This window comes from Chamaea fasciata, unplaced genomic scaffold (genome assembly GCF_029207755.1).
Source record: "Chamaea fasciata isolate MVZ Bird 193981 ecotype frontalis unplaced genomic scaffold, bChaFas1.0.hap1 SCAF_27, whole genome shotgun sequence".
Taxonomy (NCBI): Eukaryota; Metazoa; Chordata; class Aves; order Passeriformes; family Sylviidae; genus Chamaea; species Chamaea fasciata.
Genome location: NW_027094112.1, coordinates 2,002,208 through 2,140,468, shown reverse-complemented (window position 1 = coordinate 2,140,468; position 138,261 = coordinate 2,002,208). Strand labels below are relative to the sequence as shown.

Genomic DNA, 138,261 nt, shown 5'->3' with positions numbered 1-138,261 from the left:
TCGGGCTCTCGCCGAGTCCTGGCAGGGCACGGAGGGGAAGGCGAGCGCGATGAGAGTGGTGGTGAGGCGGTCTGGTCTCTGCACGTTGGAGGCGGCGGGGCCGGGGTGGGTGGCGGGGAACTCAAGGCTGACACGCCGTCTGCTCCCATCATCTGTTCCCTCACATCCCCCTCTTTGATGTCATGTGACGATTCTTGCATTTTCCTTCTGGGCACGGCTTTGTAAGTATGGACAAGGGGCACGAGAGGCAGAGCGCCCCGCTGGGCTCAGCACTTCCTCTGGGGCACAGCTCGGTTGGGCGTTTGCCAAGGACTCTGGCACCACACCTCCCGTGAGGCACTGCATGGCAGAAGCACCTTCCCCAGAGGAAGCACGGACCTGGTACGGCATCTCCCACCTGCTCGGGACTCAAGGAGATGCCGTCTGCATTCATGGTGAGCAGGGGTGACACAGGTGGAACATGTGCCATGACAAGGCAGTGAGGTCACTTGGAACAGGACAGAAATGGATTTAGAAATATCTGTGCCTCCATGGAAAGGATAAAGATGTAGGTAGGCCAGGACTAGAAGGATTTCTACTCTCCAAGATGAGCAGCTCAATTTGCTCCATCTGCCCTGGCACGTCTAGTGTGACAGTGCCCAAATACACTTGGTGGCCTTTTCCCCCACATTTCTGTTTGTTTCTCTTTTTGGACTGGAGAGCTCCAGTGTGGATGAAATACTCCCGATGTGGGATCAAATGGGCCAGAGGGGCAGGGCCACCTCCCTGCACCTCTTCACATCACCTTGACTAGCACAGCTAAGGATGCAGTTGACCTTCCTTGCTGCAAGGCTGCTGCCGTCTCATGTTCTGCTGTGCTGCTCCTAAAACACCAGATCCTGTTCTGTGGATCTGCTTCCAGGACAGACAGCTCCCAGCCTGAGGGGCCTGTGTGGGAAAAGAGGCTCAAGGGGTCTCATGAAGCTCTAGGTGCATACCTTGCCTGTCCTCCCATCTCTCCTGAGCCGTGATCTGAGGACAAATGAATGGGGTTTGCCCTCAGTTCCACTCGGGCCTCAATCCAAATGCGGCTCCATGAAGGAGAATGTGGGCTCGCTGATCCCTCCCAGCAGAGCTTCCTGGCAATCACCTCCCTAAGGTCAGTCCAGGGAAGAGTGAAAATCCTCAATAGCTCTGTCTTAAAGCTCAACATGAGCCCAGTCTGACAGGGAGGCAGCCAGGCAGGGAGATGGGCTCAGGATCTTTGCATGCTCTGCACAGCCCTTGACAGAAGAGCGTCTGCTGTGGGACACAAGGATGTGCTCTGAAATCCAGACGGCTCCTGGGCTCTCAGGCTGAGATTCCAAGGTGGGAGTTAAAGGACCTTGTGGGTTGAAGTCCAAAATAGTCACCATGATTCTGGTTTTCCCTGTGCAAGTCTGTCATTCTATTGGTGATTGATGGAGAGATGGGAAGACCGATTTGGTGATCAGAATTCGAGTTTACTCAGGTTTTCTGAGAACTTCTATATCATTTCAGTAAGGTTAATAATTTCTACTACAAAAGTTAGGTTAAAAGATCATACAAACAACTATGCATTTTACAACATCTTTATCGTAGGGAGTTGATTGAATCTCTTCCCTTAAGCAGGTTTAATGCCATCTTCTTATAAGCTCAAAGTTCTGTTTGTCCTTGCCATGGCATCCTAGACATCAGACTAGCTATGCTAATTAAGTCTGTCTTACTCTCTGTCTTGTGTATTCCCACATCTTTCCTCTCACAGCACAGAGACAAGAGGGTTAGTGATCCTTTCCTTCAGTTCCTGTTTGGAACAAAACCTCAGCCTCTGCTTCACTCAGTACCTGGTCACTGGGCTGCACAGATACATGTGGCATGAGGTTAGACAAGAGAGGGGCTGTGTCCCAACCCTAATGCCACCAACAGTGCATTGAAAAGAAGTCTACTCACATGGATACTGGAGGTGGGCATAAAGTCTCAGTTTTTCTCCCTGTCCATGAAACTAACCTGATGCAGCCCAGGGGAGAGCAGCTGTGCGCTGGCCTGGAGAGACTTGTCCATGTGTGTGCGTGTGTGTGAGCTCTCCCAGCCATGCTGAGACACTCCCAACATTTCAAATGGAATTTAGCTAAAAATCCAAACTTGGGTGAGACCATCTATATTGGGGCCCAGCAACTGACAGTAGCAGAGCATGATGTTTAGAGCAGATGGAAAAGGAGGGCTCAGGAAGCAGGACTGCATTTCAGTACCTTTTTCTCGGGTTTGGTTCTTCACCCAAGATTTAGGTGGTTTAGAGTGTTTTGCCTTCTGAAAGCCCTGAGCCAGACATGAGTATGAAACAGAGTCCTCAAAGTTTTGTTTTTCACAGTTTCTCACACTGTTTATTATTTTGTTATCTTACAATGTTCTCTGTGCCCAGCTGAGTTCTTTTCTGCTGCTTGGACACAGGACGACTCGCCCCACGGTGGGAGGTCGCTACCTTCTTATACAGACAATTACATATTTCTTATTTACAGTTATGTGCCAATACCTATCACCTATACTAAAGGGTATCGTCTCTACTCTGACCCAATCTCCTTAAACTACTTCGTGCCATCGTTACATCAGAAGATGGAGGCCAATGGAGAAGAAGGAAGAACTCGGGGCACCACCCTAAATCCTCCATCTTGTCACCATGCACCAACATTCTAAAACCTCTACACAATTTTCCACCCTGGTGATAAACTACACTACTGTCTGTCACACCTTTGTGACTTGTAATTCTTCTCTCAGTGTTGGAAGCCATTCCCGTGGGCTGAAGTCAAAGGCAGAGTCCTCCTGGGCTCTGTGCCAGGGTCTACTACAACCCCCCTGTAGAGATTCCAAACTCCCCTGAAGAGATCTCAAATACTCTTGTTTGGGTCCCAGACCTCCCTGCCGAGGTCTGTGGCATTCCAGGACACCCAAAGGAATGCCCTGGACTCCAACACCTTTTCCCTGGACAAATTTCCTGCAGGCTGCTACATTATTGTTCAACTGCACTTGGGCTCCTTCGGAGTCTGGGAACCAGGTGAGGCTTCAGTCCCTTCCCTTTCTCTTCCAAAATGATCCACCTGACAAATGTCTCAGTGGAGGTCGTTTTATTCTGTGCTCAGTCCGCTGTCATGGCAAAGATATCAGGGGGACATTGTGACATTGTGTTTTAGAGAAAAGTTGAAATGTGGCTGCAGGGCCTCTTGTTCAAGAAATTAGGAGTGATACTCCATGGGCCAGGCTGCTTATTTGCAGGGCAAAGGGAGAAAGTGGTTCCTTGCCAAGGCTCCAGTTCCCAATGCAGGAGTGGCCTTGGCTGCTCTCCTTCACCCTTGTGGTCAATTTCTTGTCTGCTCCCTCTCCAAGGTGCACTTCTGACTTTGATACATGTCCTGCTACACCCCGTGCTGGCCTTGCCAGCCCTTGTGGCCCCACCCCACTGGCCAACAGCAGCAATGAGCCCTGTGTCAGGCAGTGCCAGGACTCCACTGTGGCCATCCAGCCCTCACCCGTGGTGGTGACCCTGCCTGGCCCCATCCTCAGCTCCTTCCCACAGAACACTGCCGTGGGATCCTCCACCTCTGCTGCTGTTGACAGCATCCTCAGCTCTCAGAGAGTTCCCATCAACTCTGGGGGCTGTGACCTGTCTGGCATTTCTGGGTGTTACTATGGCAGAAGGTCCCTCCCCTGAAGAAGATGCTGGGAAAGCCCCATGGAGACAGCTCAGGGAACTCAGAACATGGTGCTGGGCGAAGGATGGACATTTTTTCAATGTTGATACCAGGACAGCTGGAAGGCTTTGCCTTTCTCTTCTCTTTGGTTGCTTTGTCTCCCCTGGGCAGCAAGCTGCCACCAAAGGCAGTGTGGTGGGGACCATCTGTCTGGTCTCCCTGTCTGGGGCAGGGAGGCAGGCACCATGCAGGAACTTCTCTACCACCAAGGAGGACAGACACTCAGATGCCTCCAGGCTGTCAGCACTGCTGTTGTCCTCTTGCAGTGAGTTACTTTCTGCCTTTGTGACTCTCTAAATCTCTCTGCGGCATCCAGGCCTGGTCTCTCTGCAATCATTCCCTCCCTGCAGACACTCTAAGCTGGGGAAGTAAAAGGGAGCCTACCAAGGGCGGGGCCCAGAAGACCTGCTGAATACAAACAGATGAGTGCTGGTGGGAGATGTGGCGGTTGAAGGCCATCTTGGGCACAGCAACCATGAAATGAGAGTTTTCAATATTACATAAAGAAAGGGAAATTGACAAAACCTCAACTCTGGACTTCCAGAGGGTGGATTTTGGCCTGTTCAGGACACTGTTTTGGAAAGTCCCTTGAGAAGCAGCCCTTTAAAAGAAAGAGGCCCTGGAAAACTGGATATACTTTAAGAAAGAAATCTTGAAGGCACAGGAGCAGCCTGGCCCTCTGTGCTGAAAGATGAGGAGGTGGAGAAGAAGACCTGCCTGGCTGAGAAGGGAGCGTTCCCAGGAATGCAGTAAATATAAAGAGGGTGTATCACCTTTGGAAAAAGGGCAGGCAGGTCAGGAAGAGTTGGAGGATGTAATTAGGTCATACAGAAAGAAAGGCAGAGAGGAGAAAGCTCAGTTCAAACTTAATCTGGCCAATTGTGTAATGGGTAATAAAGAGTGTTTGTACAAATACATTAACGAGGGCCGAGGAAAATCACCATCCTTCATTGGACACCATGGGCAATATATTCACCAAAGACAAGGAAAGGGCTGACGTGCTTAACACCTTCCTTGCCTCAGTCTTCAAGAGCAGGATTGATTATAATCAGGACAACTCGCCTCCTGACTTCAGAGACAGGGAAGGCGAGCAGAATGGAACCCCTGTAATGCAGAAGGAAGAGGTTAAAGATTTGCTAACACAGTTGACTGCTCACAAGTCTTTGGGATTGGATGAGATTTGTGATAGGGAGATGAGGCAGCTGGGGAAAGAGCTCATCGAGTCAGTGCTGAGAAGAGGGGCTAAGCGCAGTCGGCAACTCCAAGTTAGAGCAGCCGTTGTCAGCGCCGTTACCGATGTCAGTACCGGTGTCAGTGCCATTGTCGGTATCGCTGCTGGGGCTGGTTCAGATGTCAGTGTCGGTATTAGTGTTGTGCCGGTGTTTGCCATCGGTGTTGGTGTCGCTGTCAGTGCCACTGTAGATGCTGGTTCCGAGGTCGGTTCCGGTGTCGGTTCTCGCGTCAGTGTCGGTTCCGATGTCGGAGTTGGTGTCAGTTCTGCTGTCGGTTCCGGTGTCGGTTCAACTGTCGGTTCCAGTGTCGGTGCCGGTTCCGGTTCCGGTGTCGGCGTCGGAGGCGCCCCCCCAGCCCGGGACGAGCGGGGCTCGGCGGCCCCGGCGGGCGGAGCGGCGGCGCCCCCTGCTGGCCGCGGCCGGCGCTGTGCCCCCGGCCCCGCCCGGCCCCGCCCGCGGCGGTTCGTGCCCGGCCGCAGCCCCGGCTCCTCTGCCCGTGGGCCCAGCGCGCAGTAATACACGGCCGCGTCCCCGCGCCCCGGCCGCCGGAGCCACAGCGCGCTGCTGCGCCGATCTGCCGACACCAACACATGTCCTGCAATGGCCGGCACATCCTTGAATCCTTTGTGAGCGCTCACGAGGAATTCGGGTCCTCGGCCCGGGAGCTGACGGTACCAGTGGATGTAATCGTTGGTCTGGATTTTGGGATGTGAGCAGCTGATGTTGATGCCGCTGCCCTCGGTGGTCTCCAGTGACGGCTCCTGCTGTACCTGGGCTCTGGCCACAGCCACTGCCACGGAGAAAAGAACAATCACTTTTCATTAACAGAAAATGCCATGCACGGAGAGATGGGAGAGGAAGAGAGGTCAGAGCAAACTTGGACATGTTTTGAGAATAGAGTATGGAGAGATTATTCCTGAAAGAGTTTTTGATTGAGGAGAAGAACCAATGAGGGATGTTTTGAAGGCAAATAAATAGGAAATTACAAAAGCAGACATGCTGAGATGCGTGGATGCATGGATGAATGGATGGATGGATAAAGAAGTGGTGTAGAAGGGCAAATTGGGAAGCCGTGACTTCACTGAAGGAAGAAAGTATGACGATAGAAGAAAGGGATGAGGTTAAATAGGAGAATAGGAATAGGAGGGTAAGAGATAAATCTTGGACGAGGGCAGGTCTCACATAGCCCGCTGACCCGTTCGCCCCGCCGCCGGCAGCGCAACGCACCGAGCAGCACCGCAGCCAGCGCCGCCGGCCCCGCGCCCCGACCCCGCCGCATCCCGCCGCTCCGCCGGACGAGCATCGCTGTCCCCTCAGCCCCGGCTCTCCGCTGCGGCCGGGCCGCCTCCTCTCCGCCGCCACCAGCTCCGCCCCGGCCGGCCTCAGACCCCGCCTCTCACAGCACTAGCACAACGAGCGACACAGGAATTTTGGCATCGCCAGGGACAAGAGACAGCCGTGTCCCATCCCACACACCAGCGAAACCGCATTGAAAACAGACCCACCCTGCACATATCTGTAGTGAGCTGCTACCGTCCCCACTCAGCTGCACTCCAGCTATGTCTGAGCCTGGGAAGCTGCTGCTCTGCGCTGCTCAGGGCCAGAGCAGTGCTCAGTGTCCCTGGCATAGTCAGGAAATTCCCTCCCGATGAGGGACACACACGGACAGACACAGGCTGGTGCACATCAGTGCCAAGCACAAATCTGTGCTTCACTTGTGTCCGTGCAAACGGGGCTGCTCCAAGAGCTCCCAAGGCAGGAACACAGAAGCAGCCCTGGGCTCTGTTGAGGACGTGTGGGGCCAAAAGCAGCCATGCTGGAGTGTGGAAGGACACGGTCCCAGGGAAGCACAGAGAAATTTTTCTTTCCTTAGAGACTGCACAATGCAGAAATGAGTCAAAGTAATCCAGAATATTTTCCCAAGGGAAGTGTCAGGATGGATGTAGTCAAAACCATCAGACCATTGTACACATATGCGACACAGCTTCTGTTGAGCACTGAACTGAGCCCAGCGTCCCTTCCCCAACCTCAGCGTGGCACAGACACATCCCCTCCCTCCCCTGGGTTGTTGCACAACCCAGGAAGCTCCCTGCACCAGGGTGTCTTGCACAGCACAGAGGTACAAGGCACTGTCAGAGACCTCCACTGCCTGCACCTTCAGGACACTGGATTTCCCCGTGGTGTTCAGGTGTGTGGTGATACGGCCGCTGTGCTTGGTGCCAGTCCCTGCTTGATAGGAGAGCAGCTGTGGGGCTTGACCTTTCCTCAGCTGGTACCAGAGCAAGGCAGTCGAATAAGTGGTCTGATATTTGCAGGTGGTGTGGAAGGTGTTTCCTTGCTTCACGGTGACTGGTCCATCTTCCTGGATGACTGTGATCTGCCCCGTGGTGCCTGGAAGAAAGTGAAGGTGAGCAGCTCCATGTGGAAAGACTACAGGAAGAAACAGTGAAGGAGGTCTAAAACCCTGGTGGAAAAATCTCTCTGCCCTGCAAGGGAGTTCTTAGCATTGCAGATGGAAAAGCAACAGATTTTGCACAGGATTTCAGAGCTCTGTTTGTCAGCAGGGTCCTGCGAAGAGGCAGGGTGTATCCCTACTTTTACTTGTGCTGATCTGAAAAGCTGGAAAAATGAATTTTGTGTGCTCAAGCAGCCTGAGGAGCCCATCGAGGTACAGCAGAATGGTTCATCCTGATTCCCCATCCCTGTCACCTCTGAGGGCTCCTCCATCCCTGAGTACACACAATGCTGAGCTTGGAAAGAGGGAGCCCTGGTTGTGTTGCCAGCCCAGAAGAGACTGGAAGCTGTGGCAGAGCTGTGTCAGCCTGGAGGCAGAATGGGACACCCTGTTAATATAATGAAATTAAAAACAGTGGGGAATCTGGTATTGGTTTGACAGGATCTGGAAATTTTCATAAAAGTAGGAAGAATGTGGGACTGTAGAGACAGCTGAGATCCTCCTGAGGTGACAACAGGAGGATGAGAAGAGAGAGGCAAATGGAGATGGACTGAAAGTGGTAGAAAAGACCGAGAAGGTCTCTGAGATTTCTCTTCTCTCTCTTCCCTTTTCCTTTACAAAACGAAGAGCTTCTTGAGCAAACACTTGAAAAACCACACAGAGAAGCAGATTTTTCTCAGGCTTTTTCTAATATACACAGATGTTTCCTCACATGGTCCTGATAAGGCTGTTGAGGATTTCCTGTGGGGAAGAAATAGAGGGTTGCCTTGGGGAAGAGCCAGGACTTACCCAGGAGCTGGCCCAGGAAGACGGCGAGGATGAGATGGGTGAGGTGCATGCCGAGACCGAGCTGCGTGTTTGCTGAGTGAGGCAGAGTCAGCAACCACGGCCCAGCGCCGAGAGAACAGAGCTGCCGGAAACGACTGTCGGGGGGCAGCAAAGAGAGCAGCAGCGGGAGCAGGCAGAGAAATGACCTGTCCTTGCAGTGCCTGAAATGCTCCTTGTGGCTTTCTGCCTCCTCCAGCAGCAGCCCCCGTGGCTCCCTCAGCCGTGGGCATTGTGAGCATTCCGTGCCTCTGGGCCTCAGCCATGGCCAGGGGCTGTTCCCACTCAGCTCGCAGTGGAGTCCTCACCTCCCCAGCTGCAATGGCCAGCTCTGCTGCACACCCAGGGCTGGGCATCGGGGAGCTCAGGGGCCTCTTCTCTGCTGAGGTTTCTCAGCTCTGTGGCGTCATTGCAATTTCTTCTGGGAACAGGAGACTACTCTGTCTCTGTCGCTTCTCCCCGGCCCTTCATCTCTCTGGGTTTGTTGAGGGTTGGGTTTGTTCCTTCTTTCTCTTGGGAATTTTTTCCCCACGGGTTGCCAAGGGGACCGGGTGTTAGATACTTGAGAGTGCTTGGCTGAAACAAAGAGATAGACAAAAGGTAGAAGGAGGAGATAACGCAGGTAAAAGACACAGCTTGAGGCAGCTGCGGGCTTTTCTGCTTCCGGCGTTCGGGAGACGTGTGTCGGCCGCTCCTCGAGGATCTCAGCCGCCGCAAAGCCCGCCGAGCAGAAGCTGGGCCGCCGCTATTCTGCCTCGCCTTCGAACTTCTTCGGCGCTGCTCCTCTTGCTGCAGCGTGACCCAGCACTCCCTGCGCTGCCGAGACATCCTGCCCCTGCCTGCCGGGACACCCTGCCATCCCAGCTACCAGCCCGGAACTTTTCCACTGTTCCAGCTTGGTGCTCTGAGAATCCTGCAGGGACACCAAAACCAAACTGCCCTGGGTTTTGTGAAACAAAGCCCTCAAAGTTCTTGGTGCTGTTGTCGTTTGTCATTAATGCTGTAGTTGTTTAGTGGGGGGGGGAGTTTTTTTTTGTGTTTGTTTGCTTTGTATTACATACTAGTAAAGAACTGCTATTCCTATTTCCCAAATCTTTGCCAAAGAGCCTCTGATTGTAATTTTACCTAGCAGATACCTGTCTTCCTAAACCAAAACAGATTTTGGCGCCCAACGTGGGGCTTGAAGGCACTGAGAAAAGAAAAGAGAAGAGAAATAGCAGTTCTTAACTAACCTAGTACTTTCTTTTGTGTGCGTTGGATATAAAAACCTCATTAGGCTGCATCATGTGGTCTAACTTAGCCTGGTTTGGGTGGCATGTGGTTGTGGCTGTATTCCTTCCATTTGCAGGCCCTTATCTAAACATGGGCCCTATAACTAAGACTACTGTAACTGTCATCCAGTTTATTTTATGGCTTAATAAGGTAAAGAACTCATAGATTTTTAATTTCCTCTGGAAAGCAGGCACATAGATTCAGAGCTATCGTACACTAACTGTGTATTTTTAGAGTTACTTTAACAATGGTACCTACTGTGAAGAAATGACACCGGGGGAAGTTTCTTTTTCCCAACCCTTTACCCATCTCTTTGGGTCTGCCCCACCAGTTTTTGAAGAGTTTAAATCCTCTCTGAATGCTAATGATATCATACAATGGCTGGTGCTGCTAATATGCGTATTCTGTTTAGCATTCAGAGATAAGGGAAGATTGACCTGGATAACCACCCTGATACCTACCCCACAGAATAGGGATGATACCCCAAAGCCTAACTCTGCCCCACAACCTGCCTCAGAAAGGACCCACCCGGATTGGGTTGAGGCTCTGGTAAAAGAGATACATGAGATGGGCCAAATGCTGAGAGAGTACATTTCCCCAGCTCATGAAAAACCCTCCCCCTGCCCCGAGAAGGCAGAGACTGATAGTGCAGCAGTGGAACCCACAGATGTTACAACTGTCCAAGTTCCAGCTGAACCACAAGAGCAGCCACAGCCAGCAGCAGTCGCCCCTGTGAAAACAAGGAAGTGTAAAGTGAAATCGTCAAATCCTAATATTAAGGGTAAGAAAAGAGAGTCCTCACAGCCCACAGAAGAGCCACAGGTTGAAATCATCACTGAGTCCCTGACATATGAAAGTCTACGTAATCTGCAAAAAAATATTGCACGACGAGGACGTGAGGCTTATACAGCCTAGCTACTTCGAGTCTGGGACCTTATGAGTACAAGTGTGCAACTAGATAGTACTGAAGCAAAGAATTTGAGACCCTTAACCCAAGACTCAGGTATAAATCAAGTATTTGTAAGAGAGCAAAAGCCCCTTTCCCTTTGAGAACGACTTCTAATGAGTGTGAGAGAAAGATTTGTCCACAGAGACAAAATGCAAGAGCACAACAATAGAATGCGATGGAAGACCCTTGAAGAAAGAATCCAACAGTTGAGAGAAGTGGCAGTATTGGAAGTACTTTTTGAGAAGACCGGACAGCATAATAATGACCCCGACAAAGTTAAATGCACAAGGCACATGTTGTAGAATCTAGCAACTCATAGACCATCCCAATACGCCACATTCATTGCAACAATTAATGCCGAGGATAACCGAGAGACAGTAGGTTCTATTGCCAACAAGCTCAGAAATTATGAAAGTATGATCAGTGGCCCAATGCAAACTCATGTCTCTGCGGTAGTGAAGGAACTCAAAGAGGAGATAAAAGAGGTAAAAAAGGAAATGAGAAAGAACAGTTCCCATGTAGCACCAGTGCAAGTCACAGGCCCCAAAATCAGAGCCCAACATCCCCCAGCAAGAGAGAGAGGGTACACCCCTCGAGCTGACCTGTAGTTTTATCTGCGAGACCATGAGGAAAACATGGGAGCGTGGCATGAAAAACCTACTTCTGTCCTGGCAGCACGGGTACGTGAGCTCAAGGAGAGAAACGCTAACAGAAAGAGTTCCACTAGAATGAAGGTAGCCTCAGCCTCCCATGAGCAAGCTGCCAGGTATTACGGAAGTGGGAATGCTGTGTCAGATTCCCTCGAAAAAACCTCTACCATGTATGTCCAAGAAGAGAATAATAACCAGTGCTAGAGGGGCCCTGCCTCTAGCCAAAAAAAAGCACGGGAAAATCGAGTTTTTTAGACTGTGTAGATTCGATAGCCTGGCACATCAGAGCCACAAAAATATGAAGCTTTAGTAGATACTAAGTCGCAGTGTACTCTAATGCCATCAAAACATGTGAGAGCAAAACCGATTTCCATTGCCGGGGTGACGGGGGGATCACAAGAACTGACTCTGGTTGAAGCCGAAGTGAGCCTGACCGGGAAGGAGTGGCAAAAACTTCCGATTGTGACCGGCCCAGAAGCTCCATGTATTCTGAACATAGACTTCCTCAAGAATAGATATTATAAAGACCCTAAAAAACTCAGATGAGCTTTTAGAATAGCTGCTGTAGAGACAGAGAACATTAAGCAGTTGAACACCTTGCCGAAACTATCAAAGAACCCATCTGCAGTGAGACTCCTGAAGGTAGAAGAACAACAAGTACCTGTTGCCACCTCAACAGTACACCGTCGGCAGTATCGGACAAATCAGGACGCCGTGATCCCCATCCACAAAATGATCCGTGAGCTAAAGAGCCAAGGGGTGGTCAGCAAAACCCACTCACCCTTCAACAGCCCCATCTGGCCTGTGCGCAAGTCTGATAGAAAATAGAGACTAACTGTGGACTATCGTGCATTGAATGAAGTGACTCCACCGCTGAGCGCTGCTGTGCCAGACATGCTAGAACTTCAGTACGAGCTGGAGTCCAAGGCAGCGAGGTAGTATGCCACTATTAACATTGCCAATGCATTTTTCTCCATTCCTCTGGCTGCAGAATGCAGGCCTCAGTTTGCTTTCACCTGGAGGGGCGTGCAGTACACCTAGAACCGGCTGCCCCAGGGGTGGAAACACAGCCCCACCATCTGCCATGAGCTGATCCAGGCTGCACTGGAGAAAAGCGAAGCTCCGAAACATCTACAGTACATTGATGACATCATTGTGTGAAGAAAGACTGCAGCTGAAGTGTTCGAGAAAGAAGAGAAGATCATCCAAATTTTGCTGAAAACCGAGTTTGCCATCAAGAAGAGCAAAGTCAAAAAACCTGCCAGAAAGATCCAGTTCCTAGGAGTAAAGTAGCAAGATAGACAGCGGCAGATCCCCACTGAAATCATTGATAAAATCACAGCAATGTCTCCACCGACCAGCAAAAAGGAAACACAAGCTTTCCTAAGAGCCATAAGTTTTTGGAGGATGCACATTCCTGAGTACAGTCAGATCGTGAGCCCTCTCTACCTAGTTACCCGCAAAAAAACCAATTTCCACTAAAGCCCTGAACAGCAACAAGCCTTTGCCCAGATCAAGCAAGAGATTGCTCATGCAGTAGCCCTTGGCCCAGTCAGGACGGGACCAAATGTGAAGAATGTGCTTTATTCTGCAGCCAGGAACAACGGTTTGTCCTAAAGCCTTTGGCAGAAGGTGACAGGGGAGACCCGAGGCCGACCACTGAGATTCTAAAGTCAAAGTTACAGAAAATCTAAAGCCAACTACACTCCCACAGAGAAGGAGATCTTAGCCGCCTATGAAAGAGTTCAAGCCGCCTCAGAAGTGATTGGCACAGAAGCACAACTCCTCTTGGCACCCCGACTACCAGTGCTGGGGTGGATGTTTAAAAGAAAAGCTCCCTCCACGCACCATGCCACCGATGCCACATGGAGCAAATGAACTGCCCTCATCACACAGCGTGCCCGTATTAGAAACCCAAATCGCCCTGGAATTTTAAAGATAATTACAAACTGGCCAGAAAAAAAAAACTTCGGTTTCACAGACGAAGAGAAGCAAGTACAAGTAACACGAGTTGAAGAAGCTCCTCCATACAACCAACTGCCAGCAGAAAAAACACACTACGCTCTCTTCACTGACAGTTCCTGTCGCATCGTGAAAATGAACCGTAAGTAAAAAGCAGCTGTATAGAGCCCCACACGACAAGTTGCAGAAGCCACTGAAAGAGAAGAGAGATCAAGTCAGCTTGCTGAACTCAAAACTGTTCAATTAGCCCTTGACATTGCTGAAAAAGAGAAGTAGCCAAAGCTCTACCTCTACACTGATTCGTAGATAGTAGCCAATGCTCTGTAGAGCTGGCTAGAAAAGTAGAAAAAGGCCAACTGGCAGCGTAAAAAAAAACCAATCTGAGCTGCTAATGAATGAAAAGACGTTGCCACTCGTGTAAAGAAGCTGCCTGTGAAAGTCCGCCATGTAAATGCCCATGTTCCCAAGAGTCGGGCTAATGAAGAACACCAAAACAACAAGCAAGTAGATCAGGCTGCCAAGATAGAAGTGTCAAAGATAAATTTAGATTGGCAACACAAAAGAGAGTTGTTCCTAGCCCGATAGGCCCATGATGCCTCGGGTCATCAAGGCAGAAATGCCACCTATAAGTGAGCCCGAGACCGAAAAGTAGATTTAACCATAGACAGTATTTCTCAAGTTATCCATGACTGTGAAACATGTGCTGCAATCAAGCAAGCCAAGCGAATAAAGCCCTTATAGTATGGTGAGCAGTAGTCCAAATATAAATATGAGGAAGCCTGGCAGATTAACTACATCACCCTTCCCCAAACCCGCCAGAGCAAGCGTTATGTGCTAACCATAGTAGAAGCCACCACTGGATAGTTAAAGACCTACCCTGTGCCTCATGCTACTGCCCGGAACACCATCCTGGGCCTGAAAAAACAAGTCCTGTGGAGACATGGCACCCCTGAGAAAATCGAGTCAAACAATAAGACTCATTTCAAGAATAGTCTTATAAGCACCTGAGCTAGAAAACATGACATTGAGTAAGTGTACCATATTCCTTATCATGCACCAGCGGCCGAAAAAGTTGAACGGTGCAATGACCTGCTTAAAACTACCTTGAAAGCACTGGGTGGGGGAACCTTTAAGAATTGAGATACTAATTTAGCAAAGGCCACCTGGTTGGTGAACACTCGAGGTTCCACCAACCGGGCAAGTCCTGCCCAATCTGAGCCCTTGCAAAAGACAGACGGAGATAAAGTTCCAGTAGTACACATGAGAGGTATGCTAGAAAAAACTGTTTGGATTAATCCTGCCTCCAGCAAAGACAATCCCATCCGTGGGGTTGTCTTCGCTCAGGGACCAGGTTGCACCTGGTGAATGATGCAAAAAGATAAAGAAACCCGATGCATACCTCAAAAAAACCTTGTTTTAGGGTGAACTATCCATAACAATGTGGCTGCATCCATATTTGCATATATATATATGTATTTTTAATAGTTAAAACTCAATGTAATATGTTTGTATGGGAAAAAAATTCAGAGTGGATAATGTTGAGAGTTGAGTTTGTTCCTTCTTTCTCTTGGGAATTTTTTCCCCACGAGTTGCCAAGGGGACCGGGTGTTAGATACTTAAAAGTGCTTGGCTGAAACAAAGAGATAGACAAAAGGTAGAAAGAAAAGATAACGCAAGTAAAAGACACAGCTTGAGGCAGCTGCGAGCTTTTCTGCTTCCGGCGTTCGGGAGACGTGTGTCGGCCGCTCCTCGAGGATCTCAGCCGCCGCAAAGCCCGCCAAGCAGAAGCTAGGCCGCCGCTATTCTGCCTCGCCTTCGAACTTCTTCGGCGCTGCTCCTCTTGCTGCAGCGTGACCCAGCACTCCCTGCGCTGCCGAAACATCCTGCCCCTGCCTGCCGGGACACCCTGCCATCCCAGCTACCAGCCCGGAACTTTTCCACTGTTCCAGCTTGGTGCTCTGAGAATCCTGCAGAGACACCAAAACCAAACTGCCCTGGGTTTTGTGAAACAAAGCCCTCAAAGTTCTTGGTGCTGTTGTCGTTTGTCATTAATGCTGTAGTTGTTTAGTGGGGGGGGGAGTTTTTTTTTGTGTTTGTTTGCTTTGTATTACATACTAGTAAAAAACTGCTATTCCTATTTCCCAAATCTTTGCCAAAGAGCCTCTAATTGTAATTTTACCTAGCAGATACCTGTCTTCCTAAACCAAAACAGGGTTGAACGCCTCTCTCCCAGGTCCCTCACTCCTACCCCGTTCTCCAAGTCAACTTCAGAGTGGTCCCATCCTGGCCATTTTGGTTTTATCTAAAACGAGTTTGTCACAAAAACGCTCTAGAATTATGTGAACAATGATGCAAGTAATGATAATGGTAATAATAGGAACATTCTCATGCACGTGCTGCAACTTCCCATGGGTCTGAAGGAGGCTTCTAGAGAAGTGGAGGGTCCTATAGGGCTGTCACATCTGTTCCAGGTGAAAGCTTACCCTCCTGCGGGCTCCTTCAACAATTTTTCCTACTTTGGCTTCAGAGCAGAGAATAGACCGTAAGACATGTACAGGGAGATGAGGATTCTTCCCAGCATTTGTGCTGGGACAGAAACCTGCAACCGTCTTTGCTGATTCCAGAGACACATTACTGGCAGTCTCTCCTTTCCAGGGGCTTTCATCTCCTCTCTCATCATCTCTTTACGCTTTGTCACTGACACAGCTCAACCTGAGCCAATTCACAGCCACAGCTGCTGTTTCCTAATGGCCCATCAATTAGAGGTTGGTGAGCTCTGAGCTCCCTCCTTCTCTCCCTTTTCCCCTGCTGTCACACTGGTGTCATGATGTGCTTTGTTCATCACTTTTCCATTTTCTGTTTCTTCCCTTAGGGAAAATAATGTACCTGATGTGAGTCTTAGAGGATCACACACTCTCGAGTTTCACATGCCCTGACTGTGGCCACTGCTCCACTTGTTAAGGCCAAGGAAGTCCTGAAGATGCTGAAAGGCTTCTGTGCCTCAAAGGAAATGGGGTCTCTAGAGCAGGTCTCTGAAAGGAAACCTCATGTGGGGCCCAGTCTTTCAAGTGTCTCTCTCCATCACTTGCATCATTGCTAAATCCTGGCATCTGCTTTTTACGGTGCCTGAGAGGTTCCCAAGGGGAAGAGAAAGGGACCTATCAGTTTCAGATGGAAGGCAAGTGAGACAGAGCCCTCTGATGATTCGAAATGCTCCTCTACTCTGCAAAATTTATTGTTTTCCCTCCAGGATGTTCTACTGTTTTAGGAAGATACTGAATGCACATCCATGGCTGTTTGTGGACACACAATCCACCTGTTTGTGGATTGTGGGCCTGATCTTTCTGCCTTTGAGAGATATTAGCCTGCTGGCAGCTGCTAACTTTTTCCCAAGGAAAAATTTCTCAAGAAAGCTTCTTCTTAAAACAAACGGGGCAATTGAGCTCCTTCTTAAAACAATCTTTCTGCAGGTGGAGTTTTGCAGTTTCTCTAGTTTAACCAATGGGATTAGAGACGTGTCAATCCTATTCACCAATCACGTTAAGTCTGCATGGGAAGACCTTATAAAAGGTAGCAAGAATTAGACAATAAAGCCTCTTTTGTATGCTCTTTGCCTTCTGAAATATTTAGAGTCCTTCTTCTTTCTTTCATGTCCTACAATGACAGTGGATAAGAAAATGTAGAGAAGTGAATTCCAACCTTAGATGTGGTTCAAAGTACACGTGCCGTACCCATGCCTGTCAGAATTTTGCTTCTTTGGCACATTGCAGTATGGAACAGATATTTCTGCAGGGCCAGAAATGGAGATTCCTTTGCCAACTCAGAATGTCTCACTGCAAATCCCTCTCATGCCATGACCTACTGAGGTGACAGCGCTCCATAAATTACCCCTGTGTGCCTGTCACTGCAGCTGCTTTGTCAGCTCCCACCGCGGGTGCTACCAAGGACCAGCTCTTTGCTTTGCACAGCCGGCTGACAGCAGCAGCAGCCGTGGCCGGAGGGGGGAAGGCGCTGGCAGAGGCGCAGGCCGCAGCAGTTGGGTGTCCGGCAGAGGCGGGCGAGGGAGCGAGGCGGTGGCGGGCGGTGCGTGGCGAGTGTGTAAGCGCAGGAGGCGGGCTGTCAGGCGTGTGTGCGGGGCCGTGCGGGGCTGTGCGGTGTCGGTGCGGGCGGGCTCGGGGCAGAGGAAGGAGCTGCGGAGCCGCGCGGGGCCCGGCGGGCGGAGCGGCGGCGCCCCCTGCTGGCCGCGGCCGGCGCTGTGCCCCCGGCCCCGCCCGGCCCCGCCCGCGGCGGTTCGTGCCCGGCCGCAGCCCCGGCTCCTCTGCCCGTGGGCCCAGCGCGCAGTAATACACGGCCGCGTCCCCGCGCCCCGGCCGCCCCAGCAACAGCCAGCTCCAACGCCCGTCCTCCGATACCGACAGCTGTCCTGCAATGGCCGGCACCTTTTTGGAGCTTCTAGCAGTGAGTGCGAGGAATTCGGGTTCTCGGCCCGGAAGCTGACGGTAGAAGTGGATGTAATCTCCGAGCTGTTTTTTGGGGTGTGAGCAGTTGATGCTGATGGCGGTGCCCTCGGTGGTCTCCAGAAATGGCTCCTGCTGTACCTGGGCTCTGCCTGAAGCCACTGTCGGGGACAGAAAAAGGAAAAAAATGAAATCCTTCATTGCCCTACGGCACAGTACAAAGCCCGCAGAAACCATCAGGAACATACAGAGATGGTGAGGATAACAGTTCCCAGAGGATTTCTAGGTGCGCAGGAACTGAAGTGTCCATTAATCGTTAGTGCAGAGCTGAGTGTGAGTGTGTATGACAGGGTGATTAGGAGAGTCATTGGAGAACGGGAGGATGTAGGAGAAAGCAAAGAAAGAAAAGTTAGAAATGGGAAGGACTGACTTCGTAAATTAAAGAAATATTTTCGCATGATGGGGCAAAGAATAGAACCCGGAGATTTCTGAAGGACTGTAGAATGCAGAAGAGGGAGGGATGAACGGGAGAACAGTTCACGGGAAAAGGTCTGAGAAGAAACCAGGCAGGACCGCAGCCTCCAGGGACGTGCGGGATCAGCCCAGTCCCAGCCGCGGCCCCTTGGCCGCCACACCCGCGCACCGAGCAGCACCGCGGCCAGCGCCGCCAGCCCCGCGCCCCGACCCCGCCGCATCCCGCCGCTCCGCCGGACGAGCATCGCTGTCCCCTCAGCCCCGGCTCTCCGCTGCGGCCGGGCCGCCTCCTCTCCGCCGCCGCCAGCTCCGCCCCGGCCGGCCTCAGACCCCGCCTCTCACAGCGCCAGCACAATGAGCGGCGACACAAGAATTTTGGCATCGCCAGGGACAAGAGACAGCCGTGTCCCATCCCACACACCAGCGAAACCGCATTGAAAACAGACCCACCCTGCACATATCTGTAGTGAGCTGCTACCGTCCCCACTCAGCTGCACTCCAGCTATGTCTGAGCCTGGGAAGCTGCTGCTGTGTGCTGCTCAGGGCCAGAGCAGTGCTCAGTGTCCCTGGCATAGTCAGGAAATTCCCTCCCGATGAGGGACACACACGGACAGACACAGGTTGGTGCACAGCAGTGTGGAGCCATGCACAAATCTGTGCTTCACTTGTGTCCGTGCAAACGGCGCTGCTCCAAGAGCTCCCCAGGCAGGAACACAGAAGCAGCCCTGGGCTCTGCTGAGGACACGTGGGGCCAAAAGCAGCAGAGCTGGAGTGTGGAAGGACAAGGTCCCACAGAAGCACAGAGCAATTTTTCTTTCCTTAGAGACTGCATAATGCAGAAATGAGTCAAAGTAATCCAGAATATTTTCCCAAGGGAAGTGGCAGGATGGATGTAGTCAAAACCATCCGACCATTGTATACACATGTGACACAACTTCTGTTGAGCACTGAACTGAGCCCAGCGTCCCTTCCCCAACCTCAGCGTGGCACAGACACATCCCCTCCCTCCCCTGGGTTGTTGCACAGCCCAGGAAGCTCCCTGCACCAGGGTGTCTTGCACAGCACAGAGGTACAAGGCACTGTCAGAGACCTCCACTGCCTGCACCTTCAGGACACTGGATTTCCCCGTGGTGTTCAGGTGTGTGGTGATACGGCCGCTGTGCTTGGTTCCAGTCCCTGCTTGATAGGAGAGCAGCTGTGGGGCTTGGCCTTTCCTCAGCTGGTACCAGAGCAAGCCATTAAAATAAGTGGTCTGGTATTTGCAGGTGGTGTGGAAGGTTTCTCCCTGCTTCACGGTGACTGGTCCATCTTCCTGGATGACTGTGATCTGCCCCGTGGTGCCTGGAAGAAAGTGAAGGTGAGCAGCTTCACAGGGAACCGGTACGGGAAGGAAAATTAAGTGCATGGATGATCGCGGTGGAGAAAGCTCCCTTCCCTGTAGGAGAGTCCTGAGAATTTTTTGGCATGAGTTCGGAGCTCTTTGCTTTTTATCACCCAAAAGAGAGCAGGGCTGTGTCTCTGATCCTGCTCCTAATGCTTAAAGGACGAGAGTACAGCCTGTCATTCCTGAATTTTTGTGCAGGGACCAGCAATCCTCCAAAAGCCTTTCGAGGAACAGCAGAAAGGTTAATTCTGCTTCCCAATCCCTGTCACCTCTGTGGACTCTCCCATCCCTGAATACACACAATGCTGAGCTTGGAAAGAGGGAGCCCTGGTTGTGTGCCAACCCGGAGAACACTGGAAGCCGTGGCAGAGCTGTGTGAGCCTGGAGGCAGAATGGGACACCCTGTCAATGTCAGCGAAATGGGAATTGAAAAGTGCCTGGGGCAGATTTGATGTAATCTGGGAATTTAAATTAGAAAGGGAAGAATGTGGGATGGCAGAAACAGCTGAGATGTCCTGAGGTGACAGCACTAGGATGGAAACAGAAAGGCAGAGGGAAATGGATTGAAGGTGAGAGAAAAGACAGAGAAAGGCTCTGAGGTTTCTCTTCTCTTCCTTCCCTTTTCCTTTACAAATTGAAGAGCTCCTTCAACAAATACTTGCAAAACCATTCGGAGAAGCAGATTTTAATCAGCCTCTTCCCTCTATTCACTGATATATCTCAACATGATCCTGATAAGATGGTTGATTGTTTCCTGGTGGGAAGAAAGGAGAAAGAGAAGAAAAAATGTCTTGGGGAAGAGCCAGGACTTACCCAGGAGCTGGCCCAGGAAGACGGCGAGGATGAGATGCGCGAGGTGCATGCCGAGACCGAGCTGCGTGTTTGCTGAGTGAGGCAGAGTCAGCAACCACGGCCCAGCACCGAGAGAACAGAGCTGCCGGAAACGACTGTCGGGGGCAGCAAAGAGAGCAGCAGCGGGAGCAGGCAGAGAAATGACCTGTCCTTGCAGTGCCTGAAATGCTCCTTGTGGCTTTCTGCCTCCTCCAGCAGCAGCCCCCGTGGCTCCCTCAGCCGTGGGCATTGTGAGCATTCCGTGCCTCTGGGCCTCAGCCATGGCCAGGGGCTGTTCCCGCTCAGCTCGCAGTGGAGTCCTCACCTCCCCAGCTGCAATGGCCAGCTCTGCTGCACACCCAGGGCTGGGCATCGGGGAGCTCAGGGGCCTCTTCTCCGCTGAGGTTTCTCATCTTCCCGAGGTGTCCTCTGCTCTGTGGGGTCATTGTAATTTCCTCTGGGAACAGGAGACATCCCTGTCTCTTTTGCTTCTCCCCTGCCCTTCTTCATCTCCCTGGGATGAACGCCTCTCTCGCAGGTCTCTCACTCCCACCTCATTTTCCATATTAACTCCAGACTCGTGCCGTACTCATAATTTTGGTTTTATCCAAAACGGGTTTGTCACAAAAATGCTCTAGAATGACATGAATAATGATGACGGTCCTGACAATTGTAGTAAAAGAAGCATTCTCATGCAGCAGTTGCACCTCACCATGGATTAGAAAGAGGTTTCTCGAGAAGTGGAGGGTCCTAAGCTTCTCACAGATTTTCCAGGTGAAAACGTACCCTCCTGTGGGCTTATTCAACAATTTTTCCTTCTTTGGCTTCAGAGTAAAGACGGTAAGACAGGTACAGGGAGAGGAGGATTCTTTCCAGCATTTGTGCTAGGAGGAGAGAAACCTACAATCATGCTTGCTGATCCCAGAGACGCGTCACTGGCAGTCTCTCCTTTCCTGGGGCTTCCCTCTCCTCTCTCATAATCTCTTTACGCTTTGTCACTGACACAGCTCAGCCTGAGCCAATTCACAACCACAGCCGCTGTTTCCTAATGGCCCATCAATTACAGGTCTTTGAGCTCTGAGCTCCTTCCTTCTCGCACTTATTACCTAGTATCACACTGGTGTCATTGTGTGCTTTGTTCATCACTTTCCCTTTTCCTGTGTCTTCCCTGAAATAAGAAAATGCACCTGATGTGAGTCTTAGAGAACCAGACACTCTCGCCTTTCACATGCCCTTACAGTGGCCTCTGCTCCACTTGTTAAGGCCAAGGAAGTCCTGAAGATGCTGAAAGGCTCCTGTCTCAAAGGAAATGAGGTCTCTAGAGCAAGTGGCTGGAGGGAAACCTCATGTGGAGCTCGGGCTTTCAAGTGTCTCCCTCCACCACCTGCAGCATTGCTAAATCCTGGCATCTGCTTTTCAGGCTGCCTGAGAGGTTGCTAACGTGAAGGGAAAGGGACCAGTCAATTTTAGACGGAGGGCAAATGAAACGGAACCCTCTGATGATTCGAAACGATCCTCTACTCCGAGATATTTATTGTTTTCCCTCCCAGATGTTCTACTCTTTCAAGAAGATGCTGAATGCACATTCATGGGTCTTTGCAGACACCTGAGGATGAGAACAAAAAATGTAGAGAACTAAATTCCAACCTCGGGTGGCATACAGAATACACCTCCAATTACCCATGCCTCTCAGACTTCTGCTTCTGTGCACCTTACAGAATGGAACATTTCTGCAGGGATGGAGATGGAGATTCCTTTGTCACCTCAGAAAGCCTCGCTGCAAATCCTTTTGATGCCACGACCTACTGAGGAGACAGCACTCCATGAATTAGCCCCTGTGTGCCTGTCACTGTAGCTGCTTTGTCAGCTCCCACCGCGGGTGCTCCCAAGGACCAGCTCTTTGCTTTGCACAGCCGGCTGACAGCAGCAGCAGCCGTGGCCGGAGGGGGGAAGGCGCTGGCAGAGGCGCAGGCCGCAGCAGTTGGGTGTCCGGCAGAGGCGGGCGAGGGAGCGAGGCGGTGGCGGGCGGTGCGTGGCGAGTGTGTAAGCGCAGGAGGCGGGCTGTCAGGCGTGTGTGCGGGGCCGTGCGGGGCTGTGCGGTGTCGGTGCGGGCGGGCTCGGGGCAGAGGAAGGAGCTGCGGAGCCGCGCGGGGCCCGGCGGGCGGAGCGGCGGCGCCCCCTGCTGGCCGCGGCCGGCGCTGTGCCCCCGGCCCCGCCCGGCCCCGCCCGCGGCGGTTCGTGCCCGGCCGCAGCCCCGGCTCCTCTGCCCGTGGGCCCAGCGCGCAGTAATACACGGCCGCGTCCCCGCGCCCGGGCCGCCGGAGCCACAGCGCGCTGCTGCGCCGATCTGCCGACACCAACAGATGTCCTGCAATGGCCGGCACATCCTTGAATCCTTTGTGAGCGCTCACGAGGAATTCGGGTCCTTGGCCCAGGAACTGACGGTACCAATAGATAATTTCGGTGGTCTGGATTTTGGGATGTGAGCAGCTGATGTTGATGCCGATTCCCTCGGTGGTCTCCAGTGACGGCTCTTGGTGTACCTGGGCTCTGGCTACAGCAACTGCCATGGAGAAAGGAACAATCACTTTTTTGTAACAGAAAATGCCGTGCAGGGTGAGATAGAAGAAGACAGATCAGAGTGAACTGGGATATGTTTTGAGAATAGAGCATGCAGAGATCATTTCCCTGAGACTGGTTGTCTGGGGACAAGAATCTTTGAGGGGTTTATTGAGGAAAAATCAGAAGGAAATGATGAAAACAGTCTGGATGAGAGGGATGGATGGGTGCATGGATAGATAAAGACGTGCTGTAAAAAGGCAAATTCGGAAGCAGTGTCTTCACTGAGGGCAGAACGCGTGACGAGAGAGGAATGGACAGTGGTTAAATATGAACAGAAAAGGAACAGAAGGGTAAGAGATGAATCTTGGGCTGGAGCAGGTCTAACACAGCCCGCTGACCCGGACACCCCTGCCGCCGGCAGCGCAACGCACCGAGCAGCACCGCGGCCAGCGCCGCCAGCCCCGCGCCCCGACCCCGCCGCATCCCGCCGCTCCGCCGGACGAGCATCGCTGTCCCCTCAGCCCCGGCTCTCCGCTGCGGCCGGGCCGCCTCCTCTCCGCCGCCGCCAGCTCCGCCCCGGCCGGCCTCAGACCCCGCCTCTCACAGCGCCAGCACAACGAGGGACACAGGAATTTTGGCATCGCCAGGGACAAGAGACACCCGTGTCCCATCCCATGCACCACCGACACCGCATCGGAAGCAGATCCACCCTGCACACACCTGTAGCGGGCAGGTGCTGTCAGCACTCAGCTGCACTCAGGCTCCTTCTGAGCCTGGGAAGCTGCTGCTGTGTGCTGCTCAGGGCCAGAGCAGTGCTCAGTGCCCTTGGCTTAGTCAGGGAATTCCCTTCCCATGGGAGACCCTCATGGACAGAGTCAGATTCACAAATGCTTGTGCACGCCAGTGTGGAGTCATACAGAAATTTGTGCTTCTCATGTGTCCCAGCAAACGGGACTACTCCAAGAGCACAAGGCAGGAACACACGAAGGAGCAACATCAGCTGCTGACTTTTCTAAGCACACATGGTGCCACAAGCAGCAGGGCAGGAGCATTGTATGGAAGGACAAGGGCCCAGTCAAGCACAGGGCAATGTTGTTGCTGTGCACAAAGTGCAGATGAGTCAAAATAGACTAGCATCCCTTCCTGAGCGCAATAATAGCACGACAGGCACACCCATGGGGAGACAACCAGAACTGGACATTGGCATGAGCTGGGAGGAGAGGGACAGACAAAGGCAGCGGACATCGTGCAGCACAACACCCTATGAGTGTCCCATTGAGGATGGCTGGAGCTTCTTCCCGAGAGTGATAAAATCAGAGGTGCCCTGGCTGACACATCACTGTCCTGTGGTGGAGCCATCCAGCACTGCAGCTGAGCCTTCTACCTTCACTGTTGCATCCCTGTCCAATATAGCCTGGCACCTTTCATCCCAATATTCAGAGGAAGCCTTCTTTTTGCAATGGGCACTGCCCAAACCTGGAAATGAAAAGGCAGCAGTGCAGGAAATGAAATCACAACCCCCAGCATTAGGTGTGCTGGTTTACACTCAGGTGAGCTTGTGGGGACATTATTCCCTCTACAAAGGGTATGTGGAAATGAAGGGCATGTAAGAAAAGCGCCCAAATCCCTGGGGTCTGACCAAGTTCTCCTGCCTATTTCTATGGCCTACTACATGGTTGAAAATATTTGGAAAAATCAAGATAGAATTAAACAGAACGATTTATAGAGAGACCAAACTTGCCAAAGCATAAGGGAGACATCCAATTTACTCCCAACTTTCAGAGTGGAGCCCCTTGCTTTCTCAACACCTGGTGGAGCTTTGGTGTGGCTCAGTGGAAAATTATACTCAGACTGAGACAACAGTTTATGTCTGAAGGAATTAACTGTACGCATTTCATTACTCTTGATTTGTCATGAGCTCTTGCAATGATCTCTTGCTAAGATTGAATCTCTCCCTACTGGGAAAGGAAAGGGTCTCTCAGTCTCAGGTAAGAAATTTCAAACCTGGAGAGGTGTGTGTGAGTCAGCACAGGCAAACACACAGAACAAGCACCAACCCACAGCTAGAATGAAAAATGTGTTTCCCTTCCCCTCACATACCGTGGGATCCCTGAAGCCACCTCTGGGCAGAATTGCACAAGCAGAGATGCAGGCACAGTGAAACCCGGTACATGCCAAAGGATCACCATTGGCTCGTCTCACCCCTTTATCAAGGGCTCTCTCCAGCTGCAAGGTCACTTGATGAATTACAATCCTCCTCACCACTGCCTCACTTTCAACCTATTCCTCCCAACACCATGGCCACAACACTCAGGGACAGACACAGAGCAGGGAAGGGCTTTGGTGTGGGCGAGTGGGCTCAAGATGGGCACCTGCCACTCTCAGCAAACTCACATCAGTCTTTTCCCAGCCACACTGAAGCCTTGCAAACACCAGTTGCAGCCCTTGACTCTGCCAAGTCCAACACCTGCGTAGTGGCCCTGGACAGTGCAAGCAGCCTCTCTTTGGCTGCCCTGGGGCTTCTCAGTGAACTCGAGAGGACTGCAGGTGTAGATTTGTGGATATCTGTGTATGTGTGCTACCAAAGCCAGCTGTTTCTTTTGTCTCGAGTGTTGTTTCGGATGAAATCCCACTCTTGTTAGAGTAAAACAACAACAGATTTGATTGATGTAAAGTAGTGAGTCAGCCAAGTTCCTAAGACCGTGGTTTACCTGGTTATGAAAGCAAATGACACTGGATTATTTACAGGGTCAGCTAAAGCTGTCAGGGAGACTGCCACTGAGTCAAGAGGTTCGGAAAGGACCCCCTTGCCTTCCAAACTCCTTCTCATATGGGCAGTTTATGTGCAGCTGGACCCAGAGTTTGTCCCAGACTTGGTCAATGCTTTAAGTCTAAACAACTCCACGTGCACCACCCATCCTTTCTATATCTTGGCTAAGATTGCAAATTTTCAGTGCTCTTCTTCCCCATTGACACCCCAAGTATTAGCTGCAATAGAGATTCCTCAGCCTTGCAGAGTGACCTTGAGCGGTGTCCCTGCTAAAGGGAAGCTCCTGGTGTGCAAGGCAGTAGCCTGCAGGAGAGCTGAGTGAGCCGTGATCTGTGCACTTTATCTGGAATAAGATGGTTGAGTGGGAGTTGCAGCCCGGGTGTATTTCAATTGTATTTCAAGTTGGAATCAGCGTCAGCAGGTGAGCAAGATGTGTGGTTCTGAGTTGTGATGTTGTTCTGTGTGTGCCTCGAGGGCAGCTTAAGGCAGATGGAGCCGTCCCATCGCTGGTGGGGATCGCAGGAAGGGAAGTTCAGGGAGGGAAGTTCAGGGAAGTTCAGGGAAGGGAAATTCAGGGAAGAAATGTTCAGGGAAGTTCAGGGAAGGGAAGTTCAGGGTAGTTCGGGGTAGTTCAGGGTAGTTCAGGGTAGTTCAGCGAAGTTCAGAGAAGGGAAGTTCAGGGAAGTGAAGGGGAAGGGAAAGGGAAGTTCAGGGAAAGGGAAGGGAAAGGGAAGGGAAGGAATTAATATATTTTGCTACCTTAATGTCTTCCCTAAATAGTGGAGGCTGGATCTACACTCAAGAAGTTGCCACAGCAACACTGAATCTATCAGGATCAGGTCATTTGTTTCCCCAAGAAATCCTAGTGCTGCAAGCTCAGATGAATGACATTGAGCTGTCAATTTGCCTTCACAAAAGGCAAAAAGAGATCAGCAGCTTTGGGGAGAGAAGGACAAAGGCAAGAGGAGAACCAGCCTGATATGGGCTGGGTGGGAATGTGTGCCCTCACTGATGTATGTTTGAGACAACACTTGCAGGCCTTTGTAGACAGGCCAGAGGATGCCACATTCCCCGGAGCCACAGAGCCCTGCCTGAAAGAGCAAGAGATGGCTTGGGTAAGACCCTGCTGCCGTCCGTTCCTCACACAGACTTTCTGAGTGTGTTCATGTAGCTGTGGCTGGGGGGGGGCGGGGGGGGGGGGGGGGGGCTGTTTGCTGCCCATCAGGATCTCGTCTGCACGCAGCCTGCACTGAGAAGTGGGGCTGAGCACCGTCGGTGGCTCCTAATTGGAGCTGCCAGTGCCGGCTTCAGTTCCCGTATCGAAATTGATGTCAGTGTCGGTGTCAATTCTGGTCTCGGTTCCGGTCTCGGTTCCGGTGCCGGTGTCGGAGGCGCCCCCCCAGCCCGGGACGAGCGGGGCTCGGCGGCCCCGGCGGGCGGAGCGGCGGCGCCCCCTGCTGGCCGCGGCCGGCGCTGTGCCCCCGGCCCCGCCCGGCCCCGCCCGGCCCCGCCCGCGGCGGTTCGTGCCCGGCCGCAGCCCCGGCTCCTCTGCCCGTGGGCCCAGCGCGCAGTAATACACGGCCGCGTCCCCGCGCCCCGGCCGCCGGAGCCACAGCGCGCTGCTGCGCCTATCTGCCGACATCGACAGACGCCCTTCAGGGGCTCGCACGTCCTTGAATCCATTGAGAGCGCTCACGAGGAATTCGGGTCCTCGGCCCGGGAGCTGACGGTACCAGTGTATCCAATCGATTTTCTGGATTTCGGGATGTGAGCAGCTGATGTTGATGCCGCTGCCCTCGGTGGTCTTCAGTGACGGCTCCTGCTGTACCTGGGCTCTGGCCACAGCCACTGCCACGGAGAAAGCAAAAAATCACTTTTCTTTGACAGAATATGCCGTGCAGGGTGAGATGGGCCACGAAGACAAATCAGAGTGAACTGTTTTGAGAATAGAAAGATTATTGGAGTTCTGAGAATGGAGAGAATGGAGAGACTAGCGACATTATTTCTCTAAGAGTATTTGCCTGGGGACAAGAATCTTTGAGGGGTGTTTTGAAGGAAAATCTGAAGGAAATGACAAAAACAGTCTGGATTAGAGGGATGGATGGATTCATGCATCGAAGCGTGGACGGATGCATGGATAGATAAAGACGTGCTGTAAAAAGGTAAATTCGGAAGCAGTGTCTTCACTGAGGGCAGAACGCGTGACGAGAGAGGAATGAACAGTGGTTAAATATGAACAGAAAAGGAACAGAAGGGTAAGAGATGAATCTTGGGCTGGAGCAGGTCTAACACAGCCCGCTGACCCGGACACCCCCGCTGCCGGCAGCGCAACGCACCGAGCAGCACCGCGGCCAGCGCCGCCAGCCCCGCGCCCCGACCCCGCCGCATCCCGCCGCTCCGCCGGACGAGCATCGCTGTCCCCTCAGCCCCGGCTCTCCGCTGCGGCCGGGCCGCCTCCTCTCCGCCGCCGCCAGCTCCGCCCCGGCCGGCCTCAGACCCCGCCTCTCACTGCACCGGCGCCATGCGCGACACAAGAATTTTGGCATTGCCAAAAGGCAGCCGTGTCCCATCCCACAAAACAGCGACAACGCACTGAAAAGAGATCCACCCTGCCCACGCCTGTAGCGGGCAGGTGCTGTCAGCACTCAGCTGCACTCAGGCTCCCTCTGAGCCTGGGAAGCTGCTGCTGTGTGCTGCTCAGGGCCAGAGCAGTGCTCAGTGCCCTTGGCTTAGTCAGGGAATTCCCTTCCCATGGGAGACCCTCATGGACAGAGTCAGATTCACAAATGCTTGTGCACACCAGTGTGGAGTCATACAGAAATTTGTGCTTCTCATGTGTCCCAGCAAACGGGGCTAGTCCAAGAGCACAAGGCAGGAACACACCAAGGAGCAATATCAGATGGTGACACCTGATGGAGCTTTGGTGTGCTTCAGTGGAAACTTAGACTCAGACTAAGACAATCCTTATGTCTGAAGGAATTAATTGCATGAGTTTCATTACACTTGATTCGTCATGAGCTGTTTTAATGATCCTTTGGTAAGAATGAATGTATCCCTACTGGGAAAGGAAAGGGTCTCTCAGTCTCAGGTAAGAAATTTCAAACCTGGAGAGGTGTGTGTGAGTCAGCACAGGCAAACACACAGAACAATCACCAACCCACAGCTAGAATGAAAAATGTGTTTCCCTTCCCTCACATACTGTGGGATCCCTGAAGCCACCTCTGGGCAGAATTGCACAAGCAGAGATGCAGGCACAGTGAAACCCGGTACATGCCAAAGGATCACCATCGGCTCTTCTCACCCCTTTATCAAGGGCTCTCTCCAGCTGCAAGGTCACTTGATGAATTACAGTCCTCCTCACCACTGCCTCACTTTCAACCTATTCCTCCCAACACCATGGCCACAACACTCAGGGACAGACACAGAGCAGGGAAGGGCTTTGGTGTGGACGAGTGGGCTCAAGATGGGCACCTGCCACTCTCAGCAAACTCACATCAGTCTTTTCCCAGCCACACTGAAGCCTTGCAAACACCAGTTGCAGCCCTTGACTCTGCCAAGTCCAACACCTGCGCAGTGGCCCTGGACAGTGCAAGCAGCCTCTCTTTGGCTGCCCTGGGGCTTCTCAGTGAACTCGAGAGGACTGCAGGTGTAGATTTGTGGATGTCTGTGTATGTGTGCTACCAAAGCCAGCTGTTTGTTCTGTCTCGAGTGTTGTTTCGGATGAAATCCCACACTTGTTAGAGAAAAGCAACAGCAGATTTGATTGATGTAAAGTAGTGAGTGTGCAAAGTTCATAAGATGGTGGTTTACCTGGATTTGAGAGGAAATGGCACTGGATTATTTACAGGGTCAGCTAAAGCTGTCAGGGAGACTTCCACTGTCTCAGGCGGTTCGGAAAGGACCCTCTTGCATTCCAAACTCCTTCTCATATGGGCAGTTTATGTGCAGCTGGACCCAGACTTTGTCCCAGACTTGGTCAATGCTTTAAGTCTAAACAAATCTATGTGCACGACCCATCCTTTCTATCACTGTACTAAGATTGCGAAGTGTAGGATCTGATGAAACATCGTCAGGAGAGATCTCTGGAGTCCAGGGCAGCTCTTGGAACATGCGGTTTATTGCACAGGTCGTGGGTGCAAGTGCTCTGCTTATGCTGCTAGCCACAGCTATAAGCATGCCTGAGCGAGAGTGAGAGTGGGAGAGAGAGGGAGAGAGGGAGAGGGGGAGAGGGCAAGCTAAGACCAGGAGAGCAGGAGAAGGAGCTAAGAGGCCAGGAGCAAGAGACCGGGGTAAGAGCTAAGTTCTTGTTACAATACATTGCATCTCTGTCTGAAGTGAATATTCTAATTAACATCAACCAACCAGTACAATTCACAAATCCTATAGAATCTACATACAGCCTATAAGGACTACGATGTTACCATAATGTGCTGCATTTTAAACTCTAAAATCTACTCTTTAGATTATTTTCTTTTGGTGCATTGACCTGTGGATCCCTCAGGTAGCAGAAGAGTATTGTTCAGTCAAAAGGGATTCTCCTTCAGCTGGCTAGACCATTGTTCTTTTGTTATATAGTAACTAATGGCTCGGTATCCTATATCTCTAAGTGAGCTTTCATTTCTACTTCTATTATGGTTTTCATATTTTCAGAATCTTTTGCCAAGCAATCATATTTATAAGGTTTCCCTGTTTCATCTTCCCCAACACAAATTTTCAGTGCTCTTCTTCCCCATTGACACACCAAGTATTAGATGCAATAAAGATTCCTCAGCCTTGCAGACTGACCTTGAGTGGTGTCCCTGTTAAAGGGAAGCTCCTGGTATGCAAGGCAGTAGCCTGCAGGAGAGCTGAGTGAGCTGTGATCTGTGCACTTCATCTGGAATAAGATGGTTGAGTGGGAGTTGGAGCCCGTGTGTATTTCAATTGGCACAGGTTGGAATAGCCGTCAACAGGTGAGCAAGATGTGTGGTTCTGAGTTGTGATGTTGTTCTGTGTGTGCCCCGAGGGCAGCTTAAGACAGATGGAGCCGTCCCATCGCTGGTGGGTATTGTGGGAAGAGAAGTTCAGGGAAGTTCAGGAAAGTTCAGGGAAGAGAAGTGAAGTTCCAGGAACTTTTGGGAAGTTTTGGGAAGGGAAGTTTTGAGAAGGGAAGTTTTGGGAAGGTAAGGGAAAAGGGATAAGGATAGTGATAGGGATAGGGATAGGGATAGGGATAGGGATAGGGATATGGAAAGTGAAGGGAAGGGAAAGGGAAAGAGCATTTTCTAATTGTAACTTTTATTAGAGTCATCTTGCAGAATACTTTTCTGCAACCTGGATCATTACAAAGTCTTCTCTTACTACTCACAGAGCTTTCTTTAGAGCTTTTTGCCCATCTCTGTCCACCTTCTCTGGACATATTTTGCTACCTTTATATCTTCCCTAAATAGTGGGGGCCGGATCTACACTCAAGAGGTAGCCACAGCTACACTGAATATATCAGGATCAGGTCATTTGTTTCCCCAAGAAATGCTTGTGCTTCGTGCTCAGATGAACGACATTGAGCTGTCAATTTGCCTTCACAAAAGGCAAAAAGAGATCAACAGCTTTGGGGAGAGAACAACAAAGGCAAGAGGAGAACCAGCCTGATATGGGCTGGGTGGGAATATGTGCCCTCACTGATGTATGTTTGAGACAACACTTGCCGGCCTTTGTAGACAGGCCAGAGGATGCCACATTCCCCGGAGCCACAGAGCCCTGCCTGAAGGAGCAAGAGATGGCTTGGGAAAGACTCTGCTGCCCTCCGTTCCTCACACAGACCTTCTGAGTGTGTTCATGTAGCTGTGGCTGGGGGGGGGGGCTGTTTGCTGCCCATCAGGATCTCGGCTGCACGCAGCCTGCACTGAGAAGTGGGGCTGAGCACCGTCGGTGGCTCCTAATTGGAGCTGCCGGTGTCGGTGTCATTTCTGGTGTCGGTCGCAGTGTCGGTGCCCATATTGGTACCGGTGTGGGTTGCCGGCGTCAGTTCTGGTGTCGGTGCCGGTATCGGTACCAGTGTCGGTGTCGTTCTCAGTGCCGGTGTCGGAGGCGCCCCCCCAGCCCGGGACGAGCGGGGCTGGGCGGCCCGGCGGGCGGAGCGGCGGCGCCCCCTGCTGGCCGCGGCCGGCGCTGTGCCCCCGGCCCCGCCCGGCCCCGCCCGCGGCGGTTCGTGCCCGGCCGCAGCCCCGGCTCCTCTGCCCGTGGGCCCAGCGCGCAGTAATACACGGCCGCGTCCCCGCGCCCCGGCCGCCTCAGCAACAGCCAGCTCCAACGCCCGTCCTCCGATACCGACAGCTGTCCTGCAATGGCCGGCACATCCTTGGACCCTCTAGTAATGAGTGCGAGGAATTCGGGTCCTCGGCCCGGGAGCTGACGGTAGAAGTGGATGTAATCTCCGAGCTGTTTTTTGGGGTGTGAGCAGTTGATGCTGATGTCGGTGCCCTCGGTGGTCTTCAGAAATGCCTCCTGCTGTACCTGGGCTCTGCCTGAAGCCACTGTCGGGGACAGAAAAAAGAAAAAAATGAAATCCTTCATTGCCCTACGGCACAGTACAAAGCCCGCAGAAACCGTCAGGAACGTACAGAGATGGTGAGGAAAACAGTTCCCAGAGGAATTCAAGGTGCGCAGGAACAGAAGTGTCCATTAATCGTTTGTGCAGAGATGAATGTGAGTGTGAATGAGAGGACGATTGGGAGAGTCACAAGAGAACGGCAGTACGTGGGAGAAAGCAGAAAAAGAAAAGTTAGAAATTGGAAGGACTGGTTTCGTAAGTTATAAAAAAGAAATATTTTTGCATGATGGGGCAAAAAATAGAACCCGGAGATTTCTGAAGGACTGTGGAATGCAGAAGAGGGAGGGATGAACGGGAGAACAGCTGGCGGGAAGAGGTCTGAGAAGAAACCAGGCAGGACCGCAGCCTCCAGGGACGTGCGGGATCAGCCGAGTCCCAGCCGCGGCCCCTTCGCCGCCACACCCGCGTACCGAGCAGCACCGCGGCCAGCGCCGCCAGCCCCGCGCCCCGACCCCGCCGCATCCCGCCGCTCCGCCGGACGAGCATCGCTGTCCCCTCAGCCCCGGCTCTCCGCTGCGGCCGGGCCGCCTCCTCTCCGCCGCCGCCAGCTCCGCCCCGGCCGGCCTCAGACCCCGCCTCTCACAGCACCAGCACCATGAGCGGCGACACAAGAATTTTGGCTTCCCCAGGGACAAGAGACAGCCGTGTCCCATCCCACACGCCAACAACACCGCATCGGAAGCAGATCCACCCTGCACACACCGGTAGTGAGCAGCTGCCGTCCCCACTCAGCTGCACTCAGGCTCCCTCTGAGCCTGGGAAGCTGCTGCTGTGCGCTGCTCAGGGCCAGAGCACTGCTCAGTGTCCCTGGCATAGTCAGGAAATTCCGTCCCGATGAGGAACACACATGAGTAGACACAGGTTGGTGCACAGCAGTCTGGAGCCATGCACAAATCTGTGCTTCACGTGTGTCTGTGCAAACGGGGCTGCTCCAAGAGCTCCCAAGGCAGGAACACAGAATCAGCCCTGGGCTCTGCTGAGGACACGTGGGGCCAAAAACAGCAGTGCTGGAGTGTGGAAGCACAAGGTCCCAGGCAAGCACAGAGAAATTTTTCTTTCCTTAGAGACTGCACAATGCAGAAATGAGTCACAATTTTCCCGACCATTTTCCCAAGGGAAGTGTCAGGATGGACGTAGTCAAAACCATCTGACCATTGTACACACATGTGACACAACTTCTGTTGAGCACTGAACTGAGCCCAGCATCCCTTCCCCAGCCTCAGCGTGGCACTGACACATCCCCTCCCTCCTCTGGGTTGTTGCACAGCCCAGGAAGCTCCCTGCACCAGGGTGTCTTGCACAGCACAGAGGTACAAGGCACTGTCAGAGACCTCCACTGCCTGCACCTTCAGGACACTGGATTTCCCCGTGGTGTTCAGGTGTGTGGTGATACGGCCGCTGTGCTTGGTTCCAGTCCCTGCTTGATAGGAGAGCAGCTGTGGGGCTTGACCTTTCCGCAGCTGGTACCAGAGTAAGCCGTTAATATAAGTGGTCTGGTATTTGCAGGTGGTGTGGAAGGTGTTTCCTTGCTTCACGGTGACTGGTCCATCTTCCTGGATGACCGGGATCTGCCCAGTGGTGCCTGGAAGAAAGTGAAGGTGAGCATCTCCACAGGGAGGGACTATGGAAAGCAAAACGAAGTGCATGGATAACGCTGGTGGAGAAAGTTCCCTGTCTTGCAGAGAAGTCCTGAGATATTTTGGGCATGAATTCGGAGCTCTTTGCTTTTTACCACTCAAAGGAGACCTGGGCTGTGTCTCTGCTCCTGCTCTTAATGCTGAAATGACTAGGGAAGACTGTATCATGCCTGAACTTTGTCTGCTGTAATCAGCATGCCTCCAGCTGCCTGAGGAACCCATCGGGGCACAGCAGAAAGGTTCATCCTGCTTACACATCCCTGTCACCTCTGTGGGCTTCTCCATCCCTGAGTACACACAATTCTGAGCTTGGAAAGAGGGAGCCCTGGTTGTATTGCCAGCCCAGAGGACACTGGAAGCCGTGGCAGAGCTGTGTCAGCCTGGAGGCAGAATGGGACACCCTGTCAATGTCAGTGAAATGAGAGTTAAAAAAGTGCCTGGAGGAGATTTGATATGATCGGCGAATTTACATGAGAAGGGGAAGAATGTCGGACTACAGAGAAAGCTGAGATGTCCTGAGGTGACAGCAGGAGGATGAGAAGAGAGAGGCAGAGGGAGTAGGATTGGAGGGGAGAGAAAAGCCAGAGAAGAGATCTGAAATTTGTGTTCTTTCTCTTCTTCTTTCATTTAAAAATTGAAGAGCTTCTTGAGCACACACTTGCAAAACCAAAAGGAGAAGCAAATTTTTGTCAGCCTCTTCCCCTCAAGTCATTGATATTTCCCCACAAGGTCCTGATAAGGCTGTTGAGGGTTTCCTGGAGTAAGAAAGAAGACGAAGGGTGCCTTGGAGAAAAGCCTGGACTTACCCAGGAGCTGGCCCAGGAAGACGGGGAGGATGAGATGGGTGAGGTGCATGCCGAGACCAAGCTGCGTGTTTTCTGAGTGAGGCAGAGTCAGCAACCACGGCCCAGCACCGAGAGAACAGAGCTGCCGGAAACGACTGTCGGGGGCAGCAGCGGGAGCAGCAGCGGGAGCAGGCAGAGAAATGACCTGTCCTTGCAGTGCCTGAAATGCTCCTTGTGGCTTTCTGCCTCCTCCAGCAGCAGCCCCCGTGGCTCCCTCAGCCGTGGGCATTGTGAGCATTCCGTGCCTCTGGGCCTCAGCCATGGCCAGGGGCTGTTCCTGCTCAGCTCGCAGTGGAGTCCTCACCTCCCCAGCTGCAACGGCCAGCTCTGCTGCACACCCAGGGCTGGGCATCGGGGAGCTCAGGGGCTTCTTTCCCATTGAGGTTTCTCAGCTTTGTGGGGTCATTGCAATGTCCTCTGGGAACGGGAGACATCCCTGTCTCTGTCGCTTCTCCCATGCCTTTGTTCATCCACCTGGGATGAACACCTCTGTCCCAGGTCCCTCACTCCCACTCCCTTTTCGAGTCAACTCCAGAGTCATCACATAATGGTCATTTTGGTTGCCTCTAAAACGTGTTTGTCAGAAAAAAAATCTTTTTAGAATTCGCTAAACACTGATGCAGGTAAAAATAATGGTTGTAACAGGAACACTCTCATGCAAGTGTTGCTCATCCCCATGGATTAGAATGAGGTTTTTCAAGAAGTGGAGGGCCCTGGGCTTGTCACAGATTTTCCAGGTGAAAGACTAGGATCAAGCTTACCCTGCCATGGGCTCCTTCGATTGTTGTGCCTTCTTTGGCTTCAGAGCAGGGATAAGATGAGAAGACATGTGCAGGGAGGTGAGGATTTTGCACTTGCGCTGAGCAGAGAAACCTGCAACCATCCTTGCTGAGCCCAGGGCCACATCACTGCAGTCTCTCCTTTCCTGGGGCTTGTGTGTCCCCTCTCATCATCCCTAACCCTCTGTTTGGCTTGGCTACACCTGGCTCCATCTCCGTGTCTGCCTTCACAGCTTCTTCAGCACATCTGACTCCCTTCTCTCTTCATCCTCCCAGGAACTTCTAGAAGATTCAAATCTCTCACTTTCACTTGTCTTTTGAAGGTTCAATCATTCCTCTCATCCTCTCCTCCTGTCTCAGGTTACGGAATCATAGGATTTGCTTTGCCAGGGACCTCTTCTGGGGTCATATGGCCTACACCCCTGCTCAGAAACCCTCACATAGTGCTGGTTCTCCAGGCTGTGTTGAGATAGACTTTGGACAACTCTAAGGCTGGAGACTCCACAACCACAAAACCATCCCTTGGTGAGTGCTCCTTAATCCCACCAGACCCCTTCAAACTTCCATTATCCTCATGTTCCTCTTGTCACTTGTTGTCACTGACAAAACTCATCCACATTGGTGTCACTGTGTGCTTTGCTGATCACTTTCCCTTTTCTTCATACTTCCCTTGGATAGGAAAATGAACCTGATAAGAGCCTTAGAGAACCAGACACTCTCACCTTTCACATGCCCTGACTGTGGCCTCTGCTGAACTTGCTATGACCAAGGAGTTCCTGAAGATGCTGAAAAGCTCCTGTCCCCGAGGGAAATGGGGTCTCTAGAGCAAGTGTCTGGAGGGAAACCTCATGTGGAGCTCAGTCTTCCAAGTGCCTCCCTCCAGCACTTGCAGCATTGCTAAATCCTGGCATCTGCTTTTCAGGGTGCCTGAGAGGTTCCTAACATGAAGGGAAATGGACCAATCGGTTTCAGGTGGAAGGTGGGTGGGACAGAGCCCTCTGATGATTCGAAATGCTCCTGTACTAAAACAGATTTATTGTTTTCCCTCCCAGATGTTCTACAGATTCAAGAAGATGCTGAATGCACATCCCACGGTATTTGTGGACACCTGTGGATGAGGAGAAAATGTAGAGAAGTGAATTACAGCCTCGGGTGGGATTCAAAGTCCACCTGCCTTACACATCCATCGGAGAATGCTGCTTCTTATGCACCTTCAGGACGTGGCAGAGGCATTTCTGCAGAGACAAAGATGGAGATGCCTTTGTCACCTCAGAAAGCCTCGCTGCAAATCATGCCATGACCTACTGAGGTGACAGCACTCCATGAATTAGCCCCTGTGTGCTTGTCCGTGCAGCTGCTTTGTCAGCTCCCACTGCAGATCCTCTGTTGGGGTAACCGGAGCCGCAGGAGAAGAGCCTCATGCTTTCATGGTCAGCAAATCTCGTTTATTTCAGGTAGCATACACACATTTATATCTTCTATAATCAGCTCATACATATTGCAAAAGTTAAGCTCAGGATTGGTGCTCAGACTAAAAGTCAGCTACGCCTCTTTCTACATTTCTTTGTGGTTACATAGTTTGAGTAAGTTTTAGTTTTACCGTGCTTCTCCCTCATATCTTTCAGCTACAAGGTCTTGTTATCGTATTCCAGCTGTGCTCAAGGACATACGAAGCTTACTGCCTTGCTGGTTTTCATGAGAGTGCCTGTGTGCTCAGCAAAGCTCTCTCATGTCTGCGTGACCTTTTGCAGCTAGCCAGTTATCAATCACACTCTCCACAATCCTCCCAAGGACCAGCTCTTTGCTTTGCACAGCCGGCTGACAGCAGCAGCAGCCGTGGCCGGAGGGGGGAAGGCGCTGGCAGAGGCGCAGGCCGCAGCAGTTGGGTGTCCGGCAGAGGCGGGCGAGGGAGCGAGGCGGTGGCGGGCGGTGCGTGGCGAGTGTGTAAGCGCAGGAGGCGGGCTGTCAGGCGTGTGTGCGGGGCCGTGCGGGGCTGTGCGGTGTCGGTGCGGGCGGGCTCGGGGCAGAGGAAGGAGCTGCGGAGCCGCGCGGGGCCCGGCGGGCGGAGCGGCGGCGCCCCCTGCTGGCCGCGGCCGGCGCTGTGCCCCCGGCCCCGCCCGGCCCCGCCCGCGGCGGTTCGTGCCCGGCCGCAGCCCCGGCTCCTCTGCCCGTGGGCCCAGCGCGCAGTAATACACGGCCGCGTCCCCGCGCCCCGGCCGCCGGAGCCACAGCGCGCTGCTGCGCCGATCTGCCGACACCAACAGATGACCCGACCCGTCCGGCAGCTCCTTGGATCCTCTGAGAGTGCTAACGAAGCGTTCTGGTCCTCGGCCCGGGAGCTGACGGTACCAGTGGATCCAATCGTCGGCCTGGATTTTGGGATGTGAGCAGCTGATGTTGATGCCGATTCCCTCGGTGGTCTCCAGTGACGGTTCCTGTTGTACCTGGGCTCTGGCCACAGCCACTGCCACGGAGAAAAAAAAAGAATGTACAGGGCAAAATTTCGCTTTCCTTTAACAGAAAATGCCATGCAGGGGGGATGGGTGAGGAAGGCAGATCAGAGCGAACTGGGGTATGTTATGAGAATCGAGTATAGAGAGATTATTTCTCTGAGAGTTTTTCGTGGAAGAGAAGAACCAATAAGAGATGTTTTGAAGGCAAATACGTCGGAAATGACAAATTCAGACTAGCTGAGACGGATGAATGGAGGGATGGATGGATGGATGGATGGATGGAAGGATGGATGGATGGATGGATGGATAAAGACGTGGTGTAAAAAGGCAAATTGGGAAGTAGTGATTTCACGAAAGGAAGAATGTGTAACGACAGAAGAAAGGGCAGAGGTTAAATCGGAGCAGAAAGGGAACAGGGGTTTAAGAGCTGAATCTTGGGCTGGGACAGGTCTCACATAGCCCGCTGACCCGGACACCCCAGGCTGCCAACGCAACGCACCGAGCAGCCCCGCAGCCAGCGCCGCCAGCCCCGCGCCCCGACCCCGCCGCATCCCGCCGCTCCGCCGGACGAGCATCGCTGTCCCCTCAGCCCCGGCTCTCTGCTGCGGCCGGGCCGCCTCCTCTCCGCCGCCGCCAGCTCCGCCCCGGGGCTGAGCCCTGCACCGGCGCTGCTCGGGCTCTCGCCGAGTCCTGGCAGGGAACGGAGGGGAGGCAAGCGCGGTTGGGAGCGGGGGGGCGGCGGGGCCTCTGCTCGTCGGAAGCGGCGGGGACGGGGCGGATGACAGGGGATCGGTCTGGTATCATGGTGCTCAAGATTGACAGGCCCTGTATTTCTTTCACTCCTAAAATCTGTTCCCTCACATCCCCCCTTTGCTGTCGGGTGAGGACTCCTGAATTGTCCTGCAGGGCACTGCAAAGAAATCCACTCACACTGGATACAGGAGCTGGGCATTAAGCCTCTGTCTTTGCCTGTGTCCACGAAACCAATCTGATGGAGCACAGGGGAGAGCAACTGTGCACTGGCCTGGAGAGACCTGTCTGCGTGTCTGTGTGTCTGTCTGTGTTTCTGTGTGTCTGTCTGTGTGTCTGTGTGTGAGAGTCCTCCCAGCCGTGCTGAAACACTCTGAACATTTCAAATGGAATTAAACTAAAAGTACAAACTTGGCTGAGACTATCCTTGTTGGGGATGGCAATTGACAGTGGCAGAGTGTGATGTTTAGAGCAGATGGAAAAGGAGGGCTCAGGAAGCAGGGACTGCATTTCTGTGCCTCTTCCCTGGACAAATCTCCTGCAGGTTGCTACGCCATTGTTCAACTGCACCCGGGCTCCTGAGTCTGGGAAAATGCTGCTCGGTGATGCTCAGGGCAGAGCAGTGGAGAGCATCTCTAGCGCCATCAACACATTTCACTTGTTGAGTATCACAGGAGGACACACACACACAGAGGCTCCTGCTCATCAAGGTGGATTCATGCACCAATTTGAGCTCCCACATGGATTCCTGTAGACCTTGCCTGACCACAAGAGCACACAAACCAGGAACACAGGCAAGGACACAATCAGCTGCTAAGGAAACCTGGGAACAACTGCAGCAGGGCTGGAGCCTTGTGGGGAAGGACAAGGAGTCAGGCAAGCCCATGGCACAGTTTGTGTACTCAGAGGCTGAACAGAGGGTCAGATGTCCAGCGTGGCCCAAATACTTTCCTGAGGGCAGTTTTGACAGGGCAGGATCGAAAGCAGCAGCCCAAAGCCAGTATATGGGGAGGCAAAACCTAGTGAGCATCAGGGTGAGCTGAGGAGTGAAGGGAGGGTGTACACGTCAGTGTGTGGGAATAGATACATATTGGGATGTTCTCTATGTGTGCACATCTCTGGACAGGAATGGTCACGTAGATGTGTGTGCAAACACTTGAGTGCAGGAGCAGGAACAGGACTGAGTGTGTGTGTTTACACATCTGGGGGGATGTGGCAGAAGAAGTGTTGGTGCTTGGGTCTGCCTTGGAAATGTGTGTGCACACAGCTCTTCATAAATGCAGAGCTATAAGTTACTCTTTGGGTGCATGCAGGCACCAGAGGGTGTTTGTGGTACAGTGAACTCGAGTCTGTGCAGTAGGAGTTCTGTAATTACTTCTTCTACTCTGGGTGCTGCTTTATTTCCAGAAAGACTTCAGGGAGGCTCAGAGTTGTGATGGAACTGAGAAGCAACACCAGTTAAAATAAGGGCAAATAGGCACTGAGTGTGCCAGCTTCTACCCTGCCATTTGTCAGCAGGCCCCCTTCCTCACCGAGCAATGAGCCAACATCTCCTGAGCCTTCCTTAGGCTGCCGATAGGCTCAAAAATCCCTTCCCTGATTCCCTGACCTCTGCTGAAATGCTCCTCTACAGCAGAATTGTTTTGTACACGTTGCGGGGCAGCGTCCTTATGCTCGGTGGGGTCTCTCGTGGAAGGCCGGGCCATGTGCTGAGCCGTGGTGGCCCCCGACCGGGGTTCTGCGTGTTCCAGGCTGGGCTCGGTCCCTGCCCCGCCCAGCGGCGTCAGCCGGGAGCGGAGCGGCCCCTGCAGACCCCGCCCGGCCCCGCCCGCGGCGGTTCGTGCCCGGCCGCTGCCCCGGCTCCTCTGCCCGTGGGCCCAGCGAGCAGTAATACACGGCCGTGTCCCCGCGCCCCGGTCGCCTCAGCCACAGCGAGCTTGAACGCCGATCTGCCGACATCGACAGATGCCCTTCAGGGGCTTGCACGTCCTTGGACCCTTTAGCAGTGACCGCCACGAGTTCAGGGCTTTGGCCCGGGAGCTGACGGTAGAAATGGATCCAATCGCCGGTCCGGATATTGGGGTGTGAGCACTTGATGGTGATGCTGCTGCCCTCGGTGGTCTCCAGAAATGCCTCCTGCTGTACCTGGGCTCTGACCACGGCCACTATTAGGGAGACAAAAAGAACAAACCTCAAATCCTACTTCCTACCCAGTCCTGCGTGCCAATCCCCAGAATAAAGCTGCAGAAACCATAAGGAACACAGAGAGATGATGAGTAAAACAGTTTCCAGGGGATGTCAAGATGTGCAGGATTGGAAGTGTCCATTAATCGTATGTGGAGAGACGAATGCATGAATGACAGGATGATCGGGGGAGTCACTGGAGAACGGGAGGATGTGGGAGAAAGGACAAAAAGAGAAAAAGAAAATGAGGAAGGGGGCAGGACTGACTGCGTGAGCTATAATGACGCAGTGGTTGTGAAGTGTTAGGCATAAAATCGAATCCGGAGATTTCTGCGGGAGTATGGGGTGGAGAAGAGGGAGGGATGAACGGGAGAACAGCTGGCGGGAAGAGGTCTGAGAAGAAGCCAAGCAGGACCGCAGCCTCCAGGGACGTGCGGGATCAGCCCAATCCCAGCTGCGGCCCCTTCTCCGCAACCCCCGCGCACCGAGCAGCACCGCGGCCAGCGCCGCCAGCCCCGCGCCCCGACCCCGCCGCATCCCGCCGCTCCGCCGGACGAGCATCGCTGTCCCCTCAGCCCCGGCTCTCCGCTGCGGCCGGGCCGCCTCCTCTCCTCTGCGCTCCCCTCTGCTGCCGCCAGCTCCGCCCCGGGGCTGGGCCCTGCGCCGGTGCCGCTCGGGCTTTCGCCGGGTCCTGGCTGGATGCGGGGAAGAGGCGAGAGCGATGGGAGCGGGGCAGCGATGAGAGCTGAGGCCCATGGAGACAGCGGGGCCAGGAGCCGTTTGTCTTTACCCCAGACAAAACTGTGGCCCCTGGGGGGCTGGGGAGCATGTGGTAGAACAAAGAAAAGAGAATTTGGCTGAGCTCCAACAAGCATTTCCAGATTGGTGGAATGGACCTTTGCTGGGTAAGGGCTGACTCTTGCCTGTGGCAACTCATTCCATACCTGGTAACTCCTGTTTGCCTTGTTTTTTAATTGCCCAATTCCCAAATTTACATGCTCAAGGAATTGCATGGAGGGAGAGATGATTTTTTTTTTTTTTTTTGGTAAGAGAGTGGGAATAGTTTAACTCATTAAAATAAAAGAGAGATAACAAAATTCAATGGTAAACGCAGTAAATGCAAGAGTAGTTGAACAGGATTTGCTGGCAAGGTACACTTGTTTATTTCCTGCAGAGATCACAGATAAATTTGTCAGGGAGATCCATCAAGTCCCAAGGATCAGAATGAACAGCCTTGCACTCTGATCACCTTCCCAGTGCCTTCAAAGTTTAGATGTGATTACATTCAGATGTAATCTTAGAATATGTGAATAGTTTATGTTGAAATAGTATTATCTGCATAATGATTCCTACATATGATGTACCCAGAATTTCACTATAGCATGAAGTTGCAGCTCCTCAAATGAACAACATGGAGCAGTCACTTGGCCTTCACAAAAGGCAAAAAGAGCTCAGCAGCTTTGAGAAGGACAGATGCAAGAGGAGAACCAGCATGATATGGGCTGGGTGGGAATATGTGCTCTCACTGATGTGTGAGGCAACACCTACAGGCCTTTGTAGACAGGCCAGAGGATGCCACAATCCCCGGAAGGCACCAAGCCCTTTCTGAAGGAGCAAGAGATGGCTTGGGAAAGACCCTGCTGCCCTCCCTGCCTCCCACAGACCTTGTCAGTCCGCTCATGTAGCTGCGGCCGGGTGGGGCTGTTTGCTGCCGTCAGGATCTCGGCAGCCCGCCCTGAGAAGAGGGGCTGACTGCAGTCGGTGACTCTAAGTTGGAGCTGCCGGTGCCGGTTCTGCTGCCGGTGTCGGTGCCCCTGTCCGTGCCGATGTCGCTGTCGGTGCGGGCGGGCTCGGGGCAGAGGAAGGAGCTGCGGAGCCGCGCGGGGCCCGGCGGGCGGAGCGGCGGCGCCCCCTGCTGGCCGCGGCCGGCGCTGTGCCCCCGGCCCCGCCCGGCCCCGCCCGCGGCGGTTCGTGCCCGGCCGCAGCCCCGGCTCCTCTGCCCGTGGGACCAGCGCGCAGTAATACACGGCCGCGTCCCCGCGCCCCGGCCGCCGGAGCCACAGCGCGCTGCTGCGCCGATCTGCCGACACCAACAGATGACCCGACCCGTCCGGCAGCTCCTTGGATCCTCTGAGAGTGCTAACGAAGCGTTCTGGTCCTCGGCCCGGGAGCTGACGGTACCAGTGGATGTAATCGTTGGTCTGGATTTCGGGATGTGAGCAGCTGATGTTGATGCCGCTGCCCTCGGTGGTCTCCAGTGACGGCTCCTGCTGTACCTGGGCTCTGGCCACAGCCACTGCCACGGAGAAAAGAACAATCACTTTTCATTAACAGAAAATGCCATGCACGGAGAGATGGGAGAGGAAGAGAGGTCAGAGCAAACTCGGACATGTTTTGAGAATAGAGTATGGAGAGATTATTCCTGAAAGAGTTTTTGATTGAGGAGAAGAACCAATGAGGGATGTTTTGAAGGCAAATAAGTAGGAAATTACAAAAGCAGACTTGCTGAGATGCGTGGATGCATGGATGAATGGATGGATGGATAAAGAAGTGGTTTAGAAGGGCAAATTGGGAAGCCGTGACTTCACTGAAGGAAGAAAGTATGACGATAGAAGAAAGGGATGAGGTTAAATAGGAAGAGAATAGGAATAGGAGGGTAAGAGATAAATCTTGGACTAGGGCAGGTCTCACATAGCCCGCTGACCCGGACACCCCTGCCGCGGGCAGCGCAACGCACCGAGCAGCACCGCAGCCAGCGCCGCCAGCCCCGCGCCCCGACCCCGCCGCATCCCGCCGCTCCGCCGGACGAGCATCGCTGTCCCCTCAGCCCCGGCTCTCCGCTGCGGCCGGGCCGCCTCCTCTCCGCCGCCGCCAGCTCCGCCCCGGCCGGCCTCAGACCCCGCCTCCCACAGCACCAGCACAACGAGCGACACAGGAATTTTGGCATCGCCAGGGACAAGAGACACCCGTGTCCCATCCTATGCACCACCGGCACTGCATCGGAAGCAGATCCACCCTGCCCACACCTGTAGCGAGCAGCTGCCGTCCCCACTCAGCTGCACTCAGGCTCCCTCTGAGCCTGGGAAGCTGCTGCTGTGTGCTGTTCAGGACCAGAGCAGTGCTCAGTGTCCCTGGCATAGTTAGGAAATTCCCTCCCGATGAGGAACACACATGAGCAGACACAGGTTGGTGCACAGCAGTGTGGAGCCATGCACAAATCTGTGCTTCACTTGTGTCCGTGCAAACGGGGCTGCTCCAAGAGCTCCCAAGGCAGGAACACAGAATCAGCCCTGGGCTCTGCTGAGGACATGTGGGGCCAAAAGCAGCAGTGCTGGAGTGTGGAAAGACAAGGCCTCAAGCAAGCAAGCATAGCACTATTTTTCTTTCCTTAGAGATGGCACAATATAAAAATGAGTCAAAATTTTCCAGTATATTTTCCCAAGGGAAGTGTCAGGAAGCAGGTAGTCAAAACCATCAGACCATTGTACACACATGGGGATGCAACTTCTGGTGAGCACAGGGCTGAAACCAGTGTCCCTTCCCCAACCTCAGCCTTGCACTGACACATCCCCTCCCTCCCCTGGGTTGTTGCACAGCCCAGGAAGCTCCCTGCACCAGGGTGTCTTGCACAGCACAGAGGTACAAGGCACTGTCAGAGACCTCCACTGCCTGCACCTTCAGGACACTGGATTTCCCCGTGGTGTTCAGGTGTGTGGTGATACGGCCGCTGTGCTTGGTGCCAGTCCCTGCTTGATAGGAGAGCAGCTGTGGGGCTTGGCCTTTCCTCAGCTGGTACCAGGATATTCCCCCAAAATTACTGATCTGGTATTTGCAGGTGGTGTGGAAGGTGTTTCCCTGCTTCACGGTGACTGGTCCATCTTCCTGGGTGACCGGGATCTGCCCAGTGGTGCCTGGAAGAAAGTGAAAGCAGCAGCTCCAAAGGGAAGGACTATGGGAAGCAAAATGAAGTGCATGGAAATCTCCGATTGAGAAAGTTCCCTGCCTTGCAGAGAAGTCCTGACAGATTTTGGACATGAGTTTAGAGCACTTTGCTCTGCATCACGCAAAGGAGAGCTGGGCTGTGTCTCTGCTCCCCCTCCCAATGCTTAAAGAAGCATGGGACAGCTTTTTATTCCTGAACTTTTTTTGTGCTGGGACAGGTAGCCATCGAGATGCCTTTCAAGGCCCAGCAGAAAGGTTCATCCTGCTTACACATCCCTGTCACCTCTGAGGGTTCCTCAATTCCTGAATACACACAATTCTGAGCTTGGAAAGAGGGAGCCCTGGTTGTGTTGCCAGCCCAGAGAACACTGGAAGCTGTGGCAGAGCTGTGTCAGCCTGGAGGCAGAATGGGACACCCTGTCAATGTCAGTGAAATGAGAACTTTGACGTGTCTGGGGCAGGTTTTACAGGATCTGGGAAATTTCATTAAAACAGGAGCAATATTTCAGTGCAGAGACAGCTGAGATCTCCTGAGGTGACAGCAGGAGGATGAGAAGAGAGAGGCAGAAGGAGATGGATTGAAGGTGAGAGAAAAGACAGAGAAGAGGTCTTAGGTTTTTCTTCTCTCCCTTCCCTTTTCCTTTTCAAATGAAAGAGCTTCTATGGCAAACAATTGCAAAACCACACAGAGAAGCAGATTTTCTCAGTCTTTTTCCTCTAATCACTGATGTTGCCTCACATGATCCTGATAAGAAGGTTGAGGATTTCCTGGAGTAAGAAAGAAGAAGAAGGGTGCCTTGGGGAAGAGCCAGGACTTACCCAGGAGCTGGCCCAGGAAGACGGCGAGGATGAGATGGGCGAGGTGCATGCCGAGACCGAGCTGCGTGTTTGCTGAGTGAGGCAGAGTCAGCAACCACGGCCCAGCGTCGAGAGAACAGAGCTGCCGGAAACGACTGTCGGGGGCAGCAGAGGGAGCAGCAGCGGGAGCAGGCAGAGAAATGACCTGTCCTTGCAGTGCCTGAAATGCTCCTTGTGGCTTTCTGCCTCCTCCAGCAGCAGCCCCCGTGGCTCCCTCAGCCGTGGGCATTGTGAGCATTCCGTGCCTCTGGGCCTCAGCCATGGCCAGGGGCTGTTCCCGCTCAGCTCGCAGTGGAGTCCTCACCTCCCCAGCTGCAATGGCCAGCTCTGCTGCACACCCAGGGCTGGGCATCGGGGAGCTCAGGGGCCTCTTCTCTGCTGAGGTTTCTCATCTTCCCGAGGTGTCCTCAGCTCTGTGGGGTCATTGCAATTTCTTCTGGGAATAGGAGTCATCAGCTGCTTCTGCCCTTCCCTTCGTCATCTGCCTGGGATGAACACCTGTCTCTCAGGTCCCTCACTCCAACCCCTTTATCTATATCTGTTACAGAGTGATCCCATCCTGGTCATTTTGATTTCCTCTGAAATGGCTTTGTCACAGAAATCTTTCTGGAATTACATCAATAATGATAGAGGTAATGATAATGGTTGTAATAGGAACATTCTCACATAAGTGTTTCACTTCCCCATGGTTTAGAAAGAGGTTTCCAGAGAAGTGGACAGTCCTGGGGTTGTCACAGATTTTCCAGGTAAACTAGGAGGATGAAACTTACCCTGCCCCGGGCTCCTTTGATGGTTGTGCCTTTATAGGCTTCAGAGCAGAGATAAGATGATAAGACATGTACAGGGAGATGAGGATTCTGCCCTTGTGCTGGGCAGACAAGTCTCCAACCGTCCTTGCTGAGCCCAGGGCCACATCACTGCAGTCTCTCCTTTCCTGGGGCTTGTGTGTCCCCTCTCATCATCCCTGTGTCTGGCTTGGCTGCACCTGGCTCCATGTCCGTGTCTGCCTTCACAGTTTCTTCGGCACATCTGACTCCCTTCCCGCTTCATCCTCCCAGGAACTTCTAAAAGATTCAAATATCTTACTTTTACTTCTCCTTTGAAGGTTCAATCATTCCTCTCATCCTCTCCTCTTCTCTCAGATTATGGAATCACATCATGGTTTCCCTTGCAAGAGACTTCTTCTGGGATCATGTGGCCTACACCCCTGCTCAGAAACCCTCACACAGTGCTTGTTCTCCAGGCCATGTTGAGATGACTTTTGGAGAACTCCAGCCCTGGAGACTCCACATCCTCACAAGCATTCCTTGGTGAGTGCTCCTTAATCCAATAACTCCCCCTCAAACCTCCATTATCCTCATGTCCTCTTGTCACTTGTTGTCACTGACAAAACTCACCCACATTGGTGTCACTGTGTGCTTTGCTGATCACTTTCCCTATTCCTGGTTCTTCCCTTGGATAGGAAAATGAACCTGATAAGAGCCTTAGAGAACCAGACACTCTCACCTTTCACATGCCCTGACTGTGGCCTCTGCTGATCTTGGTCAGCCAAAGGAGTTCCTGAAGATGCTAAAAGGCTCCAGGCGGGCCTGGCCAGTGACTGACTGGCTGCCTTGACTGTAGGTTCTGAAGGTCTTGGTAGAGTTTTCTCTAGAGGGGCTGCGAGCTGCGGTCAGGAGTCCTGGTTCCCAGTGGTGTGTGTGCATGATTGTGCTCACATACGTGTTCCTCTGGATGTTCTCCTGTCTGCATTCCCACACACATGTGGGCCTGGATTTGCAAGGGCCAGAAGGATGTTCAACAGCAGGAGACTCATCCCTGGGCAATCAGGTCTCAGCTGGGTTTTTCTCAGCAGTCCAAGTCTAGTACTTTAGCATCCTTGTGAGAAAAGCTGCCTCTCAGCCCTGGGTTCATGCCAATGGGGCCTGAGGCACCTGGAAGTTCATGTAGGAGCATAAAGGAAGAAACCAAGCAGGGAATGGGAGGCTGCAGGTGGCTTTCCTGCTTTTTCCTTATCCTGGTGATGTCCAGCAGCCCAACCAGCCCCTAGTATAAGAAGAGTTTCCATGGTGAACTTCTCCACTATCCAGTGCCTGCATCCCCTCTCTGTGGGCTGGAGAGAGGCCCTTTGAGGCTCCTGATGTGCTCCTTGTCCTCAGAAGTGTCTGAAAGGAAGCAGAACCAGTAATAGAAAAAAGCACCAAGATTAAGGTGTCTGACTCTCTTTCTCCACAGAGGTTTCCTCTCCCTTCTCACGAGACATGAAGCCCTTCAAGAGAAACATGTCTGGAAACAGCTCCTCCCGCAAATATCCATACCCAGAGTTAGACACGCTCCTTATCTTTGGGAGCAGGACTCCCAGCACAAACCTCTTTAGTATAAGCTCCTCACTCAAGATTAGGGTTTGATGATTGACCGCTTGTCTGGGGATCAGAGCCCCCAGGATGGTGAGGTGATCATCTTATAAACCCAGGAAATTTTCTGCCTTATGGAATGCAGGGAAAAGTTGCCGTGAAAGATGTGGGATGCTTTGGGTAGGGAGCAGAGGGAGGGAAAAGGAATGATGGAGGCTGTGAGGCTGCATGGTACGGACTCTGCTGGCGCCAGTGCCGGTATAAGTACCGGTGTCGGTACCGGTGCCGGTGTCGGAGGCGCCCCCCCAGCCCGGGACGAGCGGGGCTCGGCGGCCCCGGCGGGCGGAGCGGCGGCGCCCCCTGCTGGCCGCGGCCGGCGCTGTGCCCCCGGCCCCGCCCGGCCCCGCCCGCGGCGGTTCGTGCCCGGCCGCAGCCCCGGCTCCTCTGCCCGTGGGCCCAGCGCGCAGTAATACACGGCCGCGTCCCCGCGCCCCGGCCGCCGGAGCCACAGCGCGCTGCTGCGCCGATCTGCCGACACCAACACATGTCCTGCAATGGCCGGCACATCCTTGAATCCTTTGTGAGCGCTCACGAGGAATTCGGGTCCTCGGCCCGGGAGCTGACGGTACCAGTAGATCAATTCGTTGGTCTGGATTTTGGGATGTGAGCAGCTGATGTTGATGCCGCTGCCCTCGGTGGTCTCCAGTGACGGCTCCTGCTGTACCTGGGCTCTGGCCACAGCCACTGCCACGGAGAAAAGAATAATCACTTTACTTCAGCAGCAAATGCCATGGAGGGGGAGAGGGGAGAGGACAGATGACAGGGTCAACTGTGATATCTTATGAGAATCGAGTGTGGAGACATTATTTCTCTGAGAGTTTTTGATTGAGTAGAAGAACAAATGAGGAATGTTTTGAAGGCAAATCAGAAGGAAATGAGAAAACCAGACTTGCTGAGAGGGATGGATGGATGCATGCATGGATCCATGAATGCGTGGATGGATGGGTGGATGGATGGATAAAGACGTGGTATACAAAGCAAATCGGGAACCAGTGACTTCACTGAAGGAAGAAAGTATGAAGACAGAAGAAAGGACAGAGGTTAAATAGGAGCAGAAAAAGAACAGGAGGGTAGAGAAAGGAATCTTGGGCTGGGACAGGTCTCACATAGCCCGCTGACCCGGACGCCCCCGCTGCCGGCAGCGCAACGCACCGAGCAGCACCGCGGCCAGCGCCGCCAGCCCCGCGCCCCGACCCCGCCGCATCCCGCCGCTCCGCCGGACGAGCATCGCTGTCCCCTCAGCCCCGGCTCTCCGCTGCGGCCGGGCCGCCTCCTCTCCGCCGCCGCCAGCTCCGCCCCGGCCGGCCTCAGACCCCGCCTCTCACAGCAGCAGCACAACGAGCGACAAAAGAATTTTGGCATCACCAGGGACAAGAGACACCCGTGTCCCATCCCACACACCATCGACACCGCATCGGAAACAGATCCACCCTGCACACACTTGTAGTGGGTAGGTGCGGTCAGCACTCAGGCTCCTTCTGAGCCTGGGAAGCTGCTGCTGTGTGCTGCTCAGGGCCAGAGCAGTGCTCAGTGTCCCTGGCTTAGTCAGGAAATTCCCTTTGCATGGGAGACCCTCATGGACAGACACAGATACAAAAACGCTTGTGCACACCAGTGTGGAGTCACACAGAAATTTGTGCTTCTCATGTGTCCCTGCAAATGGGGCTGCTCCAAGAGCACAAGGCAGGAACACACCAAGGAGCAATATCAGATGGTGACACCTGATGGAGCTTTGGTGTGGCTCAGTGGAAACATAGTCTCAGAGTGAGACTATACTTTATGTCCGAAGGAATTACCTGCAATTAATGAATTTCATTAGTATTGATCCATCATGAGCTCTTGAAATGATCTGTTGCTAAGAAAAAGTCTCTCCCTACTGGGAAAGGAAAGGGTCTCTCAGTCTCAGGTAAAACTTTCAGACCTGGAGAGGTGTGTGTGAGTCAGCACAGGCAAACACACAGAACAATCACCAACCAATGCTAGAGTGAAAAATGTGTTTCCTTTCCTTCACATACCATGGGATACCTGAAGCCACCTCTGGGCAGAATTGCACAAGCAGAGATGCAGGCACAGTGAAACCCGGTACAGGCCAAAGGATCACCATCGGCTCTTCTCACCCCTTTATCAAGGGCTCTCTCCAGCTGCAAGGTCACTTGATGAATTGCAATCCCCCTCACCACTGCCCCACTTTCAACCTATTCCTCCCAACACCATGGCCACAACACTCAGGGACAGACACAGAGCAGGGAAGGGCTTTGGTGTGGGCGAGTGGGCTCAAGATGGGCACCTGCCACTCTCAGCAAACTCACATCAGTCTTTTCCCAGCCACACTGAAGCCTTGCAAACACCAGTTGCAGCCCTTGATTCTTCCAAGTCCAACACCTGCGTAGTGGCCCTGGACAGTGCAAGCAGCCTCTCTTTGGCTGCCCTGGGGCTTCTCAGTGAACTCGAGAGGACTGCAGGTGCAGATCTGTGGATGTCTGTGTATGTGTGCTACCAAAGCCAGCTGTTTGTTCTGTCTCAAGTGCTGTTTCAGATGAAATCCCACACTTGTTAGAGAAGAGCAACAACACATTTGATTGATGTAAAGTGATGAGTCAGCCAAGGTCATCAGATGGTGGTTTACCTGGGTTTGAGAGGAAATGGCACTGGATTATTTACAGGGTCAGCTAAAGCTGTGAGGAAGACTGCCACTGAGTCAAGAGGTTCGGAAAGGACCCCCTTGCATTCCAAACTCGTTCTCATATGGGCAGTTTATGTGCAGCTGGACCCAGACTTTGTCCCAGACTTGGTCAATGCTTTAAGTCTAAACAATTCCATGTGCACCACCCATCCTTTCTATCACTTTGCAAGGATTGCGAATTTTCAGTGCTCTTCTTCCTAATTGACACACCAAGTATGCAGTAAAGATTCCTCAGCCTTGCAGAGTGACCTTGAGTGATGTTCCTGCTAAAAGGAAGCTCCTGGTGTGCAAGGCAGTAGCCTGCAGGAGAGCTGAGTGAGCTGTGATCTGTGCACTTCATCTGGAATAAGATGGTTGAGTGGGAGTTGCAGCCCGGGTGTATTTCAATTGGCACAGGTTTGAATCGACGCCAGCAGGTGAGCAAGATGTGTGGTTCTGAGTTGTGATGTTGTTCTGTGTGTGCCCCGAGGGCAGCTTAAGGCAGATAGAGCCGTCCCATCGCTGGTGGGGATGGCAGGAATTTCAGGGAAGTTCCAGGAAGGGAAGGAAAAGGGAAAGGGAAAGAGCATTTTCTAATTGTAACTTTTATTAGAGTAATCTTGCACAATACTTTTCTACAACCTGTATTAATACCAAGTCTTCTCTTACTCCTCACAGAGCTTTCATTAAAGCTCTTCCCCCATCTCAGTCCCTGTTCTCTGGACGTATTGTGCTACATTTATGTCTTCCCTAAATAGTGGGGGCCGGATCTACACTCAAGAAGTTGCCACAGCAACACTGAATCTATCAGGATCAGGTCATTTTTTTCCCCGAGGAATCCTAGTGCTGCAAGCTCAGATGAACGACATTGAAGTGTCAATTGGCCTTCAAAAAAGGCAAAAAGAGATCAGCAGCTTTGGGGAGAGAGCAACAAAGGCAAGAGGAGAACCAGCCTGATATGGGCTGGGTGGGAATGTGTGCCTTCACTGATATATGTTTGAGACAACACTTGCCGGCCTTTGTAGACAGGCCAGAGGATGCCACATTCCCCGGAGCCACAGAGCCCTGCCTGAAGGAGCAAGAGATGGCTTGGGAAAGACCCTGCTGCCCCCCTGCCTCACACAGACCTTCTGAGTGTGTTCATGTAGCTGTGGCTGGGCGGGGCTGTTTGCTGCCGTCAGGATCTCGGCTGCACGCAGCCTGCACTGAGAAGAGGGGCTGAGCACCATTAGTGTCATCAAGTTGGAGCTGCCGGTGCTGGTGCCGGTGTCAGTTCCGGTATCGATGTTGGTGCCATTGTCGGTATCAGTTCTGGTGTCGGTTGCAATGTCGGTGCCGGTATCGGTACCGGTGTGTGTGCTGGTGTCAGTTCTGCTGACTGTGCCGGTGTCGCTTCCCGTGCTGGCTCCCGTGCCAGTTCTGGTCTCGGTGCCGGTATCGATACCACTGCCTGTGTCGTTCTCAGTTCCGGTGAGGTTGCAGTGTCGTTTCCGGTCTCGGTTCCCGTGCCGGTGCCGGTGCCGGTGTCGGAGGCGCCCCCCCAGCCCGGGACGAGCGGGGCTGGGCGGCCCGGCGGGCGGAGCGGCGGCGCCCCCTGCTGGCCGCGGCCGGCGCTGTGCCCCCGGCCCCGCCCGGCCCCGCCCGCGGCGGTTCGTGCCCGGCCGCAGCCCCGGCTCCTCTGCCCGTGGGCCCAGCGCGCAGTAATACACGGCCGCGTCCCCGCGCCCCGGCCGCCGGAGCCACAGCGCGCTGCTGCGCCGATCTGCCGACATCGACAGACGCCCTTCAGGGGCTCGCACGTTCTTGGTCCCTTTAGGAGTGAGCGCAACGAGCTCGGGTCCTCGGCCCGGGAGCTGACGGTAGAAATGGACGAACTCCCCAGTCCGGATATTGGGGTGCGAGCACTTGATGCTGATACTGGTGCCCTCGGTGGTCTCCAGAAATGGCTCCTGCTGTACCTGGGCTCTGCCTGAAGCCACTGCCAGGGAGACAAAAATAAAAAATCTCAACTCCTACTTTCTACTCAGCCTTGCATGCCAATCCCCAGAACAAAGCCCGCAGAAACAGTCAGAAACACAGAGAGATGATGAGTAAAACAGTTTCCCAGAGGATGTAAAGATACGCAGGAACAGAAACGTCGATTAACCGTTTGTGGAGAGACAAATGCGTGAACGACAGGAGGAACGGGGGAGACACTGGAGAACGGGAGGATGTAGGAGAAAGTACAAAAAGCCCAGTCCCAGTCGCGGCCCCTTCGCCACCACCCCCGCGCACCGAGCAGCACCGCGGCCAGCGCCGCCAGCCCCGCGCCCCGACCCCGCCGCCTCCCGCCGCTCCGCCGGACGAGCATCGCTGTCCCCTCAGCCCCGGCTCTCCGCTGCGGCCGGGCCGCCTCCTCTCCGCCGCCGCCAGCTCCGCCCCGGCCGGCCTCAGACCCCGCCTCTCACAGCAGCAGCACAACGAGCGACAAAAGAATTTTGGCATCACCAGGGACAAGAGACACCCGTGTCCCATCCCACACACCAGCCGCGCCGCATCGGAAACAGATCCACCCTGCTCCACCTGCTCACACACTTCCGTCCCCACTCAGCTGCACTCAGGCTCCTTCTGAGCCTGGGAAGCTGCTGCTCTGCGTTGCTCAGGGCCAGAGCAGTGCTCAGTGTCCCTGGCATAGTCAGGAAATTCCCTCCCGATGAGGAACACACATGAGCAGACACAGGTTGGTGCACAGCAGTGTGGAGCCATGCACAAATCTGTGCTTCACGTGTGTCCGTGCAAATGGGGCTGCTCCAAGAGCTCCCAAGGCAGGAACACAGAACCAGCCCTGGGCTCTGCTGAGGACACGTGGGGCCAAAAGCAGCAGAGCTGGAGTGTGGAAGCACAAGGTCCCAGGCAAGCACAGAGCAATTTTTCTTTCCTTAGAGACTGCACAATGCAGAAATGAGTCAAAGTAGTCCAAAATACTTTTCCAATGGAAGTGCTAGGATGGATGTAGTCAAAACCATCTGACCATTGTACACAGATGGGGATGCAACTTCTGATGATGCTGGGCTGAGCTCAGCATCCCTTCCCCAACCTCAGCCTTGCACTGACACATCCCCTCCCTCCCCTGGGTTGTTGCACAGCCCAGGAAGCTCCCTGCACCAGGGTGTCTTGCACAGCACAGAGGTACAAGGCACTGTCAGAGACCTCCACTGCCTGCACCTTCAGGACACTGGATTTCCCCGTGGTGTTCAGGTGTGTGGTGATACGGCCGCTGTGCTTGGTGCCAGTCCTTGCTTGATAGGAGAGTAGCTGTGGGGCTTGACCTTTCCTCAGCTGGTACCAGAGCAAGGCATCAAAAGAATTGGTCTGGTATTTGCAGGTGGTGTGGAAGGTGTTTCCCTGCTTCACGGTGACTGGTCCATCTTCCTGGGTGACCGGGATCTGCCCAGTGGTGCCTGGAAGAAAGTGAAGGTGAGCAGCTCCACAGGGACAGACTATGGGAAGCAAAAGGCAGTGCACGGAAAATCCTGATGGAGAAAGCTCTCTGACTTGCAGAAAAGTCCTGACATATTTTGAGCCGTAGTACGGAGCTCTTTGCTCTGCATCAGCCAAAGGAGAAGTGGGCTGTGTCTCTGCTCCCCCTCCTACTGCTTAAGTGACTATGGATTACCCTGTCACGCCTGAATTTTGTGTGCTGGAACCAGCACCCCTCCAGCTTCCTGAGGAGCCCATCGAGGTACAGCAGAAAGGTTCATCCTGCTTCCCCATCCCTGTCACCTCTGAAGGTTCCTTGATCCCTGAGTACACACAATTCTGAGCTTGGAAAGAGGGAGCCCTGGTTGTGTTGTCAGCCCAGTGAGCACTGGAAGCTGTGGTAGAGCTGTGTCAGCCTGGAGGCAGAATGGGACACCCTGTCAATGTCACTGAAATGAAAATTCTGAGATGCTTGGGGCAGGTTTGAGTGGATCTGGGAATTTACATTAAAACAGGAGCAATATTTCAGTGCAGAGACAGCTGAGATGTCCTGAGGTGACAGCAGGAGGATGAGAAGAGAGATGCAGCGGGAGATGTTTTGAAAGTGAGAGAAAAGACAAAGAAGAGGATTGAGATTTTTCTCCCTTCCCCTTTCCTTTACAAACCGAAGAATTTCTTCAGCAAACACTTGGAAAACCACAAGGAGGAGTTGATTTTTCTCAGACTTTCGCCTCTCCTCACAGATGTTTCCTCACATGATCCTGATAAGAAGGTTGAGGATTTCCTGGGGGGAAGAAATAGATGGATGCCTTGGGGAAGAGCCAGGACTTACCCAGGAGCTGGCCCAGGAAGACGGCGAGGATGAGATGGGCGAGGTGCATGCCGAGACCGAGCTGCGTGTTTGCTGAGTGAGGCAGAGTCAGCAACCACGGCCCAGCGTCGAGAGAATAGAGCTGCCGGAAACGACTGTCGGGGGCAGCAGAGGGAGCAGCAGCGGGAGCAGGCAGAGAAATGACCTGTCCTTGCAGTGCCTGAAATGCTCCTTGTGACTTTCTGCCTCCTCCAGCAGCAGCCCCCGTGGCTCCCTCAGCCGTGGGCATTGTGAGCATTCCGTGCCTCTGGGCCTCAGCCATGGCCAGGGGCTGTTCCCGCTCAGCTCGCAGTGGAGTCCTCACCTCCCCAGCTGCAATGGCCAGCTCTGCTGCACACCCAGGGCTGGGCATCGGGGAGCTCAGGGGCTTCTTCCCTCCTGAGGTTTTTCATCTGTCATTGCAATGTCCTCTGGGAACAGGACACTCCTCTGTCTCTTTTGCTTCTCCCCTGCACTTGTTCATCTCCATGGGCTGAACGCCTTTCTGTCGTGTTCCTCACTCCTACTCACTTTTTGAGTCAACTCCAGAGTTATCCCATAATGGTCAGTTTTTTGTCCTCTAAAATGGGCTGGTCAGAAAAAAAAATTCTAGAATTTGTTAAACAAGAATGCAGGCAATGATAACGAGTGTGATAGGAACATTCTCATTAAGATGTTGCACTGCTCCTTGCTTTAGTTGGAGGTTTCTGCAGAAGTGGAGGGTCCTGAGGCTACCACAGATTTTCCAGGTGAAAGCTTATCCTTTTATGGGCTCCTTCAAAGACTGATCCTTCTTAGGCTTCAGAGTAAAGACGGTAACACATGTACAGGGAGATGAGGATTCTTCTCAGCATTTGTTTTGAGAAACCTGCAAACATCCTTGCTGACCCGAGAGACAAATCACTGGCAGTCCCTCCTTTCCTGGGGCTTCCATCTCCTCTCTCATCATCTCTTTACGCTTTGTCACTGACACAGCTCAGCCTGAGCCAATTCACAACCACAGCCCCTGTTTCCTAATGGCCCATCAATTACAGGTCTTTGAGCTCTGAGCTCCCTCTTTCATCCTCATATCACCTACTGCCACACTAGTGTGCTTTGTTCGTCACTTTCCCTTTTCCTTCTTTTTCCCTTAGACAGGAAAACGGACATGATTTGTGTCTTAAGAACCAGACACTCTCGTTTTCACATGCCCTGACTGACCTCTGCTGAACTTGCTCAAGTGAATGAGTTCCTGAAGATGCTGAAAGGCTCCTGTCCCCAGAGGAAATGGGGTCTCTAGAGCAAGTGTCTGGAGGGAAACCTCATGTGGAGCTCAGTCTTCCAAGTGCCTCCCTCCAGCACTTGCAGCATTGCTAAATCCTGGCATCTGCTTTTCAGGGTGCCTGAGAGGTTCCTAACGTGAAAGAAAAGGAACCAATCAGTTTCAGGTGGAAGGTGGGTGGGACAGAGCCCTCTGATGGTTCGAAATGCTCCTGTACTGCGAAAGATTTATTGTTTTCCCCTCCCAGATGTTCTACTGTTTCCGGAAGATGCTGAATGCAGATCTATGTGCCTTTGGGGAAACCTGAGGATGAGAAAAAAAAAATGGAGAGAAGTGAATTCCAGCCTCGGGTGGGATTGAAAGTACACCTGCCTTACACATCAATCTTATAATAGTATTTCTCATGCACCTTGCAGTATGGAACAGATATTTCTGCAGAGAGAGAGAGATGGAGATTTGTTTTGTCACCTCAGAAAGCCTCGCTGCAAATTCTTCTCATGCCATAACCTACTCAAGGGACAACATTCCATGAATTAGCCCCTGTGTGCTTGTCCGTGCGGCTGCTTTGTCAGCTCCCACCGCGGGTGCTCCCAAGGACCAGCTCTTTGCTTTGCACAGCCGGCTGACAGCAGCAGCAGCCGTGGCCGGAGGGGGGGGAAGGCGCCGGCAGAGGCGCAGGCCGCAGCAGTTGGGTGTCCGGCAGAGGCGGGCGAGGGAGCGAGGCGGTGGCGGGCGGTGCGTGGCGAGTGTGTAAGCGCAGGAGGCGGGCTGTCAGGCGTGTGTGCGGGGCCGTGCGGGGCTGTGCGGTGTCGGTGCGGGCGGGCTCGGGGCAGAGGAAGGAGCTGCGGAGCCGCGCGGGGCCCGGCGGGCGGAGCGGCGGCGCCCCCTGCTGGCCCGCGGCCGGCGCTGTGCCCCCGGCCCCGCCCGGCCCCGCCCGCGGCCGTTCGTGCCCGGCCGCAGCCCCGGCTCCTCTGCCCGTGGGCCCAGCGCGCAGTAATACACGGCCGCGTCCCCCGCGCCCCCGGCCGCCGGAAGCCACAGCGCGCTGCTGCGCCGATCTGCCGACATCGACAGACGCCCTTCAGGGGCTCGAAGGTCCTTGGACCCTTTAGCAGTGACCGCCAGAAATTCGGGGTCCTCGGCCCGGGAGCTGACGGTAGAAATAGATGTATTCGCCGATCCGGATATTGGGGTAGTGAGCAGCTGATGTTGATGCCGCTGCCCTCGGTGGTCTCCAGAAATGCCTCCTGCTGTACCTGAGCTCTGACTGCAGACACTGGCAGGGAGAAATGAAAGGACAAATCTCAACTCCTACATTCTCCCCCAGCGCTTCCCAGAAGGAAATCCTGCAGAAGCAGTCAGGGACGTACAGAGATGATGAGAATAGTTTGCAGAGAATGTCTACATGTGCTAGAAACGGAAATGTGCATTAATAGTAATAAGAATAACTACATAAAACATGCTAGAAGACAGAGAGGAAAAGAAGGTATAGGAATGGTTAAACTAAGAAGAGAGGGATGAGTTTTCTGAGGGAATAGGAAATGTTGCAGAGAAAGCAATGGACTCGGAGATGGTTATGGGGCAGAGGTCCATAAAGAAGCCGAAGGGGACGGTAACTTCCAGGGATCTGCGGGGTCGCCCCAGCCGCACACCCGCGCACCGAGCAGCACCGCGGCCAGCGCCGTCAACCCCGCGCTCCGACACGGCTGCATCCCCGCCGCTCCGCCGCCGAGCCTCGCTGCCCCCGCCAGCACCGGCCCTGTGCTCTGACTGTCCAACCCCTTCTCCCCTCCTCCCTCCACCTCCCCACCCCTCCCCTCCCCTCCTCCCCTCCCCCCTCCCCTCCCCTCCCCTCCCCCTCCCCTCCCCTCCCCCTCCCCTCCCCCTCCCCTCCCCCTCCCCTCCCCTCCCCTCCCCTCCCCTCCCCCTCCCCTCCCCTCCCCTCCCCTCCCCTCCCCCCCTCCCCTCCTCCCCCTCCCCCTCCTCCCTCCCCTCCCCTCCCCTCCTCCCCTCCTCTCCCCTCCCCCTCCCCTCCCCTCCCCCTCCTCTCCCCTCCCGCTACCCCCCCCGGGGCTGGCCCCTGTGCCGGCGCCGCTCGGGCTCTCGCCCGGCCTCAGAGCGCTCAGGTGGTCTGTACGGGCACAGCTTGGTCTTCTGGCAAAATGGGCTCTTCCTCTCCACCAGGAGATGGAGCAGCTTCACAGAGCTGTCTCCGTGCAGAGGGCTGGAAACAGCAGCCAGGTTTTGTCTGCAGGTGGCAGTGAGGAGGCTGGGAGCCTCATGTTCCAGCGGCTGTCCGTAGCCTAGTCTCATGTTGCAGACAACTTCCAGAGTCTAGGCTGTATTCCCTATTTCCTTTGCACAGGTGGTTCCAGGATTTTCTGGGAACAACTTGGGCAACAGAGGCCAGTTCACTGCCTGTTCTTTAATGTTTGTTGTCACCTCCAAACTTGTGGAGAGTGTCCTGCTTCCCACTATTCATAACATTCATGGTAACATGAAACACTAGTGGTCCTACAGCTGATGCCTGAGAGACCCCAGAGTTCTCAGCTGGCATTTGAAGCAATGGCCACAACTCTTTTGGGCCTGGTAGGCCAGACAATTTCCCACTCACCTTATCACTCCCTTTTGATCCCTTTTGTCACCAGTATGGTCACAGAGAAAGGGCAGCCAGAGGATGCCACCGCAGCTCTGTCACCCCCAGCGCTGCATAAAGGGGAGCAGTCACCACTCTTGGGCTCCTGGCAACACCTGGTCTAACGGAGCTGAGGATACTGTTGGACTTCTTTGACACAAGGGAATTTGTACTTTCCCTTGTTTAACTGCATGAGTTCCCCATCAGCCCATTTCTCATGCTTGCTGAGGTCCCTCTGGATTGCTCGCCTGACTCTCTGATGCATAAGCCTCTCCTCCCAGTTTGGTGTTGTCTGCAAACCTGCTGAGGGTCCACTCTTGTCCCTATCACCCACATCATCAATGAAGTTGATAAACAGGACCCATCAAGTCCTGACCCTTTGGATGCACCACCAGTCACTGGTCTCCAACTTTATTTTGTGGTGCTGATCACTGATCCCTGTGCCTGGCCAGTCAGTCTTCATTCTACCTCACTGTCTGCTCATCCAACATTAACAACTTCTCTGTGAGGCTCCTACAGGAATCACACACAAAACTGTCAAAGACCTTGCTCATGTCCAGGTAGAGAAGATCCCACCATTCTTTCCTCCTCTCCTGAGTCTGTCACACCACCACAGCACATTATCAAGAAGATCAGGCCTAACTTCCCCTTTGTGAAGCCACACTGACCTGCTCCTGGTGACTTTCTCATCACTGACAGGGCCTTTGATTAGGAGAGCTTTCCAGGATTAGCTGCTCCATCTTCTTCATTAGCCACCTTCAAAGGGGCTAAGGTAAGACTGAGAAAGCTGTAGCTCCCTGGATTCTCCTTTTCCCCTGTTTGAAGACAGAAGTGGCATTTGCTTTGCTCTAGTACCCAGTCACTGTGCTCAGCTGAAGGTAACTGAGAGTGACCTGGCAATGACAGGTGCCAATCCCTTACAACTTGTGTTTACATTCCAACAGGGCCTAAAATATGTGCAGTTTGCTAAGGATTCCCAGACCTGATGTCCTTCCAGCAAGGGTGCGTGCTCACTGATCCTGACTTTATCCCAGTCTGCATTTGGGATTCCTGAAGGCCAGTCTTGCTAATAAGGACTGAGGCAAAGAAAGTGTTTAGCACCTCAGCCTTTTCTCTGTCCTGTGTCACCAGGGCCCTCATTTCAATCTGCAACAGTCCTACATTTTCCTTACTCTTCCTTTTGTTGCCTATGTCTTTTATGGAAGCCCCTTTATTATGTTATTTGCCTTTCTTTCTCACAGCTGAATAAAAATCTTCTCCCTTTTCCCCCCCCTTTCTACATTCCTGGTACGTGACAGGAGAAGGCAAAGTCAGCCACCTGAATTGTTCTGAGCTCTGTGTTTGGTAGGATACAGTCAAAACCCAGGAACAAGGCCACTTCTTTGAGACAAATGCCCCTAGGATACAAATGGAGTGACCCAGATTGACATAATTTACTTCTAATGGACTATTGCAGCATGTGGTATGAGTCCTGTGCTGACGCTGATGTGTTTTGATCCAGAAATTCTTGGGCCTCTCATCATGTCATGCAAAAGATGCCTTGATTCAGGAAATGTGCCAGAAATAAAGAAGGAAGTGAAAACACAGTCATTTAAGAAGCCAAACCACAGCTTGCAGCATTAAATGTGAGGGTTTTTGCATTCAAGATGAATTTGTCAGAAAATGATCACCTCTAGATGGGATGCCTCTGGCAGCCTTGGGCAGCAAAGGTCAATGATAAAAACCAGCCAAGCTCTTTGCTCTTTCATCCCCTTCTCCTGGGGAGTCAGGTGAGTCTGAAACACTTTCTCCTTCTCTGCTTTCTCTAAAAGGAGATACCAACTTAATGGACCCCTCAGGCTGATTCCAGCTGTCTTCTACGATGGCTCCTGGGGCTATTTGTCAAGGGAGAGAGAAGTAGGGAGAAGGTTCAAAGTGCAGGGAGACTGGGACTGTGATCAGTTGTCATCTGGACTTGGAGCCTTGGCAGTGGCTGCATAGGAGCTGGTGACTCTTTTTAGGCCCTGGCAGGATGAGGCCAATGAGCCCTCATACATCTCTGCACAGCCTCCACCTCCTGGCCCTGCATGTTATTTGACTCCTGATGTAGTGACAGGATGCTCCTCATGTATCCCTGTGCTTTTCTTCCTTCCTGCCCTCTCTCCAGGTGCCCCTCATGCCCCAAGACATGTCCTGCATAGAGAAGTGCCAACCCTGCAAGCCCTGCAGCCCTACCCCACTGGCCAACAGCTGCACTGAGCCCTGTGTCAGGCAGTGCCAGGACTTCAGGGTTCATCCAGCCCTCACCCTCGCCCGTGGTGGTGACCCTGCCCGGCCCCATCCTCAGCTCCTTCCCACAGAACACCGCCGTGGGATCCTCCACCTCTGCTGCTGTTGGCAACATCCTCAGCTGTGGCGGAGTGCCCATCAACTCTGGGGGCTTTGACCTGTCCTGCATCACCAACTGCTATGGTGGCAACAGATGTCGTCCCTGCTAAAGCTGCTGTCATCCCTCGTAAAATCTCTTGTCAATGGCCTCAGATAAGGACACCAAGGAACTCGGAATGTGAAGCTGGACAGAGGATCAAACCTTTATGTCATTGTTTTAAGAGTATCTGATTATCACTGATTTTCCTGCCCAGGCAAACTTGAAGGGATCAACCTGAGGAAGCTGATACTGGGCTCTCTGAAAACTTGGCCAATGTCTACCTCTCCTCTCTTTCACTCTCACCCTTCCTTACTCTTGCCTTTTATTCTCTTGTGCTTCCTTCAAAATCTGCTGTGAGGACTCTGGAAACAAGCATGCAGGGGCATGCTGGACTGTGTCCTATTCCTGGACAATCAAAAGATTCCCTGTGGGAACTCTGCCACAGGAAAAGGGAAGAGATTCTTGGCTGTTTCACTCCTCCTCATACTTGGAATGTCTGCTTAGAATCACCTAATTTTGACCTGTGTGCATATTAAAAACTTGCTGCAACCTTGCCTGTGTCCTTTTGTTGTCTTTCATCTGTGCACTGAGTGCTGAGCAGAAAAATCATTAGTTGAGGGGCACAAGGGACACACTTCATCATTTCATCACCATGGCACTGGCGGGTGGGACAAATTGCAATGCTTCTTCTTTACACCACTGCTTCCACACACTGAGGCATCACAGAATTTCATAGAATTTAGTGTTGGAATTTCTCTTGGTCCAGTCTCCCTACAATGAGTAGTGACACATTCCACTAGAGCAGGTAGTTCAAAGCCCCACAAAACCTGACCTAGAATGTGTACAGGGATCTACCATCTCTCTCTGAGCAACATATTCCTCTGTATTACCACCTTCTTTGTAAAAAATTTCTTCATAGCTAGTCTGAATCTACCCTCTTCTAGTTTAAAACTGTTTCCCCTGCCCTATCACAACAAACCCTGCTAAAATATTTCTTTTAAGCCCCCTTTGCATGCTGAAAGGCTGCAACAAAGTCTCCTCAAAGCCCTGGCTTCTCCAGGCTGAATGATCCCAACTGTCTCAGCCTGTCCTCGTAAGAGAAGTGCTCCTGCCCTCAGATCATTTTTGTGGCCTCCTCTGGGCTTGTTCCAAAAGGTCCATGTCCTCCCTGTGGTGAGGACTCCAGAGCTGGAGGGAGTATTCAAGATGGGGTCTCTGTAGAGGGGCATAATCAGGAAACAGTTGGCTTTCTGGGCTGCAAGAGCACATTTTCAAGTCATATCCAGCTTTTCATCCATGAAGGAAGACATCCCTAGTTGCTCCACTGCCAGTAGCTGTCAGTCCTTGCCTGGCTGTATCTCATCTCAGAAATACCACCTGCTATTGATGAAGCACATCATGCAATCAGGACTCCTGAAAACTGCTGCTCTCTAGAAGAGAACTGCAGACATGTGGGAAGCCCTGAGGAGGTCAGCATTTCCACAAGTTCTTGGGGAAGAGTGCTTCTCTTGCTTTGTGCGAAGATGTGCAGGGCAAGGAAGCTCACAAGCCAAAAACTGGGAGGAATTGGAAATGGGTTGATAGCCTTGGAATGGCCTACATTCCCTACTCCACTTCTCTCCTCCACCACCTGATCCAGGGGCCGTGGTCAGCGTGCCTGGTCATGGGCAGTAGAGGCAACTTCCCCAAGCAGCCCTGTCCCCCTGCAGCACAGCCTCTGGCCTGGCTCACCTCATGCCGCCAGGGTAGGGCTGAGGTGTTCCTCTGCTGGGATCAGCTACAGCAGGCCCCACGCTGGAGTCCCCTCTCCCTTTGAACCCAACACCCATCCGGTGAAGCCAGCCCCGGGACAGGGAGTGGTGGCAAAACACACAGCAGGCCTTTGTTCTGCCTTGTCTTGCCCCAGGACAGAGCAGCTTTCCTGAGGCCCAAGAACTCTTCGGCCCCATAGGTGTCACAACCCAGCCACAAGTGCATTTCTACCCCAGGCAGAGTCTGTGGGAGTCAGAGCAGAGTCAGCAGGTAGCCCCAGGACAGGGAGCACCAGGACCAAGACTACCTAGACCCAATTCAGCCATGGGCTGAGCTCAAGCTGGGGCCTGCCAGGGGCTCTATGAGAGCCCAGGCCTAGCACAGGCCTGTCCCAGCTCTGCCCTCTCAGTGCCTGTGTCTGGCCTGAGCTACTCTCGTTCTCCTGACCTGGCCAGGCCCCTTCACCCCCCACGGCAGTCACAGGACGGATCCTGTACATGGGCCTCTCTCGAGTCTGGCCTTGCCCTGAGCCCCAGCACCAGCTCTGGCCCTGGCACTCCTGCCCAGCTCCAGCCCTCCTGGGACCTCCTGCACATCTGTAGAACAGATTAGGGCAATAATCAACAGATTATTTAGGGACAGAATTTTCTCCTAAGACAGAGGTCTGAGACGGACAAGGCCTCTTGGATTTTCTCAGTAGAATCCTACACCTAGGCACTTCCCTCAACAGCTGGCTCCCTAAGGCGCATGTTTCCTCAGAACTGGTGATGGATACACATCCACAGCCTGGAGAGCACCAGCCAGCTTGGCACATCTGAACTCTACAAGGTTTTGACTCCTATGGCTTCCATCTGAACAGTGCTCCTTTTCCTGAAAGAGTCACAGCTTTTAAAGCACATTTCTATAGATATTGCTTCCCAGAGGAAGTACTGTGGCATCCCTGCTCCATGGTCTGTGGGTACCACTGTGTCTTTTCCCTGTGCCACTGCAAAAAGGGTTTTCTTTGTGAACAGATTTGCAAACTTCAATCTAGTAATCCAGATGAAAAACAATTGGATGCTGATGCTTTTTGAAAAGTATGAAGATGGATCTTTCCCACAACCACAGCTACTCAAAATATGTTTCAGAAGATTCAGACTAGCATCTCTTGCAGGAATTTTCCCTAATGTGTTCTTTAAATAAAACTTATAACCCAACTGGAAGTGTGTGTGGTCTTTCAGCTCAGACCAGGTCAGGCTGCTTCAGCCTACTCCAATGTGTTTTTTAATGGCACATTAAAAAAAAAATTAAAGTTTTTTTAATACAACTTCCTTCCCCTTGAAGAGGTTGGATTGAAGGATGTCCTTTTAAATGTCCCTTGTAACCTAAACCTACCTACAACTTCATGATTCTATGAATATTTTAGTCTCACCAGTACACATTACAGGGTGTGCCACTGCACTTAGGGGTTTTTCTTTTATTAGGTGCTGTATGTGATACTTCCCAGCCCTCATCAGTCATTTTCAGTTGCTCCCAGAAAACCTGGTTGTTGTTCTATGACAGAAGATGTGACAATCATCATTGTAACCCTCGAGTCTCTTGGTGTTCTTAGGTTTGATGGGCCACAAGACTGAAAAGCACTCTGGACTAAATCAAGCACACTGGACCCTTTAATGACATCTTACTTGTATAAAAAACTTCCATTGTTCTCCCAAGAAGAAATACATTGGTGCTGCCCTTGTTCACCCAGGAGCACTTGATCATTCTTATGACACTGTGGATGCTGCTATTTAGAGGGACTTTGACAGGCTGAAAAAGCAGCCTGACAGGAACCTCCTGCAATTCAGCATGGGGAAGGGCAAAGTCCTGCATGTGGGGGAGGAACAATCCTGTGCATCAGTATGTGTTGGGCACCCCTCAGCTGTAAAGCCCTTTTGCAAAAGACCACCTGGGCTGTCCTGCTGGACATTGAGTTGATTATGAGCTAGCAATGGACCCTTGCCTCAAAGAAAGCCAACAGTGTTCTGGGCTGCAGTGGAAGGAGTGCTACCAGAAGGTTCAGGAAGAGGACTGTTCCTCTCTATTCAACACTGGTGAGAGTGCTCCTGGAGTACTGGTTCCTCTTCTAGACTCCCCAGTACAAGGGGGCTACAGAAATGCTGGAGAGAATCCAATAAAGGGACAAAAAAAAAAAATGAATGAACTCTCTTACAGGAACATCTCTCCTATAAGGAAAGGCTGAGAGAGCTGGGACTCTTCATTACAGAGAACAAAAGGCTTAGATGAATTTTACCAACATATATAAACACCTAAAAGGAGGGTGTGGTGCTTTCACACTGGCTGGATACCAGATGCCCACCAAAGCTGTTCCATCACTCCCCCTCCTCAGCTGGACAGAAGAGAGAAAATATAAGAGGCTGCTGGGTCTAGATAAGGACAGGAAAGATCACTCACCAGTTATCCTCATGGGAAAAACCAACTCGGATTGGGGAAATTAATTTGATTTACTGCAATTGAGTCAGAGTAGGGTAATGAGAAATAAGCCTAAAATCTAAAACCACCTTCCCCCCAACCCCTCCCTTCTTCTTCAGCTCAACTTTACTCCTGATTTTCTCCCCTCCAAAGGGATAGGGAATGGGAGTTATTGTCAGCTCAACACATGTCTCTGTGGTTCTCTTGTCCTTAGGAGGGGGAACTCTCACACTCTTCCCCTATTCAAGCATGAGGTCCCTCCCATGGGAGACAGTACCCCATAAACTTCACCAATGGGCTACAGTCCTTCACAAGTCCTGCCTGCAAACCTGTGCTAGCACTGGCCTGTCACTCACATGGCCACAGGTCCTGACAGGACCCTGATCCAGCACGAGCTTTTATGGGGTCACCTGAAGCCCCTACCTCCCCTCTTCACTGAAATTGGTGTTTGCAGGGTGGTTTCTCTCTCATCTTCTCTCACCTCTCTTCTGGCTGCTGTTCCACAAGTAGGTGTTTTCTCGCTTCCTAAACATGTTATCCCAGAGGTGCTTCCACCATCACTGATGAGCTCAGACTTGGCCAGTGGTGGATCAGTCTTAAAGCCACTTTGCCTCCCCCACAACCAAAACCTTGCCATACAACCCAAATCCGGAGGGTGCAAGGCAAACAGAGCCAGTTGCTTCTCTGAGGTCTTTGAGGTGCCCAGTGATGGGACCACAGACAACAAACACAGGCTGGAACACTGGAAGCTTTCCTGTGTGTGAAACATAGGAAAGATCTTCTAATTGTTGAGGGTGACCAAGCATTGGCTCACATTACCCAGATGACTTGAGGATTCTCCCTCGTTGGAGCCATTGGAAGGACATAAGGAGAGCTTTAGGAGCAAGAAAATTAAACCCAACATTGCAGCCCAAATGTCCACGATTCAGAGCACAAACAAACACTGGAGCAAGTTGGGAGGCACGGAGGAAAGAGACATAGCATATAATTTTGCAATGGTATCATAGCATATCCTTGGGTGACTAGTCAAGGGTTGAAGTGCTGGGAGCAGCTGGGCCCCTTCCTATCAACAAGGCCACAGGCAACACCATCAGGCAGCTCCAGGCCAACCTCATTTCCCTGCACCACACCCGTCCAGCACTTGAGCAGAGGATTCCGCAGACACTGACACATTCCTGCCCTGGAAATCCTGAGGCGTCTCAATCTCAGCATGCAGAAGAAGCCTCCATGGAGAAATGTCTATGACATAAGCCAGGAAATGAAAAGGTGGCAACACGGAAAACAAGCACCCAGCCCATGTCATTAGCTGAGATGTTTTCCATACATCATGAGCACCTTAGGAAATTATCACTTTCATAGAAGCCACCTCTGGGCCTGGGGCAACTCAGAGCAACCATAAAAGCCAGTCCAACTTCATCCTCTCTCATCCACTTCTCCTGCCTCCTTCTCCTTGGGACCCAGGTGAGTCTGAAGCTCTTTCCCCTGTTCTTTTCTGGTGAAGCAGATGTGTGTTTCTATAGCCTGTGAGAGGTCTTCATGCTGCTGCTGCTGAGGGGTCAGAGAAGAACTAAGGTCTCAGGGAGTGTCAAGGATTTGGCTGAGGGAGATCTTTATTGAAGAAATAAGGTGATACTTTGCAGTACTGTGTCAGGATGAGGCTGAAAACCCCTTTCTCTCACTGCCCAGTTTCTCCCTTCAGGCTTAAGCAGGTACCATTGCAATTCTTGCTGTGGGATGATGGACTCATGGCCTATGGCTCCTCATACGCTCCTGTGCTCTGCTTCCTTCCCTTCCCTCTCTCTCAGGTGCATTTCCAGCCCCAAGACATGTCCTGCTACACCCCGTGCCGGCCCTGCCAGCCCTGCGGCCCCACCCCGCTGGCCAACAGCTGCAATGAGCCCTGTGTCAGGCAGTGCCAGGACTCCACCGTGGCCATCCAGCCCTCGCCCGTGGTGGTGACCCTGCCCGGCCCCATCCTCAGCTCCTTCCCACAGAACACTGTGGTGGGATCCTCCACCTCTGCTGCTGTTGGCAACATCCTCAGCTGTGATGGAGTGCCCATCAACTCTGGGGGCTTTGACCTGTCCTGCATCACCAGCCGCTATGGTGGCAGCAGATATCGTCCCTGCTAAAGCCACTGGTGCAGCCCTCACAAGGACCCCCCAGGAACCCAGAAGCTGATGCTGGACTGAGGACAGAGTTCCTGGCCATTGAGTTCAGAGGTGCTGAGCAACCAATGCTACCCTTCCAAAGGAGGGCAGGTGGAGCTCTCTGAAACCATGGCCAGTGTTTGCTTTCCCTGCCTTACTCGCTCTCCCACCTCTCTCTTGTCTTCCATACTTCTGGACTGTAAGACTTTCAGAGCCCCTCTGGGGGATCTGCTAACCCCTGCCCACTGTGGGGCAGGCAGATGGATGCCCCATTGGCTCTCCAGTCGCTCTCCAGCGTCTGTGCCAGAGGGGGCACAGACTTTCTGCAGTTGCATGTGGTGGCCTCTCACCACCCCCACCGGTAGCCTCCTCTATAAGGGAACTCATTTCCCACTTCAATGACAATAAAGCTTTTTGCATCTCACCCTCAGCCTCCATGTAATCCTTTTTTGGTGTCCTTGTCTCTGAATTGCTGAGACCAAAAGGCATTGCCATGGGTGGGGGAGGAAAAGGTGGGGACAAAAGTGGACCATTGATTATTCCCAGAGGAAGGGGAGGGTGGGAAACACAGACATGGGGCCCTTTCAGGCACTGTCCCTTGGAGCTGAAGAAGACATCCCTGACTTCTCCACAGACAGCAGGGATCAGGCTTAGCCATCCAACATTTCTGCTCAGATATGACTCCTTGGTCTCAGAGCATTCCTGCAGATGGGGAATACAACACACCTTCAGCACCAGATCTAAGACTCTGTAGACTCTTCCTACAGTCAGTGATGGGACATCAGGTCACCCAGGGGACTTACCCCAACCCAACGCAGATGTGCACAGGAAATGGCATGAATCATCTTTCTGGAGACACAAATGCTGCAGCTGACCAGTGGTGGCCTCTGGACTCCCCAGCTAGGACAAGCTCACAGCAGGGCCTGCACACCTGGTCATGTGTGCATAGCTTGCTTCATTAGGCGATCACAAGTGAACCCACAGGCTCCAACACCTCCATCCCATGGCTAAACCCCACATCCATTTCCATGGATAGGACAGATAGGTAGTGAGGAGTTGGCTTCATGGTCAGCAAATAGGCTCAAGCTGAGCCCTTTACCCCCATTACCTGCATCTCCACCTCACACCAAGTACAGGTCAGTTTTCTCTCAACCACACTGAAGCCTGGGTCACAGGACTTGCAGAAAATGTCTCTGTCAAGTCCAACACCTGTGTGGTGGTCCTGGACAGTGCAGACAGACTCTTTCTGGAGGTGAATCTAACTCAAGATGTCTAGTGGATGAGAAGTGTGTGTATTTTTGTATATGTGTGGTCTAAGCCAGCTGACTAGTTTATCTTGAGTGTCAACAAAAGAAAAATAGGTGTCTGTAAGGCCTGTATTGCCTGATCTTTAAGAGATGATTTTTTGTAAGGGTTGAACTAAGGCTTGAGAGTGCCTGTTTCTCTCAGCTGATGATGAATGGAGAAAAGATGAGTACCTCAATAGAAGACACCTTTTCTGGAGTCAGGGGAAATCAATTTTTCTTTACTAATGTCTTGTCTGATTTTGAACTTACATCTTTACTTAGTTCTTCACTTCAGTTAAAGCTAAAGACAGAGGCCTTAACTGCATTTGAGGCTCTGAAATGAGCTAGGTGAATCCCTTACCTTACAGTCTCTGTATTCATGTGCCCATAGTTGCCTTTAGTTACTTCCCACCCTGGAGGTTTCACAGCCACTGTAGTATCCAGCGCCAAATACTTGACAATTCCAGTCTCTTGGAACATGACTATTTCAGACATCTCCATGTCAGCTGAGTTCCTGACAAGGTTCTCATACCACAGCTGCAGGCAGGAGGCAAACACCCAGCCTAGCAATCACTTAGAGAATTGCATTGCTGTTCTTTAATTGGCCTGTGCGAAGAGAGAGTACTATTCATCTCTGACAAGCCCATAAGACCTCCCAGAGGTCAAACTCCCTGGGGCACACCAGAGGGAAAACAGAAAACAGTCTCCTAGGTGGGGCCAGCTGGAGCTTCATTGTGTTAATGAGGTGGGTGTGGGGATGTTCTTATGCTAATGATGCTGGCGACTCTCAGGTGTATGATCTCACTATATGAAGCTAAGCTGAAGAGAGTTTACGCTTTGTGTGTGCACACAAAGTTCCCTTTAGTGGAATTACAGTGGTGGCTGTGAGGGGGAAAAGATCAGGAGTGGAAGCTGTCAGATCCTACTGGATGGAGAGGAAACCAGGTCAGGCAGTTGCCATCAGCTTGAAGTGAGTCAGCAAGGGGAGAGCTGCTCATCCACACATCTTCACCTGAATCCAGAGTTCCCCCCAATAAATCTACCTCTTTCCAATGCTCTCCGTTAGCCAAGGGGACCGTGGCTACCTTGGGAGGACAGTGCATGAAAAAATGGCACTTGGATCATTTCCACTGGCAAATCTGGTGAGTGAAACCTGCCCAAGACATATAGCACAGACTTCCAATACCTTGCATGTTTAAGGAGAGCTGATTTAGGGGAGATTTTTTTACTCTTTAAGTACATGAGATTTCTGGTATATATTGTTGTGGAGTAAGATAGGAGAGAAAGAGATGATTCAGATAGTGGTTTAGTCCATCTGTCTTCCACATCTACCTGAAGATATGTTCCCTCTAGAGAACTGATCAAGAATCCTCCCTTGTCTGCAGGAACAGTTCAGCAGGGCTATCTTTAATGGGATTCAACTTAGACGATTTTGCTTTCAGTTGCTGAGGCTGAATATCTCTGCCCAAGTTGAGATGTCTAACATCCAGGTGCTTACTAGACTCCTGCCTTAGACCTCAGAGACAACCTGGCACTTCTATAGGGCTTTTAGCCGTGTTTATAGGACAAAATGAGTCATGTCTCCCTCATGCTTTTTCTCTGTCTGTGAAAAAAGAAAGGGGGTAAACTGAGGAGCTGAGATAGGAGTATTTCTCCCTAGATATTTCAACTTGGTCAGCAGAAATCCTTCCCCTGACTCTGACATGGCAAAATTGCAAGGAGATGAATAGTACCCGTAGTAGCTATGCTGAGAAGCAGACATCAGTGAGGGAAATTGAGGTATTTGCAAAAGATTCCTGTTCTGAGGCTTGGAAGAAAGTAGGTATAGGAGACCTTGAGTAGTGACTGTCATACTAGCCTGCTGCCCTGTGTGGCTGCAGCTCAGTCTCAATCCCCTGTAATAAACTGACATAGAAGAGGTGGGGAAATCTCTTACAGTGTCACATTAATATGACAGTATTCGTACTCCTCAGCTGCATTTGCTGATATCACACCTTAGTATTGTCTGCCTCGGAGACTACAGGTTATGCTATTCCCTTCCTACTTGTAACAGCTTTTCCCATAGCTGGAGTGCCTCAGCCTGTGTCCATATCTTCCTAAGTGGGATTTTCATCTCACAGAAGTGACCACATTCCCCCTGCTGTAAAGGAGGTGCATGACCTGAGAAATACTTCTCCAAGTGTTTATTTGTTGGGGTACACCTGATTTTCCGGGTTAGATCTATTTGTCCAAATGTGTTTCATCAGGGGAAGATTTCTCTGACAATTTTAATATAGGATAAATACCATTTTCCCATGCTGTGCACCAACTGCATTTTGGGGAATGGTGATTTTTTTTCACTGCTTGTGGCATCTGAAGGGCCAGAACAAGCATGCAAATTTTCACAGAAACTTTTCTTTCTTTGCAGACAGACCTCAACATTTGGAAGGACATGGCAAATGGGACAAGTGTGGAAGAATTCATCCTTCTTGGCTTCCCAGGCACATGGCAATTCCGTGTCTCCTTTGTGGTGGTATTTGCCCTGATATACACCCTGACAGTAATAGGCAACGCATCCATCATAGCCCTTGTGTGGAGAAGCAGCAACCTGCACACCCCAATGTACTTTTTTCTCTGTAATCTCTCCTTTCTGGAGATCTGGTACACTACGGGTGTTGTTCCCAAAGCCATAGCAGTCATGCTGGGGACTAGCCAGACCATCTCCTTCAGTGTCTGCATCCTCCAGTTGTTCTTTCTTCTTTCTCTAGGCTCCACTGAGTGTTTTCTCCTATCTGTCATGGCCTATGACCGCTACTTAGCCATATGCTACCCCCTGAGGTACAGCTCCCTCATGAACAGTGTCCTCTCTGTTCGGCTAGCACTCAGCTCCTGGCTGGGAGGCTTTTTGGCCATTTCCCTGCTGGCCTTTCTGACATCCAGGCTGACTTTCTGTGGGCCAGATGTCATCAATCATTTTCTATGTGATATAGATTCCTGCCTTGCCCTCTCCTGCAGTGATACGTGGCCTGTGGAGCTGGCAACCTTCCTCATCTCCATAATTGTTGTGGTGGCCTCCTGTGTGGTCACCCTGGTCTCCTACATGTACATCATCTCTTCCATCCTGCGAATCCAGACAGCCCACGGTCGGAAAAAAGCCTTTTCCACCTGCTCTGCCCATCTCAGTGTTGTCACGATCTGGTATGGCTCCACCATGTTCCTGTATGTTAAGCCATCAGCCCAGAACTCCCTGGATCTGAACAAAATTGTGAATACCTTTAACACAGTGGTAACTCCTTTGTTGAACCCCTTCATTTACACACTCAGAAACAAAGAGGTGAAGGTCGCTCTGGGACGGGCTTTTCGGAAAAAGTGAAGTGACTTTTCATAGGGCATCAGTTGAATAAAGATTCATCCCCACCCTCCCATGACTTCTGCTCTGCAGAAGATCCCTGCTCAAGTGTAGGTCTGAGTGGGCATCCCAGGCAGTGAGAAACTACCAATTCCCCAATGAGCTCATATCACTTTGCAGCCATCTCTGGCTGGGCTGAGCCTCAGTTCTGGTGCTCCCACCACCCTCTGTTCATTCCCAGTAAATTCAGAATGCCTCTTGGTCCTTTAAAATGCTGTGCCTGGAAAGGGTCACAAACCCTGTCCATAAATGGTTCTGTATCAGAGCTGGAGGAGTGGTACTCCCACAGGTTTCTAGCCCGGTTTGCCAAATGCTTCATTTTATCAGGGTTTGTCTGAATCTCCTAAAGAAATCCCAGCAACTTTAGAAAACATTGCTTTAGGAAGTAGACAGGTGTTTCTCCCTTTAGCCTAATGTTTTGTGATGTATCTATGCCACATTCTTGTAGCTATTTCATCAAATCATACTCTGATTCAAGATAAAATTTGGCAGTGTCTGATATCTCTACCCATAGCCATTATTCCTAGCATAAGACTGTAAACAAAATTTCCATAATTCCTCTTCTTTCCTCTCCTTAGTATCTGAATTTGCTCTTTTATTTTTAATTAAAATTATGCAAAATGTTGAGCTTCATACTAGATGTGTCAGGGCATTTCCACATCTAAAACCCCACATAATTTTTAGCACTACATTGTTCCACCCATTTTGGGCTTTGTTGTGGAAAAGCTTTAATATGATCGGCAAAGCATTCAAAGTGCAGAGCTGTGGAAGGCTGGCTGAGAACCAAGTCTCTCTTTACACTCATTGGGAGAATATTAGCACTTCTAAACAGCACTGGGGCTTGGCACATAGTCCTGTATCCAGGCCCAGGCACCATTGCCCAAGGCACAGGCTGATTCCCACCCTTTGTCTGCTGTGCTCTTTTTCAGTGGCATTTGGGAGAGCAGAAAGAGTCTGAGTCTGGATTTATCCTCAGACAGACATTGCTGCTTGTCATTCTGCCTAGGAATGCATTGGGAGAGAATTTTATATTTGGAGTGTTGAAGCCCTCTACAGTCCTTGAAAGCAACAAAAAGCAGGACCTGAAATGTCCAAGAAATCCAAGATGCAGCAGAGTGCAGGACACTGAGACCTGCTGTGAATTCCTCATCAACACGGGTTAGAGCCCTCTGACATAAACAGGTACTTGCAAAGCTTCACACAGGGTTGTCAGAGCAGGACAGTGCCACTTGGGAGAGGCAGGCTATCCTGGAACAGCAGCAGAAAAACAAATGAGTGCCCTGAGATTTCTCAGTGAAGGGGATGATACTTCATGAGCAACAAATTCCAATTCAAAGGGTGGGATTAGCACCCTTGAGCTGAGTTTCCATAAGAAATGCTGTAGTGGGGTTGCCTGAAAATAAGGTCCCCAGAACCCTTCCTTTAGCTCATGGGAGGAAACGAGATCACTGAGATGTTACCAGCTGTTGGACAGAGAAACTGGCACAGACTAGAGAACATGGGAGCTCCCTCCAGCACTGGTGATTTCCCTCAAAAGGAGACACATGAAAAAGAGTAGGATCACTCTCTGGCAGTGGATGAGTGCAGGAAGAATCTTGTCCAGTCTGGCTGATGGCTGTTTTCCACTTGCTGATGCAGGGTAAGGAAGAGCCCTTCCCATCTTGGGCTTCTGTGACCACAGTGGCAAAACCATAAGAGCAATTGTGCCTCCTACCAAAGGCCTCATTCTCCAGATGTGGCTATCAGTAGAGACCTATGGAGATCAAACAGGAAGAAGAGCCAGTAGGCTACTTGCTCTGAGAATTCTGGTGTTATTTTGAGCACAGAACATTGACAAGGCTGGTTTAGCTTGTTGATGGTGTAGCCTCCAATAGATCTGCCCCAAGTCAGGTTTCTTGGACTGTTTTCATCATCAAAATCCCTGGATCTAGAAGCAATTGTGAAAGTCACATGAGTATGTGTTTCACAGCAGTATAGCATCCACTTCCAGGGATGGGGCAGCCAGAGCTCCTCTGGACAACCTGTTCCAGGGCCTCACCACCCTCAGAGGGAAGACTTTTTTCTAAGTAACTAGTATGAATCTATCCTGTTTCAGTGGGAAGTCATTCCCCCTTGTCCTGTTACTCCATGCCCTTGTAAAAAAGTCCCTCTTCATCTCTCTTGGATCCTCTTTGGGCACAGGAATGTGATTTTAGGTATCCCCAGAACCATCTTCATGCTAAACACGTTCATCTCTCCCAGTCCTGTCTCCACAGCAGCAGGGCTGCAGCCCTCTGAACATCTTTATGGCCTCTTCTGGACCTGCTTCAGTACCTTCACATTGGTGGCCCCAGAACTGGACACAGCACTCCAGCTGGGGTCTCACAAGAGCAGAGTATTAGGGAAGAACCACTCCTCTATACCTAGTAGTCACTCTTCTTTTGATGCAATACAATTCTGGGATACAATTCCAGGGCAGCATGTGAACACTGCAGGTCATGTCCAGCCTCTCATTCACCAGTCCACCCAAGTCCTTCTTGCCTGGGATGCTCTTAGTTTATTCCTTACCCAGTCTGTGTCCACCTTTGGGAATGGGCCAACCCAAATTCAGGATCTTACACTTGGCCTTCTTGAGCTTCAGGAGGATTGCATGGGCCCACCTCTCTGTCCTGTAGAAGTCAAGGCTGTAGGAACACAACACACTGTGGACTCTTCTGAGGACACCTGGGGACAACTGCAGCAGGGTTGGAGCATTGTGAGGAGGGACAAGGACAAACCCATGACATTTTCTGTGTTGCACAAAGAGGGGATGAGTTAAAACAAGCTAGAATTTTTTGTCTAAATCTGAGAGCAGAGTTAGGCAGGTTGGGGCCAAAACCAGTCGCGAAGTCCATGGACATGGGAAGGTAAGAAGTGACCATAGGGAGGGAAAGAGAAGGAGAGGCCATATCCTCATGCACAGGAGTCCTTGGGCAGCCAGTTGAGGATTGCTGGAAGTCAAACAGCCCCACCAGAGTTATACAGACTGTAATATCACTTGCCTTGTCTGGGCCCATGCAGTACATAAACCAAGTCTACTGCCTGCACTGCTGCATTCCTGCCTTAGAAATCCCGGGGCCTTTAATCCCAGGGATCAGAAGAAGCCTTCATGGGGAACGGGCATGGAACAAACCGGGAAATGAAAAGGCAACCGTGCAAGAAATGAAAGCACAGCCCATATCATTAGGTGTGCTGGTTTGCATTCAAGATGAGCTTGCTGGGAAATTGTTACCTCCGCAGAGGCTGCCCCTGGTCCTGCGGCAGTGAAGGGCAGGTATAAAAGAGAGCCCAAGTCTCTGCTCCCTCATCCACTTCTCTTGTTTCCTTCAGCTTGGGAACCAGGTGAGTCTGAAGTCCCTTCTCTTTCTCTTGCAAAGTGAGATCTCCACTTGGTGGGCATCTCAACTGATGTGGGCTTTCTCATATTTGGGGATTGGAGCATCTGGTCACAAGAGAAGATAGTGAGGAGGAGGCTGGCATAGAGAGAGGCTGGTGACTGTGGTGCCTTTTACTTTATGCCCTGGGAGAGAACTTCCTGAGTCAGGGTGCTCTTTGTAGCGCTCCTGGCCCAGTCTTCAGCTTGCCACTCATGATGGCCTTGGCTCTTTGTGAGGGGGTAGCAAGGCTGCTCTGCACCCACCCACCCAGTCTTGTGCTCTGTTTCCTCTCTGCTCTCTCTGCCAGGTGTACCTGCAGCCCCAAGACATGTCCTGCAACACCCAGTGCCGTCCCTGCCAGCCCTGTGGTCCCACCCCACTGGCCAACAGCTGCAATGAGCCCTGTGTCAGGCAGTGCCAGGACTCCACCGTTGTCATTGAGCCGCCTGCTGTGGTGGTGACCCTGCCTGGCCCCATCCTCAGCTCCTTCCCACAGAACACTGTGGTGGGATCCTCCACCTCTGCTGCTGTTGGCAACATCCTCAGCTGTGATGGAGTGCCCATCAACTCTGGGGGCTTTGACATCTCCTGCATCACCAGGCGCTACGGTGGAAGGAGGGGCCTCCCCTGCTAATGGTGTGGGGCATATATAGGTCTTGGGAAGTGCCCCAGGATATCCAGGCATGGTGCTGAACAAAGGAAGAGTCTTCGGGTCATTTCTTTCAGCGGAACTGACCATCTTTAGTTCCTCCTGAAAATGCTGGATGGAAGGGCCCAGCTCAGGCACTTCGAAAGCATGCCCTATGTCTTTCCTACATATCTCCTTGTCTCTATTTTCATTGTGTCCTTCTGCTCCCTTCTACTGCAAGGCTCCTCCAAGACAGCCTGCACTCTAAAGGCAAGGCAAATGGATGCCCTGCATGGACTTCACCATGGCCAAGAGGTGTAGTGTCTTGCTTGTCCCTCCAGATCCCTGCACTGAGGGCCTGTGCTTCTTGCAACCTTGATTCCCTCTTGAAACTCAATAAAGTTTTTTGCATCTCAGGCTGGGTCTCTGGTTGGTCCTTCCCTCCGCATATGCCCGTGCAAGCTGCTGGGGTAGAATGGTGTTGATCCTGGCAGGGGATAACGTGACAATGTAGTGAGATCCTTCATCCATAAAAATGTGAGGTTAGGATACACTGCAGAGGGTCCTATGTGGGAAAAAATCCTGGGACAGGATGCAAAACATCCCCAGCTACCCCAGAGTGATCAGCCCATTTCCTTCAGTGTCTCTGCCCAGATATACCCCCAACACCTCCTGCAAAAACCTCTGCTGTCCTCATGTAACAACTAGAATTCCGTGGGAGGTTCTGGAGACAAATCAACCTGCAGGATCATGGGAATGCGCCACCTCTTGCTCTGGTCAGTGCTGTGCTAGGGTAGACAGAAAATGTTCCCGAAGGATGTCAGAAGTGTTGTGGTGTGGAACAGCCTCAGAACTGTCCCATGACCTCATCTCCATCTTCACTCCACTTCCCAGTCTCAGACCATGGCCAGCACAAATGGGCATGGGCAGCTGGGATCAGTTCCTCATTGCAGGCGTACCACCACACGTAAGGCCTGTGGCAGGGTCCAGGTGCTCTGCTCAGGCTCAGGGCCTCAAAGGCCCTGCTGTGTAAGGACCAGCACTTCTCCAGAAAAGCTCTGTGCAAATTCGTTCTGGACACACTCAGCAGTATCTGTGAGCTGTCTGTGGCAGACAAGTTTTGTTCACAAACGTCCCTCTTGCTTAGCCTGATGCTCTTGGGCACTGTTTTGACCAAAAGCACACCAGAGGCCTCAGCTGGGAAGGGCTGGATAAACACAATCCGTCCATCCATCCATCCATCCATCCATCCATCCATCCATCCACAATGGAGACTATGTAAATTGCCCTTTCCCCTTCTGGGAGTCTGGAATGCAGACAGATGTCTTTTTCCTCCAGAAAGTGAGGTTGTGAAGTCCTTTGATGTAATTGCCTCCTCTTGCCTGTTTGAACAATGGTCAGTCAGGGTGACAGAGGTATCAGGGCACTGAACACATCTCTCTTGGCAGTCAGGTTGATGAGGACTGTGTAAGCCAAGTTCTGCAGGCTGCAGTTCTAATGAGTGTCTGTACCCTGTGCATACCTGTTGGAAATCCCCACTTTTTAACCATCCCTTCACTGTTTATAGATGGTGGGTAACAGGGCTGATGACAGCATGGCACAGAGTGTCCCTAGAGAAAGTTGGGCCTATTAGTGTACAACATTCTTCTTCCCTTCCCCGACACAGTCATGGCATTAATCTCTGAGTTTCTGTGAAGAACATGTGGCTTCAGTATTAATGCAGACATTTAGGTTTGTTTTTTTTTCTGTGCTACTTCAAAATTTCTTTTTCCACTTCCACTCTCAGGTCCAGTGAATGATTAAAAGGTTGGGACATCTCATATGTCTACAGTTCCCTGAATGTAGGGAAGAAGCTGATGAAGGCAAAGATAAGCTCGAAACAGGGCCTGAAGCAGGAAGGGACTGACAGGGAAAGTTCCCTCTACATTCTTCCTGCTGGAGATTTATGGAAGAGTCTCTGAACTCCATCTCTTTGGCCAATGGACATGTTCTTGTGATGCCCAGCCTCACCTTTTCACCCACAAGACCTGCACTGCTGTTACCAGGTAAATTGCTGATTTAGGGGCAATCCAGCTGCTTGCTCTGCCTGGCACCTTTGGAGTCCCCCATTCTCTCTCTGCTCCACAGGCAGACCCAGGGCACAAGCACCACTCCTACCTGGGGACCCTGTGACATCTGCACCATAGAGCGACTAACTGCTGGGGCATCCCCCACTGGTGCCCATCTGCCCAATAACCCTGTTTATTGGCTTTCCCTGTGAAAAACACAGTGTCTCTGTCCTTCCAGTGCAGTGCACATGTGTACTGTGATTCTGTCTCTGTCCTTCCAGTGCAGTGCACATGTGTACTGTGATTCTTTAATTCAGTACCTCTTTGGGCCAAGATCGCAGCCTGACACAGCACCAGGCTGATGAGCTGGACAAATGCATTTGGCATTGGCTTTGGCATGAAGGAAGGCTGTGTTCTACACGTGGAAGCACCAACAATTCGCTGGAAGTAGATCCATTTAGACATGGCCTGAATAAGGAAAGTAAGTAGGATTCCTTATTCTTTCTGCAGTATAAAGCAAACCCCATCCTTTTGAACTCTCTAGCAGCTGTGTCCTAACCTGGTGAGGCAGGCAGAGGGGGACTGCCCGTTGTGCTGAGGCAGTCCCAATCCTGTTACACTGAACTAAATTAAGGATCTAAATTGGTAGTCCTTGTTGGGACTTGGCATCATCATCAGTGGAGTATGAGCTTTGGAGGATCAGAAGGAGGGTTCAGGAAATAGGTTGATTACAGTACCTTTTTTTGGAGAGATTTCTAGGGGACTGATGCCATCACCTTTCCACTGCACCTTGAGCTCCTGCTGCTTTGCAGAGCTTGTGAACAGAGCCATGGATAGCCATGACCAACAGTGTATTTGTGAGGAGAGACACAAAAGGACATGTGTTCATATACACCTGTCAATTATGCACCTGTGATACCTTCACACAATTCTGGTTGCACACAAGAGCACCAAAGACATGAACACATGTAGGAACACACCCTACTTTGAACTCTGTTGAGGACACCAGGAGACAGCCGCAGCAGGGCTGGAGCCTTGTGGGGAAGGGCAAGGCCCCAGGCAAGCTCAAGGCATTGTTTGTGTACTCACAGACTGCTCAGAGTGGACAAGTCGAAACAAGCCAGAAGTTTTTCCTGAGGGCAGAGTTAGGTAGCATGGGGTCAGACACTGCAGCCCAATGCACATACATGGGGAGACAACAACAAATAACCATCAGGGTGAGCTGAGGAGGGAGGGATAGGGAAGGACATGGCCCATCATCATTCACAGGATTCCTTGGGCATCCAGCAGCAGGCTGGATTTTTGAGGAGGCAATACGAAAGACCTGGGGAATCACAGACTGGTAAACTTCACCTCTGTGCCTGGGGAGATCATGGAGCAGATCCTCATGAAAGCAAATGTAAGTCATATTCGGGACAAGGAGGTAATCCAGAACAGCCAGCAAGGCTTCTCCTAGGGCAAGTCACATCTGAGAAATCTGGTGGCCTTCAAGAATGGAGTGACTGAAACAGCAAGGGAAGACTGGCCAGTGTCATCTACCTAAACTTCTGTCAGGCCTTCAACATAGTCTACATAACATCCTTATCTCCAGATTGGGGAGACGGTGTAGTGGGTTGACCCTGGCTGGATGCCAGGCACCCACCAAAGCCACTCTATCACTCTCCTCCACATGTGGACAGGGGAGAGAAAATATACAAATGATTCATGAGTTGACATAAGGACCAGAAGAGATCTCTCACCAAATACTGTCACAAGCAAAACAGACTCAACTAAGGCATATTAATTGAATTTATTACCAACATAATCAGAGAAGGATAATGAGAAAATAAGCCTTATAAAAAAAACCCCAAAACCAAACATCTTTCCCCTACCTCCCCCTCTCCCCCGGCTTTACCTCTTCCTCCCTCTGAGCAGAGCAGGGAGACAGGAATGGGGCTCATGGTCATCACAGGTTGTTCCTGCTGTTGCTCAGAGAGAGGACTGGGAGTCCTTCCCTGCTTCAGGGTGGGGTCCCTCCCATGGGAGAAATTCTCTGTGATCTTCTCCAAAATGAGTCCTTCCCAGAGGCTATGGTTCCCCACAAACTGCTACAATGTGGGTCACTCTTCCACAGGGTCAGTCCTTCAGGAACCCTCACAGGGTCACAAGTCATTCCAGCAGCCTTGCTCCAGCATGGGCTCCTCTCTCCACAGGTCCCTGCCAGGACTCTGCTGCAGCACAGGCTTCCCTCAGGGTCATGGCCTCCTCTCAGGCATCTACCTGCTTTGGTGTCAGCTCCTCCAGGGGCTGCAGGTGCATCTCTGCACCCCCATGCCTTTTGTGGGCCGCAGGGGCACAGCTGCCTCACTGTGGTCTTCACCATGGGCTGCAGAGGAATCTCAGCTCTGGAGCCTAGAGCAGCTCCTGCTCCTCCTTCACCACTGACTTTGGTGTCTGCAGAGCTGTTTCTCTCACATATTCTCACTCTGCTCTTCTCTGGCCACAACTACACCTGTGCAATAGCTTTCTTCGTTCTTTAATGTGTTATTCCCGAGGCGTCCCTTCAATCTCTGATGGGCTCAGCCTTAGCAAGCAATGGGTCTGTCCTGGAGCCAGCTGGCCTTGGCTCTGCTGGACACTGAGGCAGCTTCCAGCGACTTCTCACAGAAGACACCCCTGTAGCCCTCTCACTACCAAAACCAGGCCATGCAAACCTAATATGCATGGATTTGAAGGGTGTACTATTGTGAATATGAAAATGGCTGGATGGACACAGCTTTGGTCTGTGGCTATGACCACATGGAGGTAGAGGAAGAGGGGCATGTCTCAAGGCTCTGTCTTGGGACTGGTGCTTTTTAGTATCGTTTTCAATGACAGGGATATTAGATCGAGTGTCCCCTTGGCATGTTTGCAGATGACACAAAGCTGAGAAGTGCAGCTGACACTACAGAAGGAGATTTCAATCCAGGGAGACCTGGAGAAAGTTGAGAAATGGGCCCACAAGAACTTGAAGAAGTTTAAGAAGTTCAAGTGCAGGGTGCAGCACTTGCATTAGGAAATCCCAGACATGAATACAGACTGGGAGATGAACTCTTTGAGAGCAGGCCTGTGAAGAAGGACTTGGGAGTTCTGGTGGATGATAACCTGGACATGAGCCAACAGTTTGCATTTGCAGCCCAGAAAGCCAACTGCATCCTGGGCTGCATCACAAAAGGCATGACTGGCAGGCTGAAGGCATTGATTCTGCTCATCTACTCTGATCTTGTGAGATCCCTACCTGGGTTCAGAATGGAGCCTTCAGCACAAGACAGACATGGACCTATTAGAGCAGGTCCGAAGGAGGCCACAAAGATGCTCAGAGGGCTGCAGCAACTCTCCTATAAAGACAGGCTGAGAGAGTTGGGGTTGTTTTGCATGGAGAAAAGAAGGCTTTGAGGAGAGCTCATTGAGGCCTGTCAGTATGTGAAGGGGGCTTACAAAAAGATGAATGCCAACTTTTTATATAGGCAGATACTGATAGGACAAAGTGGAATGGTTTAAACTAAAAGAGAAAAGATGTAGATTAGACGATAGGAACGAATTCCTTACTCAAAGAGTGGTGAGGCAATGGAACTTCTCATAAAAGCTGTGGCTGCTGCATCCCTGGAAGTGTTCAAGGCCAGCTTGGATGGGGCTTGGAACAACCTCGTCTAGTGAGTGTCACTGCTTCTCTTCAAGGAGTTCCATCCAGACCAAGCCATTCTATGATTATATGATTCTATGATTCTATGAGTGCTTCAGATTCTTCCTGAAAACAACACTTCAAACAACCCCAGAAGAGTGATCAGGATAGCATCACTTGCCTGGTCTGGGCCCATGCAGTACATAAACCAAGTCTTCTGCCTGCACTGCTGCATTCCTGCCTTAGAAAACCTGGGGCCTTTAATCCCAGGGATCAGAAGAAGCCTTCATTGGGGAACGGGCATGGAACAAACCGGGAAATGAAAAGGCAACCGTGCAAGAAATGAAAGCACAGCCCATATCATTAGGTGTGCTGGTTTGCATTCAAGATGAGCTTGCTGGGAAATTGTTACCTCCGCAGAGGCTGCCCCTGGTCCTGCGGCAGTGAAGGGCAGGTATAAAAGAGAGCCCAAGTCTCTGCTCCCTCATCCACTTCTCTTGTTTCCTTCAGCTTGGGAACCAGGTGAGTCTGAAGTCCCTTCTCTTTCTCTTGCAAAGTGAGATCTCCACTTGGTGGACATCTCAACTGATGTGGGCTTTCTCATATTTGGGAATTGGAGCATCTGGTCACAAGAGAAGATAGTGAGGAGGAGGCTGGCATAGAGAGAGGCTGGTGACTGTGGTGCCTTTTACTTTATGCCCTGGGAGAGAACTTCCTGAGTCAGGGTGCTCTTTGTAGCGCTCCTGGCCCAGTCTTCAGCTTGCCACTCATGATGGCCTTGGCTCTTTTGTGAGGGGGTAGCAAGGCTGCTCTGCACCCACCCACCCAGTCTTGTGCTCTGTTTCCTCTCTGCTCTCTCTGCCAGGTGTACCTGCAGCCCCAAGACATGTCCTGCAACACCCAGTGCCGTCCCTGCCAGCCCTGTGGTCCCACCCCACTGGCCAACAGCTGCAATGAGCCCTGTGTCAGGCAGTGCCAGAACTCCACCGTTGTCATTGAGCCGCCTGCTGTGGTGGTGACCCTGCCTGGCCCCATCCTCAGCTCCTTCCCACAGAACACTGTGGTGGGATCCTCCACCTCTGCTGCTGTTGGCAACATCCTCAGCTGTGATGGAGTGCCCATCAACTCTGGGGGCTTTGACATCTCCTGCATCACCAGGCGCTACGGTGGCAACAGATATCGTCCTTGCTAAAGATGCTGAGAAGGCCCTAACAATACATCTTGAGGAACTCAGGACATGGTGTTGGGCAGAGGATCTAGATTTTGGGTGCTGTTCGCACGATAGCTGACCAAACTTGCCTTTCTCTCCCTTTTTATTGTTCGCGTCGGTTCCTGTGTGCTGCAATGTTCTCCAAAAGCCAGCTTGGTAGGGACCATTTTGTTTCTCTCTTTTGTGGGACAGGGAGACCAATATTATGCAGGAACTTTTCCCGAGCCAAGGAGCGCAGACTCTCTGCTGCCCTTGGTGCCGCCTGTGCTGCTGACCTCCACTTTCAGTGGCTTTGTTTCCTTCTTTCATTTCATTAAAGTTCTGTTGCATTCAAGTCTGGCATCTGTGTGGTCCTTCCCCTGGTTGCACTTCTGAATGCCAAAGGAGAAATGTGTTGCTTAGTCACTGAAGTGGATGAGGGCATAAGGAGACCCTTCTCCATTCACAGAGGAATGGAATTTTGGGGCACCATGGAGGAGCAATATTAAGGGTACAATCTCTTGGAGCTGAGGAAGACATCCCCTGGTTGCTGTGCTTCCAGACACCATCAAGCCTTGTCTTGATGTGTCTTTGCCCACAAATGCCCAGAAAGTTGGGAGACCTTGAAGCAACACCTGCCCCATGGTCATCTGAGGAAAGGTGTTCCTGTCAGTATGGTCAGTGCTTCACTGGGGTTGTTGCTGTGAGGGTCCTGGACATAATCTCCTCTGCAGAATAATGGGATTTGGAATGCAGAGAGCAACCGTTGTGTTCAACCTTGGATTTTACTCCGTCTTCCTCTCCCCTTCATGACTCAATGAAAAGTGAGGATGAATACCCATTGAGCACTTTTTTTTTCCCTATGCCATGGTCCTTTCGATCCAAACATGTTGAATCCAAGGTCTCAGCCTTTGCCTGGCACAGCACCAGGCTGATGGACTGCACTGGCACATTTGGCATTGGCTTGAACACGAGGCAGGGATGTGTCTCACACCAGACAGCACTGACACTGCAGCACAAGTCACTTGAGCATAGCCTGGATGAAGCTGGGATGACTTAGCCTTTCTGATACAGTTTAGCAGGTGGCCAGAGTGTTATGAGCCGTGTGTAAATGTATCAATCTCTGGGGGTGTCATGCACTTCTCAGAATGGCTTAAAATAATTGCCAGATGACACTACAGGGGTGTTTTGTAAAGCAAAAGGTTTAATAAAGACAAAATAACAAATGGTACAGAAAAAAAAGAAAGGCCGAGCACAGGTGTCAGAGAAACATCTGGCATCTTTCTAAGACACCCTAAAAAGCACTTGAGTTCCTTTGTGCACCATTATAAATACTTAACAACTTAGGAGGGATAATTTGGCTTGTCGTCAATAGAGGCGGCCACAGATGTTGAGAGACATTCTTAAAGCCCAACCAGTGCCCCTGTGCTGGCACTGGACCAACCACAGTGAGAGTACCTCAGAAGATTCTAGTCCATTTTCCTTTTAAGTTGAAAGGTAAACCAAAACTCCTTTCCTTATATGGAGTCATTTGCTTGGGTATGGAAATGCATTGCAATACTTTTCTGCTGTCCATAAAGCAAGCCTTATCCTTTTGAAGGCCCTAGATCTTGGGAGAGCCGTGTCCTGGCCTGGAGAAGCAGGGAATGAGGACTGCAAGCCATGTTTAGGCATTTCAAATATTTGGGGAATATTCCATCCCAATATTCACTGTTTACAGTGAATTAAACTAAGAATCCAAACTGGTATGAAATCATCCTAATTCAGTCCAGGAATCATCATCAGCAGAGTGTGAGCTTTGAAGCAGTAGAAAAAGGAGGACTGAAGATAGAGAAGACTTCATTTCAGGGCCTGTGGTGAGGATAATTCTCTGCCGGGTTCCTTCTGTTATTGCTCAGCTACACTGAAGTTCCTTCAGACTCTGGGTGCTCTGTGAAGCTAATTGGCAGAGCAGTGGAGAATGTCACTGCCGTAAGTAGAGCAATCCCTCATGAAGAGGGACACACATGCACACTTATGCATGTCAGAAATGATTAATGCACGAATTTTTTTGCACCTATGTATATTCACACAGTCCCAGCCGCACACAAGTGCACATGAGACAAGAACATGTGCAAAGTCACAACCAGCACGGCTTTATGAGAGGGAAGTCCTGCTTGTCAGATCTGATTTCCCTCTATGACAAGGTAACCCACCTGCTTAATCAAGAGAAGGCAGTTGATATAATCTTTTTGGATTTCAGTGAAGTTTTTGATACTGTCTCTCACAGGATCCTTCTGGACAAAATGTCTGGCCCACAGCTGGATAAACACATCATGTGATGGGTGAGCACAGAGCATGACAGTGACTAGGGTGATGTCAGACTGGTGACCTGTCACTATTTGGGTTCTGTAGTGCTTCATCCTCAGCCCTGTGCTCTTCATCATTACATAAATGACTGGAAGGGAAATTAAGCAAGTTCATGGATGATACAAACCTGGGAGGAGCTGTCAACTCCCTCAAAGGCAGGGACACCCTGCAGAGAGACCTCGACAAATTAGAGGTGAGCAATCACCAACCATATGAAGTTCAACAAGGACAAGTATCGGATTTGGCACCTGGGATGGGTAACCCTGGATGTACAGACAGACTGGGGAACAAGAGCATGTAAAGCACTGTCACAGAAAGGGGCTTGGGGGTCCTGGTTGATGGCAAGTTGTCCAGTGCACTGGCAGTCAGGAGGGCCAACAGTGTCCTGGGGGGCATCAGCTGGCATCACCAGCTGAGAAAGGGAGGGAATTGTCCCACTCTGCTCAGCACTGGGGTGGCCTGAGTTGTGGATGCAGTTGTGGGCATCACAATTTAAAAGGAGACATTAAAGTATTGGAGTGTCAAAGGAGGCCACAAGGACTGGGAAGGGCCTTGAGGGGAAGCTGCATGAGAAGCATCTGAGGTCACTTGGTCTGTTCAGCCTGGAGTGGAGGAGATTGAGGTCAGACCTCATTTGAGTCTACAACTTCCATGTGAGGGGAAGACACTGACCTCTGCTCTGTGGTGACAGGACTAGAAAGAATAGGCTGAAGTTATGTCAGAAGAAGTTTAGGTTGGATATTAGAGAAACGTTCTGTGTCCAGAGGGTGCTCTGGTACTGGACTAGGCTCCCCAGGGCAGTGGCCACAGCAGCAAGCCTGACAGAGTTCAATGAAAGTTTAAACAACATTCTCAGGCACATAGGATGACTCTTGAAAGTGCCCTGTGCAGTGCTACAAGTTGGAGTCCATGATCCTTATGGATCCTTTCCAACTCAGCATATTCTGTGAGTCTGTGAAAGAGTGAACCATGGCCTCTGCTGTGGACATATGGAGATGATGGTGACTGAGCTGGAGTATTCTGGAGAGGAACAAGGCCCCAGACATGGGCTCCACACACTTCTCTCTGGAAGAGAAGGAGGAGCAGCATTTGTCTGGGTTCATTGTTAGGCAGGACAGCATAAAATCCAGGAGCTGAGTCATTCCTTGCCAACAGGGCCACCAAAGACCCCCAAAGCAGTGATCCAGACTGACATAATTTGCTTTTACTACACTAGTGCAGCATGTCACTTGAGTCTTCTGCCCAAGCTGACGTGTTTTGATCCAGAACTGCTTGAGCCTCTCATCTTGCCACAAAAAAAAAAAAAAAAAAAAAAAAAAAGAAAGAAAAAAAAAGTGTTCACTGGGAAATGTGCCTGAAATAAAAGCTAAAACAGGAAATAAAAACACAGCCATTCAGGAAGCCAAGCCACAGCCCATAGCATTAAATGATATGTTTTGCATTTCAAATGAGATATTTTGCATTCAAAATGAGTCTGACAGAAAATAGCTCAGGGCCTGGGCAGCGGCTGAATAGGAGCTGGTGGCTCTTTTGGAGCCTGGCAGGATGAGGCCAATGAGCCCTCATACATCTCTGCAGACCCTCCAGCTCCTGGCCCAGCATGTTCTTTGACTCACTCCTGATGTGGTGCTCCTCATGTATCCTTGTATTTTTCTTCCTGCCCTCTTTCCAAGTGCCCCTCATGCCCCAAGACATGTCCTGCATAGAGCAGTGTCAGCATTGCACCCCTTGCTGCCAGCCTTGCAGCCCAACCCCACTGGCCAACAGCTGCAATGAGAGATGGGGTTTTGAGAAAAGCTCAGAGAACTAAATGAAGACTTTTATTTAAAAATAAAACAAACACATAAACCCCAGACCTTTTTCACAGGAACCGACTAGGAGGCTTAGGTGAGTCTCTGATTGGTTCCTGCCAGTCCTTGGTACTGTGGAGAGCACACAGAGAGGAGAATGGACAAGTGTTCCCTGCACAGCACATGGCAAATTCTTTCCTGTCCTAGGATGCACAGGGAAACCAGTTCCAATGCAGAGTTTTTTCACCACTCTTTCCTTTTTCTCAAGCCACTTCTTCTGGAAGAATATAATGACCTGAAGGTCTCTGGATGAACTAAGAAAATAGCTCTCCAAGAGAAGAGCTCACCTTATCCCAAGATCAGCCTGGCACAGACACATCCCCTCCCTCCCCTGGGTTGTTGCACAGCCCAGGAAGCTCCCTGCACCAGGGTGTCTTGCACAGCACAGAGGTAAAAGGCACTGTCAGAGACCTTCACTTCCTGCACCTTTGATGCCTTAAGTTTTAGTTTTCATGTCTGCAGATTCTGCGCTGCCTAGGGATGTAGTTCCGAGCCTCATTTTAAGTGGCAGTAAGCTCTCTTCACAGAGTAGGTAGACAAAACAAATCCTTTTTCTGTGGAGAACCAAGGACAGCTTTCAGGCCTGAAAGCATAAACAATGGTAGACTGAAGGGAGGAACAAGAAGGATGGGACCTCACAACCTGAAGCTGTAATTGGACAATTAAACCCCAATATGCAAATGGACCAAAACTTATAAAAGTGTAAGATCTCGTGACCAGGGTGCCATTTTTTTTGTGACTATTCTTGGTCCACCCAGGGTGCAGCCTTGGTCAGGCTCCTGTCGTGCCCAGGCTGAATCCTGGAGGCCTTTCAATAAATACCTACTTTATTCTCTAGCTCTGTCCAGTGTCTGTTTCAGGTCAGCCTTCCAATGCATCACTTTCAGGACACTGGATTTCCCCATAGTGTCAGGTGTGTGGTGATACGGCCGCTGTGCTTGGGGCCAGTCGCTGCTTGATAGGAGAGCAGCTGTGGGGCTTGGCCTTTCTGCAGCTGGTACCAGAACAGGCATAAAAGTTACTGGTCTGGTAGTCACAAGTTAAGTGCAAGGTGCTGTCTCCTGTCCTCTGAGTTGGCATTGCTGGGTGACAGTGATCTGCCCAATGGTGCTTGGAAGAAAACTTGGGTCAGTGATTTTGCAGGGAAAAGCTGTGAGACGCAAAACAAGGGGATGCAAAGCAGCAGCAGAAAAGGCTCCCTTTTTGTTTCTTATTCTGTGCTACAGTCACATTTATGGGAACACCAAGGGAAGGGGGCATGTTTGGGCAGGTTTGAGACCTCAGCTCAGCATGTATCCCTCAGCAAAATAATGCCATTTACCTCCCATAGGGATATCCCAAAGTGAACCAGATCTTCCATACCTAATATCATGCTGCCCAGAGTCTCCAAGGAACAGCCTGTAGTGCCGAGCCCTTCTGTGCTAGCTCTAGGACAGCTCCAACAGAATGAGGGACTTGTGAGATGTTTAACCCTGCTGCTTGTTTCTTGTCCTTTTGGAAGTCTCCAAGGTTAAGGGAGAGAAAAAAAGCAAGCCCTGGCACTGCAAACATGCAGAAGGAGTGGATAGTGAGGGCATACTGCACAACACATGTCAGCTAGAGGAGAGACTGGGACACCCTGAGAATGAGTGGGATGAGAGAGCTTTCATGTCCCTGCATCAACTATCAAAGGTTGTATCTATTTGGGTTGAAAGGTAAGAAAATGTTTACTGCAGAGATAGAAAGAGCTTCTGCAATACTTTTTCTTCACATTCATCTGTGAAAGACGAGGCTGAGACAGATCAGAACAAAGAGGCAGAAGTGATGGAGGATTGGAGGAAGAAAAATGAGAGAAGGGGTCTGAGATGATCAGGAGAGGAGATAGTTTTCCTCTCTCACTATTTTTAAATTTCCAAGTAGTAACAGCATCTAGACAAAACAGGCACAAACCAAGATACTAAGTAATGTTTTCCATAATTTGACTATAATTCAAGACGTAATTCAAGGCTTCAGTCAGGAAGTCATTGACGGACAGGTTATATCCGTCCATACATGGGAGAAATGTTGTAATTTAATATTGAAGCCATAAGTCCTTTCCACAAACTCAACCAAAAGTCATTTACCAGACTGTATCCTGAGAATATGACTGGCACCAATCCTAACTTGTGAATTACCTCAGTCCTGCATATCTGGACAGCTTTGCCTGCCTGTGCTGAGGGAGTGCATCTCATCTGCTTGTGCTCTTGTATGGAGGCACAGACCTTAGACTAGGTAAGGGAGTGGAGGAGAAGGAAGAGATGAAGCTGTGGGCTTGACCCAGAAAGTCTTGTTTCCCTTCAGAACTGTTGCCTGATATCTCCCTGATGGCCTTAACTCCTGAGTAGCCAGGGGTAACTTTGTCAGCTCCCAGGGAAAGGGCAGGAAGAAAAATGCACTGCAGGGAATTCCACTCTCTGCTTCTTCAACCTATTTCCCCTGAATGAACTGGAAGGTTTGCTACAGAACAAAGGATGACTTAGAGGTGAGACTTAGATGCAAAACAGCTTTATTGAGTGTAAAGAAGAAAAGGAGGTGGCTCACAGAAAGCATCAGGTGAAGCCATTAAGATGCAGTGCAGCTCCTGCAGAGTGTGCATCTGCCTGCTGAAAAGAGGGAGGGAGGAACACATGTCCCCACTAGACTGGCCTGGGGATACACAGACAGCAAAGGAAAGAGAAAAAAAGTGGACAAAGGGAACAATGGCTTGATGCTGTAAAGACAATGTCCCAAAGCTCTATCTCCTGGCCAGAATCACGTTCTGAGGGCTTGCAACTTCTTGCCTTTAGAAGTTACCAGCAGCATCTTTAGCAGGGACGACATCTGTTGCCACCATAGCAGTTGGTGATGCAGGACAGGTCAAAGCCCCCAGAGTTGATGGGCACTCCGCCACAGCTGAGGATGTTGCCAACAGCAGCAGAGGTGGAGGATCCTACGGCAGTGTTCTGTGGGAAGGAGCTGAGGACGGGGCCAGGCAGGGTCACCAGCACAGCAGGCGGCTCAATGACGACGTGGGAGTCCTGGCACTGCCTGACACAGCACTCATTGCAGCTGTTGGCCAGCGGGCAGGGGCCGCAGGGCTGGCAGCAAGGGTCACAGGGCCTGCAGCAGGACATGGCTCAGGCTCACAGATGCACCTAGGATGGAAGGCAGGGAGAAGCAGAAAGTGAGGACACATGAGAAGCAGCACTGCACCCAAACACCCTGGAACCATGACAACTCCTGGCCCACATTGCACTGCCCAGCTCAAAGCCCAGGAGACACCTCAGCCAAGTTTCAGCCTCTCTTTCTCTGTCTGCACAAGACCTTCTCTCCCCTGCCCTCTCCCAGAACAAGCAGCTCCTAGCCCTGGGCTACGACAGCCCCTCTCATCTGAGACCTCCAGCCAGGAAAGAGCTGGTCTTGGAGCAGCAACAGGACTAGCAGGACACTAGGCTTCCCACTCACCTGATTCCTGAGGAGGCAAAGGTGAGAGAAGTGGATGAGGGAGCACAGACTTGGGCTGCCTTTTATAGCAGTCCTGCCCTGCCTCAGGCCCAGAGGCACCTTAGTGGAAGTCATAATTTTGTGACCAGCTCATGTCAAATGTGCACCATCCCAGCTAATGGTAGAGGGTGTGTCTTGGTTTCCTGCACTTCTGCCTTTTCATTTCCTGGCTAATTCCACGTGCTTTCCTATATGAAGGTCTCATTCTTTAAGTGCTGGGATGAGAAGCTCAAGGATTTGTGAGGCAGAGGTCCCAGATCAAGGGCTGTTGACATTCCTTGTGGGTGGGTGATGTTCACTTGGGTCATTTCTGAATGGCTTGTTTTCATCCAAATTGTCAGGAAATATGTACCCCTTTTGTGCTTCTTGCCCACACACCCAAGGACTGCCACGTGAGGGGACATGACACACCTTCTTCTCCTCTGCACTTTCTTACCACCTGTTCTCTGTGTCTCCCCTGGCCGTCTAGTGGGGAGTTTTTGCCTTCTCTCCCACTGCATAGCAGGCAGATGGACATCCTGCAGGAGCACCACTTCATCTTTGTGGCTGCCCCTGGTGGCCTCCTTTTCTTCCTTAGACTCATTAAAGTTGTTGTCTTCTCATGCCTTAGCCTCCAAGTTCTCCTTTGTTCTGTGGCAACACTTCCAATCTCCTCATATACAAAGTTAAAAAATCCAGAGGGTGGGAAAGTCCTGAAGTGGACTTTCCTCTATGCTCTTTCCCTCGGAGCTGATGAAGACATCCTTGACTACTGCACAAAGAAAGGCCACCAGTGAAGCCACAAGTTCAAAAGGTGGCAGCAGTGGGGATAGGATACAAAAATTCCAATGCCTTCAACCTTGAGTAATGCTCTACCCCATGTCATCCCCTAGATATCCATGGTCTCCTGCATGCAGAAAAGGAACTCTTCAAGGCACTGCTGGGCACAGAATAACAACTCAGGTACTGAATGTTCTGTGAAGCCTGTGAGGTTCCACACATGCATCTGCCCTCAGTTCAGGGCAGACACATGATCTTTCTCTATCTTACTAGCCCCTGTGCACATCCTGCTACGTCCAGAAACCAAGGCTTCACTTGGTCCTGCTGAGACCCAAGCACTGGTCTCAGTCGCCAGCACTCAAATCATCTCCAGTTCCTCTTCACTCAGTGTGTGACTCTCATGGACAGCCCCACCATGTGGGTCCTTGTACTGAAAAACTCTCAATGCTCTTGGTAGGTCCCATTTAATCATTAAAATACCGTGATATGTTCCTCCCCAAGAGTCCTGTTCTCCAGGGAGAAAAGGCTATACTCCTTCAGTCTTTCCTCAGAGCACAGGTTCTTCAACTCTTTGCTTTTGTTTGACACACACAATGGGGTGGGCGCAGATGCTGGATCAGGATCAGCAGAGGCCACATCAGGGGACTTTGATTAAGCGATGACTTTCCTGGGTGCAATAGGCCAGTCAGCAGAAGTATCTGATGGAATGCCAGTCAGCATTCCATACTTTTGGAATTCTCTATTTTCCCACAAGTGAAGCAATTATTGAAAGGGCACATCACACTCTAAAACGCATTCTAAATCAACTGAAAGGGGGAATGGCTCAAGCAATGCCTCAGACGAGGTTGAGCAAAACTTTATATGTTTTAAATTTTTTTTAATAGCTCATTTGCAGAACCCAATCCTCCAATTTTAGGCACTTTTCAAAAAGCACACAGAAAGTGTGTTATTTGAAAAGTGAAAGAAAATCCTCCAGTTTTAATTAGAAACCCTGAGACAGGACAAATTGAAGGACCATTTTGGCTAATAACCTGGGGCAAAGTGTCTGCTTGTGTTCCTACAGGTGCAGGACTGAAGTGGGTTCCAGCAAAGAACGTGAAACCATACCACGCACAAGAACACACCGGCAATTCCACAAGCAGGGAAACAAGCACACAGACGTGAGCCGCACAGAGAGATTACGGCTCATTCCCTGTTCAACCTGCAAAAACTACAAATGTTGGGTTTCATGTGGATGTTTAGACTGTGAAAATCATTGGTGTCGTAGAGTTCTTTTGTCAAAAGTGTGGTGTCCATTGTGTTAAGAATTCCAAGATATCCAAATTTTAAAAAATGAGTGTTAACGGGACAGCTTAGTGCCTTATAGTTGACCAGTCCCTCAACAAATTTGGGAAAATATAAAAGCAAAAAGTGCCAAAAGATTTGCTTGAAAATTGAAATACATGGGAAAGCCTTTTGCCAAAAAGTGGCTGAACAAGAACATAGAGTTGGATCAAATGATACATTGGCTCCTGTTAGTTTTGCTTGCTTGCTTTTGCAGTGCAGATATGCATGTATATCAACCAAAAATAAATGTTTAGATTGCTTTATCCAAGTCAGCAGGCTCAGACACCAGCTTGACCAATTTGAGCCCAGACAAACCATTTGCAACCTGTTAGATCGATGTGCCAGGGCCAGCCAAAGAGTGGCCAATACTCAACCAGGACAATTATTGGCGTGAGGCTGCCAACAAGACAAATCCCGTAACCGATTGGTATGACCTTCTTAAAGAACCTTCTGAACGTCAAGAATTGGAAATTCTTTGTTCTTTGACAACGGAATTTTGTGCTGAGTTTCAGTATCAGGGAGATCCACAATTAAATGTTACTCCCCACCATTCTGTGTACAGAAACTCAAGGTTTTGGTGCAATTGTACTACCCCTGTGCCTCTTAAGGGTAAGACTGCTGGTCTTGATAAGTTTCCAAAGCAGTTGCCAAAAGGATATTGGCTTATTTGTGGATATAGGGCCTGGCAAGGCATTCCCTCAAAAATTAAAGGTGGCCCATGTAGCATTGGACAGATCACTTTGATAGCACCTGGTGTTAAAAAAGCCATCAAGAGAAAACATAGAGGAGAAAGATTTGCCTATCATGAAGAAAACCGTAATAGCAATTTTAAACCCTAGGGCTCTGCAAAATTAGTTACATCAGGTTTATTTGTGCCTCAATTTGCCTTAGCCATGGCATTGAAACAATTAGACCGGCTGGGGTGTTGGTTGAGCAAAGAAGTCAATGCTAGTTCCATTGTAATTAATGATATGATGTTAGTGCTGTTAGACATGTGACCCTACAGAACAGATCCGCCATCGATTTTCTTTTACTAGCACATGGGCATGGTTGTGAGGAATTTGAAGGATTGTGTTGTATGAATTTGTCTGACCACTCAGAGTTCATCCACAAACAGCTTCAAAAACTGAGAGATTTGGCAAATCAAATTAAAACAGATGATGGATCATGGTTAGACGATTCATTTGAAGGATGGAGCTTTGCACCTTGGCTAAAGGAGCTTTGCAAAATAGGTTTATATGTATTATTGTTATAGTGGGAATATTAGTGCTAATGCCTTGTGTGCTTCACTGTGTACGGCAAATGATGAATAAGGCCATAATTTGTCATTTCTTGGCATTTCTACTTAAACATGAAGCAAAAAATGGTGGGTGCAGGAGGCAGACGCTGCATTTCATTTCTCTGAACACTTCTCTGCAAGGTTGAAGACAACACCATTAAGCTGTAAATTGTCTCCTTCTGGCAAGGGCAGCTGGCAACATTGTGGGGATCAAGGACACAACAGGGGAGAGTCTCCCACCATGATCTGCACATGCTTTCAGGATGAGGGTCTCACATGTGCTCTGTGTGGAACCTTCACACTGGCAGAAAAGACTTAAGTGCACCACAGAAGGACAGAGGACCTACCTTGGGCACGTGTACAAGAAGCACAAGAGCAGGGTTGATTTCTGGCCACCAGAGGAGTCCAGAGGAATGACACAGGTACAAATCATCTGCTTGTATGGAATGCCAACAACCCTTGATCTAAACCTTCCTTGTCCACTGATGTCTTTCTGCCCTGAAATCCTTGATCCTCTCCTCCTGGCACTTTGAGAAATGACCCTTCATATAGGAAAACACGTGGCAGAAGCCAGGAAATGAAAAGCCAGCAGTGCAGGAAACCAGAACACACCCCATACCATTAGTTGGGATAGTTTGCATTTGAAATGAGCTGGTCACAAAATTATGACTTCCACTAAGGTGCCTCTGGGCCTGAGGCAGTGCAGGACTGCTATAAAAGGCAGCCCAAGTCTCTGCTCCCTCATTCACTTCTCTCACCTCCTTCTAATCAGGAATCAGGTGAGTGGGAAGCCTCTTCTTCTCCTCCTCCTTCTCCTGTTGCTTCAAGACCAGCTCTTTCCTGGCTGAAGGTCTCAGCTGAGAGGGGCTGTCATAGCACAGGGCTGGGAGCTGTTTGTGTTGAGAGAGGGCAGGGGAGAGAAGGTCTTGTGCAGACAGAGAAAGAGAGGCTGGGACTTGGCTGAGGTGTCTCCTGGGCTTTGATCTGGGCAGTGCAATGTGGGCCAGGAGGTGCCTTGGTTGCAGGGTGTTTGGGTGCAGTGCTGCTTCTTATGTGTCCTCACTTTCTGCTTCTCCCTGCCTTCCATCCTAGGTGCACCTGTGACCACGAGCCATGTCCTGCTGCAGGCCCTGTGACCCTTGCTGCCAGCCCTGTGGCCCCACCCCACTGGCCAACAGCTGCAATGAGTGCTGTGTCAGGCAGTGCCAGGACTCCCATGTGGCCATCCAGCCCTCACCCGTGGTGGTGACCCTGCCCGGCCCCATCCTCAGCTCCTTCCCACAGAACACTGCTGTGGGATCCTCCACCTCTGCTGCTGTTGGCAACATCCTCAGCTGTGGCGGAGTGCCCATCAACTCTGGGGGCTTTGACCTGTCCTGCATCACCAACTGCTATGGTGGCAACAGATGTCGTCCCTGTTAAAGATGCTGTTGGCAAGACCACCAAGAACCTCCAAGACCTCAGAACATGGTTCCGGGCAGAACATGATTCTGGGCAGGAGATAGAGCTTCTGGACATTCTATTAACAGCTTTAGGATGATGTTTCTTTCTCCTACTATCCCATCTTTTTTCTCTGCTGTCTATGTGTACCCCCAGGCCCGCCCAGGGGGACCTGTTGCCCTCCCGTCCTCTTTAGGGCAGGCAGATGGACACCCTGCAGGAACTTCACTGCATCATAGGGGCTGCTCCTGGTGCTCTCTGTGAGCCATTTCCTTTTCTTTAGACTCAATAAAATACTTTTGCATCCAAGTCATGGCCTCTGAGTCATCCTTCATTTTCTGGCAAACCTTTTATATTGCTTAGGGAAAATGGTGGAGGAAGAAGAGCGTTCAACTGCTTTGAAGCTGACAAAGTCATCCCTGGCTACTCAAAAGCCAAAGGTCAGCAGGGGATCCATGGCTCCAAAGTTTGGCAACAATTGTGAAGAGAAACATCAATGGGTACAGCCTATAACCTCACCTCTTCCTACTCCTCCCCTCCATTACCTGTCTACAGTCCATGGCCTGCACACAGGAGCATGGGTAGATGAGATACACTCCCTCAGTACAGGCAGGACTCAGCTGTTATCCAGACATGCAGGGTTGAGGTAATTCACAAATTTGCTATCAGCCATTCTCAGGCTAATGCAGTGGTAACTGACTTTCATCTGAATTTGTGCAAATGTCTTATGGCTTTATTATAAATTTGTAACATTTCCTGTATGTATGAATGTATGTAATCTGTCCATTGAGTTCTTCCTGGATGAGGCCTTTGATCAAACCAGTGCCCACTGCTGCTGGGTCAACCTTTGGTTGACAGTCCACGCTCACTTTGTGACCTCATTCCTGTGTTTGCACTGTACTGTGTTGTGCTTGTCTCCAGGAGCGAGAACAAGGATGTTTGTTGCAAAAATGGGCTGCCTACCACTGTGCAGCCCCTTTTCCAGCTACAGACTGTTTTTCCTCACAATGCCTTCTTACCAACAGTCCTTGGTTGGCTCCATGGTTATGTGGTTATTGGTGTTTGAGACCCCTTATCATCTGGGCTTCTGCACCACCTGTGGCTCAAACATCAATACAGATTTGGACTGAAAAAGGACAAGTAAAGAAAGAGAGAGAGAACGGGGAAAAGCTATATAAACTACTTCTGAATTTGGGGGTTAATGTCTTTAAATCCCTCACATTTTGATATACAATCTTATTATGTAAATAAAAGGCAAAAAAGGTTAACATCAGAAGGACAATCACAGGGTGCAACATTTTATTAAGAACTTGGTTGCTCTTGGTGACCATCCAAATAAGATGTCCCAACAATGATGTTCCCTGTCTTTCTTTGGTTGCTCCATCACCCAGTGGATTATTCTACATCAGGATGAATGGTAATCAAAATTTTCTATCTGTTTTCCCAAGCTTCTTTCAATAGCATTTTTCACATCCAAGTGAGATTCATGCAGTAGGAATAGGCTGCTGGTCTTAAGTCAGTGTATAATTAAATCATAACAATTGTTAATATATAAGAGGAGCTGAATAACTAAAATCACATCCCATAATGTCAACAAAGTTACAAGCACAAATATTAGGGTACATGTATGTACAATAATGTTGTCTACAAATACAAAATCACGAGGGATTCTCACACAAGCACATCCATTACATCAGGCCCATACTCTGTGCTCTAAGGCCTAGAGTGCATCTCCATTGGGATTTAATTGACACAGTGATTTGGTATATGGTATATAATGAAGCACCATGTACTGTTACAGTAAAAACTGTAGTTTATGGTAAGTGGGGTCATAAAGGAAAATTGATAGTTGCGACTAGTATCTAGTTGCTAGGAGTGGAATTCCCTTTTGTATTATCCCAGTTTACCTTTTGAATGCCACCTTCCTTTGTAATTGGTGCCCCAGTAAATTGCACCCACAAGAAAGAAATGTGTGCAGTGCAGAATGCATATGGTTACCATATTGATTAGCATAAAAAAAAAAGAAACAAGGGTTTCAACCCTGTGGGTTGAACTTGTTGATGTGTGAACCAAATTTGGTTCCTGATGGCAATGATTGCTTCTACAAAAATGATAAATAGCTCTTTGATAAGTAACTCAATCTTCCCTAGAATGTACTGGCACAATTCCTGGTAATGTTCCTAGAAAGACAAAACACTGCAAGTTTCAGCAGAGTTGGCCCAGACAGGTTACCCCTTAGTTGCTCAAGGTGTATAACAGCTTGGAGTAGTGACAAAAGTACCTTTTCCCACTCAGTATATCTGTTCTGTCTCTTTAAATGCAGTTGAGAAATAATAAAAATATCTTTGGGCCATCAGGGCCAGTTTTGCCTTGACATTCCTCAGGTGTAATCTCAACTTCTAGTTGATGAACTCCTTGCCACACTACTGTTGCTGCTTCGCCCACTTTTTCAGAGGGAGTGGGGGTGTCTCCTGAAATTAGAATATCACATAATTACATGTCCAGAGAAGGGGAGACTGTCTGTAAATGTTTGGCAAGAACAGCCTGTACAATCTTGCAGAAATGTTTATACCCATGTGAGAGTCTGATAAAGATGTATTGTCCACCTTTCCAGGCAAGTGCACATTGAGCCATGTCATGTTCCCGGCATGGAATCATTAAAAACATTTATTTTACATCCAAGGTTGCTATACAAGAGTGAGAGGCTCTCTAAATTTGAGTTACCAGCTCTGCAGAATTTAGCAGACCAGCAGTTAAAGGCACACTACTGGCAATCAATTGCCTGTAATAAACTGTAAGATATGACTCTTTTCAGCTCTTTCAGGAGCCAGAAAGGAGAATTAGAACAAGAGTGTGAGGGAGTGAGTCTTTTCTCCTGGTCTGCTACCACTCCATTAATGCCCAAGCACATGGCTGCTTCAAGTGTGGCTGTTGGGTTTGTAATACTGGGTACCCCAGCTGTTAGTGGGGCTAAATTGGCTGGAACTACAGAAACTCCCCCTCATGCCACAGCAAAAGTCCAGAACCGAGACAACACCAGCAATTCTTGAATCAGAGAATGCAGTTGCCACATGAAGCAAGCACACTGCAGTCTCTGGATTTCTTTTAGGATTAGGGTTAACATTTGAACTGAAGGGCCACACTCCTGTCCAGCAGACACCAGGTTTGCTGATTCAGAACCCAAAATATTTTCACTGTGATCTTTAATTGTAAAACGAGTAGCTGGCATCCACTTCTCATCATAAATTACCCTTATCAGTTCAGTATGTAATGCTCCATTTGCTTTAGTGATTTTAACTTTGTCATTCCATACACACAACTTCTCTGCATTAGTACTGAATGTTGTGCTCCCATATCTATTAAAAATTTTATTAATTGTTGATGAGAACCAACTAAAATCCTAATGTCTGGGCCATTATTATGTCTGCAGTCTCTTTTGCATGTCCTGATCAGGCTCAATAGCAAGCAACACCTTCTCCCAAATCCTCCTTAGCCTCTCTTTGTTCACCTGATCCTGCAAGCCTCTCACCAAATCCTGCAAAGATCTAGTAATTTCCCCCTCCACTTGCTTATTGGCATACCTCTCCTTTAGGGCAGTGGTAAAAGTCACTCCTGAAATTATACATAAAACTGTTTTTCCTTTTCCCTTCTGCACCTTTTGTTCCTCTAACATTGCATTTAGAGGTGTAACAACAGATTATAGAAATTCTTGCTTTCCCATTCTATGCCCAGGGGAGTTGGGTAGGCATCATATCCCCTCAATTTTTCCAGAAATGGGAAGCAGCAAGGATCTGACATTTCCATGACAGTTGTGGCTTGCAGCTGCTTGGCTCTCTTACAGCTGTTAAAACCAAAGGGTAACTTCCAGGCACTTCCTGCCTGGAACTCATGTGAAGAGTGATGGTATCCTGCATGGAACCCTTCAACCACATTACCCTGTCTGTGACGTCTGCAAAAATGTGGCATTCCACCCCTAAGGGAAAGGGAACATCCAAGATTTGCTAATGTCCATGGTCAAAACCAGTAAGAAAAGTCAGAGGGTTCACAAAAACTTACTAAGCTTTATTACTAAATAACACACTTGGCATAGAAATTGGAGGTTGGGATTTTTCCTTTCTTTTTTTTTTTCTTTCTCCCAGGAAATTTTTCTCCCATTTGTTGCTTAAGACATGGGAACGATGATACTTAGGAGGGAAAAGATGTGGCCAAGATGGGGAGGAGGGGGGAAGGGGTGCAGTTGGCTGCAGTCTCTTAGTTGGGGAGTGAGCTTGGTTGCTGTGTGGGGGTTTCTCTTGGAAAGTGCAGAGAGACTGCAAGACTTGGCTGGGGGTCAGGGACTGGACTCTCTGGCCTTCTCTCTTGGGAGATTGGAGGGTTGTGGTCTTGCTGGTGGACTTCTGCTGTGGGGAGAATTTGCTGTCACTGCGGAGTTTTGTCCTTCATTGCTTCTCCTTACCATGGGTGAGCCTCTGTTCGCAAGAGCAGCCATTGAACTGGGACCTTTTCTACACCCAATTTCACTCTCAGGGATTCTCACCATCTGCCTGGGTGCCTTGGAGGAAACCCAGGACCCTGATGTGTTACTTGTCTCTGGAGGAAGCATCTCCTGGCTGCTTACAGGAGCCCAGCTCCTGCTGCCATCCCCAGGACAACAAAGGGGAGACGTGACAGCCAGGGTACAACACAAAACAATCCTGTCCCTCCACCTTCTCTCTCCTTTTGGGGCCGCCCAGCCCTGCTATTTTATGCCCCTGCTTTGATGGTTTTACCTGCATTTAATTTGACTGCCTGGACCCCCCACTGCACCTGCCACAGCTTCAGGGTGTTTTGCTACGTTTCGTTTGCCTCCCTGAGCCTGCTCACTTCTGCTGTTGCAGCTCACCACTCTGACGTTCCTGCTACAGCACATTTCGCCACTTGTAGTGGCACTGAGGTCAGCTGCTCGCCTTGAGTTTTGAAAAGGGAGCCACCTCCCCTCTCCTCTATCGCCTGAGCCGCCATTACTGCGTGAGGGAGATGCGGCTGAGCTCGCCCCACAGCGCCCCCTGCAGGCTCGGGGGAATCAGCGCACCCGTCCTGCCCGGCCGGGAGCCACCAGCGCCCCTGCTGGCTGTGACCGGAACTGCACCAAAGGGGAAAGTGCCTGCGGCCGGGAGAAGGCTGTGACTGCGTGTCTGGGTCTGTTTGTTAATGCCGGTGTTGTTGTTCGCTTGCCTTGTTATGTATATTCTAGTAAAGAATTGTTATTACTTTTCCAATATCATTGTCTGAAAGCCCCATAATTTCAAAGTTATATTAATAATTTGAAGGGAAGGGTGTCATATTTTCCATTCCATGAAGGTTCCTGCCTTTCTTGGCAGACACCTGTCTTTTAAACAAAGACAATTGTCAATGTATGGTAGAGTGAAAGAGAAGCAACAGAGAGACATTAAATGAGAGAAAGAAAGGAAGACAGAACACTAGTCCTGGCTTGAGCATTGATTCAGCTGTTGGAGTATCCAGGTGGAACAAGGACATTTGTTCCAGAAAAGTGCTGTACTACCTCCACATGGCCCCTTCTCCAGCCACATGCCACTTGTTCTCACAGTGTCTTCTTACCATGAACCCTCAGGTGGCTCCACAGCCATCAAGCTGTGGCTTTGAGACATACATGAGTCCCTCTTCTTCTATGCTCCTACACCAGTGCTCAGTGAGATGAACACAGGTGGTGTCTGTGCCATGAACTCTGGGCAGGAAGAGCATGGGAAGAACCAAACAAGATCCATGGGGCATTGTGTGCCTGAGCTGTTCTTCTGAGCCCAGCTGTGCCTTCAGGAGTTCCTGAAGATGCTGTGAGAAAAAACAGGATGTGGCTGGAGAAGGGGCTATACAGAGGCAGGACAGCACTTTTCTGGAACAACGAACCTTGCTGTAGTTCCTGAAGGGGAGCACAACATGGGACAGCACAAGGAGACAAATGAGGTCACAAAGACCACATCAGCTCTAGAGGGGGATCAAGGTCACCAAAGACCCCTGAAGCTTCCAACCCATTTCCAGAAAGGTCTGAAAAAACAGACTGTGTATGAGAACTCATTTGCATAGAAAGTGAGAATCCCATCTTTGGGGTAGAGAAACCTAGCCCTGAAAAGGTATCCCCCCAAATCTGGGCACTGCCCTCAGGACCCTGGACATCCAATGGACTGGACTGGTACAGATGGATGGATACTGAAACCAAGACTGACATCTCACCCACAGGATTGATGCTAGTACCAGGACTTCTTTTTCTCTCTCATTCTCTCTCTTTACCTCTCTCTTACCCTCTATTTCCCTCTCTTTCTTTCTTTCTGTCTTTCCCTCAACATTTCATTTCTCCCTCTTTAATTTCTCTCTTCTCTTTCACCAAGCCAGTTAATCCAAAGCCCACACCCATGTGCTTATATAGTAGGTCTAGGACTACTATAACATATCAATCTCCACACTAAGTATGTAATTCACTAATAAAATTATCTTTTTTTATGCAGACCCCCTGACTTTTGCCATTCATTTTGACTGGGAGCATTTATGAAATTTGAGTGTTTTCTACACCTTAAAGGGGGACCCCACAGTCTTCATAATTCATTTGGCAGATGCTGATCCCGACTTCCACATCACCTCAGCTCTGCATGTCTTGGACAGCATCTGGGTCCTGCCAGGTGCTGAAGGACTCTATGAGGTACCTGTCTCATCTGCTTTGGACCACATGTGCTGCTCGTGGGGCCTAGACTGAGAAATGCAGGAGGAGAAGCAAGAGATGAGGCTGTGGGCTGGTCCCAGACATTGCTGTTTCCCTTCCTCATTCCTGGCACTCTTTGGAGCCATCTTTCCCCTGTTTGGCACTGGCTGTGGAGCAGCCAGGATTGGTCTTCATCAACTCCAATGGAAAAGGCAGAAAGCAAAATCCACTACAGGGAGTCCCACGCTTTGCCCCTCCACCTTCTACCCTGAGCAGACTGGAAGAGTTGTCATGGAAAGAAGGACAACTTAGAGGCCAAGGTTTGGATGCACAACTTTAATGAATGTAAGGTTGAAAGAGAGGTGGCTCACAAAGAGCATGAGGAGTAGCCACTAAGATGCAGTGGAGCTCCTGCAAGGTGTCCATTTGGCTGCCCAAAAGAGGAAGGGAGGGCAACACATCCCCCTAGGCTGGCCTGGGGAGACACAGACAGCAAAGGAAAGACAAAAAAAAGTAGAAGGGAGCAATGGCTCAGACACAAAATACCATGCCTTAAAGCTCTATCTCCTGCCCAGAGCCAAGTTCTGTGGTGCTTGAAGTTCTCGTCTAAAGCCTTTAAGCACCTTTAGCAGGGACGACATCTGTTGCCACCATAGCAGTTGGTGATGCAGGACAGGTCAAAGCCCCCAGAGTTGATGGGCACTCCGCCACAGCTGAGGATGTTGCCAACAGCAGCAGAGGTGGAGGATCCCACGGCGGTGTTCTGTGGGAAGGAGCTGAGGATGGGGCCGGGCAGGGTCACCACCACGGGTGAGGGCTGGATGGCCACGTGGGAGTCCTGGCACTGCCTGACACAGCACTCATTGCAGCTGTTGGCCAGCGGGGTGGGGCCGCAGGGCTGGCAGCAAGGGTCACAGGGCTTGCAGCAGGACATGGCTCACGGTCACAGGTGCACCTGGCACAGAGGGCAGGGAGAAGCAGAAAGTGAGGACACATGAGAAGCAGCACTGCACCCAAACACCCTGGAACCATGGCAACTCCTGGCCCACACTGCACTGCCCAGCTCAAAGCCCAGGAGATACCTCAGCCACGTCCCAGCCTCTTTTCCTTCGTCTGCACAAGACCTTTTCTCCCCTGCCCTCTCCCAGCACAAACAGCTCCTAGCCCTGTGCTATGACAGCCCCTCTCAGCTGAGACCTCCAGCCAGGAAAGAGCTGGTCTTGAAGAGCAGGCAGAGGAGGAGAAGAGGCTTCCCACTCACCTGATTCCTGAGGAGAAGGAGGTGAGAGAAGTGGATGAGGGAGCACAGACTTGGGCTGCCTTTTATAGCAGTCCTGCACTGCCTCAGGACCAGAGGCACCTTAGTGGAAGTCATAATTTTCTGACCAGCTCATTTCAAATGCAAACTATCCCATCTAATAATGGGGCTGTGTCCTGTTTTCCTGCACTTCTGCCTTTTCATTTCCTGGGTAATTCCGCATGCTTTCCTATATGAAGATCTCTTTCTGTAAGTGCTGGGATGAGAGCATCAATGATTTCTGAGGCAGAAAGACGTCAACACAGGCAGAAGTCTCAGATTAATTGTTATTGGAATCCCCTGTGGCCAGATGATGTTTACTGGTTTCATTCCTGTGGTCTTGTCTGTGGTAAAGTTGTCAGAAAATGGGCACCGCTCTTGTTCTTTTCTCCCACGTGCCCAAGGCCAGTGCTGTGAGGGGACATGCTGCATCTCCACAACAGAGTTCTCAGCTAATGACATTTCCTGACCTTATTTGTATGTACAGGTTTTTTGTTTGTTCCCTGAAGACGTGTGAGCATGTATGTGTCAGTCTAGGCTTGTAGTAAAATCCCTGGTAAAATTAGCTGGAAGATTATTCTAGGAGGTATTCAAAGACACATGATTAACAAGGCAGTTGTTTTTTACCACCAGTGTGAGTTCATGAGAGGAAAGCCCTACTTGTCAAACCTAATTTCCTTTCACAGCAAGGTAACCTGATGAATGGTAGGCAACTGATCCAGTATTTTTGCATTTCTTCAAAGTTTTTGATGCCGTTTCTCACAGGACCCTTCTGGACAAAATGTCCAGGGCAAAACTGGATGAATACATTGTGTGATGGGTGAGCTACTGGCTCATGGGTCAGGCACAAAGGGTGACATCAGACTGATCGGGTGACATCAGACTGGCAACTGGTCTCCACTGTGGTACCTCACTTTTAGGGTCAATCCTCTTCAACATGTCCATGAACAATCAGGATGTAGAGCTTGAACAAATACTAAGTTTGCAGAGTATACAAAACTGGGAGGAGCTGTCAAATCCCTCAAAGGCAGAGAGGCTCTGCACAGAGACCTCAACAAATTAGAGGTGGGCAATCACCAACCATATGAAGTTCAACAAGGGCAAGTACCAGGTTCTGCACCTGGGACGGGGCAGCTGTAAATGTACAGACAGACTGAGGACAGAGAGGCTGGAGATCAGAGCCAAGGAAAGTGACTTGGGGTCCTGGTTGATGGCAAGTTGGATATGAGTCAGCAGTGCCCTGGCAGCCAGGAGGGCCAATTGTGTCCTGGGGGACGTCAGGCCCAACATAGCCAGCTGGGCAAGGGAGGGCATTGGCCCACTCTGCTCAGCACTGGGGCAACCTCACCCTGAGTTCTGGGGCTTGTTTTGGCATCACAATATAAGAAAGATATTAAGCTGTTAGAGAGTGTCCAAAGGAGGGACTCAAAGGTAGTGAAGGGTCTGGAAGAGGAGCCATACGAGGAGTCATTGAGGTCACTTGGTTTATTCAGTCTGGACAAAGGGAAGCTGAGAGGAGACCTCAGTACAATCTACAACTTGTGGAGGGGCACACACTGATCTCTTCTGTCTGGTGACCAAGGACAGGACTCAAGGGAAAGTTTAGAAGTTGTGTCAGGGCAGGTTTAGGCTGGCTGTTAGGAAAAGGTTCTTCCCTCAGAGGGTGGTCAGGCACTGAACCTCACAGGGAATGGTCACAACCCTGAAGGCTGCCAGAGCTCAAGGAGCATTTGGACAATGTTCTCAGGCACAGGGCCGGGGTGTCTGTACAGGGCCAGGTGTTGGATTTGATGATCCTGATGGGTCCCTTCCAACTCAGGATATTCTGTGATTCTATGAATCTCTGAGTAAATATCTGACAATACTAATATTAAGGAAATGATCCTTATTAGCTGCACCTGTTCCATTTCCTGTAGGATTTAGAAAGGACATTAGATGGCTGGATTTTTGGAGCATTTCTTCCAAATCTTTAAGTGTGACTAATAATACCATTTTTCTTGAGAAAAATGATAGTGGGGAAAGAAGATTGAAGGGCTGGTCATTGTAAGAATCCAGGGACAGTCACATATAACAGAGTCTGTTTCAGCCAGCTCCTAAATGGATGCACTGTTGCCTCACAGGAGCAAATTAGCAATGCTGGTGGTGTCTCCATGAAAGCACATTCAAGAAAGGGCAGCACACTCCACTAGAAGAGAGGGATGACCCAAAAAATATGACATGCGAAGACCAGAGACATGAGAGGAGGAGAAGTTGCTCCCAGCAATGGTGCAGAGGTTCCACGGTAGTCCATGGAAGAGACCATTGTGCACCAGATAGCCTCATGGATGATTCCATGCCAGAGCAGGTAGATAGACCCTGTAGGAACTCTGGTCTGTGCAGGGCCCATGCTGAAGCAGACTCCTGGAAAACAGTGACCCTTGGAGGACTCAAGCTGAAGCCCATGGACATGATGCACACTGGAGCCAATCTTGATAGTTTGCAGCCTATAGGAAAGGCTCATGCTTGAGCACATTAAAAATGAGAGGAGGAAATAGTGACAGGAAGGAACAGTTGTTTACAGACCACAACCCCACATTCTGCATCTCACTGCATTGCTTTGGGGTGGAGGAAACAAAAGAGTCAAGAATGAAAGAGGGAAGTTGAGGCTGTGAAATAGACATGAAGATGGAGTGAAGGCGGGGGTTTTTTTAGTTGCTTCTCACTATCCTGCTCTATTTTTAATTGGCAATAAGTTAAATGTATGTTCCCCAAGTCAAGTCTGCTTTGCCCATGGCTACTGATATGTAATCCTTCTTTCTTCATCTTGAGCTGTGACCATTTCCACCTTACTTTTCTCCTCGCCCATAGAGGAAGGAAAGGGTGGGGGGAAGCATCTGGGGCACTGGAAGCCAGTCAGGGTCTTCCTGGTTTTACATTAACTATGGGAAATAGAAGAGCATTGAGTGTTTGTCCTTTACTTGCTATGTTTTCTGCTTCCTGTTTGTCCCTGTAGGAGCAGTCTTCTCCTACTGTTTTTCCCCTTGTTATGAATGTTTTGAACAAATAATCAATTTTATGATATAAAAACGGGTTAGCTATGATTATAAGTAGAAAATAGTGAAGAATGGGATATAGAGATATTAGGAGGGCTGTGTTTAAAATGTGCAAGCATAGGAACCTCACCAAGAGCTTACTGGACCCTTCTGTTTCAGTCAAGAAACTGTGGAGACTATTATGTTCACCAGTTATGCTGCTTGGAAACACACTACCCTTCCCATCTTGATTTTAATATCAAAGATTCCAAACAGTAGACCTTAGTAGAGTTGAGCAATGATTGTTTTAGGATAAGAATATTGACGAAGTTATTGACTATTGGAGCCCATCAATGTAAAGATTTAGTTTAAGAGTGGGCATAGTATGCATAATATGTTAAAGAACTTATGTAATGATGATTCAGCAGAAAAAGTTTATGAAATTGATAGGTTTTTGTTAAGCACAACATGTTTTCAGAGGAGCTAGGCCCGGTGTTCTGGGCACCCCCAACAAAGAAATGTCTGCCTATTTGCATCAAATTGGTGCTGGATAAGTTTCTTCTGTCCCATTTGGTGATACCCTCAGGGGCTGGTGGGTAATGAGGTTAATTGGCCCTTGTACTTGTCCACCTGGAAACCAGTGACAGATTTACAGCTTTTCTTTTCCTAACCATACATCTCTCACTGTCTCTGACTTTCAGCCATCCACTCTCCATGTTTCCCAGACAGGACAGTCCAGAATATCTCAGCTGTCTTTATAATCCACCTGTAGCCTGTGGGGATCCATGGGGAATGCAAAGATCCACCCACAGCCCATGAGGGAGGTGCCTATTCTGGAGCAGGTGGGTGCCTGGAGGAGGCTGTGATCCAGTGGAAGACCTGGCGGAGAGTGGGGGCCCTGCTTCCAAGCTGGAGCAGCCTGTCCTTGAAGGGCTGCACCCCGTGGAAAGAGAGACCCACGCTGCAGCAGTTTTGGGAGGACTGTCTGCCCGTGGGAGGGACTCATGTTGCAGCAGGTGTTGTAGACCTGCTGCTTGTGAGAGTGCACCCAGGCCAGAGAAGTTCATGGAGAACTGTCTCCCGTGGGAGGGACCCCACAGCCTCACAGGGGAAGGACTCCTCTCCAGGAGCAGCAGAAGAAAATCTCAGTGATGAACTGACCCAAAAAAATGCCATGCCCTGTCTCCCTACTCTTGGTGGGAAGGAGGGAGGGGCTGGGGGGGAAAAGGTGTTTTAAGGGCTTACTTTACTTCTCATTATCCTCCTCTGATTCTGTGAGCAATAAAGCCACTTTACAACTTTAAGTTGAATCTCTTTTGGCCTTGAAATGTTTTCTCCCGGTTCTTATCTCACTCATAAACCCTTTGTTAGTTTTTTTCCCTCTCCACTGCCAAGTCATAGCAGGGGAGGGTGAGCAAGTGACTCTTGTGGGTGCCTGGCATTGCACCAGTGTCAAACTACAACACTTGCATAGCTTGAGCATGCTTGATTCCAATTCTAACTAGTGAAATACCTGAGAACTGAATATAACAACAGCAGCTGGGCCTCGTCATGGGCTAAAGGAGATCTGAGGTACATATCTGTCCCTGTATCCTGGCCATGTACACCAGGCAATGGAACACAGGAGAAGGAAGAGAAGAAGTTGTGTTCCCAGGCACTGTTACTTTCTATCTCCACTGCCAGTATATTTTGGATTGGTGGCCTAACTGCCATTGGCTGTAGAGTAGCAGAGGATATCTTCATCAGCTCCAAGAGAAAAGGCACAAAGTAAAATCCATTGCAGATATTCCTATCCTATTCTTCCTCTATATTTTTCCCTGAGCAGACTGGAATAGCTCCTACAGGGAGTATCAGGGGCAGCCACTATGATGCAGTGGAGATCCTGGAGGTTGTCTATCAGCCTCTCCTGTGGAAGGAGGGACGGCAACATGTCCTCACTAGACTAGTCTGGAGAGATAAAGACAACAAGAGAAAAGTGGAAGAAGGAAATATCAACCTGAAGCTCTGTCATGTGCCCAAACAATGGAGACCTTGGGCATGCAGGTGAGAAGCACAAGAGTGGTGCCCTTTTCCTGACAACTTTGCAATAAACAAATCTACAGGCATGAAACAGGTTCACATCATCTGCCCACAGGGGATGCTAGAAGCTCTTGATCTGAGCATTTTGCCTGTGCTGATGTCTTTCTGCCCTGAAGTTCTTGAACCTCTCATCTTGACACTTACCGAAGTTTGCATAAAAGAAAGCGCGTGGAATGCACTAGGAAATGAAAAGGCAGCAGCGCAGGAAAACAGGGCACAGCCCATACCATTAGATGGGATAGTTTACATTCAAGATGAGCTGGTCAAAAAATAATCACCTCCACAAAGGTGTCTCTGGGCCTGAGGCAGTGCAGGACTGCTATAAAAGGCAGCCCAAGTCACTGCTCCCTCATTCACTTCTCTCACATCCTTCTCCTCAGGAATCAGGTGAGTGTGAAACCTCTTCTCTTCCTGCTTCAAGACCAGCTCTTTCCTGGTGGAGGTCTCAGCTGAGAGGTGCTATAAGAGCTGAGGGCTGGGAGCTGCTTGTGCTGGGAGAGGGCAGGGGAGAGAAGGTCTTGTGCAGACAGAGAAAAAGTGACTGGGATGTGGCTGAGGTGTCTCCTGGGCTTTGAGCTGGGCAGTGCAGTGTGGGCCAGGAGGTGCCTTGGGGTGTGGAGCCACTTCTTATGTGTCCTCATTTTCTGCTTCTCCTTGCCCTCTGTGCCAGGTGCACCTGTGACCGTGAGCCATGTCCAGCTGCCAGCCCTGCAACCCTTGCTGCCAGCCCTGCGGCCCCACCCCGTTGGCCAACAGCTGCAATGAGTGCTGTGTCAGGCAGTGCCAGGACTCCCACATTGTCATCGAACCCTCACCTGTGGTGGTGACCCTGCCCGGCCCCATCCTCAGCTCCTTCCCACAGAACACTGTGGTGGGATCCTCCACCTCTGCTGCTGTTGGCAACATCCTCAGCTGTGATGGAGTGCCCATCAACTCAGGGGGCTTTGACCTGTCCTGCATCACCAGCCGCTATGGTGGCAACAGATGTCGTCCCTGCTAAAACTGCTGGCAATATCCTTGGGCAAGAACCTCCACCACCTCAAGACCTGGGTCTGGGCAAGAGATAGAGCTTTGGGACATTGTAATTTGAGTTTCAAGCCATTGTCCCCTTCTTCTCCTCTCTCCTTTTGCTCTTTCTTTTGCTGTCCATGTCTCCTCAAGCCAGTCTAGTGGAGACCTGTTGCCCTCCCCTACCTCTGCAGGCCAAGATGAGGGACACCCCCACTACATCTTAGTGGCTGCTCCTGGTGCCCTCTCTGAGCCACTCTGAGTGCTTTTTTCCTCAACACTCAATAAAGCTGTTTTGCATTCATGTATGGATCTCTGAGTCCTCCTTTGTTCTGTAACAACTCTATCAGTCTGCTCAGGGAAAATAGCTGAAGAAAGCAAATGGTGGCATTCCCTGTAGTGGATTTTCCTTTGTGCCTTTTCCCTTGGAGCTGACAAAGTCATCCCTTGCTTCTTGGAAGCCAGAAGCCATCAGAGAGACAGGCTCCAACGCATGGCAGGAATGGGGAAGGGAAAAACAATTCCTGGGACCAGCCCACAACCTCCTCTCTTCCTTCTCCTCCACTCCCTTACCTGGTCTCGACTCCATGGCATGCAAATAGAAGCACAGGGAGATGAAATGCACTCCCTCAGCACAGGCAGGCAAAGTTGCTCTCCAGACACGCAGGGCTGAGACTATTCACAAGTTGGGATTGGTATCTGCCATACTCAGGGTATGCAGTAGTAAATGACTTTTGGTTGAGTTTGTGCCAATGACTTACTGCTTCACTAAAGGTTCATGTTTCTTCCACTTATGGTTAGATGTTATCTGAACATTGTCTTCCCTTTTGACCAAACCATTGCCCAAGAGTATCGGGCAAAGGATGACGGACAGTGGTGAACAAATGGTCTGGCAGAGACACCCCACAGATCATGGAATCATAGAATGGTTTGGGTTTGAATGGATCATATAGATCATCGGATCCCACCCAGGTGCCAAAATCACAGGTGCCTTTATCTATATCAGGATGTTCCAAGTCCCATAAGTGAGAGACTGGAAGGACTGCTGGCTTGAAATATTTCACATGATTTTGCATGGAGAAAAGGGCAGCTTGGGGTCAGCCCTGGTGAGACAATATCCTACTCCATACATCCCATTCCCTGGACCTGCATCCCAGTCCTTCAGAGGCTGCCAATCCCTGGAAAACCAGAGGCAATGCTCCACAGCCTACCCCTGCACCCCAATCTAGCCCCAGAGTGGCCAGGTGGCTGGAAGTCCCACCAGGACACAGAAAAGTCAAATGGTATTTAACCTGAGACACAAGGTAAGCACATGTCTTGACCTTCCCTGTTCTTGGAATTTCCACAGGCTGAACACCATTGGAACCAGAAATAGTAGCTCACTTTGATCTTTTCTATTCCTTTTCTGTCTTTCTTTCTTTCCCCTTCTTCTTCTAATTCTTTTCTTAGAATTTTGGGTAATTAAAATCAGGCGAGCTTAGCGTCTGCTAAGTTGAATTGATTAAATTAATGCTTTGAGAAGTATTTTGTGTTGATTGGATGCTGCTTGAAACTTTTTCTCAAAGTTCTTCAATTTTCCAAAATAGCCAGTAAAGGTTTTTTTGGTATTTGTGACCTCTTGAGAATATCTTTTCGGTGTGTCTAACTCAGAGTACATGAAAAATCAAAGCCCTTTTAAGTGTCACACTGAACGATATTTTAGGGGTCTTGCATTTTAATTGGCTCACTGAGCAGGGTACTGTTGAGGTGATGAAGAGGTATTTTACACAGAGAGAACTGCTCCTTGCAGAATAAAGGGTGAATTAATTTTTTGCTTGAAACAGATGCTATAGATAGGTAATTTGATGGTTGGCTCTCACAATTAGGAGATATATATTATGTGTACATTAAAGAAAATTTTTTTGGTGTATAGTTATGTTATTATGATTTATTGTTTAGATGTCGTTTTTTCTCCCTACAGTCCCCCTTTCCCCCTGTATGGCTGCCAGTAGACAGCCTTGGTACTCAGGACGTGGAGGGAGGGCTGTACCTGTGCCTTTGCATAGGGCATTTTGGGAGGAGGGCAGGCTTGTTACTAGGAGGTGTGGCATAACAACACCTGACCTCAATCAAGCTGCAACAAAGAAGCCTCCACCACTGAAGGGCAAAAAGAGTTGAGTGGCAAACTTTGGGAGGGGCCAGGGTTGCCTGATGCAACCTCCAGAGGTATAAAAAGCAGAGCAGCTATTTTGTAGATGAGCTTAAGGTTGCCTGGGTCACCAGCTCTCAGTGCACTGTCCTTTTTCCTTGTTCAGTTCTTTGTTGTATTTTGTTAAGGTTTTTAATAAACCTTTGAAATTTTTAAAAGTGGGTTTTGTTTCTCACACTGATATTCTCCAGCAGAAAGGTCATAGAATCCCGGGTAAAAACTGATCTGACCTTGAACTGGTTTTGTATTAATTGATTTGTGGTGAAGAGGGAAAATGTCATCCACAGAAGTGATTATCTAAGAGAAGCCGCTAACAGTTTCCTCTGTTACTTGACAAAATGAATTAGTGGCTAGTTTGAACATTAACAACCTGTTAAACAAATTAAAGAGCTGAATACACATCTGTGAGATTCACATTTTAAGACAAACAAGTCCGGGAAAAGTCTCTTTTTCTTCTGGCCTGGGAACAGGTATAACAGGCCAGCCTGGCCCTCTCTGCGCAGCCAGGCCGGGCAGGCCCTGCTGAGGGGCCGCACCCTTCCCAGGGAGCCCAACAGGCCCTGTCCCAGCCAGGCTGGGCCCCAGTGGCTGTTAACATTTTGCCACCAGGCCAGCTTCCCCCTACAGAACAGTCAGGCGAGCCAGCAGCTGGAATTGAATGCAATAGGGGTCTGAGACCAGCCCTGTGGCCAGAGCGGCTGCCGCCATTCTGGCTGGGTCCCCTGAGATCCTGGCACAGCCCCCAGCACGGCCTGAATCTATCGACATGACTGCTTTGGCCACTGCCTGGTAGAAACCATCATGACCATCAGCAGGGCCCTGGGTGAGATACTAACTCTTTCACTGCACAAATGAAACTGGCAAAACATCAATCCTCTCTTGAGTGTGAGAAAGGTGAAGGCATGTAGAGAAACAACATGAAGACACCAAGGTCAGTAAAGGAGTCAAGACCCAGATGGGAAGAGAATGAGGAAATGCTAGAATATCCCTTTAATTCATGAAAGAACATGAGGGGATGGAGTGTTCAAATTGTAGACATGAGCAAAGGCATTCGTGCTGAAGCAAGTAGATGCTGAAGTAGCTATGATCTTATGAAAAGCTTGAACAGAGAGACATGAGAATGATGAAGACCCTCTGCTCCCAGGGAAAGAAGACTTCTGTTCCCAGAGATGAAGATGATCTCAGAGACAGATGAAGAAAACCTTTGCTTTTGAACAGTTCATTGTTAAAATAATATACCATGAGCTGACATGGCCTGTGAAAGCAGCTGTGGGAAGGCTGCATGAGATTGGAGGAACTTCACGAGTGCAGATTTTTGGGCAGCTGCTATTCGTGGAAATTAAGGCCACAAGAGAACTGTTTCTTGTGGAGAAATCCCCACGGCATAGCAAGAGAGACTGCTCTCCCTAAGAAAACTGAAGACTATTTTAGAGATGGTAAACTGATTGAAGGGTTCAGGTTTTGTCTCTCTTTGTCATTGAGAAAGAAAGGAAAGGACTGTGGAGGGAGGAAAAGCATTCTGAAAGTTTTATTCTGATTCTTTTTTTATTCTTCTTCTTTTAGTCCTGTTAAAAACGTTTTCTTTATACCCTTTGAAGTTTTGAGCCTGCCTTTCTCTTCTCCTAATCCTATACTGCAGCAGAAAAGGAGTAAATAATTCTAGTAGGTGCATTGGCATTTAGCCAACATTAGACCCACTACAGACCTGTTGTCCACTGACAGAATTTCTAAAAGCTAATAGACCTTGTCCAACATCATAAAGAGGGATGTAGGCTAAGAAAAAATCGGCAAAATCTGCAGTTAGTTGCAGAGAAAACTTGAACTTTGGTAAAAGACAGGGGGAAAAACCCCAGCAAGGGAAAAGTTCTGGTATCTACACTGGTGGAGGCTGAACTCAAAGAGAAATATGTTGTGGAGCAGCAACAGAAAGACCTGAGTTGCCAATTCTCTTGGGGGCTGAAACAATAGCCCACCTCAGGGCAGATTGAGAATGGAATGCCCAGAAGAAGCTAGCCCAAAACCTGAAAAACCAGTTAAACAAACTTGTCCAAAGCCAAAGCTTTGGAGTTGCAAATTAACACTGCTGTGGGAGGTGTGGAGAATAAATTAGAGTTTTTCAGCCCTGAGGAAAAGGTGGACCTCCTTGAACACGATGTCACAATCCTCAGCCCTTGTGAGTTTAATGCAGCAAAACCAACCCTCCCTGCACCCTTAACTCCGTTTACCTGTAAAAACTGAGAAGGGAGAGGGGGAGCCGGGACTTCCTGAGCCTGATATCACTTCAGTCCCCAGAGAAGGGGTTTGAGTCAGCAAAGCCGGCCCTCCTTCAATTCCTTTCACCCCAAGCTCTGCACACTTGTAAAGACAAATTCATTTATCAGGAGGCAGAGTATACAGTAATATTATCTTACTCTGCAACAGAATTAGTTTTTACAAGGGAAAATTTGCAATTGTCCCAAAGAAAATGGAACAGAGAGGGTTTGGAAAATTTCACTGGTGGGGGTAGTCTTGGTTTTAGATAATTTAAAGAGCGGGGCACTCAAAAATGAGTAATCTCCCCTTAATTCTATCCAATCCCTTTCCACCAATAAAGAACAAAATATGAGTAGACATAAGTGAAAAAACAACAATTTACTAATGAACAGATCAGGCAAAAAATAACGGTAACTTACTGCTAGATACAAAATTGCTGAACCTCACAAAACCCATGGGAACAAAGAGAGACCTGCAATTCCAGAAATATCCTTCCCAAGGTGGCTGCATGGCTTGAGGGACAAGGGGGAGATGGCATCACATCTATTCCTTCCAAGATGGCAGGTGACCACATGCTCCCAGGAAAAAAAGGGACAAGATCATGGTAAGCCCTACTGGGAAAGGCAAGAGGCTGTAGACCAGTTCTAGTGGCTGATGAAGACTTGCCAGCTCACGCAGGGTCTGCACTGCTGCCGCTTCCTCCTACCATTCATGGGGCTCCCCTGGTGCTGCTGCTCTGCTCTGCCCTTTGCCAATGGTGGAGAGGAAAGGACAGCTCTGTCCACACCAGCACAGGGTGGTCCAGCCCCAGGAACCTGCTCACTTTTTTGCTACTGGCAAAGTTTTTGAAGTTCATTTCAAAACAGTTTCTAATTATGAAATGCAGTCTTTACATATGGCTACAGTTGTAAATCCAAAGCAACTACCTTCAAAGCCAAGACTGTACCTTCACCAAAAGCTGATATGAAAGAGAAGGTCTCTGTTTCTGTATTCCTCTTTCCTGGAGTGGGGGCTAATCCATCTTGACCTGCTTTCTGGAGCATGGCCACCTGCGGTGACAGGCAGCACTCCTGGGATTCACCTCCAGGCAGCTAAAAACTGCTACCTGTAGTGTTTCTGGGACAAGGGACCAAAAAGAAAGAGAACCCAAAAATGAAGAAGCTTCTGCCCAGGCAAGACCAAGAGCTCAGCCAGGCAGTAGGCCATGGGGGTGTCTGGTTCACAGGAATGGGGACTGCAACTGTGTAGCCTGAATATGGCAGATATTGGTATCAGCTTGTTGTTACCAGCCTCACATGTCTGGAAGGCAGCCAGGCCTTGCCAGATAATAATGGGGTGTATGGGGTGCATATCTTATCTGTCTTTGACCATTTGTGCTGACCATGGACTGTAGACCAGATGATGGAGGGGAGGAGAAGGCAGAGGTGAGGTTGTGTGCTGTCCCCAGGACTTTGTTTTCCATCTCTATTGCTGCAAACCTTCAAAGACAGGGTTTCCCTGAAGACCATTCTCTGTGGGGTAGCCAAGGAAGATTTCAACAGCTCCAGAAGAAAAGTTATGAAGTAAAATTCACTGCAGGGAGTCCCAACACTTGCTTTCTCCAACTTTTTGCTTGAGTTGACTGGAAGAGTTGCCATGGAAAGAAGAAGGATTTGGAGGCCATGGCTTGGTTGCAAAACAACTTTATTAAGTCTAAAGAAGAAAAGGAGGTGGCTCACAGAGAGCACCTGGAAGACCCATTAAGTCGCAATGGAGTTCCTGCAGGGCGTCCATCTGCCCACCCTAAAGAGATAGGAAGAGGAAGGGCAACAGGTTCTCCCATGTTGGTCTGGGGAGATACAGATAGTAAAAGAAATAGATAAAGAGGAGAGAGGAGAAGAAGGGGACAGTGGCTTGAAACTGTAATTACAAGTCCCAAAGCTCTATCTCCTGGCCAGAGCCATGTTCTGAGGTCTTGGAGATTCTTGCCCAAAGATGTTGCCCGCAGATTTAGCAGGGACGACATCTGTTGCCACCGTAGCAGTTGGTGATGCAGGAGATGTCAAAGCCCCCAGAGTTGATGGGCACTCCACCACAGCTGAGGATGCTGCCCACAGCAGCAGAGGTGGAGGATCCTACGGCAGTGTTCTGTGGGAAGGAGCTGAGGACGGGGCCGGGCAGGGTCACCAGCACAGCAGGCGGCTCAATGACGACGTGGGAGCTCTGGCACTGCCTGACACAGCACTCGTTGCAGCTGCTGCCCAGTGGGCAGGGGCCGCAGGGCTGGCAGCAAGGGTCACAGGGCTTGCAGCAGGACATGGCTCGCGGTCACAGGTGCACCTGGCACAGAGGGCAGGGGGAAGCAGAAAGTGAGGACACATGAGAAGCAGCACTGCACCCAAACACCCTGGAACCATGACAACTCCCGGCCCACATTGCACTGCCCAGCTCGAAGTCCAGGTGCCGCCTCAGCCATGTCCCAGCCTGTCTCTGTCTGCACAAGGCCTTCTCTCCCCTGCCCTCTCCCAGAACAAGCAGCTCCCAGCTCTGTGCTATGACAGCCCCTCTCAGCTGAGACCTCCAGCCAGGAAAGAGCTGGTCTTGAAGTAGGAAGAGGAGGAGAAGAAGGAGAAGAGGCTTCATATTCACCTGATTCCAGAGGAGACAGAGGTGAGAGAAGTGAATGAGGGAGCAGAGACTCGGGCTGCCTTTTATAGCAGTCCTGCACTGCCTCAAGCCTAGTGGAATCTTTGTGGAAGTGATTATTTTCTGACCAGCTCATGGCAAATGCCAACCATCCAGGCTAATAATGGGGCAGTGCCTTCATTTCCTGCACTGCTGCCTTTTCATTTCCTGGCTTCTGCCATTTGCTTTTCTATATGAAAGGCTGATTCTGTAATTGCTGTGATGAGAAGGTCAGTAATTTCTGAGGCAGAAAACATCAGCACAGGCAGAATGCTCTGGTGGTGGCGTCCCTTGTGGGCAGGTGATGTTCACTTGGGTAATTTCTGACTGCGTTGTTTATGGCAAAGTTGTCAAGAAATGGACTCTGCTCTTGTGCTTCTTGCTCACATGCTTAAGAACTGCAATGTGAGGGGACATGACTGAGCTTTCGATGTTCTTCCCATCTTCCACTCTGCTCCTTCTTACTTCCGGTTCCCTATGTGTCCCCAGGCTGGTCTAGAGGTGATGTCTTGCCATCTCTCCCTCAACATGAAAGGTAGATGGACACCATGCAGTAGCTCCACTGCATCTTCGTGGCTGCTCCTGGTTCCCTCTGTGTGCCACATCCTTTTCTTCTGTAGACTCCTTAATGTTGTGCATCCAAACCTGGGCCTCCAAGTCATCCTTCGTTCTGTGGCAACACTTCCAGTCTGCTCAGTGAAAAAGGTAGAGAAGCTTGGGTGGGACTCCCTGAGTGGATTTTACTTTGTGTCCTTTCCCCTGCAGCTAATGAAGACATCCCTGGCTACTACAGTCAACGGCCAGTAGGGAAATCCTGGATGCAAAGAGTGGCAGCGGTGAATATGAGAAACAATCTCCACTGTGGAGGTAACAGCCCACAACCTCATCCCTTCCTTTTCCTTATCTCCATTACCTGCTCCATGAGCAGCCCACATGGTCAAAGACATGACACCCTTAAGACATCTGTACCTCCTACAGTCCTTCCGTACCTGGCAGGGCCCAGCTGCTGTCCAGACATGCAGGGCTGAGGGGATTCACGAGCTGGGATCAGTGTCTGCCACAATCAGGCTGTGCAGAGAAAAGCAATGTCATTTGTCAATTGCTCCTCTGTGTGCTAACATCCAACACAGCTACAACCTCCCTTAAAAAGCAATAGCACAGAACCAATTTCTTATGCCTGGGAGCACATGAAGTTACCTATAGGATGGGTTTTGCTGTGTGGCTGACAGGCCTACTCATATGTTCTGGCCAATATTTTTGGAGAACCCTGTGCTTATGGTAGATTAACTACTTGACCAAAAAGGTTTGAAACATGAAAGAGAGAAGTGTTCAGTTTATCAGTTGACAAAGGATATTGATCCCCAAGTTACCCTGTATAGTGAAAGTGAACTGGTTGCTGCTGCCTTTTGAACACCTGGAGTCAGGGTTGCTGTGAACTATCACACCAGAAAGAGAACCGTGTGTGCTTTAAGTAAAGATATAAATTACACTTCACAAGCATTAACAGCCCTAAGTACAGAAATGACGAAAGTCAGAGAAGCTGCCCTTGAAAATCCAGCAGCAACTGACCACTTGGTATTGAGACATAATCAGGGATGTGAAGAACTTAAAGGGATGTCTTGGTTCAATCTTTCCAATAACTCCTGACTAATAGAAAAGAAAGAAACAACTAAAGAAACCAGTCACAAGTGCTACAGAGACAGAAGGACTAGATTTCTCTTGGCTGGTTTCATGGGTAGGACAACATTCCTCAGCTTTGGATGGTTAGTTCAGTTAGAACAATCCATCGTACTTACTGTGATGTGATGTGCAACTCCATGACCCTAATCACTTGTTTTAATTCAGTGCTTACCACTATGCAGACTAGGTCAATATAATAACTTCATATGACACTTTAAAGAAATGATATTAAGGTCTCAAAGGGGGGATTTGCTACCGAACAAATTCTATTTCTTCAAGAAGTCTTTGCAGCAGTGGGGGAAGATATTGGAAAATTCTTTTGACTTTAGCACATAGTATATGATCCCTATATTCATGGTTAATGCTTAGTTTTGTAGCAGACTGTGCTTAGTACAAATACCAGAGATTAATGTGGCCTAATGCTTCCTTATTTACTTATATCAGTGATTAATATGTATTAGCCAGTATCTTAGTTTTGAGTACAAGCTTTGTGTGTCAGAATGAAGAATGATGGAGCAGTATTTTATGACCTGAGCACATATTTGAGATACTCTCAAAAAGAAAGGATTCATTAGGAAATCTGGGACCATATGCAAACAAGTCCATGGATATAATTAACATATGTGCATGTATTAAAAAAAGGGATGAATATGTATTAGTTTTTGGAATGCAACCTCGTATGTTAGGTTACTGGGCATGCTTAGAGGAGACATCCCCATACATCCAGCTCTGCTAATAAAGCAGCATCAGCTTTCTGAAGCAGGATATTGGTTGGAGAGTTTATTTCCCAGTTTTTGGTGACAATGGGGCTTTGAGCAGCCTGGTCTGGTGGAAGGTGTCCCTGTCCATGGCAGTGGAGTGGGACAAGATTGTCCAACTTAAACCACTCGACTCTGTGTCCTGTGGGTCCATCTTTCTTTTGTCTGTCTTGCAGTCCCCCTTGGGCACAGGTTTGGTCAAAGGCTTCAGTTGGGTAGGCATTGATGGACAGATTACATCTATCCGTACGTGGGAGAAATGTGAATTAATAGTGAAGCCGTAAGTCTTCTGCACAGACTCAACCAAAAGTCATTTACCAGTGCATATCCTGAGTATGGCTGATACCAACTCTAACTTTTGAAATATCTCAGCACTGCATCTTAGGACAGAGATAGGCACTGCATGAGCTGAGGGCCCCGATGAGATGTGTACCTCATCTGCCTGTGCAGCTGTGTGCAGCCCGTGGACCCTAGACTGGATAATGGAGGGGAGGAGAAGATAGAGATGAGGTTGTGAGCTGTTTCCACACATTGCTGTTTCCCAGCTGTTGGGAGGAAAAGGTTAAAACTGAAAGATTTGGACAGCAGAATGATAGATTTTCACAAAGTGACCTTGTAGGTGGGGAGGGTAAGAATATCCATGTGGAAAACTTCACATATTTACTGCTGATTTATACTGTCTCTGTTTTGAGACATAATATAAAAGCTATCAGAACCTTAAGAGGCATCTCTCACAGTCTTGAACCTCCTGCAGGGAGAGTGAGAGATCAAAAACTCAAAGGAGATATAAAAGCCCAGCATTGTGATAAACTGCATGTGCACAAGACCCCTTGAGATACTGGGACAGTCAGTGACCTGCCAGGATTGGACTGAGCCTAATGGTGCCACTGTTCCCATTTTATGTGTCTCTGCAGCCTGGCAGTGCTTGGGACCTTTCAGTTAATGAGGTAATGAAATAAATCTACTCTTTGCATTTCAGCTGTGGTTTGGTGACTTGGACATTTCAATTCATGCACCAGCCCAAACCTGTGAGCCTCTGGAGCTTTGATTTTCATGATGACCACTGACTTGTGCAGTATCCAGGTACGTTTTCCTAAGTTCGAAGGGGAAAAGGCACATAGTAAAATTAACTGCAGGGACTCCTGCCCTCTGCTTCTCCACCTTTTATCCTGAGCAGACTGGAAGAGTTGCCATGGAAACAAGGAGAACTCAGAGGCCAAGGCTTGGTTGCGCATTGAATTTATTGAATGTTAAGAAGAAAAGGAGGTGGCTAACAGAGAGCACCAGTAGCAACCACTAAGATAGAGTGGAGTTTCTGAAGGGTGTCCATCTGCCCATCCTAAAGAAGGAGGGAAGACAATATGTCTCCACTAGGCTGCCTTGTGGAAATACAGGGATTGAAGGAAAGAAAAAGTACAAGAAGGTAGCAGTTCCATAAAGCTGCAAAGAAAATATCCAAAAGCCCTATCTCCTGCCCAGAGCCACATTCTGAGGTCTTGGAGATTCTTGCAGAAGGTGTCGGCCTTAGCGTCTTTAGCAGGGACGACATCTGCTGCCACCGTAGCAGTTGGTGATGCAGGAGATGTCAAAGCCCCCAGAGCTGATGGGCACTCCGCCACAGCTGAGGATGTTGCCAACAGCAGCAGAGGTGGAGGATCCCACGGCAGTGTTCTGTGCGAAGGAGCTGAGGACGGGGCCGGGCAGGGTCACCAGCACAGCAGGCGGCTCAATGACGACGTGGGAGCTCTGGCACTGCCTGACACAGCACTCATTGCAGCTGCTGGCCAGCGGGCAGGGGCCGCAGGGCTGGCAGCAAGGGTCACAGGGCTTGCAGCAGGACATGGCTCGCGGTCACAGGTGCACCTGGCACAGAGGGCAGGGAGAAGCAGAAAGTGAGGACACATGAGAAGCAGCACTGCACCCAAACACCCTGGCACCATGACAACTCCCGGCCCACATTGCACTGCCCAGCTCAAAGCCCAGGAGACACCTCAGCCACGTCCCAGCCTCTTTTCCTCTGTCTGCACAAGACCTTCTCTCCCCTGCCCTCTCCCAGCACAAGCCGCGTCCAGCCCTGTGCTACGACAGCCCCTCTCAGCTGAGACCTCCAGCCAGGAAAGAGCTGGTCTTGAAGCAGCAGGATCAGGAGGAGAAGGAGAAGAGGCTTCCCACTCACCTGATTCCTGAGGAGGCAAAGGTGAGAGAAGTGGATGAGGGAGCACAGACTTGGGCTGCCTTTTATAGCAGTCCTGCACTGCCTCAGGCCCAGAGGCACCTTAGTGGAAGTCATAATTTTGTGACCAGCTCATGTCACAGTGTGAACCATCCCAGCTAATGGTAGAGGCTGTGTCCTGGTTTCCTGCACTTCTGCCTTTTCATTTCCTGGCTAATTCTGCATGCTTTCCTACATGAAGGGTCATTTCTCTAAGTGCTGGGATGAGAGATTCAAGGATTTCCTGGGCAAAAACAGTGCTGGGTGCATTTAGAATGTTCAGAACGTCGTCTGGCAGCATCCTCTGTGGACAAATGTGTTCACCTGTGTAATTTCTGTGGGTTTCTCTTTGTCCAGGTTGTCAGGAAATGGGCATCAGTCTCATGCTTCTTGCCCACATGCCCATGGACTGCCACGTGAGGGGACATCATGACACATCATTTTCTCTTGCCTTTCCCATCTCTCCATGATGGTCACTCCCTGTTGCACGCAGATCTGCATCTGCTGGCAGGGTTGGAGCTTGTTGCTACTCTAACAGTGCTCAGAGAAAAATTGCATTGGCTTGATCACTGTGCATTCATTATCTCCCTGGCACCAAATGGGAACAAAATTCCCCCAGGGATAAAAAAAAATCCCCAAACAGCTAACCGCCAAGAGAAAGATTGAAGGAATGCACTCGTTTCTCCCTGGAGATCTGGAGGCTTGTGAAGGACCTCATCACAGTATTTTAGTCATTAAATGGAATCTGCCAAGAGGACCGAGACTTTCTCAGCACAATCACGGAGTCCTAGAATCACAGAAGATGCTGAGTTGGAAGTGACCCATCAGGAGCATCAAGTCCAGCTCCCGGCCCTGCACAGGACACCCCAAGACTCCCACCAGGTACCTGAGAGTGTTGTCCAAAGACTTCTTGAGCTCTGTCAGGTTTGGTGCAGAGACCACTTCCCTGGGGAGCCTGTTCCAGTGCTCAATCACCAAATACCCTCTGGGTGAAGACTTTTCCTGGTACCCAACCTAAACTGTGGGAGTATGAATCCCCCCGGGCCAAATCCATCCAGGCCCAGGAATGCCCAGAGATGTGAGAACTGAATTGGAACCTTCAGAAAATCTAAAATACATCAATCAACAGAGACAGGAAGTAGACATACAATTCTGGCTTTAAACCAATAGAGGATTTTTAAGTGCCTTAAAAATTAGAGCCTGTGTTAGTACGTCAGAAAGAGACTTAGTTCCTAGTTTATAGTTCAGTGCTATTGCCTTTTGCAAAGTTAGTTAAATTCTGGTCGTAATAAAAATAATGTGAACTTGCTATGCATCCTTGGATAGAAGATATAAACTTATATGCGTAGAATTTGTGCTTGACTTAGTGTTTGTCTTTGCACATCAATCAAAACTTAGGATTGGCTCAGCAAGGATGTAGAAAATTTGTGTCTATATGTAATTGGCCATAAATAGAATAAAAACGTACCGCTCTGAGAACACACACACAGAGGACTCACAAACACTGATGCCGCTGTTGCTACAGCACGGACTGCTACTGATAGGACGCTCATGGGACACAGACTACTGAGGCCTCTGCTGCTCCTGTGGCTGCCACTTCTGCTTGGGACTTTAGAGACTTTATGTTACCAGGCATGCTGCTACGGCCTCTGATAACTTTGCCTTCACGGGACTGATGTTACAATGCAATAAAGGACTTCTTTTACAATTACCCAGCTTTTAGTCTTCGATGAAGATGTGCCAAAATCTCGGCACTAAACCTCCCTCAACTCAGCTCCAGCCATTTCCTCAAGTCTTGTCACTGGTCATGAGAGTGAAGAGTTTGGTTCTTGCCCCTCTCCTGGCCCTCAGAAGGATGTCAAAGATCATAGTGAGGTCTGACCTCAGTCTCATTTTCTTATGGTCGAATGGGCCAGGTGACCTCAGCCACTCCTCATATGGCCCCTCCAGACCCTTCCCCATCCTCATGGCCTCCTTTGGGCACTCCCTCGTAGTTTATTGGCTCTTTTATAATGTGGGTCCCATAAGGGGGCCATGTGGAGGGGGCCCCCCATGAGGGTCACACACAGAGCGAAGTCGAATTGGAGATGGTTTGGTTCTGGCAACTGAGACCGGTGCTTGGGCAACAGCTCTCACAAGGAGCAGGAGAAGCCTTGGTTTTGGGACAGAGCAAGGCGTGCCAGCAGCCCTCTGTTACATGGACAGAGCTGGTGTCTCTACCCAGACATCAAGTCAGGAAGAGCATGTATGGAAGGTCACATGAGTCACAGAATGCTGTGAACCTGAGCGGATCTTTGGAGCCCAGCAATGCCTTCGGCAGTTGATTTTCTGCACCCAGGAGAACATGGATACCCAGGGAATGATATTTGGAGCATTGCCCGGGGCTGAAGGCCAAGGACTAACCAGAAATTTCCAAGTACAGCTGAAAACATTCCTACATGGTGGCATTAGCAGTGAAGCCACAAGTCATTTGCACAGGGAAGATGGACACCTGGAACAAAACCTTTGAACATTTTGAAGCTGTTGAGTTTACAGGGATGGAGACTCCACTGCAGAGACTGAGTGTGTTACCAATCCTAATGTGTGACTCACCTCAGCCCTGTGTGTCTGGGCAGCAGCTGGGCCCTGCCAAGTGCTGAGGGACTGTGTGAGGTTTGGATCACATCTCCTTGTGTCCAGGTGTGCAGGCCACACACCCTAGGGCAGGAAATGAAGGAAGGCTAGGAAAAGATGAGGTTGTGGGCTGTCCCCAGGTGGTGTTGTTTCCCATTCCCACTCCTTTGGAGCAAAAGCCTCCATGATGGCCTTTGGCTGCCAAGTAGCCAGGGATGTTTTTCATCAGCTCCAAGGGAAAAGGGCACAAAGGAAAATCCAGTGCAGTGTGCCCCACATATTGCTTTCTCCATCTTTTCCCTGAGCAGACTGGAGGAGTTGCCACAGAACAGACGACTCAGACGCCAAGGCTTGAATGCAGCACAACTTTAATAGGTTCAAGGAAGCAAAGGAGATGGCTCACAGAGAGCACCAGGAGCAGCCACTAAGATGGGGCTGCCATGTGGTGTTCTTTGGACTGCCCTGCAGTGGAAGGAAGGGAGACAGGTCCACACTGGACTGGCCTGGGGAGAGAGGGACAGAAAAGGAGAGGAGAGTAGAAGACGGAAGCGATGGTCCAAAGCTCTAAATACAACATCCTGAAGCTCTATCTCCTGTCCAGAGCCATGTTCTGAGGTCTTGGAGATTCTTGCCCAAAGATGTTGGCCTTAGCGTCTTTAGCAGGGACGACATCTGCTGCCACCGTAGCAGTTGGTGATGCAGGAGATGTCAAAGCCCCCAGAGCTGATGGGCACTCCGCCACAGCTGAGGATGTTGCCAACAGCAGCAGAGGTGGAGGATCCCACGGCAGTGTTCTGTGGGAAGGAGCTGAGGACGGGGCCGGGCAGGGTCACCAGCACAGCAGGCGGCTCAATGACGACGTGGGAGCTCTGGCACTGCCTGACACAGCACTCATTGCAGCTGCTGGCCAGCGGGCAGGGGCCGCAGGGCTGGCAGCAAGGGTCACAGGGCTTGCAGCAGGACATGGCTCGCGGTCACAGGTGCACCTGGCACAGAGGGCAGGGAGAAGCAGAAAGTGAGGACACATGAGAAGCAGCACTGCACCCAAACACCCTGGCACCATGACAACTCCCGGCCCACATTGCACTGCCCAGCTCAAAGCCCAGGAGACACCTCAGCCACGTCCCAGCCTCTTTTCCTCTGTCTGCACAAGACCTTCTCTCCCCTGCCCTCTCCCAGCACAAGCCGCGTCCAGCCCTGTGCTACGACAGCCCCTCTCAGCTGAGACCTCCAGCCAGGAAAGAGCTGGTCTTGAAGCAGCAGGATCAGGAGGAGAAGGAGAAGAGGCTTCCCACTCACCTGATTCCTGAGGAGGCAAAGGTGAGAGAAGTGGATGAGGGAGCACAGACTTGGGCTGCCTTTTATAGCAGTCCTGCACTGCCTCAGGCCCAGAGGCACCTTAGTGGAAGTCATAATTTTGTGACCAGCTCATGTCACAGTGTGAACCATCCCAGCTAATGGTAGAGGCTGTGTCCTGGTTTCCTGCACTTCTGCCTTTTCATTTCCTGGCTAATTCTGCATGCTTTCCTACATGAAGGGTCGTTTCTCTAAGTGCTGGGATGAGAGATTCAAGGATTTCCTGGGCAAAAACAGTGCTGGGTGCATTTAGAATGTTCAGAACGTCGTCTGGCAGCATCCTCTGTGGACAAATGTGTTCACCTGTGTAATTTCTGTGGGTTTCTCTTTGTCCAGGTTGTCAGGAAATGGGCATCAGTCTCATGCTTCTTGCCCACATGCCCATGGACTGCCACGTGAGGGGACATCATGACACATCATTTTCTCTTGCCTTTCCCATCTCTCCATGATGGTCACTCCCTGTTGCACGCAGATCTGCATCTGCTGGCAGGGTTGGAGCTTGTTGCTACTCTAACAGTGCTCAGAGAAAAATTGCATTGGCTTGATCACTGTGCATTCATTATCTCCCTGGCACCAAATGGGAACAAAATTCCCCCAGGGATAAAAAAAAATCCCCAAACAGCTAACCGCCAAGAGAAAGATTGAAGGAATGCACTCGTTTCTCCCTGGAGATCTGGAGGCTTGTGAAGGACCTCATCACAGTATTTTAGTCATTAAATGGAATCTGCCAAGAGGACCGAGACTTTCTCAGCACAATCACGGAGTCCTAGAATCACAGAAGATGCTGAGTTGGAAGTGACCCATCAGGAGCATCAAGTCCAGCTCCCGGCCCTGCACAGGACACCCCAAGACTCCCACCAGGTACCTGAGAGTGTTGTCCAAAGACTTCTTGAGCTCTGTCAGGTTTGGTGCAGAGACCACTTCCCTGGGGAGCCTGTTCCAGTGCTCAATCACCAAATACCCTCTGGGTGAAGACTTTTCCTGGTACCCAACCTAAACTGTGGGAGTATGAATCCCCCCGGGCCAAATCCATCCAGGCCCAGGAATGCCCAGAGATGTGAGAACTGAACTGGAACCTTCAGAAAATCTAAAATACATCAATCAACAGAGACAGGAAGTAGACATACAAGTCTGGCTTTAAACCAATAGAGGATTTTTAAGTGCCTTAAAAATTAGAGCCTGTGTTAGTACGTCAGAAAGAGACTTAGTTCCTAGTTTATAGTTCAGTGCTATTGCCTTTTGCAAAGTTAGTTAAATTCTGGTCGTAATAAAAATAATGTGAACTTGCTATGCATCCTTGGATAGAAGATATAAACTTATATGCGTAGAATTTGTGCTTGACTTAGTGTTTGTCTTTGCACATCAATCAAAACTTAGGATTGGCTCAGCAAGGATGTAGAAAATTTGTGTCTATATGTAATTGGCCATAAATAGAATAAAAACGTACCGCTCTGAGAACACACACACAGAGGACTCACAAACACTGATGCCGCTGTTGCTACAGCACGGACTGCTACTGATAGGACGCTCATGGGACACAGACTACTGAGGCCTCTGCTGCTCCTGTGGCTGCCACTTCTGCTTGGGACTTTAGAGACTTTATGTTACCAGGCATGCTGCTACGGCCTCTGATAACTTTGCCTTCACGGGACTGATGTTACAATGCAATAAAGGACTTCTTTTACAATTACCCAGCTTTTAGTCTTCGATGAAGATGTGCCAAAATCTCGGCACTAAACCTCCCTCAACTCAGCTCCAGCCATTTCCTCAAGTCTTGTCACTGGTCATGAGAGTGAAGAGTTTGGTTCTTGCCCCTCTCCTGGCCCTCAGAAGGATGTCAAAGATCATAGTGAGGTCTGACCTCAGTCTCATTTTCTTATGGTCGAATGGGCCAGGTGACCTCAGCCACTCCTCATATGGCCCCTCCAGACCCTTCCCCATCCTCATGGCCTCCTTTGGGCACTCCCTCGTAGTTTATTGGCTCTTTTATAATGTGGGTCCCATAAGGGGGCCATGTGGAGGGGGCCCCCCATGAGGGTCACACACAGAGCGAAGTCGAATTGGAGATGGTTTGGTTCTGGCAACTGAGACCGGTGCTTGGGCAACAGCTCTCGCAAGGAGCAGGAGAAGCCTTGGTTTTGGGACAGAGCAAGGCGTGCCAGCAGCCCTCTGTTACATGGACAGAGCTGGTGTCTCTACCCAGACATCAAGTCAGGAAGAGCATGTATGGAAGGTCACATGAGTCACAGAATGCTGTGAACCTGAGCGGATCTTTGGAGCCCAGCAATGCCTTCGGCAGTTGATTTTCTGCACCCAGGAGAACATGGATACCCAGGGAATGATATTTGGAGCATTGCCCGGGGCTGAAGGCCAAGGACTAACCAGAAATTTCCAAGTACAGCTGAAAACATTCCTACATGGTGGCATTAGCAGTGAAGCCACAAGTCATTTGCACAGGGAAGATGGACACCTGGAACAAAACCTTTGAACATTTTGAAGCTGTTGAGTTTACAGGGATGGAGACTCCACTGCAGAGACTGAGTGTGTTACCAATCCTAATGTGTGACTCACCTCAGCCCTGTGTGTCTGGGCAGCAGCTGGGCCCTGCCAAGTGCTGAGGGACTGTGTGAGGTTTGGATCACATCTCCTTGTGTCCAGGTGTGCAGGCCACACACCCTAGGGCAGGAAATGAAGGAAGGCTAGGAAAAGATGAGGTTGTGGGCTGTCCCCAGGTGTTGTTGTTTCCCATTCCCACTCCTTTGGAGCAAAAGCCTCCATGATGGCCTTTGGCTGCCAAGTAGCCAGGGATGTTTTTCATCAGCTCCAAGGGAAAAGGGCACAAAGGAAAATCCAGTGCAGTGTGCCCCACATATTGCTTTCTCCATCTTTTCCCTGAGCAGACTGGAGGAGTTGCCACAGAACAGACGACTCAGACGCCAAGGCTTGAATGCAGCACAACTTTAATAGGTTCAAGGAAGCAAAGGAGATGGCTCACAGAGAGCACCAGGAGCAGCCACTAAGATGGGGCTGCCATGTGGTGTTCTTTGGACTGCCCTGCAGTGGAAGGAAGGGAGACAGGTCCACACTGGACTGGCCTGGGGAGAGAGGGACAGAAAAGGAGAGGAGAGTAGAAGACGGAAGCGATGGTCCAAAGCTCTAAATACAACATCCTGAAGCTCTATCTCCTGTCCAGAGCCATGTTCTGAGGTCTTGGAGATTCTTGCCCAAAGATGTTGGCCTTAGCGTCTTTAGCAGGGACGACATCTGCTGCCACCGTAGCAGTTGGTGATGCAGGAGATGTCAAAGCCCCCAGAGCTGATGGGCACTCCGCCACAGCTGAGGATGTTGCCAACAGCAGCAGAGGTGGAGGATCCCACGGCAGTGTTCTGTGGGAAGGAGCTGAGGACGGGGCCGGGCAGGGTCACCAGCACAGCAGGCGGCTCAATGACGACGTGGGAGCTCTGGCACTGCCTGACACAGCACTCATTGCAGCTGCTGGCCAGCGGGCAGGGGCCGCAGGGCTGGCAGCAAGGGTCACAGGGCTTGCAGCAGGACATGGCTCGCGGTCACAGGTGCACCTGGCACAGAGGGCAGGGAGAAGCAGAAAGTGAGGACACATGAGAAGCAGCACTGCACCCAAACACCCTGGCACCATGACAACTCCCGGCCCACATTGCACTGCCCAGCTCAAAGCCCAGGAGACACCTCAGCCACGTCCCAGCCTCTTTTCCTCTGTCTGCACAAGACCTTCTCTCCCCTGCCCTCTCCCAGCACAAGCCGCGTCCAGCCCTGTGCTACGACAGCCCCTCTCAGCTGAGACCTCCAGCCAGGAAAGAGCTGGTCTTGAAGCAGCAGGATCAGGAGGAGAAGAGGCTTCCCACTCACCTGATTCCTGAGGAGGCAAAGCTGAGAGAAGTGGATGAGGGAGCAGAGACTTGGGCTGCCTTTTATAGCAGTCCTGCACTGCCTCAGGCCCAGAGGCACCTTAGTGGAAGTCATAATTTTGTGACCAGCTCATGTCACAGTGTGAACCATCCCAGCTAATGGTAGAGGCTGTGTCCTGGTTTCCTGCACTTCTGCCTTTTCATTTCCTGGCTAATTCTGCATGCTTTCCTACATGAAGGGTCATTTCTCTAAGTGCTGGGATGAGAGATTCAAGGATTTCCTGGGCAAAAACAATGCTGGGTGCATTTAGAATGTTCAGAACGTCGTCTGGCAGCATCCTCTGTGGACAAATGTGTTCACCTGTGTAATTTCTGTGGGTTTCTCTTTGTCCAGGTTGTCAGGAAATGGGCATCAGTCTCATGCTTCTTGCCCACATGCCCATGGACTGCCACGTGAGGGGACATCATGACACATCATTTTCTCTTGCTTTTCCCATCTCTCCATGATGGTCACTCCCTGATGCACGCAGATCTGCATCTGCTGGCAGGGTTGGAGCTTGTTGCTACTCTAACAGTGCTCAGAGAAAAATTGCATTGGCTTGATCACTGTGCATTCATTATCTCCCTGGCACCAAATGGGAACAAAATTCCCCCAGGGATAAAAAAAAATCCCCAAACAGCTAACCGCCAAGAGAAAGATTGAAGGAATGCAGTCGTTTCTCCCTGGAGATCTGGAGGCTTGTGAAGGACCTCATCACAGTATTTTAGTCATTAAATGGGATCTGCCAAGAGGACCGAGACTTTCTCAGCACAATCACGGAGTCCTAGAATCACAGAAGATGCTGAGTTGGAAGTGACCCATCAGGAGCATCAAGTCCAGCTCCCGGCCCTGCACAGGACACCCCAAGACTCCCACCAGGTACCTGAGAGTGTTGTCCAAAGACTTCTTGAGCTCTGTCAGGTTTGGTGCAGAGACCACTTCCCTGGGGAGCCTGTTCCAGTGCTCAATCACCAAATACCCTCTGGGTGAAGACTTTTCCTGGTACCCAACCTAAACTGTGGGAGTATGAATCCCCCCGGGCCAAATCCATCCAGGCCCAGGAATGCCCAGAGATGTGAGAACTGAATTGGAACCTTCAGAAAATCTAAAATACATCAATCAACAGAGACAGGAAGTAGACATACAAGTCTGGCTTTAAACCAATAGAGGATTTTTAAGTGCCTTAAAAATTAGAGCTTGTGTTAGTACGTCAGAAAGAGACTTAGTTCCTAGTTTATAGTTCAGTGCTATTGCCTTTTGCAAAGTTAGTTAAATTCTGGTTGTAATAAAAATAATGTGAACTTGCTATGCATCCTTGGATAGAAGATATAAACTTATATGCGTAGAATTTGTGCTTGACTTAGTGTTTGTCTTTGCACATCAATCAAAACTTAGGATTGGCTCAGCAAGGATGTAGAAAATTTGTGTCTATATGTAATTGGCCATAAATAGAATAAAAACGTACCGCTCCGAGAACACACACACAGAGGACTCACAAACACTGATGCCGCTGTTGCTACAGCACGGACTGCTACTGATAGGACGCTCATGGGACACAGACTACTGAGGCCTCTGCTGCTCCTGTGGCTGCCACTTCTGCTTGGGACTTTAGAGACTTTATGTTACCAGGCTTCTGCATGCTGCTACGGCCTCTGATAACTTTGCCTTCACGGGACTGATGTTACAATGCAATAAAGGACTTCTTTTACAATTACCCAGCTTTTAGTCTTCGATGAAGATGTGCCAAAATCTCGGCACTAAACCTCCCTCAACTCAGCTCCAGCCATTTCCTCAAGTCTTGTCACTGGTCATGAGAGTGAAGAGTTTGGTTCTTGCCCCTCTCCTGGCCCTCAGAAGGATGTCAAAGATCATAGTGAGGTCTGACCTCAGTCTCATTTTCTTATGGCCGAATGGGCCAGGTGACCTCAGCCACTCCTCATATGGCCCCTCCAGACCCTTCCCCATCCTCATGGCCTCCTTTGGGCACTCCCTCGTAGTTTATTGGCTCTTTTATAATGTGGGTCCCATAAGGGGGCCATGTGGAGGGGGCCCCCCATGAGGGTCACACACAGAGCGAAGTCGAATTGGAGATGGTTTGGTTCTGGCAACTGAGACCGGTGCTTGGGCAACAGCTCTCGCAAGGAGCAGGAGAAGCCTTGGTTTTGGGACAGAGCAAGGCGTGCCAGCAGCCCTCTGTTACATGGACAGAGCTGGTGTCTCTACCCAGACATCAAGTCAGGAAGAGCATGTATGGAAGGTCACATGAGTCACAGAATGCTGTGAACCTGAGCGGATCTTTGGAGCCCAGCAATGCCTTCGGCAGTTGATTTTCTGCACCCAGGAGAACATGGATACCCAGGGAATGATATTTGGAGCATTGCCCGGGGCTGAAGGCCAAGGACTAACCAGAAATTTCCAAGTACAGCTGAAAACATTCCTACATGGTGGCATTAGCAGTGAAGCCACAAGTCATTTGCACAGGGAAGATGGACACCTGGAATAAAACCTTTGAACATTTTGAAGCTGTTGAGTTTACAGGGATGGAGACTCCACTGCAGAGACTGAGTGTGTTACCAATCCTAATGTGTGACTCACCTCAGCCCTGTGTGTCTGGGCAGCAGCTGGGCCCTGCCAAGTGCTGAGGGACTGTGTGAGGTTTGGATCACATCTCCTTGTGTCCAGGTGTGCAGGCCACACACCCTAGGGCATGAAATGAAGGAAGGCTAGGAAAAGATGAGGTTGTGGGCTGTCCCCAGGTGGTGTTGTTTCCCATTCCCACTCCTTTGGAGCAAAAGCCTCCATGATGGCCTTTGGCTGCCAAGTAGCCAGGGATGTTTTTCATCAGCTCCAAGGGAAAAGGGCACAAAGGAAAATCCAGTGCAGTGTGCCCCACATATTGCTTTCTCCATCTTTTCCCTGAGCAGACTGGAGGAGTTGCCACAGAACAGACGACTCAGACGCCAAGGCTTGAATGCAGCACAACTTTAATAGGTTCAAGGAAGCAAAGGAGATGGCTCACAGAGAGCACCAGGAGCAGCCACTAAGATGGGGCTGCCATGTGGTGTTCTTTGGACTGCCCTGCAGTGGAAGGAAGGGAGACAGGTCCACACTGGACTGGCCTGGGGAGAGAGGGACAGAAAAGGAGAGGAGAGTAGAAGACGGAAGCGATGGTCCAAAGCTCTAAATACAACATCCTGAAGCTCTATCTCCTGTCCAGAGCCATGTTCTGAGGTCTTGGAGATTCTTGCCCAAAGATGTTGGCCTTAGCGTCTTTAGCAGGGACGACATCTGCTGCCACCGTAGCAGTTGGTGATGCAGGAGATGTCAAAGCCCCCAGAGCTGATGGGCACTCCGCCACAGCTGAGGATGTTGCCAACAGCAGCAGAGGTGGAGGATCCCACGGCAGTGTTCTGTGGGAAGGAGCTGAGGACGGGGCCGGGCAGGGTCACCAGCACAGCAGGCGGCTCAATGACGACGTGGGAGCTCTGGCACTGCCTGACACAGCACTCATTGCAGCTGCTGGCCAGCGGGCAGGGGCCGCAGGGCTGGCAGCAAGGGTCACAGGGCTTGCAGCAGGACATGGCTCGCGGTCACAGGTGCACCTGGCACAGAGGGCAGGGAGAAGCAGAAAGTGAGGACACATGAGAAGCAGCACTGCACCCAAACACCCTGGCACCATGACAACTCCCGGCCCACATTGCACTGCCCAGCTCAAAGCCCAGGAGACACCTCAGCCACGTCCCAGCCTCTTTTCCTCTGTCTGCACAAGACCTTCTCTCCCCTGCCCTCTCCCAGCACAAGCCGCTTCCAGCCCTGTGCTACGACAGCCCCTCTCAGCTGAGACCTCCAGCCAGGAAAGAGCTGGTCTTGAAGCAGCAGGATCAGGAGGAGAAGGAGAAGAGGCTTCCCACTCACCTGATTCCTGAGGAGGCAAAGCTGAGAGAAGTGGATGAGGGAGCAGAGACTTGGGCTGCCTTTTATAGCAGTCCTGCACTGCCTCAGGCCCAGAGGCACCTTAGTGGAAGTCATAATTTTGTGACCAGCTCATGTCACAGTGTGAACCATCCCAGCTAATGGTAGAGGCTGTGTCCTGGTTTCCTGCACTTCTGCCTTTTCATTTCCTGGCTAATTCTGCATGCTTTCCTACATGAAGGGTCATTTCTCTAAGTGCTGGGATGAGAGATTCAAGGATTTCCTGGGCAAAAACAATGCTGGGTGCATTTAGAATGTTCAGAACGTCGTCTGGCAGCATCCTCTGTGGACAAATGTGTTCACCTGTGTAATTTCTGTGGGTTTCTCTTTGTCCAGGTTGTCAGGAAATGGGCATCAGTCTCATGCTTCTTGCCCACATGCCCATGGACTGCCACGTGAGGGGACATCATGACACATCATTTTCTCTTGCTTTTCCCATCTCTCCATGATGGTCACTCCCTGTTGCACGCAGATCTGCATCTGCTGGCAGGGTTGGAGCTTGTTGCTACTCTAACAGTGCTCAGAGAAAAATTGCATTGGCTTGATCACTGTGCATTCATTATCTCCCTGGCACCAAATGGGAACAAAATTCCCCCAGGGATAAAAAAAAATCCCCAAACAGCTAACCGCCAAGAGAAAGATTGAAGGAATGCACTCGTTTCTCCCTGGAGATCTGGAGGCTTGTGAAGGACCTCATCACAGTATTTTAGTCATTAAATGGGATCTGCCAAGAGGACCGAGACTTTCTCAGCACAATCACGGAGTCCTAGAATCACAGAAGATGCTGAGTTGGAAGTGACCCATCAGGAGCATCAAGTCCAGCTCCCGGCCCTGCACAGGACACCCCAAGACTCCCACCAGGTACCTGAGAGTGTTGTCCAAAGACTTCTTGAGCTCTGTCAGGTTTGGTGCAGAGACCACTTCCCTGGGGAGCCTGTTCCAGTGCTCAATCACCAAATACCCTCTGGGTGAAGACTTTTCCTGGTACCCAACCTAAACTGTGGGAGTATGAATCCCCCCGGGCCAAATCCATCCAGGCCCAGGAATGCCCAGAGATGTGAGAACTGAATTGGAACCTTCAGAAAATCTAAAATACATCAATCAACAGAGACAGGAAGTAGACATACAAGTCTGGCTTTAAACCAATAGAGGATTTTTAAGTGCCTTAAAAATTAGAGCTTGTGTTAGTACGTCAGAAAGAGACTTAGTTCCTAGTTTATAGTTCAGTGCTATTGCCTTTTGCAAAGTTAGTTAAATTCTGGTTGTAATAAAAATAATGTGAACTTGCTATGCATCCTTGGATAGAAGATATAAACTTATATGCGTAGAATTTGTGCTTGACTTAGTGTTTGTCTTTGCACATCAATCAAAACTTAGGATTGGCTCAGCAAGGATGTAGAAAATTTGTGTCTATATGTAATTGGCCATAAATAGAATAAAAACGTACCGCTCCGAGAACACACACACAGAGGACTCACAAACACTGATGCCGCTGTTGCTACAGCACGGACTGCTACTGATAGGACGCTCATGGGACACAGACTACTGAGGCCTCTGCTGCTCCTGTGGCTGCCACTTCTGCTTGGGACTTTAGAGACTTTATGTTACCAGGCTTCTGCATGCTGCTACGGCCTCTGATAACTTTGCCTTCACGGGACTGATGTTACAATGCAATAAAGGACTTCTTTTACAATTACCCAGCTTTTAGTCTTCGATGAAGATGTGCCAAAATCTCGGCACTAAACCTCCCTCAACTCAGCTCCAGCCATTTCCTCAAGTCTTGTCACTGGTCATGAGAGTGAAGAGTTTGGTTCTTGCCCCTCTCCTGGCCCTCAGAAGGATGTCAAAGATCATAGTGAGGTCTGACCTCAGTCTCATTTTCTTATGGCCGAATGGGCCAGGTGACCTCAGCCACTCCTCATATGGCCCCTCCAGACCCTTCCCCATCCTCATGGCCTCCTTTGGGCACTCCCTCGTAGTTTATTGGCTCTTTTATAATGTGGGTCCCATAAGGGGGCCATGTGGAGGGGGCCCCCCATGAGGGTCACACACAGAGCGAAGTCGAATTGGAGATGGTTTGGTTCTGGCAACTGAGACCGGTGCTTGGGCAACAGCTCTCGCAAGGAGCAGGAGAAGCCTTGGTTTTGGGACAGAGCAAGGCGTGCCAGCAGCCCTCTGTTACATGGACAAAGCTGGTGTCTCTACCCAGACATCAAGTCAGGAAGAGCATGTATGGAAGGTCACATGAGTCACAGAATGCTGTGAACCTGAGCGGATCTTTGGAGCCCAGCAATGCCTTCGGCAGTTGATTTTCTGCACCCAGGAGAACATGGATACCCAGGGAATGATATTTGGAGCATTGCCCGGGGCTGAAGGCCAAGGACTAACCAGAAATTTTCAAGTACAGCTGAAAACATTCCTACATGGTGGCATTAGCAGTGAAGCCACAAGTCATTTGCACAGGGAAGATGGACACCTGGAACAAAACCTTTGAACATTTTGAAGCTGTTGAGTTTACAGGGACGGAGACTCCACTGCAGAGACTGAGTGTGTTACCAATCCTAATGTGTGACTCACCTCAGCCCTGTGTGTCTGGGCAGCAGCTGGGCCCTGCCAAGTACTGAGGGACTGTGTGAGGTTTGGATCACATCTCCTTGTGTCCAGGTGTGCAGGCCACACACCCTAGGGCATGAAATGAAGGAAGGCTAGGAAAAGATGAGGTTGTGGGCTGTCCCCAGGTGTTGTTGTTTCCCATTCCCACTCCTTTGGAGCAAAAGCCTCCATGATGGCATTTGGCTGCCAAGTAGCCAGGGATGTTTTTCATCAGCTCCAAGGGAAAAGGGCACAAAGGAAAATCCAGTGCAGTGTGCCCCACATATTGCTTTCTCCATCTTTTCCCTGAGCAGACTGGAGGAGTTGCCACAGAACAGACGACTCAGACGCCAAGGCTTGAATGCAGCACAACTTTAATAGGTTCAAGGAAGCAAAGGAGATGGCTCACAGAGAGCACCAGGAGCAGCCACTAAGATGGGGCTGCCATGTGGTGTTCTTTGGACTGCCCTGCAGTGGAAGGAAGGGAGACAGGTCCACACTGGACTGGCCTGGGGAGAGAGGGACAGAAAAGGAGAGGAGAGTAGAAGACGGAAGCGATGGTCCAAAGCTCTAAATACAACATCCTGAAGCTCTATCTCCTGTCCAGAGCCATGTTCTGAGGTCTTGGAGATTCTTGCCCAAAGATGTTGGCCTTAGCGTCTTTAGCAGGGACGACATCTGCTGCCACCGTAGCAGTTGGTGATGCAGGAGATGTCAAAGCCCCCAGAGCTGATGGGCACTCCGCCACAGCTGAGGATGTTGCCAACAGCAGCAGAGGTGGAGGATCCCACGGCAGTGTTCTGTGGGAAGGAGCTGAGGACGGGGCCGGGCAGGGTCACCAGCACAGCAGGCGGCTCAATGACGACGTGGGAGCTCTGGCACTGCCTGACACAGCACTCATTGCAGCTGCTGGCCAGCGGGCAGGGGCCGCAGGGCTGGCAGCAAGGGTCACAGGGCTTGCAGCAGGACATGGCTCGCGGTCACAGGTGCACCTGGCACAGAGGGCAGGGAGAAGCAGAAAGTGAGGACACATGAGAAGCAGCACTGCACCCAAACACCCTGGCACCATGACAACTCCCGGCCCACATTGCACTGCCCAGCTCAAAGCCCAGGAGACACCTCAGCCACGTCCCAGCCTCTTTTCCTCTGTCTGCACAAGACCTTCTCTCCCCTGCCCTCTCCCAGCACAAGCCGCTTCCAGCCCTGTGCTACGACAGCCCCTCTCAGCTGAGACCTCCAGCCAGGAAAGAGCTGGTCTTGAAGCAGCAGGATCAGGAGGAGAAGGAGAAGAGGCTTCCCACTCACCTGATTCCTGAGGAGGCAAAGGTGAGAGAAGTGGATGAGGGAGCACAGACTTGGGCTGCCTTTTATAGCAGTCCTGCACTGCCTCAGGCCCAGAGGCACCTTAGTGGAAGTCATAATTTTGTGACCAGCTCATGTCACAGTGTGAACCATCCCAGCTAATGGTAGAGGCTGTGTCCTGGTTTCCTGCACTTCTGCCTTTTCATTTCCTGGCTAATTCTGCATGCTTTCCTACATGAAGGGTCATTTCTCTAAGTGCTGGGATGAGAGATTCAAGGATTTCCTGGGCAAAAACAATGCTGGGTGCATTTAGAATGTTCAGAACGTCGTCTGGCAGCATCCTCTGTGGACAAATGTGTTCACCTGTGTAATTTCTGTGGGTTTCTCTTTGTCCAGGTTGTCAGGAAATGGGCATCAGTCTCATGCTTCTTGCCCACATGCCCATGGACTGCCACGTGAGGGGACATCATGACACATCATTTTCTCTTGCTTTTCCCATCTCTCCATGATGGTCACTCCCTGTTGCACGCAGATCTGCATCTGCTGGCAGGGTTGGAGCTTGTTGCTACTCTAACAGTGCTCAGAGAAAAATTGCATTGGCTTGATCACTGTGCATTCATTATCTCCCTGGCACCAAATGGGAACAAAATTCCCCCAGAGATAAAAAAAAATCCCCAAACAGCTAACCGCCAAGAGAAAGATTGAAGGAATGCAGTCGTTTCTCCCTGGAGATCTGGAGGCTTGTGGAGGACCTCATCACAGTATTTTAGTCATTAAATGGAATCTGCCAAGAGGACCGAGACTTTCTCAGCACAATCACGGAGTCCTAGAATCACAGAAGATGCTGAGTTGGAAGTGACCCATCAGGAGCATCAAGTCCAGCTCCCGGCCCTGCACAGGACACCCCAAGACTCCCACCAGGTACCTGAGAGTGTTGTCCAA

General features: G+C 50.6%; 7 protein-coding genes, 11 pseudogenes and 1 gene segment (V, D, J or C); 6 read left to right on the top strand and 13 right to left on the bottom strand.

Annotated features, from left to right (window-relative positions):
• The window catches only part of LOC136301644 (gametogenetin-like), a 1,618-nt gene extending 1,416 nt beyond the window's left edge, over positions 1 to 202 (bottom strand). Inside the window, exon 1 of the mRNA XM_066204767.1 lies at positions 1 to 202. This exon is cut by the window's left edge and continues 197 nt beyond it. Coding sequence (XP_066060864.1) covers positions 1 to 200 — 200 coding nt within the window. The 5' untranslated portion in view covers positions 201 to 202.
• Positions 203 to 15,302: 15,100 nt separating this feature from the next.
• Positions 15,303 to 18,237, bottom strand: LOC136301798 (atherin-like). Its single transcript, XM_066205009.1, has 2 exons — positions 18,186 to 18,237; positions 15,303 to 17,703 (listed from the first exon to the last, which is right to left on the bottom strand). The coding sequence occupies exons 1-2, from the start codon at positions 18,235 to 18,237 to the stop codon at positions 16,970 to 16,972; spliced, it is 786 nt and encodes a 261-aa protein (XP_066061106.1). The 3' UTR covers positions 15,303 to 16,969.
• A 22,275-nt stretch (positions 18,238 to 40,512) lies between these two features.
• On the bottom strand, positions 40,513 to 43,594 carry LOC136301822 (uncharacterized). The gene is made up of 3 exons (XM_066205042.1): positions 43,538 to 43,594; positions 42,465 to 43,096; positions 40,513 to 40,781 (listed from the first exon to the last, which is right to left on the bottom strand). The coding sequence occupies exons 1-3, from the start codon at positions 43,587 to 43,589 to the stop codon at positions 40,539 to 40,541; spliced, it is 927 nt and encodes a 308-aa protein (XP_066061139.1). The 5' UTR covers positions 43,590 to 43,594; the 3' UTR covers positions 40,513 to 40,538.
• A 4,673-nt stretch (positions 43,595 to 48,267) lies between these two features.
• Positions 48,268 to 49,243, bottom strand: LOC136301642 (T cell receptor alpha variable 4-like; the record flags this gene model as incomplete). The annotated part of the segment is given in 2 exon segments: positions 48,268 to 48,698; positions 49,167 to 49,243. Coding segments are annotated over 2 exon segments (507 nt in total), but the record flags the coding sequence as incomplete, so codon positions are not given.
• Positions 49,244 to 51,095: 1,852 nt separating this feature from the next.
• Positions 51,096 to 55,016, bottom strand: LOC136301641 (uncharacterized). The gene is made up of 4 exons (XM_066204765.1): positions 54,968 to 55,016; positions 53,821 to 54,116; positions 52,951 to 53,116; positions 51,096 to 52,654 (listed from the first exon to the last, which is right to left on the bottom strand). Exons 1-4 carry the CDS (start codon positions 55,014 to 55,016, stop codon positions 51,660 to 51,662), a joined length of 1,506 nt encoding a protein of 501 aa, XP_066060862.1. The 3' UTR covers positions 51,096 to 51,659.
• Positions 55,017 to 66,818: 11,802 nt separating this feature from the next.
• LOC136301790 (feather keratin Cos1-2-like) lies at positions 66,819 to 67,623 on the top strand. The gene is given in 3 exon segments (XM_066204998.1): positions 66,819 to 66,857; positions 66,860 to 66,952; positions 67,297 to 67,623. Coding segments are annotated over 3 exon segments (459 nt in total).
• Positions 67,624 to 69,734: 2,111 nt separating this feature from the next.
• Positions 69,735 to 72,881, top strand: LOC136301788 (olfactory receptor 6F1-like). 3 transcript variants are annotated; one of them, XM_066204997.1, is made up of 4 exons: positions 69,735 to 69,897; positions 69,994 to 70,069; positions 71,335 to 71,744; positions 71,922 to 72,881. In XM_066204997.1, the coding sequence occupies exons 1-4, from the start codon at positions 69,857 to 69,859 to the stop codon at positions 72,277 to 72,279; spliced, it is 885 nt and encodes a 294-aa protein (XP_066061094.1). In that variant the 5' UTR covers positions 69,735 to 69,856; the 3' UTR covers positions 72,280 to 72,881. The 3 variants fall into 3 exon arrangements, with proteins under 3 accessions (XP_066061094.1, XP_066061093.1, XP_066061092.1); XM_066204996.1 differs by having other exon boundaries at positions 69,735 to 69,872; positions 71,335 to 72,881; XM_066204995.1 differs by having other exon boundaries at positions 71,335 to 72,881.
• A 2,660-nt stretch (positions 72,882 to 75,541) lies between these two features.
• On the top strand, positions 75,542 to 76,344 carry LOC136301789 (feather keratin Cos1-1/Cos1-3/Cos2-1-like; annotated as a pseudogene).
• Positions 76,345 to 82,414: 6,070 nt separating this feature from the next.
• Positions 82,415 to 83,218, top strand: LOC136301782 (feather keratin Cos1-1/Cos1-3/Cos2-1-like; annotated as a pseudogene).
• Positions 83,219 to 90,236: 7,018 nt separating this feature from the next.
• LOC136301752 (feather keratin Cos1-1/Cos1-3/Cos2-1-like) lies at positions 90,237 to 91,009 on the bottom strand (annotated as a pseudogene).
• A 3,916-nt stretch (positions 91,010 to 94,925) lies between these two features.
• On the top strand, positions 94,926 to 95,701 carry LOC136301751 (feather keratin Cos1-2-like; annotated as a pseudogene).
• Positions 95,702 to 103,035: 7,334 nt separating this feature from the next.
• On the bottom strand, positions 103,036 to 103,804 carry LOC136301783 (feather keratin Cos1-2-like; annotated as a pseudogene).
• A 125-nt stretch (positions 103,805 to 103,929) lies between these two features.
• On the top strand, positions 103,930 to 109,952 carry LOC136301779 (feather keratin Cos1-1/Cos1-3/Cos2-1). 2 transcript variants are annotated; one of them, XM_066204984.1, is made up of 2 exons: positions 103,930 to 104,030; positions 109,497 to 109,952. In XM_066204984.1, the coding sequence occupies exons 1-2, from the start codon at positions 103,930 to 103,932 to the stop codon at positions 109,795 to 109,797; spliced, it is 402 nt and encodes a 133-aa protein (XP_066061081.1). In that variant the 3' UTR covers positions 109,798 to 109,952. The 2 variants fall into 2 exon arrangements, with proteins under 2 accessions (XP_066061081.1, XP_066061082.1); XM_066204985.1 differs by lacking the exon at positions 103,930 to 104,030 and adding an exon at positions 109,302 to 109,354 and having other exon boundaries at positions 109,468 to 109,952.
• A 6,283-nt stretch (positions 109,953 to 116,235) lies between these two features.
• LOC136301844 (feather keratin Cos1-1/Cos1-3/Cos2-1-like) lies at positions 116,236 to 117,007 on the bottom strand (annotated as a pseudogene).
• Positions 117,008 to 120,881: 3,874 nt separating this feature from the next.
• On the bottom strand, positions 120,882 to 121,657 carry LOC136301892 (feather keratin Cos2-2-like; annotated as a pseudogene).
• A 3,172-nt stretch (positions 121,658 to 124,829) lies between these two features.
• Positions 124,830 to 125,605, bottom strand: LOC136301842 (feather keratin Cos2-2-like; annotated as a pseudogene).
• A 3,172-nt stretch (positions 125,606 to 128,777) lies between these two features.
• Positions 128,778 to 129,547, bottom strand: LOC136301841 (feather keratin Cos2-2-like; annotated as a pseudogene).
• Positions 129,548 to 132,725: 3,178 nt separating this feature from the next.
• LOC136301835 (feather keratin Cos2-2-like) lies at positions 132,726 to 133,501 on the bottom strand (annotated as a pseudogene).
• Positions 133,502 to 136,679: 3,178 nt separating this feature from the next.
• LOC136301831 (feather keratin Cos2-2-like) lies at positions 136,680 to 137,455 on the bottom strand (annotated as a pseudogene).
• Between the last annotated feature and the right edge of the window lie 806 nt (positions 137,456 to 138,261).

What these genes read in the sequence shown, in the direction of transcription:
- LOC136301798 (XM_066205009.1), bottom strand. Translation starts at nt 18,237, where the DNA reads ATGCGGCGGGGTCGGGGCGCGGGGCTGGCGGCGCTGGCCGCGGTGCTG. An exon ending in GCTGGCCGCGGTGCTGCTCG is followed by an intron (nt 17,704 to 18,185) that starts GTGCGCGGGTGT and finishes TGTCCCCGACAG; the next exon opens with TGGCTTCAGGCAGAGCCCAG.
- LOC136301779 (XM_066204984.1), top strand. Translation starts at nt 103,930, where the DNA reads ATGAGAGCATCAATGATTTCTGAGGCAGAAAGACGTCAACACAGGCAG. An exon ending in TGGCCAGATGATGTTTACTG is followed by an intron (nt 104,031 to 109,496) that starts GTTTCATTCCTG and finishes AGCCATGTCCAG; the next exon opens with CTGCCAGCCCTGCAACCCTT.
- LOC136301641 (XM_066204765.1), bottom strand. Translation starts at nt 55,016, where the DNA reads ATGCACCTCGCCCATCTCATCCTCGCCGTCTTCCTGGGCCAGCTCCTG. An exon ending in CTTCCTGGGCCAGCTCCTGG is followed by an intron (nt 54,117 to 54,967) that starts GTAAGTCCTGGC and finishes ACTTTCTTCCAG; the next exon opens with GCACCACTGGGCAGATCCCG. An exon ending in GTGCTGTGCAAGACACCCTG is followed by an intron (nt 53,117 to 53,820) that starts GTGCAGGGAGCT and finishes CTGCTGTGAGAG; the next exon opens with GCGGGGTCTGAGGCCGGCCG.
- LOC136301822 (XM_066205042.1), bottom strand. Translation starts at nt 43,589, where the DNA reads ATGCGGCGGGGTCGGGGCGCGGGGCTGGCGGCGCTGGCTGCGGTGCTG. An exon ending in GCTGGCTGCGGTGCTGCTCG is followed by an intron (nt 43,097 to 43,537) that starts GTGCGTTGCGCT and finishes TCTCCGTGGCAG; the next exon opens with TGGCTGTGGCCAGAGCCCAG. An exon ending in TACATGAGCGGACTGACAAG is followed by an intron (nt 40,782 to 42,464) that starts GTCTGTGGGAGG and finishes TCTCCCTAATAG; the next exon opens with TGGCCGTGGTCAGAGCCCAG.
- LOC136301788 (XM_066204995.1), top strand. Translation starts at nt 69,857, where the DNA reads ATGGAGAGGAAACCAGGTCAGGCAGTTGCCATCAGCTTGAA. An exon ending in GCAGTTGCCATCAGCTTGAA is followed by an intron (nt 69,898 to 69,993) that starts GTGAGTCAGCAA and finishes GCTCTCCGTTAG; the next exon opens with CCAAGGGGACCGTGGCTACC. An exon ending in CATTTCCACTGGCAAATCTG is followed by an intron (nt 70,070 to 71,334) that starts GTGAGTGAAACC and finishes CTTTCTTTGCAG; the next exon opens with ACAGACCTCAACATTTGGAA.